The sequence below is a fragment of the Schistocerca cancellata genome, chromosome 3 (genome assembly GCF_023864275.1).
Source record: "Schistocerca cancellata isolate TAMUIC-IGC-003103 chromosome 3, iqSchCanc2.1, whole genome shotgun sequence".
Lineage (NCBI taxonomy): Eukaryota > Metazoa > Arthropoda > Insecta > Orthoptera > Acrididae > Schistocerca > Schistocerca cancellata.
In genome coordinates this window covers 670,732,999-670,877,177 of record NC_064628.1, presented here as the reverse complement: position 1 = coordinate 670,877,177, position 144,179 = coordinate 670,732,999, and the positions used below count along the sequence as shown (strand labels likewise).

Here is a 144,179-nt window from a genome sequence, read left to right as displayed (position 1 = left end):
GCAAATCAAAATTGGCGAGACGTCACAAAATTTGATTCCGAACGTTGTGCTCAGGTTATAGAAATCAGGGCTTCATAACAGTTACGCAAGACGAAATAATTATAATGACAGATCAAACCAACATTGTCGTTATCGTAGAAAGTCAAATTCTTAGCCCAACCCACGCAATAATTCCAGGCAAAACTAACCGACACAACAATGACTAACAGCCAAGCCCGCAAATGAACCATTTACAGTTGCCGACAGTCTGCATATGAACCGTATTAACTTTGAACGTTTTGATGACCTTAGGGATACATTGTTACAAGAAAATGACGACTGTAAAAATACAATTGGGCATCGTATTATAAAAATTTCAGTAGCAAGCGTTTCGCTTTCTGCTGTACTTGATTCTGGCATCCCAGTTAAGGTGATTAGTGAGACAGTGTTTAGTAAATGTGCTCAGTCATCTGTTTGCCCAGTTTTGCCTCTATTAAGAACCAAATTGAACGAGGTGATTCAAGGAAAGAGTGTAGATGTACGTAATCAGACTTCGTTAGTTTTCATGTGCCAGGGACACAAGTTTTCTGCTAATTTTCTGATAGCCCCTCTTTTGTCAACAGAAGAAATTTTTGGTGTAGAGTTACTACGTCAAGATAAAGCGATGTTAAGCTTTTGCGATGCTGAAGTCATGTTACAAATAAATCAGGTACCTGTAAAGCTCAAATTTCAAGGCTGGTTAACAAAGGAAGATGAAGATGTGAATTGTTTGCATTTACTCTTTCCGCTCCAGCCACAACACTCACTGAATTTTTCTGACAATTGCATGAACGACGTAACAACATTTCATTGTGAAGCTGAACGATCTATTACCACAGAACAGTTAATTACAAAGAAAGTACTCAGAGATGAAGTAGATTCTGATGCAGACACATACGAATTATTAGAAATTTTACACTTACATTCTGAAGTTTTTCACACAAGACAGGAACTATACAAAGTTTTCTTCACGTATTGAAGGTTAAGGAACATAGTAAATTTTTTGTACCTTATTACGTTATTCCGTTGATATACAGAGAGAAGGTTAAGCAGGAAATACAATTGATGCTAGCTCAGGGAATTATTGAGCAGGCTCTGAACTCATAGTTGTCCATTACATGTTGTTAACAAGAAATACGATTCTATTAGACTTATTCTCGACTCCAGACAGATCGAAACTATAATACAACCAGAACCTGATCGACCGCAAATACTAGACGAATTATTTTAGAAATTTCATGGTGTAAAGATAATTTCTTCTCTTGATTTACGATCTAGTCCTGAATGTAGGAAATATACAGTTCTGTTTCGGAAACTGCTACAAATTTCAAAAATTACCCTTTTGGTCACAATGTTTCACTTGCTGCATTTATTCGAGTTCTGAATACTATCTCACCCAAGCATTTAAAAGACTGTATCACCTCCTATGACAAAGACATTTTGGTTGCGGAAAATTCGTGGACAGAACACAATCAGGTACTGAGCGAACTATTACAGACTTTTCTTGAGCATGGCATCATAGTCAAATTAGAAAAATCAGAATTTGGTAAAACGCAAATTGTCTCTACGAAAGATATATCACCCGATCCAGAAAAAGTGAAAGCAGTTGAAGAAATGCCTCCACCTACGAACAAACGACAACTTAGAGGATTCTTAGGTCTTGCTAATTTTTATCGAAGTTTCATCAGCTTAGAGAGTTTAACTACGTCTAGACTATGTCAACTCACAGGTAAGAATACAGTTTTTGACTGGAATGATGTCGTCCAGACCGAATATGATGATCTGAAAACCGCATTGCTTAATACATCCGTATTAGCACGTCCTAATTTATCTCATGACTTTTGCCTTTCGATGGACAGTTCAAAATCTGGTCTTGGTTTGAACTTGTTTCAAGAAATTTTAGAAAATGGAATTCTTACACAGAAAAGTAGACCTTTGGCAGTCGAGTCTTAACCAAAGCCGAACGTAACTATTCTATCACTCAGCTTGAATCATTAGGCATAGTTTGGGCATTTAATAGATATCGTTACTTTCTACAAGGTAAACACACTTTTACCTGTCATCGAGCACATCCGTGTCTTATGATAGCTAAACTGAATCATGATCGCTTAAGATGTTGGGCTTTGTTTCTTCAGGAATTCAGTTTCTCTATGATTTACATTCCGGGTTCATAAAACATCACTGCTGATTCACTTTAACATGCACCTATTGGTTTAATCCAAAGTAACGGAGAAGATTGCAAGGAAAATAATTTTAGTTCGTTATACATGCATAAAGTAGCTTTTGAAAACTTTGTTTCATCCTCGTTATGTGATATTGCTCATGAACAGGAGAAAGATCAAATCTGGAAAGGGAGAAAAGAGAAATGGGAAAACAAATCAAATACTGCTAAAAGACACTTTTACCTTGTACACGACAATTTATTCAGCCGTAAATGTCCTAACAGTGCTATTTGGGTATCTTACATCCCAGACGAACTTGTTAACAAACTCATTTGGTACACACATCTTAGTTACGCACACTTTGGTGCTAAGAAATGTTTTCAGAAATTACGGAATACATTTTACTTCAACAATACGGATAATCGAATGCATACTGTCTTAGCAAAACGCAAACTGTGCCAAAAGGTAAAACCATCTACCATTACGCACGGAAACCAGTATTTCCAATCATTGATGTGAAACTAACAGAATAAGCTGCTGTCGGCGTTTTCGGTACTGTTACGAGATCTAAACGTGGTTATTCATTTGTTTTCGTGGCTGGTGAGCTTACCTCTAAATCTGTCATTTACACCTTCAAGCAAAGCTACCGCAAAATCTGTTTCTATAGCATTCGTGAAGAATTTTCTGAAAGAAGTAGGCCACGTTGACAAGTAATTTCTGATAATGACCCACAGTTTCGTTCTAACATACGGCTAAAAACTTTGAGACGTAGAAGGATTAGACCAATATTTATATCATGTTTTATGCCTCCTTGTAACCCCTCAGAACGCATCATGACAGAATCAGGTAAACTTTGCAGATTCTATTGCTATCATCAACACAGAAATTGGGATTTACATTTATAAGATTTTCAAAATATCATTAACGAACTACCGAATGATTTCCCAACTTTACCTCCACTCTTTACACTAAAGAATAAACCTCCACCAGATCGTATAAAACAGATGAAACAGTTCGTAGCCTTCTCGAAGCAACAAAGTTTAAGACACTACGAAATAATTAATTTAGAATTGGAAAACATCAAGAAAGCCACAGAGAAAAGGAAGAAGTTACAGAATCCACGAGTGAACATCAAGAGTTTACAGGCACGTCAGAAAGTGTTGCTCAAATATCCTCGTTTATCTCATAAAGGAAAGTCTTTAAGTAGCATGTTTTTCTTGGTCTGAAGTTCTTTTTCACACACGGCGAATCTCACATGCAAATACTGTGGAACTTGAAACCATAAGCACACACAATAAGAGGTCTTCATCATGTATCGAATATCAAAGTGTAAAAATAATAGTATCCAAGGGGGTTTACTGTACTTTGGTAAAGATATGCTGTGGCGAGCATGAGTGCCCCAGCTGTTAGCGTGCATTTTCTTATTTTAGCTTTCAGTACGGCTTAATACTCTTCAACTAATCTGTGTATCCGTTAATGTATCTCTTACGGTCAATGTACTTAATACAGAATTTTAAAGACTACTGATGATCTATGATTTGTGTTGTGTGAAGAAACGTACTTTGAATTAGCTAAGCATAGTCTGACAAGGTGACAAGTGAGTGGAAACAGATAATTTATTTCGCATCTATATTTGTGCTATGACTATACGGAATGGTAAGCCCTCTATGAACAATTTGAATTCAGCTGGTGTTATTCTGAGTTTACTGATGAAGTGTCTGATTGAAATGTAATACTGTTACATTGTTACTTGAGTTCTGAATTTTTCTTTTGGGATCTTGGTATAGCAGAGTTGATTGGGTTTTGAGGTTTTAAGATACTCATTTTTCTTCTTCAGGAAAATTGTTTGTACATATAATGAAGTTTTTTTGTGTCTTCTGGTAACTCGTGATGTACATCTTGCTTTACCTTTGCCAGGCAGAATATGTGTTATTTTTTAGGAAAGTGCATGAGATCGCCTTTACTGTAGGTATATACTTCCTGAATTATGTCATGGCTTGTAGAGGTATAACTCCTGACTTTATTTTAAATGAGAGGTTGTGTATGAAAGGTTCTGAACTGAGGAAGGTATTTCTGATGGCAGTAGTTTAACTAGGAACATTTGTGACTGATGCTTAATTTGCTACGTGTGAAGCATTTTTGAAGAAGTGGTAATTTCAGAGTTATATGCATACACATGATGTATCTAGGGAATGTGCGATATAGATATTGAATATGATGAGGAATTTTGCTTTAGCATTGCCATGTGAGGCTTATGATGTTAATATGGGTCATTATAGTGCAACTATTGTGTACTTTTGGTGTACTTATGGTTTATTACGTGAAGTGGACTATGAATTGTAGGATGTTTTGCTGAAAGTTAACGAAATACATTGTTCTGAAGAAGACAAACGAGACATTATACATGATTTAGTGAGGAAGCATTTTTGCAGGTATTTATGGAACAAGACAAGGTAAGGAAAGTACACTCTTTAAACGAAGCAACTCACAGCTGTACTAGATACTTGGAGGTTCTGTTGGTGCACACTTTACTCGAAGGTAGAGTCACAGTATTATTTTCATAAGAGATTCAGTTTGCCATGAAAGGATTTCTAAGAGGACAATATTACTGAAGTTTTTTTGCTACTGACGACATGTATTATAACTTTAAGAGTTGTCGATTGTGGAATGAAAACGAATTACAGTTTGAGATGCCAATCATACCTACTGTAAACATTTTAAACTCTAGAAAACATGTAACTTTTACCTGTATAAAAAGCCAACGCTTGCAGTTGATACTTTAATTTTTAACTATTTGGAGATAAAAAGTGCACGTGTCCATGTATCCTCCGAGTAATGAGACTGAATAGTTCTCTACTGCTGAATGACGTGAGGTATGCGTGAAATGAATTTTCTAGCTCTGTGAAGTCGTGGAATGAAATTTTCACCAAAAAAAAATTGTTTTTCTATTTATTATTGTTTACACTCATTATACTTTCTTTTTGTGTATGACATGACCATGACTGAGTTTTTCTTTATTGCAGAAGTAATAAAAAGAACACAGAACCCTATGTATATGTAGGAACTAAACAATTTTTTTCAGATCGGATTATAACGTACGTGGCGAGCGAGTTACATTCTAACAATAAGAATGTTGTAGTGGTCTGTTATGGAGAACTAGACATTCCAGAAATACTCATTCGTGCTAAAAACATTGATCCATGACATGTACATGAATATGTTAGGCATTTTGACAACCTATTCTTTTCAGCGTGCAGAATTTTAATGTCTTGATGCAAACTGATGAGCTACATTTCATGCACGTTGTAAATAATTGCATAAAATAAGTTACATCAATACATTACTGTCTTTCTATTTAAACAATTTTATTTTAGACTTTCTCTTATGATTCTGCTACAGCAGTGATGCATGCCGATTCTATCACGTTAAATTAATAGTAGTAAGATGATGACTCTTTTTTCTCTTGTCATTAAGCAATACCGAAGCCCAAGAGAAATTATTTACTTAATTTTCGGTTAATAAACCATTTCTTTCTGCTACTACTGAACAGTTCTAGGATAAATCTTTTTTGTATTACATCTTAGAGTAAGTTATGTTATTATTAGTTGCTTTATAAGATATGTATTTTGATGTCATATTTATTTTGCTGTTATGACTATATATGGCCATACAATTCTGATTCCACACGCAGACAAGTTGACACTTGACATCTAACGATATTGTGTTGCTACCTGCTATTTTCTGTTCGATGATCGTCATCCAAACATTACTATGACTTTTAGAAATTGAATAATTATGTTTTAATAATAACAAGGAAGTACTTAGGATAATCACAGGCCTATTCCTCAACGATGGAACGTGTAATAAATTATGAAAACTAAACTGAATATACAGTCATAAGAAATTACATTTTGTACTAACTGATGTTGACTGAAACTCGAGTCACTTATACTGTATAGAAAGGAATTACATGTATACTCACATATATTTTTTCTTAAATATCTCCCACAGAAACTGTATTATAGGTACTTCATATTTTGATTGTTTACTTGTAATTTTACTGTGTATGTAGATCTATCTTCGAACAATGTTAGCTTTCTATTGTATGATAAATTTAATGACATGTAGCTACTATGTATATATCAACTCTGGGATCTACTACTAATTGTAATATTTTTTTAGATATATCACCATTAATGTCTTTGGACTTACCTGTATGTCATTCATTGATGTTATGAGTCACATATTTTGTATGTTCTGGATTGAGACATTTACTTTGCGGTACACTGTATACTGTACCATTAGAAAATGAATTTGTATAGAACTAGTTTGCCACTCTGTGATTGGCCTAAACTTCATATTTGAAACTGCACTTCAAGGAACTTGCCACATGTATGTAATTATTTGTAGTCATGCACATTTGAGTCATTTGCGGAGCACTGAGCTTATGTGCTGTTCATATCATGTTGTCTTTTATATTGAAGTGCATGTAACTTATTATTATACATTTATTCAGTGTGATTTGTTTCTGTTAATGTGTCGTATATGATACTTTTGATCTTCTATGTCAACTATGAGCAGCTGCTTTTCAAAGGGATATGATGTCAATGCTTTTTTGATCATCATGAATTCTTTGGTACCCAACAAGGTATACTTGTGCCTTATACTATTATTGCTGATTCTGTATTCATCATTAGCTGAATATGAAAAGGAGTGACACACTAAAACATTTTGGTGTGGTTGTCAGTGGACATAACGTGTGCAATGAGTACCTGAGACTGCTTACAATGGCCGGCCGAAGTGGCCGTGTGGTTAAAGGCGCTGCAGTCTGGAACCGCAAGACCGCTACGGTCGCAGGTTCGAATCCTGCCTCGGGCATGGATGTTTGTGATGTCCTTAGGTTAGTTAGGTTTAACTAGTTCTAAGTTCTAGGGGACTAATGACCTCAGCAGTTGAGTCCCATAGTGCTCAGAGCCATTTGAACCATTTCTTTGACTGCTTACATCTCGTACTTGTGTGTTGTCAAATGAAAATATTTATATTTTGGTGTGGTTGTCAGTGGACATAGTATGTTGTGTCTCAGTCTGCTGTACCTAAAACGCGTATTTCTTTACCTGGTTTGCCGGCCGGGGTGGCCAAGCGGTTAAAGGCGCTACAGTTTGGAACCGCGTGACCGCTACGGTGACAGGTTCGAATCCTGCCTCGGGCATGGATGTTTGTGATGTCCTTAGGTTAGTTAGGTTTAAGTAGTTCTAAGTTCTAGGGGACTGATGACCTTGGAAGTTAAGTCCCGTAGTGCTCAAAGCCATTTGAACCATTTTACCTGGTTTTCTGTTGCCAGACGATTTTTATTCTCTTGAAGAACTGTATATAACATTTTCTTGTCTTTTCAAATGTACTGCTTCCAATGTCAGGTAGAGATTTGAGTGCTCATCAGCACAAATATACATGTATATTTATTTTCTCTCTTTGCACTATTTGCAATTGTACGTAATATTTGTATCCACACAACTGAAATAATTTTTTATAGTCTTGGAGAATTATAAATAACGCTTTGTTGTCCTGTCAAATGAAGTGTTATCAATTTCAGGTGGTTATGAGTGCTCACATGCACAAGATGATACTTTCAAATTATTTTTTCTTGACTATATTGTAGAGCATATCAATTTATTATTATCTACATAACTTATGTAATTTTATGCCTATTTTTATATATTTTACCACTTTTGTAAAACATCTGATGCTATTCTTCTCAGTTTTGTTATGTAAGAATTTTGCATTTGGTCCTTGCCAACGTGTTAGGCAAGAATCACACCACAAAATTCTTAAAAGTGAGGATGGCGTTATGAAAGTTGGACGTCTGTGATTCTGCTGTGTGCGTACACAAACTCTGAGTCTGAGATACTATTATCGCGAGTAGTAGCGAGATGTCGAGGAGAGTCGGAAGAGGTCGGACGCAGGGTGCAGTGGAGAGAAGCCACGCGACACAAGACGTCGTAGCCTGCCGTGATCGTGCTAGTAGCGCTGGAGGAGACTTTGGTATTAATTGAGGATTTTTGGTAATTGGCATTTATCGCTGCTTGCGCACTGGAGGGATTTTGTCAGATTTGTCAGACACTCGGAGTCGAATGCGTATCTTTTTTGTGGCCAGAAACATATTTATTGGAGATGGACATTGTGGAATAAGTAAAAGTGACTGTAGAGTTTGTCAGCATTCAAATAATGAATTCTCTTAATACAGTAAATTAAAAGTTTTTACTGGTGTCTTTCATTTTTCTTTACATCGTTTAAGGTCAGTTGACCAAAGCCCTCCTGATCATTCAATTTCTATGTATAGAACTATGGCATTAATTGTTGCAATTAGTCTATGCATTGTGCTCTGCGTGGATCGCAGTATACGGTGTTGCAATCCGAGGGCGCTGCACTAGGTGACACGGATGATGGAAGCGATGTTGCTTCTAAAATATTTAGCATGTTGCTGATCATGGTCTGTCGCGCACTGGAGCATAGCAGAACAGTTGTTAGATGTTAGAGGATATTTTAAAACTCGCAGTCAATGGTTGAGACTTGATTTCTTTATAATTCTTTGGAGGAGGAATAAACTCTTTCTGTTCCTATGTTAGGTCTCATGTCGTTGTCAATCAGACTTCTGTAAATGCCAGAGACGAAACGTCACTCCACATCTGTTGAAATAGTTTGTCCAGTCGAGCTTCACATGTTCCGTATGTCCTCACAAAATAATTACGAACGAGTTTCAAGCTGTTAAGTATGGCACAGTTATCAGTCTTTTCACCAACTCAAATAAGCTTCTACTTCCCACGCTATCCATAGATTTCAATAACTCAGTAGTTATAATATCGTCTTTGAGTTGAAATCAGTGCTCGATCAGACACTGGCCAGATTACTGTAACAACTAGTTTCTCTACATCAACATTTTCCTCCTAAAAACCTAAGGACAATTTCCCTCCATTCTGCAGGCCTTAGATGTCTCCTGATTGATGTTGTAGATGTCTGCCCTTTCTTCTGCATTTAACAGAGAATTTTCACCTACACATCGTAGGTAAGGCCTTTATATTTTACAACTCCGAATCTTATCGTACGTCGTGACAATTCTTAGGCTAATATCTGTCCTAGTATTTGTACGTATTTCTCTCATTCATTCTCATTTAGCCTGTTTGTACACGCTATTACTTTCATTTGTGTGCCAACTACACTGCTGTGAGGGTTGTTAGAAGCTGCGACGTACCAGCATGGCGAGTGCAGCCTAAACTCGGTGACCTTTATGAATTTGTAAGTAACCGCATCCTGATTCACGGCTGGTGCTTCGACGCTGTCTGTGGCGGAAGAAGCTTCTGCTTTATTAAATGAACTCGGCTGGATGGGATTCTAGGTTGGACAAGCTAAGCAAATAGGTTGGACGACTTAAGCAAATAACCGAGACCGTAATGACTGCAGTACTGAATACAGTGTAAGTCTAGCAGTTTGTTGTCCATATACAGCAAGACGTCCAAGGGACCTGGTTTTCCAACCGATACCACCCCAGCGGATGGGCTCCAACGTCTGCTTCTATTGTGCCGGTCGACGACTGCATTTATCAACCGCGAGCGTGGTCAGCTAACGGAGTGGTCGAAAGAGACGCGGATGCCAACATAGTGCTGAGACGGCAAGCACGAACGGAACGTCATCGTTAACTACACTTTGTGGAAGCAAGTGTAAGATCGCTGCACTGTCGCCTTCGTATCTCATTCTTACGTTCTTACCCCTCAAATTTTCATCCCTATTCACGTATTCGAGCAGTTCCTCTATTTTTTAGCATATTCCCTCTACTTCCTCATAATCATCTTGTACTGTGGGCATGTAAACATGTATTTTGGTGATTAGTGTCGGCGTAATTTCAAACCTTGAAGAATAATTCATTCACTCTGTTAGCCACATCTACATTCGTAACGAAACCAACACCTGCTACGTCATTCACTGACAATATTGTTATTACCGCTCAACCATTGGGCCAGTAATGTCTCTTCTCTTTGTATTTCACTTCACTTTTTTTAATCATGTCTTCGGGGTAGTCACGAATTCCTCTCCTGTGTCAAGCTTTTCATCTCAAAGCAGCATTTGCAACCTATGTCCTCAATTATTTTCTAGATGAGTTTCAATCTCTGTCTTCCTTTACACTTTTTACACTCTGGCTCTCTCGAGAAACATAGAAATTATCCCTTGATATCGTAACACCCGCCCTATCATCCTGTCCCTTCTTCTTGTCGGTTTCTGACAGATGCATCATGCGTCAGTGGGAGACTGAATGGTTGCAGGTGTCGGACAACAAACTGCGGTCGCTCAAACCGACCACAAAAGCTTGCCGGACTTCGTGTCAGCCTCGCCGCTGGGAGGAGGTTTTGCTTACCAGGCTGTTCATCGGGCACAGCCCTTTCACACATAGCTTCCTCCTCCAGGGGGAGGATCCACCTTTCTGTGAAGTTTGTGGCGTGCCGCTTTCAGTTCAGCGTGTTGTGGCTACGTGTGTCCTGTATACTGATAACAGGGCAGCCCTTGGTCTTGCTGGAGATCTGCCCACCGACGTCGCAGATACCGACACGAGTGTTAACAGAGTGGTGAAATTTTGTGAACTATCAGGCATCATCCCTAAACTAGTGGGGAAGGGTGGCAGACTTTAGTACGTTATAAACTGCTCTGCATGTGGGGACAGCCTTCGTTCCCACCCATGAGATTTCAAATTGACTTTTCGTCAGGGCGCTGATGACCTTGGTGTCGACCGACCCCTCAACGCAACTCATCATCATCATCTTGTCGGTGTTTTCCATTTACCCTTTTCCTCGACGATTCTGCATAGAACCTACTCATTCCTTATCTTTTCAATCCACCTAATATTCAAATTCGTCTGTAACCCCACACCTAAAATGCTTTGATTCTTTTCTGTTCCAGTGTCACACAGTCCATGTTTCACTACCATTCTTCCTCAAATTTAAATACTAATAAAATTCTCTAGGTCAAGAATGCCCTTTTTGCTAGTGCTAGTCTTTTTTACGTCCTCCTCGCTCCATCCATCAGAGGTTATATTACTCCTAGGAAGGGGAATTCCTTAACTTCGTCTATCTCGTTGTCCCTAATGCTCATGTTAAGTTTCTTCAAGTTCTCATTTCTGGTACTTCTCATTACTTTCGTCCTTCTTTGATTTAGTCTCAATTCATATTCCTTACTTATTAAATTGTTCTTTCCATTCATCAGATCTTGTAATTCCTCTCCACTTACACTGAGGCCAGCAGTGTCATCAGCGAATTTAATAATTAATATATTTTCACCTTGAATTTTAACCCCACTCTTGAACCTTCTTCGCTGTATAAACTGAACAGTAGGTGCGAAAGAATACTTCCCTATATTAAATCCTTTTTAATCCGAGCACTTCATGCTTGATCCTCCAGTCTTACTGTTCCCTCTTAGTTATTGTACAAGTCGTATATTACCTGAACGAGGGAAGGGAGATTAGCGTATAACGTCTCGTTGTGCATATTACCCGTCTTCCCGTATAGTTTATCCCCATAATCCTTACAATTTCGAACATCTTGCACCATTTAAATTGTCGAACGCTTTTTTCAGGTCAACCAATCCTATGAACGTGTCTTGTTTTCTTTCAGTCTTGCATACGTTATCAGCCGAAAAGTCAGACCTGCCACTCTGTTGCATTTACCTTTCCGAAAGCCAAACTGATCGTCATCTAACAGACTTATTGCCATCAAGTCTGATAGCAGCTTTCTGATCTCTTATTTCACAGTTTTCAGTTTTTTACAACATTGAGACGTCTAACATTCTACGCCCTGATTCGTAGAATTTTCTCCTAAGTCATCTTCCTTCTGATAATACCCTCCCAGCTAGCCTCCAATGGTTTACCTCCGGAATGTTTTGCAAAGACAGTGTTTGCTATAAACAGAGCATTTTAGGGGGATATAGCACCGAAAACAAAACACGAAACATACGGAACGGAACACAGTATATGTGTGAAGCTGTCATGTAACACATCATTATCCTTCTTATGAACAACGAGTACAGTGTGTTCATGAGAACGTTGTATTTACAAGCACGAGTCACATCTAAACTACAAACATTTTCTCTGTCGTGTAGTTATTGTGAATACAATAGGGTCACAAAGATGGTTGGTATACATCCAAGCAAAATTATCCACTGGAAATTTAAGTATTCTGTAAAAACGTCGACCAAGCAACGATGAATAATATTCGAAAACAAGAGCAATAGGCCGCAGAGTCAGTGTGTGTGCTGTACAGACAGTAGTGGTAAGTGTCTGGTCCTGGGCCAGATTAGAGAGAAACGCAACAAATGGCATGAGTTTTCCGTCATTTGTTCGCGTATTACTATTATTACCATCCAAGGACAATCAGCTTACGTTAGCACTTCGCGCAGCTTCTTATGTAATTATTGTGTTCATTTCTCACTTGATAGAGGTCATCGTTAGTTTCCTTCACAACCTGCTCGTTATATACTAGTTGTTAGACTTTAACTTTATTTTCTCTGTTGAAGACTCGGAATTTTTATGGAATCTGCAACTGTTTACATAACTCGCGAGAAATTAACAAAACCTGCTGTGTCACTATCACGGTGCATTTCACGACCGCTGTCTGGTATTGCCAGTAGGAAGGGAAGAGGAGGCACGTGATGACGAAAGCGTACTGATTTATTTGCCGTGAAGGACGTTCACAATGTTACATCCATCTCTTTTCCGTCCTGGAATAGTGAAACAAAAGGTGCAGTTTGAATGTCATTCTGCAGACGATACAGCGCATATGGTTATCGCAGACGATAGCTTCATCATCCATGCATGTCTTCACGCATGTCGTATGTTATTCTAGCGATAATTGGTCGTGTTCTTATCAGCTCAGTCAATGAGTGTCTTGTCCTACCTGTTGACGATCCAGCTGCGTGGAGAGTCGCGTAGGGCACGCCCTACATAATTTTAAAAGCTATCACTTATATTTGGGTTCCGTACAATCTTGCAATGACGTTCTCGTAGGTAGTTTCAAAAGTCCAATACAGCTTTAGGTCCGTCATGAAATAAATATTTCATCGCGTGCCCAAGAACCTACATGACTGAGCTGGTTTTGGTGCGGTGGAAACACTGGTCCAGAAAAAGCTGTAACCGAGGTCCGATATGTTCCAGGATCACCCGTAGAAAGTACGACAAAATTTGTTGCACCAAGCGCCATACGTCTTCTGCCACGCCACATCTGAGAAGGTGCTCGTCCATTGCGCACGTAGAGACGAGTCATCCATATTTACCTTGTGGAGGCGTGAACGGGTGATTTGTTTACCGTTGACGGTGATGTGCCATGTTGATCGGATGTCTGTATCCAATGTAACCGTGTGTATCGTCCGCCAAACCGCCTTCCTACTAACGTGAGTGTTCTTAGCCAACGTATCAGCACCGGAAAATCCGTTTTCTATGAGCGGTGCTTTGGAACATGTTAGGTATGCATACTGTCGGATTCTTATCGCTAGATCCAGTATAATGCTGCTTCAAAAAAAAAAAAAAAATGGTTCAAATGGCTCTGAGCACTATGCGACTAAACTTCTGAGGTCATCAGTCGCCTAGAACTTAGAACTAATTAAACATAACTATCCTAAGGACATCACACACATCCATGCCCGAGGCAGAATTCGAACCTGCGACCGTAGCGGTCGCTCGCCTCCAGACTGTAGCGCCTAGAACCACACGGCCACTCCAGCCGGCAATGCTGCTTCGTAGGGCAAAGTAGCAACTGAGCGATACCACACGTAAGAATCTAATTCTTATTTTTTATAATGGGTGTTCCAAGTCACTTCACTCTCATCGTGGTCATCGCTCACTTCAACACAAAATGGGTCTTCTTCTTCCCCTCGGCTTCTTATCTCACATTTGGTACTGTTGTTAGTAGTGGGTGGCCGGATGCCCTTCGTGAAGTCATAACACAAAACGTGTATTAGTAATATTTTCTAGATACACTCCTGGAAATTGAAATAAGAACACCGTGAATTCATTGTCCCAGGAAGGGGAAACTTTATTGACACATTCCTGGGGTCAGATACATCACATGATCACACTGACAGAACCACAGGCACATAGACACAGGCAACAGAGCATGCACAATGTCGGCACTAGTACAGTGTATATCTACCTTTCGCAGCAATGCAGGCTGCTATTCTCCCATGGAGACGATCGTAGAGATGCTGGATGTAGTCCTGTGGAACGGCTTGCCATGCCATTTCCACCTGGCGCCTCAGTTGGACCAGCGTTCGTGCTGGACGTGCAGACCGCGTCAGACGACGCTTCATCCAGTCCCAAACATGCTCAATGGGGGACAGATCCGGAGATCTTGCTGGCCAGGGTAGTTGACTTACACCTTCTAGAGCACGTTGGGTGGCGCGGGATACATGCGGACGTGCATTGTCCTGTTGGAACAGCAAGTTCCCTTGCCGGTCTAGGAATGGTAGAACGATGGGTTCGATGATGGTTTGGATGTACCGTGCACTATTCAGTGTCCCCTCGACGATCACCAGTGGTGTACGGCCAGTGTAGGAGATCGCTCCCCACACCATGATGCCGGGTGTTGGCCCTGTGTGCCTCGGTCGTATGCAGTCCTGATTGTGGCGCTCACCTGCACGGCGCCAAACACGCATACGACCATCATTGGCACCAAGGCAGAAGCGACTCTCATCGCTGAAGACGACACGTCTCCATTTGTCCCTCCATTCACGCCTGTGGCGACACCACTGGAGGCGGGCTGCACGATGTTGGGGCGTGAGCGGAAGACGGCCTAACGGTGTGCGGGACCGTAGCCCAGCTTCATGGAGACGGTTGCGAATGGTCCTCGCCGATACCCCAGGAGCAACAGTGTCCCTAATTTGCTGGGAAGTGGCGGTGCGGTCCCCTACGGCACTGCGTAGGATCCTACGGTCTTGGCGTGCATCCGTGCGTCGCTGCGGTCCGGTCCCAGGTCGACGGGCACGTGCACCTTCCGCCGACCACTGGCGACAACATCGATGTACTGTGGAGACCTCACGCCCCACGTGTTGAGCAATTCAGCGGTACGTCCACCCGGCCTCCCGCATGCCCACTATACGCCCTCGCTCAAAGTCCGTCAACTGCACATACGGTTCACGTCCACGCTGTCGCGGCATGCTACCAGTGTTAAAGACTGCGACGGAGCTCCATATGCCACGGCAAACTGGCTGACACTGACGGCTGCGGTGCACAAATGCTGCGCAGCTAGCGCCATTCGACGGCCAACACCGCGGTTCCTGGTGTGTCCTCTGTGCCGTGCATGTGATCATTGCTTGTACAGCCCTCTCGCAGTGTCCGGAGCAAGTATGGTGGGTCTGACACACCGGTGTCAATGTGTTCTTTTTTCCATTTCCAGGAGTGTATATGTATCATCTGTTTTTAAAGTCCAAGAAGCCGTTGTTCTCTGGTTGCGATAATTTCTACAAGGCTGCTGGTCCACTAGACTACCACCCATGCCCGCTTTTTGGAGACACCATTTGTAGAAAAGTTATATAGTGTGGTGTAACGTTACAAGATTCTAGCAATAAATTCCTAGTATGAGAATTAGTAGAAATGAGAACAGCGAGAAACTTAACATCAGGATTGATGGTCACGAAGTCAATGAAGTTAAGGAATTCTGCTACCTAGGCAGTAAAATAACCAATGACGGACGGAGCAAGGAGGACATCAAAAGCAGACTCGCTATGGCAAAAAAGGCATTTCTGGCCAAGAGAAGTCTACTAATATCAAATACCGGCCTAAATTTGAGGAAGAAATTTCTGAGAATGTACGTCTGGAGTACAGCATTGTATGGTAGTGAAACATGGACTGTGGGAAAACTGGAACAAAAGAGAATCGAAGCATTTGAGATGTGTTATAGACGAATGTTGAAAATTAGGTGGACTGATAAGGTAAGGAATGAGGAGGTTCTACGCAGAATCGGAGAGGAAAGGAATATGTGGAAAACACTGATAAGCAGAAGGGACAGGATGATAGGACATCTGCTAAGACATGAGGAAATGACTTCCATGGCACTAGAGGGAGCTGTAGAGGGCAAAAACTGTAGAGGAAGACAGAGATTGGAATACGTCAAGCAAATAATTGAGGACGTAGGTTGCAAGTGCTACTCTGAGATGAAGAGGTTACACACGAAAGGAATTCGTGGCGGGCCGCATCAAACCAGTCAGTAGGCTGATGACCAAAAAAAAAAAAAAAAAAAGACCCAGAAAGCTTAAAGAAGTGTCTAAATTGCCTGTCACGAATTTTTCCATCAAACCGTATTAGTGAGGCACGCAGAAGGGGAGAAAGATAAGAAATTAAACTTCACGTGTTGAGACTTTATGTGGTAATATTTCAGTGATTTTGATTACATAAATGCATCAAATTTATGAGAGACTTGGCTGTATGAACTCATTTGTTAGAATGACGGTGCACTCTCTCTCGCTGGGATGCATGGACTGATTCAATTGACAAGGGGTCATAAAGAAGCTTTAGCCTCTCCTGAGGCATTGTCGTGTTGAAAAATTGCACCACGATACTGTCGCATGGGAGGTAATTCAGGATGATGCAAGACGCCCGTTGCATATCGTTGCCCCATCAGAGTTCATTCAATCGCTACGAGCCGTGAGCGGAAGTTATAGCCGATGGGCCCACGTCATGCCACCAGGAGTGACAAGGCTGTGCCTGTCCAAAACACTGAAAAATGGGACTCTACCCAGTAGCCACCATAGTCGCCTACGATGGTCATCCAGGACAGCGCACAACCACGATTCATCGCTGACCACGATGCGATGTCATTCACCATCATTCCCTGTCTACGGGTCGCGGCACCACTCCAAAAGCAGCCGCTTATGTCGTCGTGTTAAGAGCCGATAATTCCGTAATTCCTGTTTCGGCTTCCTCAAGTCTCTCACTAATGGCACGGAATGATACATAATGTTTCGTGGAGTCCGTTACTCATTCTCGGGTGTGTAGGCGCAATGTACTTTGTGCAGAATACGGTGATCCTACCTTTTGGTGGGCAGATGTGATCGACCGCGTCCTAGATACCGAGTGTGCCTGCCCTCACATTGCCATGCAGTTCAACATCGGGCACTGTCACATCCGCATGGATGTTTCAAGATTCGAGAACCTGGCAAAATGGAGATCCACAATCAGTCCCTTTTGAAACTGTCAGGTGCTGCTATTTCTGTCTCACACGACTACGTAGCATATCCGTGTCGTTCACAGTGATCAGTTAATTTCTGAAGTTTTTCATGCCACTTGCACGCACTACCAGGTCTGATAATCGCATTAAACAGGAACAACACCAATGCACTCCGGTTACTGATCTATCTGCCACACAACCCCAATCAGTTACGCACCCGTGATGGTTTAGATATGGCGCCATTGAGTTAGTCGACTGTTCTGTCTGGCGCCACTGGCTCAGGTCTAGCTACCTAGCTAGTATCGACTATCCCTCTTGCTGCCTCATTGCCAATATCTATGAGGAATTAGTATCTGTAGGTTGTGCCCTTAGCAGGTCTTTGCTTGACGATTTATATACGGGGTGCACTGGTCCGAGAGGAGGGCACGGAGTATGCGGATTGGCGTCGCGACTAGAACTGATCCCGAGGTCCGAGAGGCCAAAACCACGAGCTGCGCAAGGAGGGCCTGACAGAGCGAAGATACCCGAGTACTTCACCGGGGTCAGCGTCGACTAAAAGCAGCAGGTCGACATCCCGTTTATTGGTTGGCAACATTCGTGTCGGACGACCGCTCGTGGTCTGGCTGCCCTCTTCTACCTGGCTTTCATCGGCACCGCTCAGTAACCGCTGCGACGCACCGTGGATCCATGGAACTGCTTGCTGATAAAGTGTAGTAACATTCTGTAATCCTCGTGGTGATTTGTATCATTGTCTACCTGCCCTCCTTATTATTTTCTGGTTTGTACCCGACTCTCAAGAGTTTTAATCGGACGGCTCTTTCGTCGTAAATACTGGCTGTAGTATTGTACTAAGACACTAGTTGTTTGAAAATTTGTCCCGCTGTTATATTGCCTTTCCTTTCTGATTTGTACCCTACCGTTAATGTTCTAATGAAGCCGCTACTGGTCGTAAAACAAAAGAGCGACCTTGTCGTTAGATTTAGATCTTAACCGGTTCAATTCTTTGATTGTAATTGCATTTCTCAGTCATTAGTTATAATCTGAACAACCTGTTGTACTAAGCTGTCCATTGCTGTGTTTTAAATACCGGGGCATTATTCGTGTATTTTAGCTGGATCTTGTGGTTCCGCGAGTGGGTTCTCTTGTAATAAGTGTTCACAAGTAATGTTGTCCTCGGCTCGTGGTCTTGCGGTAGCGTTCTCGCTTCCCGAGCACGGGGCCCCGGGTTCGGGACCCCCGGCGGGGTCAGGGATTTTCCTCGAGATGACTGGGTGTTGTGTGTCTTTCATCATCATTCCTCATTCACTCGCAAATCGCCGTAGTGGCATTAAAGAACTTGTGGAGCGGCGGCCGAACCGCCACCAATGCCATACGCTCATTACAAGTGATGTTTTAAGACGTCCCTCCAGCGCGGTCTTAATAACTGACAATCAGTTCAAGTTTGAAAATATTAACTGCGAACTGTCACCAGGGCTTTAGTCAAAATACAATTGTCAGAATGGACGGGCTGGGATCCAGTCGCACCTTGGTTGCCGATTGAAATTAAGAAGTAAGCCTTCTCATCGTCATTGTTTCCTAATGTGTTTAACCTTTAAGCACAGGTGCCCACGTTGACCCCGAACCTTTCGACATACAGCTTTCAAATTAAAAGTTACGTCATCCGTTTTGAGTAATTGAACCACTCTTGTCATCAATGGTGCTTACATAGTTCTCACGTGTTGCAGAAGGGCATTTAATAATATAGGCTGTGTCCAGCGCGGTAGTAAACACCGCTGTTTCACCCGATAATGGGGGGGGGGGGGCTGCAGATCCGGCCGTTTTGTAATCATTGTCATATTGTTTGCTATTTTGCAATACAGCACTTCAGATTTCTTTCGTAAAATCATATTCTACTTAAGGTTTAAGCTCAAAAGAATTCTGCAAATTTGTTCATTTTGTTAAAGAAAATTTTATTGTTATATATTGTTAAATGAACAGATTCTGTGAAAAGAAAGTTATATTAGTGGGTCCTCGCGTCCACGTTTTCCTTAATTCCAATAAGTACCACGTATCGATGGTGTTTAAGTGTACAAACTTACATTGACAGCTGTTCGTGTCTTCTGGTGACTTCAGTTCTTTTGTCAGGCAGTATTTGCCATACATAGGTAAGAGCTCTGAAGAACTAGCGGTCCAGTGCAACAGCGGAACTCCTTCCGTGGTCTGCCAGAATAACAAAAAGCAAATGGCTCTGAGCACTATGAGACTTAACTTCTGAGGTCATCAGTCCCCTAGAACTTAGAACTACTTAAATCTAACTAACCTGAGGACACACACATCCATGCCCGAGGCAGGATTCGAACCTGCGAGCGTAGCGGTCTCGCGGTTCCAGGCTATAGCGCCTAGAACCTCTCGGCCACTCCGGCCGGCTCAGAACAACACCGGCAACATATAGGTATATAGGGAGTTTCAGAGTATTTTTTATCAAACGACTAGGAGTGACAGATCATGTCGTGGGGAACAACTTTTGATAGGGACAAAATGTTCGCTGACGCTTCCTGGCGATGCTAGGCGTCTTTTACAGTTGGTTACACCTGTGAGAGATTGGACTGTCTAGGAACTTAACAGCGTCCGTATGCAATGTGTATTGTCCATAAACATCTACTCCCTGTGAAAGTGGGTAGTCCGAGTATTTAATACATTTTTCTCCACTTAGAGACACTCATCATAAAGATTTTATTGTTGAAAATCTCTCTGTCATTTTACTGGGTTAGATAGTAAACGTATGCAGCCTACCTAGTTCGGTGGAATTTCGTCGTCCCATGGCCACAATGTGTGTGTGTGTGTGTGTGTGTGTGTGTGTGTGAGAGAGAGAGAGAGAGAGAGAGAGAGAGAGAGTTGTTCCAGTTGCAGTAATGTTTTAGCTGCATAAAATCTCTCATTTTGATCATGCCAAATTAATTTACCCTTTACTAAATACAACTATAAAACAAATGTTTTTACATCACTAGTATTGAAATAATAAAGCAATAATATGCATTTTATATTAATGAAAACCTGCAGTATTTTGTTACTGGGTAAGTCATTCTGAGATAAACGGAACACTGACAAAAAATGTTCAAATGGCTCTGAGCACTATGGGACTTAACATATGAGGTCATCAGTCGCCTAGAACTTAGAACTACTTAAACGTAACTAACCTAAGGACCTCACACACATCCATGCCCGAGGCAGGATTCGAACCTGCGACCGTAGCAGTCGGGCGGTTCCGGACTGAAGCACCTAGAACCGCTCGGCCACCGCGGCCGGCGAACATTGACAGCCAAAGAACAACAGGAATGTTTAAGTGTTAGTCGTTACTATGCTATGATTGATCAGTGGGCAGCACGGGTGTAGACTGATGTTAGACCATGCTCTGATGAGTAGCTGTGTCTGCATGGAGAGCGGTTGGCGAATGTAGCAGCAGCAGCCCACTTGGACATAACCGAGTAGCTGCAGAAGAACCTTTTGTACAAACTCTAGCAGAGAAGTGTTTCTCCTGAAGGCTAGCCCCTGGGTACGTATGGATGTCAAATCTAGGAGGTGTTCATAATAACGTGGATCAACAGTGTGCACAGATTTTCATCTCATTGGCGTTTCATATCTAAAATTGCAACTTCTAGATGGAGAGTAACGACATTTTACACATTGTGCATATACTGTTCACTGGGGAGAATACGTGATTAAATTTGTAGATAATTTGGGAGTATACACGAGCGAAATGTAGTTCACGGAAATGACACCTCTGGCAGCAACAACGGCTCTAACCCGGCCAAGCATCGAATCAGGCCTCAACTCAATGCTCTTGTTGAAAATAACGTCACGAAGACATCGAATGTATGACACAGCCTACTATCCGAATTACCGGCTACGTGAACCAGAGGTGATCGTATACCGTACCCAATGGTACTACAAACGCCTCGCCGGAAACTGGACCTGTATGATAAGGACAAATGTCATCTAACATTCACTCTTCTCGGAGCCTCCACACACGGTAAGCACGACCAGGACTCGTCTGGAAAGACGTAGCAGTGCCTATCTTGTGTCCAGTGTTACTTTTCGATACACCGATGTTGGTGTGCCTGTACCTGCTGCTGCATCAAGGGACGCCACAGCAGTGGTCGCCGTGCTGACTGCCACTGCTGCTCCAGACGTTAGCTGACTGTTCTTGTGGTTACATCTCTTTCTGATAATAAGCCCATTTCCTGGCTTGTCTGTACACTCGTATATTTTGAGCAATCAACATATCTGCCCTCGCAGGCATTAGTCGCGTGAGGCAGTTGAGATCCAGCATGGCATACACAATGGTTCATCTGAACATATTGATTCCACATTCTCTTGAAAGTCTCTGAATGATCACACTGTCGAAATCCCACTTGTTCTGGTAGACTTTTTCCTTCTTACATGATGCCTAACATGATTTTATCACAAACAAGGCCTTAAATGTCCGAGCGATCGAGATGTCTCACCCGTCTGGTACTAGTCAAGTGAGGTCGATGAGATCCTACAAGGCGTTGAGAAGATTCTCCCGAAGTCATAGGCAGCAGTATTCTCAGTTGGCAATGGTCCCGCCGCTGTCAAAGTCCCACGTGGGCTGGTAGACGGTCCCCTTTATAGATGGTGCACAGGAAGGCCTTGTTACGTACAAGTGATCAATATGTCTGTCCTCTCTGGTGCTAGTTCAGTGACACCGATGGTATCATGCAAGTGGTTAAGAACAATTCTCCTGAACCTATTGATTCCACGTTCTCCTGAAAGCTATAAGGCAGGTCGCATTTTCTGTTGGCCACGGTCCGGCTGCTGTCAAAACCTCACATGTTTTGGCATACGTTTCATCTTTTTACATGGCACCTAACACGATTTTATCTCAAACAGGATCGTACACTTCCAATGAACCAGTATGTCTATCCTCTCTGGTACTACTCACTAGTCATATGAGGTCAATGAGATCTTGCAAGGCGTTGAGAATGCTTCTCCTTACCTGTTTGATCCATAGAAAGTCATAGGCCGGCTGCATTCTCGGTTGGTCACAGTCTTGCCGCTGTCGAACTCCCACAGTTGTTGGGAGAAATTCCCCTTCCATACAAGGCCCATAACAAGACCTTATCACAACAAGGTCCTATACGTCCAAGCGATCAGTATGTCTGTCCTCTTTGGTGCTAGTCACGTGACGATGATGAGATCCTGCAAGACGTTAAGAATGGTCCTCCTCCTCCTATTGATTCCATATTCAAACGAAAGTCATACACCGGTTGCATTCTCGGTTGGCCACGGTCCTGCCGCTATCGAAACTCCACACATGCTGGTTCGTGTTTCTCCTTCTTACACGACGTATAACACGATCTCACCGCAACGAACATTCAGATGCGATTTCTGAATGAGAAATTCACTCTGTAATTTTTCGTTACGTACAGTCTGCAGAAGGTGTTACTGCTACATACTTTGAGCTGTTGCATTGATACGCTGATCATTTGCATATTCAAGCCTGTAGTACACTCAGTGCCAATCTAACGTTTGTTCCTGAGTCGTGCTGCGGCTCACGTTATTGCTGTTTGTAGGTTTCCGCCCTCTGTTGGAGGCCAGACGGTATCGCTTAGGTGAAATGGTTGTGATTGTTTGTCTTCTTCTCGTGTTGACTGGCGCCACTCGGTTTCGCAAGCGTTGCCTGTCCATTAGTGGCAGCGGCGGCGGTCATCGATATGTAGTAACTATTGCCCTAACTTGGGGCGACGTCGTTGTTTTCCGGGTGTGAGTGTGGAGTTCGGTTGGGGACTCAGGAGGAACCAGGTCCGCACAGTGCGAGAACACGCCGGGATCGCTGACGGCGCGCATGGACTGCTGGAAGGAAGGGCTGTGGTGACGAGGGTGCAGGACCTCGTCGTAAACCGGATCGTGCACGCTTTAAGATGAGTGCATTTCAATCCAAGTAGAGAAACCTCCACCACTGTGACATCTCGCGATTCTCCAGTAACTTGGGTTTGTGTTGCTGCTCGTAGTGTCGCCAAGCCGAGGAGCAGTGAATGGAGTGCTTGGGGAAAGCGGATCTGATTAGCTTTCCTCGACTTCTTATTACTATTTTCTGCGTTCAGGTTGTTAAAATTTGTTAAGTTCAACCAGCAATATACTTCTTGCCTAGTGGCCGCTAAAACCCCAGTTACCTGCCCTGGGGGTTACTGTATGTAATGGCAGTGTACATTTCCTCGCCTTGCCGCTGCTGTCCGGTAAGGCGTGTAGTTTTGACAGCTTTTTGATTGCAGGCCGTTTTTGATTCTTCTACTCTCGTGGTAGCGGTTCCTTTCTCGTTCCGGGCGCCCTAAGCACAGTATTCTGGGTGCATAGTGCAGGCCGCCGGTTCCGGTTTGGCGTATTGTTCCATTCTTGCATTTGGTTTATTGTTTATTGGACGTCAGGTGGCTTCTGCAAGATTATCATTAGTCGTTCGTTGGACTGTCACTAGTCTGAGTTGCCGTCTTGTGAAGTGAATGCAACTCTTGGCTGCCTATCTCGTTGCTCGCTAAAGTGTTTGTTGCCGGACGTTCTCAGAGGTCGATTCCTGGAGCACCGTCTGTGACTGGTCCTTTCGTTTTATATTGTATTATTTATTACCATACCTTGTAATGACTACATTAAAGGTTATGTATATCCAGGTAATAGATCCGGTCGCCTTCTGGAATAAATCTAGCAGTGTAAGGGTTGTGTTACAAGGTTACCACCATCTTATTTCACTCTTTTGATGGTCAGTTACTTGTTTCTTTTAATTAACCTTTGCTTGTATTTGCTGTTTTACAGCAGGTTTCTAAATTTTTTGTATAATTGCCCTTCCTGGCATGTAAGGCCTTCATCCGCGATTGTGATCATTTGCTTTGAAAAAAAAAAATTCAATATTTGTATTTTAGCAGTAAGACTTAAAGCGTTATTTACTGCCTTTCCTGACGTCTGATATCTTCTGCTGTGTTTGTGGCCACTTAGCTTTCAATATTTCAATACCTTTAAGTTGTATTTGCACCGATTTCTTAAACATTCTTAATTTATTGCCATTCTTGGCTTGTAAGGCCTTCAGCCGTGATCATAGTGGCTTGTTTTTTTCTAACATTATCTGTATCTGTATTTTATGATGATCTGCTAAATTGTAACGCACTGAAAACACTATTATTGACACAGTTGTTTATTCCTTCATTAATAAGTGTGGTATTTTTTTATTTATTGTTGAGTCTCTAATTACTGTTTTTTTTTAATAAATGTGTGTAACTGTAAAAGGCAACCAATAGTAGGGACCGATGGCCCTAGCAGTCTGGTCCCTTCAATCGTACAAACCAACCAACCAATAGTAACTGATTACGGCCCCGTCCACAATCGTAACCGAATCCTACCTTCCACTGAATACCAGGTTTCACTTCCGTGCCGTCTTCATGGTGCTGGGATTTTGACTGCCAACAGTAAAGTAGAGAAAACGTTAACACAGCTTGGCCATGTCCTTGGTTGACAGGACGACTGAGTACGCGTGGTGGCTGAGCCAGGCTGGGTGGTCGGGTTGTGGGAACGTCCCGCGCAGCAACTGCACAGCTGTGACGAGAGCTTCCAGCTTCCTGGTTGATCGCTACGCAGCTGCGGGCAGCGGCGCGTAGAGCAGCCGCATATTGCGAGTTCCGTGTGTTGCTCCGCCGGTCAACCGTTCAGCAACGATTACACGCTTAGATATGCTAGTGTTCCATATACATTAGCGCATTGTTCTGCCGAAGTAACTGGCGGAAGCCCATTTTGCGTTTACTTTGCCCCTGAAGGTCAATGCAGAAAGAGAATTCCTTTCGCTCTCGATATTTCCAGCCCTTCATGCTGCGCTAACTCGTTCCGTGTTTCCCGAACCTGCATATTACACCATAATTTCACCTTAGTGTATTATCTGGCATGCCTCAGGAACCTGTAATAAGGTTGCAGTATCAACATACGTAGCCAGTTGCTCACAAAACCTGGTGGCAGCCGAGTTAACCTGCAAGTATGTAGTCATTTCTCCCCCTTCTAATATCGATACCGTGCTCCTTTTGGAAGTGAAAATGTAATTGTTACAAGTAACAGGGTTTAAAACTAGTGATGTTGATTAGTGTTTGAACCTGCTTATTACATTCATTCCTTCGTCTTCTAACAATCTTACCACAACAAAGGTCAAAATTTAATAATGATTTTGGTGTTGCTCACGCTGCTAAATACTGCATTTTCGGGCAACAACAAAGTTATTATGTGGCAGGTGTCATTAGAGCACAGTTAATAAAGTCATTTCATGCAATAATGAATAAACTAGGCACTCATCTTTCCGTGTTTCCCACGCTGGTCTCGTTTTAAAATCATGGCTCAATCGTCGAAAATGTCCGCCGCTCGTGGTCTCGCGGTAGCGTTCTCGCTTCCCGAGCACGGGGTCCCGGGTTCGATTCCCGGCGGGGTCAGGGTTTTTCACATGCCTCGAGATGACTGGGTGTTTGTGTTGTCCTCATCATTTCATCATCATCCAGGACAGCTGCGAAATTGGACTGAGCAAAGATTGGGTAATTGTACGGGCGCTGATAACCACGCAGTTGAGCGCCCCACAAACCAAACATCATCATCATCAATCGTCGAAAATCTAGGTGGTGATGATTCCAAGCTCGGATGCAAAGAGGCCTAGGTTTTATTCTGCTATATTCAAAAGTTTTATAGATGTGTTTCACAAACCATGCTTGAAGATAAACCTTTGAAAGTTAGCACAATGGCGATGTAAAAAAAGTAATCAGCACTCCGAATTTAAGTTACACTTCTTTTTCATTGCTTTTGTTGCAATATCACGTAACACACAAAACATCACTTCACAATACAAAACATACTTGAAAACATCTTCCTCACTGTTAAAGTTCACATTTTATAAGCTGACTATAATATGCGTCTTTCCAACATGACGTCCAAGACTTGACTTTTATCAAGGTCCGACTCTCTAACTAAACTGCTTACGCGCCCAAAAATCAAGAGTTACAAGTACGTCAAAGAGCATAGTGACAAAAGAAAGAATACACATAAGAATAATATCATTGCATTATAAACATATCGACGTATCAAAGTACCTCTACATTAATGAAATCAAATCTGAATGTTGTCTCAGAAATATGTCAACTACTTTACAGATACACGGTAGAATATTGCTGGCATGGAGAGGTTCAGGTGAGGTGCCGTAATGGTTGCGTAATTCAAGTACCATTACAGTCTCCCTCCGTAATGTTTACCTCCCACACTTCACTCCGCAGTCAACCTCACTATTCCAGGAGGCCTCAGAAAGTCTTATTAGCCGAGCGCGTCTTTCGGTCAAGTTGTACAATAAATTTCTTTTCCCCCCAATTCAATTCAGTACCTACTCATTAGATATTCGATCTACCCATCTACTCTTCAACATTCTTCTGTAGCACCGCATTTCAAACTTTCTGTTCTCTTCTGATCTGAACCGTTTGTCATCAATGTCTTCAAGAGAGCCCCCACCCTGGACTATAGTATAAAGAGTTTTTGTGCATTACTGAATACTGATACTTTTGTATCCCGCCTGGAAGGCGGCGCGTGGCTCTGCTCCTGTAAACTGAAGGGTAGGCCGAATGTAGGAAGTGAGTAGGAGCAGGAAAAGGTGAAAATCTCTCGGTACTGCTCTTAGGAATGGGTTTACTATATCACAATAGTAGCTGAATACATAACTTTGCATTGAGGAGCACATAGGTGCAAAACCGTAATCCCGTCGTAAGTAGTACAGAGTTTTAATAGCAAGCCAACACCCTCTGAAGTGATGCTTCTAGGCCGTCTGCTCTTGATGAAATGGCCGGAATCTGGAGCGGTTCTCTTAGAGCTCCACAGCGCCAGCTAGAGGGTGCTGTCGTCGATGTCTGTCGTAGTGCCAACTTAAGAACTTTCACCTACGCCGTGGCATCGTAGCTATCGATACCACAGATACATTTCGAGAAGTGAATGGAAAACGCTCAGTTCTCTGGATACAGTACGTTTTTTGTGTCACCTGTAATAATCCGTTTCGGTGGCAAGGCTGATCTCGAAGCTGACCAACTCATTCATATCAAAGATGGCAATTTTAGAGTCTTATTCACTCTACCTGGATAAATTTTTAGGGCGCCAATGCATATATTCCACATTTCAGTTCTGTGAAAGGTTACACTCAGGACAAATGCCCTCTAAAATACTTCCTAACACTGAAATTTATATTATATATTAATAAACTTCTCTTTTTCAGAAATGCTTTCTTTTCTATTGCCAGTCTACATTTTGTGTCCTTTCCGCTACAATCATCGTGAGCTGTTTGCTGCGCACACAACTTTTAGTGTTATTTCCTAATATAATTCCGTCAGGATCGTCTGACTTAACTCGAGTACGTTGTTGATTCTCTCCTCTTTACAAGGAACAACCTATTTCGTTGAAATGCTCTTACAAGTCCCTTGTCGTCTCTGATAGAATTAAAATGTCGTCGACAAACCTGATAGTTGTTATTTCTTCTCTCTACTTTTTAGTTACCCTTTATAAATTTCTCCTTGGTTTCTTTTACTGCTAGTTCCATGTACAGGTTGAATAAAACCAAAGATAGACCACAACCCTGCCCCACTCCATCTGTCACTGCTTCCCATACACAAATGTTGCAAAACTGTTGAAGCAGCGGATACCAATTGTCCTTAAAATACAGCATAACTATTGAACCTAGCTTACGAAGGGCTATATACTGTGAAGTTTGCAGTCCACATTTGCGTATTTTGAGCGAGTGATTTTAAGACGTGTGTTTTCCGAAACCATGTAGATGTTAGTTATTTTCAAGAATACATGCTGTTGGTGGCACGGGAACACGTGGGGAAGCGCGTTGCTACAAAACCATGTACGTCGACGTTATAGTCACCGGTTAACAGCGTTCACCATAGTGTGCTAGTGCACACCTAAAGCCGTTTGTATTACTCTCGGGCCGTTTGCAAACCGACGTGAAATTTGACTCCGAACACAAAAACTCGCAGCCAATGATCGTAATAGACCCAAACCTTGCGTACTGCTTGACAAAAGTTTTTACGTTAAGTCTGTACTGTCGGCGATATCGTTTAATGACAATGGACTATGCTGAAGCGGCTCCGGGTGGAACTACGACATGAATACAGTAGTGGTATAGACTGTAACTTGATTCTGGCTCGTTAGTAGCTTCTTTATATTGTTCATTAGTTTGTAACGTTAAACCATTCGCGGATATAGTTTCATCAGTGCAAGGACGTCACTACACGCTCAAGAACCACTGACACACCACGGGAAATTCGTTGTACACCAAATAATCTTGTTTTGTTTTACATTACCGAAAGCGTTAGTTTCGAGATAGGCCAAAGTGCGTATGTTTTCCTTCTACATACGTTTTAGTAACAATGTCACTAAAATTAGAGAAATTCAGGCTTTGCTATGACATGCCTTCAACCATTCTTGTCCGGCATCGTCTTTGAGTGGAATAGGAAGAACGGAAAATATTGCTGCTATACTGTGAACCTTTCGTCATATGGATGTTTGCAAAGAATAGATGAATTCTAGATAAATATGAAACTTAAAGTACATCATGTGAAGGGCCAGTATCAAATCATCGAACTTAACGTAGCACATCGAAGATTTGCACCTATTCTGCGAAAGAAGTTGTCGACATCCTCTACTGTAGGTTCTACCCACACAGCCAGTTCATAGTAAGAACACCGATGCAGTGTGATTCTCTCTCTCTCTCTCTCTCTCTCTCTCTCTCTCTCTCTCTCTCTCCCTGCCAAGTCAAAATCCTTGCCGTAAACAGACTGCCGTGACAGCGGGCGCTGTTGGTATGAAATTTCGTTAAGATCCATATTTGAAGTTAATGAAAGCTGATTACGTTTATTAACAATAAACACAGAAGGAATATCCAACGAAGAGCGGCGCGTTTCGCCGTCGGATCGTTTAGTAAGTATGAGAGCGTTACGGAGATGCTTAGCAAATTCCAGTTGCAGATGTTACAAGAGAGGCGTTGTGCATGACGGAGAGGTTTACTGTTGATATTCCTAGACCGTTTTATCCAAGACGAGTCGAACAACGTGATACTTCCTTCCATATTATTGTGAAATGACGACGGTAACACGTCGAGATGTCTAGGTCTTCGAACTTAATTTGACATACACTATGTGATCAAAAGTATCCGGACACCTGGCTGAAAATGACTTACAAGTTCGTGGCGCCCTTCATTGGTAGTGCTCGTATTCAATATGGCGTTGGTCCACCCGTAGCCTTGATGACAGCTTCCACTCTCGCAGGCGTACGTTCAATCAGGTGATGGAGGTTTTCTTTGGGAATGGCAGCCCATTTTTCACGGCGTGCTGAACAGAGGAGAGGTATCGGTATCGGTCGATGAGGCCTGGCATCCCAAAGATGTTCTATAGGATTCAGGTCAGGACTCTGTGCAGGCCAGTCCATTACGGGGATGTTATTGTCATGTAACCACTCCGCCACAGGCCGTGCATTATCAACAGGTGCTTTATTATCGCGACATGTGGTAGAGAGTATCACAGAAATGATACAGGATTTGGGCTGGACATTACTAAAAGAAAGGCGTTTTCCGTTGCGACGGAATCTTCTCACGAAATTCCAATCACCAACTTTCTCCTCCGAATGCGAAAATATTTTGTTGACACCGACCTACATAGGGAGAGATGATCACCATAAAATAAGGGAAATCAGAGCTCGTAGGGAAAGATATAGCTGGTCATTCCTTCCGCGCGCAATACGAGAATGGTATAATAGATAATTGTGAATGTGGTGAACCCTCTGCCAGGCACTTAAATTTGATTTGCAGAGTATCCATGTAGATGCAGATGTAGATGAAAAGGTGCTCCATAGTGTTGAAAGATGCAATCGCCACCCCCAAATTGCTCTTCGACAGTAAGAAGCAAGAAGGTGCTTAAAACATCAGTATGCCGGCCAGAGTGGCCAAGAGGTTCTAGGCGCTACAGTCTGGAACCGCGCGACCGCTACGGTCGCAGGTTCGAATCCTGCCTTGGGCATGGATGTGTCTGATGTCCTTAGGTTAGTTTGGTTTAAGTAGTTCTAAGTCTAGGGGACTGATGACCTCAGAAGTTAAGTCCCATAGTGCTCAGAGCCATTTGAGCCAAAACATCAGTCATCATGTGCGATGATAGTGCCACGCAAATCAAAAAGGGGTGCAAGCCCCGTCCATGATAAACAGGACCACACCATAACACCACCGACTCCGAATTTTTCTATTGACTCTACACACGCTGGCAGATGATGGTCACTAGTCATTCGCAATACCCACAATCTGCCATCGGATCGCCACATTGTGTACCGTGATTCGTCAGTCCACACAACGTTTTTCCACTGTTCAATCGTCCAATGTTAACGCTCCTTACACCAAGCGAGGTGTCGTTTGGCATTTATCGGCTTCATGGGTGGCTTATGAGCAGCCGCTCGACCATGAAATTCAAGTTTTCTCTCCTCCAACCTAACTGTCATAGAACTTGCAGTGGATCCTGATGCAGTTTGGAATTCCTGTGTGATGGTCTAGACAGATGTCTGCCTATTAAACGTTATGACCCTCTTGAACTGTCGGCGGTCTCTGTCAGTCAACAGACGAGGTCGGCCTGTACGCTTTTGTGATGTACGTGTCCCTTCACGTTTCCACTTCACTATCACGTCAGAATCATTGGACGTAGGGATATTTAGGAGTGTGTAAATCTCGCGTACAAACGTATGACACAAGTGACACCCTATCATCTGACCGCTTTCGAAGTCCATGAGTTCCGCGGAGCGCTCCATTCTGCTCTCTCACGATGTCTAATAACTATTAAGGTTGCTGATATGGAGTACCTGGCAGTCGGTGGCAGCACAATGCACCTAATACGAAAAACTTATGTTTTAGCGGGTGCCCGGATACTTTTGATCACATAGTGTACCACCATGTCATTTTCTTCGTGTTTCATTTTGTGTGTGTGTGTGTGTGTGTGTGTGTGTGTGTGTGTGTGTGTGTGGATTAGGTGCATTCAACATTGAAATTATCACCACCATTTTTTTCGGCAATGTATTATGTATCTTATTACATGTTATCATGCATTGAAGCGCCAAAGAAACTGGTATAGACATGCGTATTCAAATACAGAGATAAGTAAACAGACAGAATACGGGGCTGCCGTAGGCAACGCCTATATAAGGCAAGTGTCTGGCGCAGTTGTTAGATCGGTTATTGATGCTACAATGGCAGGTTATCGAGATTTAAATGAGTTTGAACGTGTTGCAATAGTCGATGCAGGAGCGATAGGACACAGAATTTCCGAGGTACCGATGACGTGTGCATCTTCCTGTACCATCATTCAACGAGTGTACCGTGAATATCAGAAATCCGGTAAAACATCAAATCCCGACATCGCTACAGCCGGAAAACGATCCTGTGAGAACGACACTAACGACGACTGAAGAGTATTGTTCAACGTGACAGAAGTGCAATCTTTCCTGAAATTGCTCCCGATTTCAGTGCTGGGCTATCAACAAGTATCAGCGTGCGAACCTTTCAACGAAATATCATTGACATGGGCTTTCTGAGCCGAAGGACCACTCCTGTACCCTTGATGACTGCATGACACAGAGCTTTACGCCTCGCTTGGGGCCGTCAACACCGACATTGGTATGTTGATCAGTGGAAACATGTTGCCTGGTCGGGCGAGTCTCGTTCCATAATGTATCGAGCGTAACCTCATGAATCCATGGACCCTGCATTTCAGCAGGGGACTGTTCAAGCTGGTGGAGGCTCTGTAGTGGTGTCGGGCATGTGCAGTTGGAGTGATATGGGACCCCTGATACGTTTAGATACGACTTTAACAGGTGACACGTACATAAGCATCCTCTCTGATCACCTTCATCCATTCGTGTCCATTGTGCATTCCGACGGACTTGGGCAATTATAGCAGGGCAATGTGGCATCCCACACGTACAGAATTACTACAGAGTGGCTCCAGGAACATTCTTCTGAGTTTAAACACTTCCGCTGGCAACCGAACTCCCCAGACATGAACATTATTGAGCGCACCTGGGATGCTTTTCGGAAAAGATCTCCTCCCCCCCTCTTACTCTTGCGGATTTATGGACAGACCTGCATGTTTAATGGCGTCAGATCTCTCCAACACTACCTCAGACATTACTCGAGTCCACACCACGTCGTGTTGCGGGACTTCTGAGTACTAGCAGGTGTCGTACACGATATTAGGCAGGTGTTATAAAAACATCTTAGTCTAAATAGATACTCCCCAAGCCACCTCACAGCACTGGCGGAAGGGACTTTTGGCACCACTGCCATTTCGCCCCTTCCCTGTTCCAACTGCGAATGGTGCGTTGGAGGAATCGCTGCCGGTAAACCTCCACGTGAGCTCTAATTCGCAGATTTTCAAGCCGTTTTCATTTCACGGGAAATGGAATGAAGTATCTCGTTGTCCGACTCTTTTTGGAACGAATGCTCTTGGAATATCAACAGTAAACCTTTCCGTGGTGCTCAACGCCTCTTTTGCAACGTCTGCCACTGGAGTTTACTGTTTAAGAGTTGCAACTCTCTGTGACATGTGGAACGGCCACCAGGGTGCATTAGTGTTGTTCGTGTTTAGTGTTGTTACCACTTCTAGTAGGAAATATAAGGGGCGTGAACAGCGTCTGATGTTAAGCCATCACTATGAAGGACACAGGTGCCGTGTAGGCGGATGGGATAGCGTCATCAGCAAGTGACAGACTTCGAAAGTTGCCCCATTGTTGGTCTCAATTTGGCCAGCTGGTCGAATGGTACAGTGTCCAGATTTGTGGGATATTCGGATGTGATAGTGGCCGATGGTAAACTACAAGGGAACGTGAAGGCAGGCGTAATCGTCGTCAAGGTTCCAGTCTGACAACCATAAGGGATGATCGCCGTGTTGTGTTCCAAGCACATCGCAACCCCTCCAGTTCTGCGCTTGCCATCGGAGAACAAGTAATGGAATTCCAGTAATATTCCGTGTCGTCTTGCAACATTGCCAGGACACTACCAGCAGCGGGACTATGGAATTACCAACCCATGTGTGGGCTGCCTTTAGGAAACAACACAAATGGCTGCGTTTGGATTGGTACCGTCTGAACTGCTGATGAATGGTGTCTCATTGTGTTCAGCAATAAATATCCATCCTGGAGGACCATCGTCGACAGTTATGGCGGTGACATAGGCAGAGGTGCCATTCTTACAAGATTTGGGAGGCACAAAGGTGTTACTCCTGGAATTGTGGAGGGGGAGGCATCGGATATAACTTCAGGTCATGGCTGGTTGTGAGGGAACTCTGACTTCCCAACGGTGTGTTATGGATATTCGATGTCCTTACGTGTTACCAATCATACGACGGTACCGTGGTGACATTTTTCAAAAGGACAATGCTCATCCATACATGGCATGTTCATCTGTGAACTGTCTGTGTGATGCTGAGGTACTCCCGTGGCCATCAAGATCCCCAGATCTACCCACTATAGAAGATGTCTGGAATCAGCTAGGATGTCAGCTATGTAATCACCGAAATATCCAAGACGTCAAAGACGAGTGAAAACAGTTCTGGGCAAACTCGCATCAGGAGAGGCTACAACGTCTCTGACACCCTTCCAAATCGAATCAATGCATGCATCGAGGAAAGCAGTGGTTGAGTAGGAAGTGAGGCAGCGTTGTAGCCTAACCCCGATCTTATGCAATCTATAGATTTGGCAAAAAGTACAGGAAACGAAAGAAAAATTTGGAGTACGAATTAAAGTTCAGGCAGAAGAAATAAAAACTTCAGGTTTTACGATGGCGTTGTAATTATGTCAGAGAGAGCAAAAGACATGGAAGAGTAGTTGAATGGAATGAACAGAGTCTTGAAAGGAGCATATAAGATGAACATCAACAAAAGAAATTCAAGGATAATGGAACGTAGTCGAATTAAATCAAGTCATGGTGAGGGAAACAGATTAGGTAACGAGACATTTAAAGTAGCAGAAGAAAAGTTAGTACAGACAGTCAGCTATATTTTACACAACCTCTGAAACTTTCTCCGTAGAGGTCGCGTTCACCTTAAATAGATGTGGACAAAATACTGAGTACGGTAAGGTAGAAACAGGATCCAGTTACTAACGTAGTTAGATTCAACTAAACAGACAGAAAACGAAAAATGTACTCGAGGTATGAATTTAAAAAAGGTCTTCACTCACAGTTTTTCGTGTTTTATTCAGTACACGATGGATTTCGGACCCTGTGGGTCCATCATTAGGTGTAATTCGTCTTAGTACATGCTTTATTTTTTCTCCTAAATGAGGTGAAATGCATATTCCAAATAATCAAAGAAAAGGAAAAAAGTCGTACTCTTTTCGGGGACAGGCAGTCTGTAGGTAGGAACTAATTAGTTTAATGCTAAAGAGATAACGAGAATGCGGTCTTTTTACGATAGTGTACACTGATTATTTCACAAATTGGGGAAGCAACCATATTCACTGCTCTTTGAACCACATTACAGTATGAAGCGTTCGCGACTTTCGAATATTTCAAGCTCAGCTGTTTCAAAGGCTGCTTCTAAAAAGTGCCAAACACGTGATGTAGTGGGATCAGCTCTGGAAGCGCTCCGTAGCTTAAACTTTTATCGCACTGCGATAACTTTCTATCAAAATTAACAACATTAGGTGCAATTTGTGAAAAAGAAACAAAAGTGAAAACTTGACTCACATGATTAGTTATGACCAAATGAACGTAAGTAAAAAGTTTGGCATGAAATGAGAGAGGAAATTTCTAGGATCTTTTTTTTAGCTGGCAGTTTAATTTACGTTACATCAGCATCAAATTTTAATTTGTACTAGTTTAATTTAAATAAAAAGAAGATCTTTCAGTCGAGAGCTCTCTGTCGATCTCTACCGCTCAAAGAGTGGTGAATACGAGATATTTATATCACACGTCCACCTTTCCACTTAGTTTGACGAATCTTCGTTTCCTGACACTGACTTTTTTGGTTCGCAAGAGAGTGACAGTTTGACCTGTGTAACGTCGTATCCAGTAGTTTTTAGGTTATCTGTTGCTCCTATGCAGCCTTTTCATTCTCCTAGAATGGAGTTATCCTGCCGTTCTTTCTGAGTATTACAGTTTTTCGTAAACGTTAGAGTTTTTAAATTACATCTTCCTCTCATCGTCCTAAACTAAAGAGCAATTTCCAAAACCTATCTAAGGCACTGAAAAAACCTGCCATGGCCCTGAAATCATTCCTGAGTTCTACTCAAAGTGTCAACTATAACCTTTCATTTTCTATCCGGAATCACTCTTTCCCGGGATAGGGAAACTTCCGACCAGGTATGCGGCGTTGTCATTAATTTAATCACCTTGAAAAAATAAAGTTACGTAATTAATTTTCTGTTTGATTGCTGGTAGATATATGAAGCCCTGACACACTTCGAAATTACAGCATAACAGTACCACAGCACGCCGCTAGAACAACCAAACCAAAAGTTCCTGCCTCGAGGATGAACTAGAATATCGTACGGTAATTCGTTTTCTGTGTTTGAAGTTAACGAAGTAGAAACAATCCATGTTGAGCTAGTAAAAGTGTACGGTAACAATACAGCTTTATACGAGGATGATTTGATAAGCGTGCAAAGAATTCAACTTACTTTTCGTCCTTTTCTACTCTGAGGGATAGACATTTCGTCTAGCGATCGCCAGCTTTTTCATCCCATCGGAAAAATAGGTTCTGTCATACTCTGCAAAACAGTCGCTGACTGCAACTACACCTCCTCATTTGATGAAAATTTCTTTCCAGCGAAACAAAGTTTCAAGTCAGGGAACAGGAAGAAGTCATTCGTGGCTAATCCTGGTGAATAGGGCGGATGAGGAACCAGTTCAAATCCCAATTCAAGCTCTTTCACCATTGTTATCGTTGACTTGTACGATAGTTCATTACCCTGGTGAAGGAGCAGGTTTACGTATCCCAACCTTGGTCTTTTTTCAGCCAGTGCATGTTTCAGACGATCCAGCAAAGAAGCATATTAGGACCCATTTATGGTTCTGGCTTTTTCCAAATAATCAACGAGGATTATTCCTTGAGAATACCAAAAAACAGTAGCCATCACACTACCAGCTGACAAAATTGTCTTTGCCTTCTCCAGTGCACTTTCACCAGCCTTTGTTCATTGTTCTGACTGCCACTTTGACTCCGGTGTGTAATGATGGATGCAGTCAGTCACAAATCACCACAAAATCTATTGCGGACTGCGATTTAACATCGCCACACACACTGCTGAGATGTGCAAGATGCATTGTTGGTAGACTTTGAGCAATCGCGGCACCCACCTCGCACACAGCTTCTTCAGGGTAAATTCTTCGTGCAGCATACTATGCACTCTCTCATTTGAGATGTCTACTGTCTCAACAGTCTCACGAATTTTTATTCTGTGGTCTTTTATTGCCATATCATTGATGTTGTCAGTGGTTTTCTTTGTGTTCACCTCAACTGGACGGCCGGAGCATGCTTCGTCTTCGGTGCTTGTCCGAGCACGTTGAAATTCATTAATCCAAAAGAAAATGGTCTTCCATGAAACTGGAGAGTCCATTCAGTTCTGTTTTGATTTGTGCGGCAGTCCAACCTTTAAAATGAATATGCTTAATATCAGCATGAAACTCGGTTTTCTCTATTTTTAATCGCAGTCGACACACTAATTCAGACGGCTGTAAACAATGAAATGTACGCTGTGCATTGTCGAAATTCTTTATACGATTCTTGGAATAATCAAGCTTACCAACCATGAAGGCGCAACAAAAATGTTCCATTCTTTCACGGAAATTTACTACACTTATCGTACAACAAGGTCGTTAGATAGAGCAGAAGCTTCTACTATTGTCAAACATGCCTGATGACGAATGACGAAATGGCAGACTATCTCTCTGCGAAGAACTGGATATGGAGAAAGAAGTGGAGATTAATTTTCAACATCGTGAACGTCATTCGAAACGTGGCAAGTGTCACCACCCGCTGCTCTCCGCGAAAGCTCACACCCATTCAAAAATCGCAGCAAATCGCGGCAGCAGCAGAAATGTTGCATCTATGTCAGGCCAATCCGAACAACATCTTTAGTCGCCTGATTACCACGGGCGATATCCCGGTGCTTCAGTATGGCCTCGAGAGAAACAAACAAAGAAAGTAGTGGTGACAAATGGATTCATCAGATACCATCGTCGGGCAATGTATTGCGGCGTGTGTTTTCGGATCGCCATGGTTTGGCGCTGACAGATTATTCTCGTAAGGTGTGAGCCGCCACACGAACATATTGCCGAAATCTCCCGGCGTGGTTACGGTACACTGTCAAGACGACGCGTCGCGGAAAGCTGCCCGAGAAGGTAGTGCTGCTCCATGACACCGTTTTACACGGATCAGAGTGACACATGCCTTTTCTTCAAACCCACCAAATCTGCCTCGTACTCTGATGACTTAACACCGAACGACTTCTTTCTCTTTCCTCGGACAAAGAACCAAATGCGTGGCAGGCATTTCCAGAATGAAGACGATATTATCTTGCAAGTGTCACGGTTCCTGAACAGCCAAAATGCAGACTTCTACAACCAAGGTCTCCGCCAAATCATCCTTCATTGAAGGACTAATATGCGGAGAAGGATGAACGCCAAGTTTCACATTGACAGCTTGATTTTTTCGAGGTGATAATTAAAATTTTATGACTGTTTGTACAACTCGTCTCTTGCCCCTTGCGAATATCTACCCACATCGTTTTCTTTACTTTGCCTCCTATGTGTATCCAAATTCGTTGCTTACGAGTGGCTTTCAGTAAGTAGAGCTGCACGTTCTTTTTCTCAGCAGATGTCGGCTGAAAAAAATGCGGAGTTCGTTGTGGCGTCCTGAAATACTTCCGCTTCAGCCCTTATAGTTTCATGAAGTTCCGATAGGTTGTGGCGCAGTACGTAGCATTCAGATTGTTCAGATGGCTCTAAGCACTACGGAACATCTGAGGTCGTCAGTCCCCTAGAACTCAGAACTACTTAAACCTAACTAACCTAAGGACACCACACACATACATCACCAGCTGCGACATAGTCGCGTATACGAACAGCGATCTAATACTGTCAAATGTTTTTTATTCCAGTCTTTGATCACAATATCAATTCTTTTCACGATGACCGGTTTCAGTCCGTAATGACCATCCTCAGATGTGCATGTTGTAGAAAAGATCTGAGGATGGTCATTGCGGCCGGTCATCGTCAAAAGAATTGATATTGTGATCAAAGACTGGAATAAAAAACGTTTGACACACATCCATGCCCGAGGCAGGATTCGAACCGGCGACCGTTGCAGCAGCGCGGTTCCGGACTGAAGCGCCTAGAACCGCTCGGCCACAGCTGCCGGCTCGTAGCCTTCAAAGTGGCGTCTATAACGGATGTGCGTTCCAAGCAGAGAGCTGTCACTGAGTTTCTTTTGACGTAAAACCAGAACATTGCAGATATTTATAGACGCTTGCAGGATGTATACGGACACCTGGCACGGGGAGTCGTTTGGCGAGGAATCTGTCATCATCGCAACAAGGCCACGCAAACCTGTCCGACCTACTGCATGCCGGCCGACCGTTCGCAGCTGTGCTGCCGTCAGGAAACTGAAGAAACGACTTCAGAGCGTTCGTCGGCACAAAAGTCCAAACGAACTTATCCTTCTCCATGACAACGCAAGGTCTCACGGAAGCATGCGCACCCAGTCCGCAACTCGCACCTTCCGACTTCCATTAGTATTTTCGAATGAAGGATACATTCCGTGGAAAGCAGTTCGTACATTAAGGAAAGGTTTTTGATGCACCAAGACGTTGGCTCCGGTGTCGACCAGTAGAGTGGTACAATGCTGGCATACAGGCCCTCCCCTTAACGTGGCGTAAGGCCGTCGCATTGAACGGAGATTATGGTGAAAAAAAGAGTTCTGTTGGAAAAAGAGTGGGGAATAATATTGTGTATTGGATCCCTGAATAAAACCAAGCTGCTTACAGAAAAATTGCAATACTTATTGAATCCCCTCGCAGACAATGTTGCCACGGGCCTGCATTATGATCATTATCTTCACATGAGTCAAGACTACATACACCTCATCAAGCTGCAAACCATCGTTTTTATTACTATCAATATATTTGTTTTTGGTTCAAAAATGGTTGAAATACACTCCTGGAAATGGAAAAAAGAACACATTGACACCGGTGTGTCAGACCCACCATACTCGCTCCGGACACTGCGAGAGAGCTGTACAAGCAATGATCACATGCACGGCACAGCGGACACACCAGGAACCGCGGTGTTGCCCGTCGAATGGCGCTAGCTGCGCAGCATTTGTGCACCGCCGCCGTCAGTGTCAGCCAGTTTGCCGTGGCATACGGAGCTCCATCGCAGTCTTTAACACTGGTAGCATGCCGCGACAGTGTGGACGTGAACCGTATGTGCAGTTGACGGACTTTGAGCGAGGGCGTATAGTGGGCATGCGGGAGGCCGGGTGGACGTACCGCCGAATTGCTCAACACGTGGGGCGTGAGGTCTCCACAGTACATCGATGTTGTCGCCAGTGGTCGGCGGAAGGTGCACGTGCCCGTCGACCTGGGACCGGACCGCAGCGACGCACGGATGCACGCCAAGACCGTAGGATCCTACGCAGTGCCGTAGGGGACTGCACCGCCACTTCCCAGAAAATTAGGGACACTGTTGCTCCTGGGGTATCGGCGAGGACCATTCGCAACCGTCTCCATGAAGCTGGGCTACGGTCCCGCACACCGTTAGGCCGTCTTCCGCTCACGCCCCAACATCGTGCAGCCCGCCTCCAGTGGTGTCGCGACAGGCGTGAATGGAGGGACGAATGGAGACGTGTCGTCTTCAGCGATGAGAGTCGCTTCTGCCTTGGTGCCAATGATGGTCGTATGCGTGTTTGGCGCCGTGCAGGTGAGCGCCACAATCAGGACTGCATACGACCGAGGCACACAGGGCCAACACCCGGTATCATGGTGTGGGGAGCGATCTCCTACACTGGCCTACACCACTGGTGATCGTCGAGGGGACATTGAATAGTGCACGGTACATCCAAACCGTCATCGAACCCATCGTTCTACCATTCCTAGACCGGCAAGGGAACTTGCTGTTCCAACAGGACAACGCACGTCCGCATGTATCCCGTGCCACCCAACGTGCTCTAGAAGGTGTAAGTCAACTACCCTGGCCAGCAAGATCTCCGGATCTGTCCCCCATTGAGCATGTTTGGGACTGGATAAAGCGTCGTCTCACGCGGTCTGCACGTCCAGCACGAACGCTGGTCCAACTGAGGCGCCAGGTGGAAATGGCATGGCAAGCCGTTCCACAGGACTACATCCAGCATCTCTACGATAGTCTCCATGGGAGAATAGCAGCCTGCATTGCTGCGAAAGGTGGATATACACTGTACTAGTGCCGACATTGTGCATGCTCTGTTGCCTGTGTCTATGTGCCTGTGGTTCTGTCAGTGTGATCATGTGATGTATCTGACCCCAGGAATGTGTCAATAAAGTTTCCCCTTCCTGGGACAATGAATTCATGGTGTTCTTATTTCAATTTCCAGGAGTGTACCTCTGAGCACTATGGGACTTAACATCTGAGGTCATCAGTCCCCTAGAACGTAGAACTACTTAAACCTAACTAACCTAAGGACATCACACACATCCATGCCCGAGGCAGGATTCGAACCTGCGACCGTAGCAGTCGCGCGGTTCCGGACTGAAGCGCCTAGAACCGCTCGGCCACCGCGGCCGCCTATTTGTTTTTAATCATTTCATTCAAATCATGATGATGATGAAGTCCCATACTCCTTGTCAGAGCGCAGGGGAACGATGCGAATACCCGCACCGCCATACTAAGCAAGGTCCTACTCGAAGTGGTTTGTCATTGCCTTCGTCCGACCGTAATGGAGATGAATGATGATGATGAAGACGACACAACAACACCCAGTCCTTTCGAAGCAAGTGAAAATTCCTGACCCCGCAGGGAATCGAACCCGGGACCCAGTGCACGGGAAGCGAGAACACATCCGCGAGACCACTAGCTGCGGCCTCAAAGGATGAAGAGCGGTCATATAACTGCAGTCGGCTCTCATTTTCTGGTGGACTGTAAATAACAGATTAAAAAAATCGTGGTTGGTTGTGTGTCCCTGAGAACATATGACTAACCGGCGCTCTTTTGGCACGAACAGGACGCTGTAAACAAGCGGTGTAAACAAGCGTGCTGCCGGCGCTTTGACGTGGTCGCTTGGGCCCCTGCTTTTTGAAACAGCCTCAAACTGCAGTTCCTCTCAGCGAAACTACGCTTGTAACTTAACGGTTCACGCAGTACACTAACGAATAGGCGCAGTCTAGCGTGGGAGGTGCTATAGTCGTAAGATGTTAGAGTCATATTCTAAATAACACTGGTTTAAATCCCCGTTCGGTCAGAAAGATTTAGCTCTTCCATGATTTTCATAAATAGATTCACGTACACTGTCCGACTAAAAGTATCCGGACATCGCTATGTAATGCGGAATTGACCACTAGAAGTCACTAACAGCGGACTTGTCAGTAAGAAATGATGCGGGGAGTCTTGTGTCGGCAGCGAAGAAGGAACAGCAGCAGCATGAGTCCGTCAGCAGAGCTCAGTGACCACTCATTGCAGGTCACCATAGCAACATATACATCGGGGGCATTGCAACCCTTCTGAAGCTGTCCTTGTCCACTGTCAGTGACGTCACTGTGCAGTGGAAACGCAAAGCAACAATCACAGCTAAAGCAAGGCCAGGCAGACCTATGGACTGATAGACATTGACCATTGAGCATTGTGGAGGATTGTTGTAAAAAGTCGCAATAAATCAGCGAAAGGAATCACTCATAAGCTCCAAAGTGTTACCAGGAGTGCAGATAGCACAATGACTTTGTGTATGGAGTTAAAAAAAGTGGATAGTCATCGAGCAGCGTCTCAGAAGCCACACATTTCTGTAGCTAACACTAAGGGACGCTAGAGGTAGCGACCCAGCAGGACAGTGGATGAGTAGAAACGAGTGTTATGCAGTGCTGACTCGCACTATACCGTGAAATAATCCTATGGAAGGGTCTGGGTTTGGCGAATGCTTGGAGAATGTTACTTATTATTAGCTCCAGTGAGGACAGTTATAGAAGGGTACCCTTGTTTGTTGTTGTGGACTTCAGTCCAGAGACTGGTTTGATGCACCTCTCCATGCTACTCTATCCTGTGCAAGCTTGTTCATCTCCCAGTACCTTCTACAACCTACGTGGTTCTGAATCTGCTTAGTGTATTCATCTCTTGGTCTCCCTCTACTGTTTTTACACTCCACGCTGACCTTCAATACTAAATTGGTGATCCCTTGATGCCTCAGAAAATGTCCTATCAACCGATCCCTTCTTCTAGTCAAGTTGTACCACAAATTTCTCTTCTCCCCAATTATATCCAATACCTCCTCATTAGTTAAGTGATCTACCCATCTAATCTTCAGAATTATTCTGTAGCACCATATTTCGAAAGCTTCTATTCTCTTCTTGTCCAAACTATTTACCGTTCATGTTTCACTTCCACGCATGGTCACACTCCATACAAATACTTTCAGAAACGACTTCCTGACACTTACATCTATACTCGATGTTAACAAATTTCTGGCGGCCGGAGTGGCCGAGCGCTTCTAGGCGCTTCAGTCTGGAACCGCGAGACCGCTACGGTCGCAGGTTCGAATCCTGCCTCGGGCATGGATGTGTGTGATGTTCTTAGGTTGGTTAGGTTTAAGTAGTTCTAAGTTCTAGGGGACTGATGACCTCAGCAGTTAAGTCCCATAGTGCTCAGAACCATTTTTTGAACAAATTTCTCTTCTACAGAAACGCTTTCCTTGCCATTGCCAATCTACATTTTATATCCTCTCTACTTCGACCATCTTCAGTTATTATGCTCCCCAAATAGCAAAACTCGTTTACTACGTTGTCTCATTTCCTAATCTGATTCCCTCACCATTACCCGACTTAATTCGACTACATTCTATTATCCTCGTTTTGCTTTTGTTGATGTTTATGTGGTACCCTTATTGTGCTTAATAAAACGCTTAATTCTTACAGCAGGGACAGTTCAGAAACAATGACCGTTTTTATCAACAAGACAATACTGCCTGTCGTAAAGAAGGATCTGTGAGGCAATATTTTGTGAGCAATAACTTTCGTACAAAAAATAAGAAAAAAATTCTTAACAATCTTTCAGTATTCAAGACTGCAAGCAAGTAAATGAAGAGATGCCTAGTTTCAGCTGATTACACAGCCATCTTCATATATGGGATAATAAAAGGAAAATATTGCAAGGTAAGGTGCGAGAAGGGATTAGAACATCCTTTATAATAAAGACAAAAAATCAAACACATGCCGATAGTAAAACCGTATATAGTGCTGAGCAGTGGCGGGTTTAATTTTGGCGGGCGTGGTAGTCCGCTCGCGCCACTAACTACTTGGGCTGCCAATATCGATGTTGATCGTATGTCGGGGAGTAGAGTCTTCGGTCGAGGGATGTGCTGTTGGTTTTTGGCGGGCCCTGGTACTGACAGTTAGCTGGAGGGCACGTGGCTGGCGAGTGTTTGGTTTTGGGGAACTGCTGCTGTCCGGCACGGGTCTCGAAAAGCCGCGAGTGGTTAAATCGGTCGAAGGCAAGCTTTGCCGGTTGGATTAATGATTATAAAACAATAATCTGGTAGCCAAGATCGCAGGAATTCTTTTTATTCCTTGATTACCGGTTTCGGCGAAATTAAGGCTGCCATTATCCGATCTAGGGAGGACAAAAAACACTATAAAGGTGGGCTTGGATTCCATTTATATAACATGTATACATATAAATTTAGTTACTTACCTTAGGACACAGGTTACAACATCAAGGCAAACAATGGTGATAGTTGCCTATAACACGCAGACCTTACAAATTTGTCGTAAGTAGCACATAGGCGTCCAAGAGAGATGACATTATGAATGTTAAGTGTCTCCATCACATACAAGCGCAAGCTAGGTACTACCGCAACTCCGGCTCTGTTCTTACACTACAGGCCACGTCGCGAGATGGCGCTAGCAGAAGACGCACCAATAAATGTCACAGCTCGCGCCAAACAGGCGTGTGTGGTAACATTGCGTCATTAGGGATTGTACATAATTCTAGAGATTACTGTATCACGTAAATATATACAAAACTTATGAAAGCTGTAGACCTACACAATTGCACATCTGCCTGGTCACATATATCGAAAAGAAAATACAAATTTCATGAGAACAACGGAATTAAAAAAACGTACTAAGATACGAACATACATAGATATTTTACGGGATCTGCAGGGTTATACACAGCACATCAGTCTAGTGATATATAAAATCTACTGAGAGTACCTAGCTTGCACTTGGATGTGATGGAGACACTTAACATTTATAATGTCATCTCTCTTGGACGCCTAGGTGCTACTTACGAGAAATTTGTAAGGCCTGTGTGTTAAAGGCAACTATTAATATCACCATTGTTTGCCTTGATGTTGTAACGTGTATGCGTCCTACGGTATGTAACTAAAATTATATGTATACATGTTCTATAAGTGGAATCCAAGCCCTCCTTTATAGTGGTTTCTGTCCTCCATAGATCCGATGATGGAGGCTTTAGTTTCGCCGAAACCGGCAATCATGGAATAAAAAGAATTCCTGCGATCTTGGCTACCAGTGTATTGTTTTACAGGCGTGTAGATCACTCCCACATGAGCACAATGTGCTCCCTACAAAACAGGATTAATGATTGATAGCGGTGAGTTCCGGGAAGAGCAACGGACACCGCGTGCAACGTGGTCACCAAGTTCCGGGCTAAAACTGCAGGCTTAAATTTTACAGCAAAATCACTTACACGAATGGAGGCAATAACGCCTCTGCTTAACAGTCCTGCAAGTCACGACTCCCTCACACCTGAACGAGGTTAAGTGTTGGTTTTTTATTGGTACTTGTTAACATACTGTGTTAATATAGAATTAGACCTGCCATATATTAATGCGCCTCTGAGTGCGTGGTCATCGGCTAGTGTAATTTACAATTTTTTGTTCGAGGCAATATTTCGTGCAAGTGTACGAGCATTTTATGTTGTAAATTGAATGATGAAATAGAAACGTAGTCTGTATCGAAGGAAAGGCACATTTTATACATGAATAAGTCCTAGTAATTTGATTTTCAGGCGATCGTATTTCACCTTGTTAATTTTCAAGTAATTTTAAGGAGTGTTAAGCCTGTAACTTGTATGTGTAGTCACTTCCGGAATAAGTACCTCCTCGCAAAAAGAGACAAAGACACAACATCTGCAACTCAGTGGTCTAATGTAAGAGACGCGCCTCAGTATAACAACTGCATATAACATTGAGATAAAACATTGAATACACAATACCTAAGAAATAAATAGAAGATATCAATACACAATAAAACGCACAACGCTATGAAGCAAGCCACAAATATGAAGAGTACAAACCCACGGTACAAGTCCGCACTGATATACAGTGTTTTGCATATAAAATCGCCACACCAGAAGCTTCTCAGCCAAACCGTTACGTAAAGGAATGCCAGCGGGTCCAGTAGTATGTCACCCCATTCAGAGTTCTAAACGAACTAACCGGATACGTGCACGCTCGCGCCGACCCACAAGAAAAAGAGCAAAATGCCGATAGTTGCCGCTCGTGTACACATCCTTAGGAACAGTAAGAACAAGTTAATAAAGATCATTAAATAAAAAAAGCAAACCAAGAAAACAAGAATTAACAGATATATGTTAAATATCAAAGTGCACCAAAATAGTTAAGACAAATGGTTTAAATGGCTCTGAGGACTATGGGACATAACATCTGAGGTCATCAGTCCCTTATACTTAGAACTACTTACACCTAACTAACCTAAGGACATCATACACACCCATTCCCGAGGCAGGATTCGAACCTGCGACCGTGGCAGTAGCGTGGTTCCGGACTGAAGCGCCTAGAACCGCTCGGCCACAACCGCCGGCTAAGACAAATTTATGTAAAAAGATACATAAATAAGCTGAGCGCGCAACAAATTTTTGACAACTGGTATGTGATACAAAAACATGAAATCAAGTAGGAAAACTTATGGTAACACAACATAATGAAATAAACGAAAACGTGGATAGGCCGCAAAATGATTGCAACGCCAACACTGCACAGGTGACCGTCTACAGCTATACTGAGATGCGTCCCTTACATTAGACTGCTAAAAGAATTTGTTAAGAAAATTTTTTAACTTCCTGTAAAATATTAGATCGCTTGTCTCCATTTTGACTATGTCAGGAATTAACGATAACATTCGTGAAATGGTATGGCCTACCCAGACTCTCGACCATAACCCAGTGGTCCACCTGTGAGATAAGTTACAACGTCAACTTTGCTCCAGACCCTTTCGACCATCACCACCTTCTCTGGTTTCGGCTCTTTGGAAAGAATGGGCGGCCATTCTTCCACAAACATTCACACAGCTGAATGAGATTTTTACTCTACAGCGGAGTGTGCGCTGATACGAAACTTCCTGACAGATTAAAACTGTGTGCCGGACTGAGACTGGAACTCGAGACCTTTGCCTTTTGCGGACAAGTGCTCTACCATCTGAGTTACCCAAGCACGACTGACGCCGGGGTTAAAGACAAAGGACCCGAGATCGAGTCTCGGTCCCTCACACAGTTTTAATCTGCCAGGAAGTTTCATATCAGTGCACACTCCGCTGCAGAGTGAAAATCTCACTCTGGAAGCATCCCCTAGGCTGTGGCTAAGCCATGTCTCCGCAATATCCTTTCTTCCGGGAGTGCTTGTTCTGCAAGGTTTTGCAGGAGAGCTTCTGTGAAGTTTGGAAAGTAGGAGACGAGGTACTGGCGGAAGTAAAGCTGCGTGGAGGGGGCGTGATTCGTGCTTGGGTAGCTCAGATGGTAGAGCACTTGCCTGCGAAAGGCAAAGGTCCCGAGTTCGAGTTTCGGTTCGGCACACAGTTTTAATTTGCCAGGAAGTTTCATTCACGCACCTTATTGACAGGATGCCCAGTAGAATTTACGACGCAATTTATGTTTCTTTAATGCAGTTGTTTCTTTAATGCAGTGGTTTCCATTACCTTCTGCATCCTGATGCCGTTGATCACTGCTGATTCTTCCGCCTTTAGGGACAGTTTCCCACTCCAAGGATAAGAGACTGCCCTGAACTTCTGCCGCTCCTCCGCCCTCTTTGACAAGGCCGTTTTTATGCCCGACGTCTTCGCCCGCCAATTGTTGAGTTAATCAAAATTTAAGAAGTCGTGAGTTTCGAATCGGAACCAACGATGTTTTGATTATCAAACAAAGACGCTACTGATAGACCACAGGTGCACCTCATTCCTGCATATGCTTGTTATAATATGTGGTTTGGATGATTTATGGCAAGCTGATTTTGTAATGCCATATTCATAAATGAATAAAAGCTTGAAATATATTGTAATGGTTATCTACACATATTCCAATTTCACCTGGGCATTACCTATGAAAACAAAAATTGGGTAGGATGTTGCTTAGGTATTTGAACAATTTAAGCAGCTGGGGTTCAGTCATTCCTTGGGAAATCTTCAACAGACCAAGAGAGGGGGGATGGGGGGGGGGGGGGGTGAAGTTCTGTAATAAAGAAAGAATCGTTATAATCAGCATCTCCGAGGAGCAGATCCCAAATCACCAGTTAATCTGAACTTCCAAATCATGTGCTTCAACCCCATTGCAGAAAGGGAACTTCTCCATTTTCCTTTAATGTACCGATACACGAGAAGAGCAGAAGCACTACTGCTGTTGTTTTGATAAAAAAATCTTCAGAAGTAAAGTCCTGCTCACCTTGTCGAGACCTATCCTTACTGTCTGCAACTGTAGCGTACACTCATGTTTGTGTTTCAGCCCTACATCACCAGACCAGTTCTGGTGGTGCCTAACAACAAGTCATGACATAATTCCACTAACAATGCAGATCCTGAAGTGCACGGTCTTAACATCATTCCTATAAATTTTGGTACCCAGATGCTAAAAAGCTTTTGTCTGTGCTGGCTGAAGTAGCGAAAGTTTAATTATATCCACCCAGCACTTCAAGATGACAATGGAGTGGTAGGGAATACACCACTACTCGAAATTCTTGCGATTTAAAGCATATATCATGGAACATGTGAACAGAACGATAAAATATCATTTTAGACTTTAGGGATCATACAAATTTTGTAAATACAAAATATTGAAAAGTATAACTGAATTATACATCATAAAAGAAAAATGAAACCAATTAACTTTCATGATGATAAGGTCCTAAAAACCTTATACAATAGTGTTAAAATGGTGTATGCATGCAAACAGAAATTTAATGTAGGTGATTTAGTACATATCTAAAAGTATAAGACATTATTTGAGAAATCTTACCTGCCGAACTAGTCAATAGAAATTTTTCCAGTTTCCAAAGTGCAGAGGACAAATTCTAGAGCTTACATCTTAGAGGAAAAAATGGTTCAAATGGCTATGAGCACTATGGGACTTAACATCTGAGGTCATCAGCCCCCTATAACTTAGTAAACTTAACCAACCTAAGGACATCACACACATCCATGCCCGATGCAGGATTCCAACCTGCGACCATAGCAGTCGCGCAGTTCGCCTAGAACCACTCGGCCACCGCGGCCGGCACGTCGAGGACAGCAAAAGTGTAGATAATTCTGGAAGTTTTTACACAGAAAAATTGCAAGGAAACTCTGAACCAGACAGATTTCTCATAGAGCATGTCGTGAGACATTGAGGGTATAGAGGTTTAGGTTTCCTTTAACCACACAGTAGCTGGGTGGATGCCTATGATTTGCTATATAACATTGCATGCAACTCGGAAATTGCGCATTGTCATAGCATGAGAGGTAGGAAGCCCGTCAGAGGTGGCAGTAGTACTCTTGATAAACTAATGGTCTAGCTGCACATTACTACACATAACTAATGCGGACCTGGAACAGAGCTTTAAAAACAGCTAGCACATGATGATCTGTTGGAGGAGGTGTGCGAGAAGCACGATATTGAATATGCTAGAAATAAAGTTCTCCCAGGACTTCACACTCCAGATCGAATTTTAGTTGATAAAGCTCGGACAATATGCAAGAAGAGATACTGGTGTAGAACTATGTAGCAGCATTTGCATTTCATAAAACAATGTACATAAAACCTTAGTTTGGTTATGCAGTAAATTCCTTACAAGGTATGAACGCCACTGTCATACAGTAAAGTAGGAGAAGCAGAAGAACCAGAGAACTCAAGAATGTTTAAAAAGATGCATCCAGTCAGCAATGTCAGCAGTTAAAAGTGAAAAGAAGCAGAAAGGAATAAGAAGAAGGAGACGGATTAAAAAGCCAAGGGAGATTATTCCATTTCTAATTCCAGCACTGGCAGGTCTTACAGCGATTGACTCTTTATTCTGAATTGCAGCAGTTATTGCTCAAACAGTGAGAAATGCTAAAATCACCTAGGTACAACTCAAGTAGGATAATAGAATCTGTGGCTGTCGGAAAAGGAGTATATTTAAAATCACACAGAAAAGAACTTGGACTGTTCTTTCAAAAAAAAAAAAAAAAACTCTCTAGCTATATTATAAATATAGATCTGCTTAAACTGGTAAAAGATTCCATGAAGTTTTCATGCAAAACACATTGCCTAAGAATATGTGGAAGTCTAAGTATGCAGGACTGTAAATTTAGATGTTGCGAGAGGACTTGGAACTCACTCAGTGGCATGAATTTAAAACAAAACTGTGGCATAATGTACTATTTTGATTCGTTTGGTAACTCTTGGCCACCAGAAGAACTATCCACCAACAACCGTGTATTCTACAACTTTTAACTCTAGCAAAACTTCGATACGTACTTGTGGAGTCATCTGTGTCTCAGATTCCTCCTGGCATTCACAAGGGAGAATATAAATATAATGACCAACGTTAAATATTAATTCATAAGTTGAAATTTAGATGTGATGTCACATACTCTGACCTTAAATGAATGATAGTCTGTATTAGGCATGAATTACTCTCTACCAGTTCATTTAAGCAGGGATATACTGTTTGGACTGGACATGTACAATACTCGTATCATTCCCACCATCACTGAGACAAACAATAAGCTACATCTAGAAGCTGGAGACATTCTGGAAATACCCCACAGCACATACAATATTGATGATTTAAATGAGTTTTCCAAAGTATCTGGTGAAGAGATTGAGTTATATGCAGAGATCAGTAAGCTTAAATCTGCAATAAGCACAATAGGAAAAACAGTAGTCCTCAGTTGGCAAGGATCTGTAGGACTACTACTTTCTCTCAAAAAATCAATATCTGAATATAAATTACCGTAAATTTTGTGAGTCAGATCAAACAGTAGCTACACTATTTGTCAGCACAGTTTGTGTCAAATGTAGCATCACAATGAGCTCAATGATAGACTGAGTCGCACAATTTCTTGGTTCTTCCCTTCATTTCAGTTGTTGCCACTCAAAAATATTACAACACAGCTCTTTCAATGTCATTTAATATACACATGCTGCAATGGAATTTTTTTTTACAATTCAGATGTTGCAATGTCTTTCAATATATGCTTCCTGAAGTGGAAAAATTGACAGTATCATTTGTTATACCTTTTGTTTGTTAAGAGAGGCAGGATTACCATGCGAGGTAGATTACACCCGAAACTAGAGAGTTTCGTTGAGTAGCACCAGGTAAAAAAATCGTAAAATAATGTAAAATATTGCAACACTGCTACCCAGTTTTAACAAAAAGCAATAATAAATAGGGATAAAACCACCATGAAGCACTGCATTAACAGCCATAGGCTGGTAACCACTACTGTAGGGACATGAGGATCACAATAACATACACGTAAGTGGATTGCAAGACAAGGTCAGGCGCACACAGCGGAAAACTGCACCACACAGCAGACCGTAGCAGGTGGGTCAATGTCAGCGCACCAGGGCAAGCCTCTTCTTGTGAGCAACATGACTAGGGGCAAGGTTTTAGTGAAACAAATGCGACTCAGAACGATGTAAATATGTCTCAGTTTCTTGTAATTCTATCGTCGCCGAAGTTGAGCACCACCACCATAACGCCAGGCAGTGAGATAGCCGTGTATTGCTACCAACAGCCATCGGCTCGACACCAGGCTTCCACCTAACGCTGCTAGCACTAAATTCCTCACGGGACTTGGTGCCCCAGCCCCGTCGACCTGCCGTCTGTACCTGGTGCCACCAAGACTGATTTCCTAGAGGCACTTTGTGCCTCAGCGAAAACCACAGTCCGATTCCTGCCATAGAGCAGAGTGTCAAATCCCATTCACAGTCGTCTTAACGTGCCACTGTGATAAACACTTGCAGAGCTGAGGGAACAACAGGGTTCCACGCCGCTGAGGGCACTAGAACGCCGCTGAGTCGCTGACGTCATGGGCGTGGCCTACAGAGACCACTGGTCGGCCAGTGGCAGACCGGCGCCTATGCAGGATCGAGGCCAGAGGCTACAGCCGATACGTCAGCCCCAACCAGCGACGACGGAGTGAGGCGTGCTTGCTTCACCGAGCCACAACACACCATGTGTTGGAATAAAATAAAAGTATTCTTCACTGTCAGCAGTGTTCCACTGGGCCTATCGACCTGTCACCACCACTCACTCACACCCCTAAGTGCAACTGTACTGTCAGTGACGTGTAAGAGTAGACGTCACCTTTGGACAGTCAGCAGAGTGGTGTCAGTGGTCCTGACGTTGTCACAATCAGCAGTGGCGGGCATGCCATCCCAGCAGCGTAGCGTCCGAGCGACAGCCCGCAGTATCGTAGTTTGGGGTGAGTGAGACCGTTTTCGTCCCTGTTTAGTGACAATCAGGGGTCTAAGTTAAGGGGACGTATTTACACGAAAGTTACCTTTGTAAAACTGGAGGAACCAACGGATTTGTCGCAGTTTAGGGGTAATACAGGGTGATTCTACATCTATCTACATCTACATCATACTCCGTAAGCCACCCAACGGTGTGTGGCGGAGGGCTACACATTTTGTGCTTTAAAAAAATTTATTAACCAATATGTAATGGCTCTGCAACTTATGTTACAAAAGGACATAATTTCAGTACATTTCAATTTGCCCACCTTGCACGTCTAGGCACACCTCCCAGCACTCCACTGTAGACCGAGAAACCTGCCCAACCATATCTGATGTAATCTCAGCAACTGCGGCTCGAATCCGCTGTGTTGAGTGTTCAGTGCTGCGGATCTTCACTTGGTATACCTTACACTTGACAAGGCCCCATGCAAAAATAGCCTAAGGGTGTCAAGTCAGGAGAGCGGGGTGTCCACATCCATGGAGAGGCACGACCAATCCATTTGCTGGGAAATGCTTGATTCAGAAAATCCCGAACAACGAAGGCAAAATGGGGTGGTGCAACATCCTATTGAAAAACAACAGTATCCATAATCCCATCAGATAACAACTGGAGCTCCAAAAACTGTTTCAACATATCTAGGTATGTGGTTCCAGTAACGTTTTGTTCTGCAAAGAAGAAAGGCTCGTACGCCGTTGACGTCGTTATCCCTAACCACACATTCACTTTTGCTGTGTCCAGTTGCCACTCCTGCAGCACACTTGGTTGTTAAGATGCCCAGATCCTGCAGCTGTATCTGCTCACATGTCCACAGGTACGAAATGTAGCTTCATCACTGAATAAGACATTTTGCATCAAATTATCATTTTCCACGGCTTGTAGCAGGTCATGACACTTAGCAGGTCTGGCTGCGTAGTCCTCCGCTTCAAGCTTATGTACGACCTGCATATGGTACGCACATTTGTGCGGCTTGTAACGAAGAACTCTCCATAAAGTGGTTTGAGGAATGCCAAGCTCCCTACTAAGTCTCCTGGTAGATGCGGAAGGGCTACGTGTGATCGCATTCATCACACTTTGCACGGTGTCTGACGTTATGGCCGGCCTCCCTGGACGTTCTTCATCTGCAGCACTACCAGCTCAAAACAGTTCAGAGTTCAACAAGATGATTCACAAATTAACACACGTGATACAAAGAATAGTAATTCGAACTCTGTCTATACTCAATTGATTAATACATGTGGAAAAATTAGAGTCCTACTCCGGAGTGCTTTCAAACCTCTTTCTATATAAAGTACCTTAAGAAGTTAAGGTTTGGTAGAGGCAGTTCACCCCCCAGAATCATACATCTCCTCAGTCAAATACCACTGGTTACCACATACAGGTCTACCTCTTTCCAGAGCTCATGTAAAAGTGTCCAGAATTGCTCCTTTGAACTCTTCACTCGAGAAGTCCCAGTCTCCACTTGACTCCCATAGTGTTCCACTACTGCCCGCCTCTCCATTGGCTGAAGACAGTCCCCACGAAAAATACATCACTCTTAAGCTCTGAAGGTACGATCTGATTCAACATGATCAGTTTTCCATACTAAACTAATATGTTACAACAATATTCAAATAAAGAAATGGTATAAATATTCAGTCATACTCAGAACATTCACAATAAATGTAAATATAGTTTTGTTCGTAATTAGGTAACCCAGTATTCTCGCACAAATGTGCTCACAATAAATGACTGCAGATTGTCGTTGAATATGGTTTAAACAGTTATTTAGGTCTACTTCTTAAAAGGATCTTTCAGTTCTCTTTTCAGTTGTCATGTCTGCTAACACATGTGATTGACCACTTTTAAATTACCACCGTTTTGTAACAGCACTTCCAATCAACATTTCTATAAGGTTACTGACAAAATAGTGAACTGTTCAATAACTAAAAACTTAAGTATGAATAACTTTGATATATTGATGCTGCATTCATTTTCTGTGTAAATGTGGAGTCATTTCAGTCAATTCAGTCGCACATTATGAAAATGCGTATTTTCTGTGAAATATTAACTTCTGTAGTTTTAAATACGTTGAAAAATTGTTGTGTCATTGGGTGTGCCTCATTTTTGGGGATCACCAGTGAATTCTGATTTAGTTTAATACTTGTTTGCGTATTATTATACTCTCTCAGAGAGCTGTAAGAAACTATCTTTCAGTTTGTCTCAAAACCTGCCATTGCTGAGCGCATAGCCGGCCCTCTTCAGTAATCGACGACTCATCCAAATTCCCCACGCCAGAGTTTCCCTCACATCTGGTCCTTTAGTGACGCCCTTGCACTTGGCTTGCCTAGAGATCAGTGACGTCCTCGTCCTGCTGCCTTGCTCCCAGCGCAGCAAGCAAATTCAGCTCTACTAGTACCAGTTCTAGATGGCCGATTAGCTGACCTACATACATGTAACGTTACACACCTCCACTTAATGTGGCCATGTAGCTTGTTAACTGGAAAAATAAAGTAACGCCAAATTTGATGTACATAACATAATAAATACATACATTACATAATGACTGGAATACCATACTTGCATGTCAGAACGAGAGAGTAATTATCTTTGTGCTCGTGTACGAGACAGTTTGTACTTCATAGGGTTTGTCATGTTATCAGCTTAAATTTTCTAAATGTAACACATTGATACCGGCACGTGGTTTCCCTTATTCGTACTACCCTTACCCACCATGTCTTAGATACCATAACAGAGGAAGCGGGATGGAATCATGGTTGGTAGTCACAATTTATAATTAAGACAGTTTATTGACATTATGCGTTTTAAGGAATTTGAAAATTACAAATTGTGGACGAGCAACTAGATAAAGCTTTGCAAATACAGTTAGAAACCCAACGTACTCAGTACTCAAATAAACAGTCCCTTAAGAGAAAGTTATAAAAAACTTAATGTGCCAGCCATTTATAGAAACCTTAAGCATAGCAATTATCAATTAATTCACATGATACTTCATGAAACTCCTTAAAACTAGTTGTTACATTAAAATGGCCACACTTTATACATTCTTCACTGAAATACCCTTATAAACTTACTATTTTAATCCGTTAAAGAAGCATTTGTTAAAAGGTCAATTACAAACTTAACGTTGCCTGGCATAATAACCCTCGCTTTATTCCCCTTTATTAAGTAAAAAGAATTACTGACAAGCTTCAGAAATTCAAACTCCCTTGTAGGTTTTCCCTCAGAATACATATAACAAAACAGTTACCAATAAAGGGTGACTTAATGACACTTCAACACTAGTGCTAATATCCAATTACATAACATGATAGAACCACTAACATAAAAAACTAAAACAAACACTGACCTTTAAACATGAATGTTCACGTGCTTAGACGTGTTAATAAAAGACTATTAGAAAGAGCTGCACAAGGAGCTCAGCAGATGCTATGCAATTTAAAGTTTAGCCAATTGCCAGTGGCTAATATTTAAGGAAACAGGTGCGTATAAGAAAAGGTTACACACAATATATATTTACATATATACCAGCTTAACCCGCCTTGGCGGAAGGAAGATAAATACTAAACTTTGGAAGGCAGTATGTGACCAACTCCCGGTAGTGGCCAGGTTCTTAAACACTGCCAGATCTAGACCTCGGATGACATTTCACTCCCCGCCAAGGCACTGGCACAATCAAAGATTTTTGCGCGAACCACAAAGACATTCCAATAACTCTGAAACATAGAACACTCGGCAGTACCTTTGACTCGATATATGGGTAAGCGTGCAAAGGAACACATTACGCTACTGACAAATTCGCAACTTTGACTTTAAGCATTTTAGACATGGACAACTACAGGGTGTTTCAAAATTGACCGGTATATTTGAAACGGCAATAAAAACTTAACGAGCAGCGATAGAAATACACCGTTTGTTGCAATGTGCTTGGGACAACAGTACATTTTCAGGCAGACAAACTTTCGAAATTACAGTAGTTACAATTTTCAACAACAGATGGCGCTGCGGTCTGGGAAACTCTATAGTACGATATTTTCCACATATCCACCATGCGTAGCAATAATATGGCGTAGTCTCTGAATGAAATTACCCGAAACCTTTGACAACGTGTCTGGCGGAATGGCTTCACATGCAGATGAGATGTACTGCTTCAGCTGTTCATTTGTATCTGGATTCTGGCGGTACACCTGGTCTTTCAAGTGTCCCCACAGAAAGAAGTCACAGGGGTTCATGTCTGGCGAATAGGGAGGCCAATCCACGCCGCCTCCTGTATGTTTCGGTAGCCCAAAGCAATCACACGATCATCGAAATATTCATTCAGGAAATTAAAGACGTCGGCCGTGCGATGTGGCTGGGCACCATCTTGCATAAACCACGAGGTGTTTGCAGTGTCGTCTAAGGCAGTTTGTACCGCCACAAATTCACGAAGAATGTCCAGATAGCGTGATGCAGTAATCGTTTCGGATCTGAAAAATGGGCCAATGATTCCTTTGGAAGAAATGGCGGCCCAAACCAGTACTTTTTGAGGATGCAGGGACGATGGGACTGCAACATGGGGCTTTTCGGTTCCCCATATGCGCCAGTTCTGTTTATTGACGAAGCCGTCCAGGTAAAAATAAGCTTCGTCAGTAAACCAAATGCTGCCCACATGCATATCGCCGTCATCAATCCTGTGCACTATATCGTTAGCGAATGTCTCTCGTGCAGCAATGGTAGCGGCGCTGAGGGGTTGCCGCGTTTGAATTTTGTATGGATAGAGGTGTAAACTCTGGCGCATGAGACGATACGTGGACGTTGGCGTCATTTGGACCGCAGCTGCAACACGGCGAACGGAAACCCGAGGCCGCTGTTGGATCACCTGCTGCACTAGCTGCGCGTTGCCCTCTGTGGTTGCCGTACGCGGTCGCCCTACCTTTCCAGCACGTTCATCCGTCACATTCCCAGTCTGTTGAAATTTTTCAAACAGATCCTTTATTGTATCGCTTTTCGGTCCTTTGGTTACATTAAACCTCCGTTGAAAACTTCGTCTTGTTGCAACAACACTGTGTTCTAGGCGGTGGAATTCCAACACCAGTAAAATCCTCTGTTCTAAGGAATAAACCATGTTGTCTACAGCACACGTGCACGTTGTGAACAGCACACGCTTACAGCAGAAAGGCGACGTACAGAATGGCGCACCCACAGACTGCGTTGTCTTCTATATCGTTCACATCGCTTGCAGCGCCATCTGTTGTTGAAAATTGTAACTACTGTAATTTCGAAAGTTTGTCCGCCTGAAAATTTACTGTTGTCCCAAGCATATTGCAACAAACGGTGTATTTCTATCGCTGCTCGTTTAGTTTTTATTGCCGTTTCAAATATACCGGTCATTTTTGAAACACCCTGTATATTAATAGAGTGCAGGCTTTAAAAACGCCAATGTAAAATCATTTGATTACTAGAAACACAAAGCACTAGTCAAACTTCTGATAAAGCTTTCAGATAGCGGCCACCATTTAACTAGGCCAACTGAACTCTTCCACACCATCTTATAGGTCGATTATGAAAGTCTCACCATAATAATAAAATTTAAATGTTTGAGTGCGTCTGTCAACAAACACAATTACGACCACTTACTCATATCCCATACACAATTCGAAGGAGCGTGTTTCCCAGGTTCACCGTCTCACTTCAAATTTTGTTCCCAGCGAAGTCACAGAACTTTTATCTCCCAGCTGCCCATGTCGTCAAAACGCCCGACCAACTTCACACCACAACATATACCAGTCATCACGCTCGTTCGGCAGCCGTTGACACTCGTCTCCCAGCGAATGTCACGAGATCTCGAGGGTTACCCGTCGAAGGCAAACAACCAACTCGCTTCGCCTGGCAACCCGGAAGATAAGACACGTGAAAAGCAAAGACAGCTTAGCTCAACCACAATCGATCTCAACGATACATGAACAAAATAACACTGGTTCCAGCTCGTCATGGCTCATACATATTGTTAAATCATGGCGTATTAATTAAATGCCAAAATAGACATGCAAATTTAAATAAACTCTCTAGTCAACTTTGGAATAAGTCCACTATTTACGCCACATCATTAGTAAGGATGGTGTGAAAACTTACCCTAGGTTAATACAATCAGTTAAAGATGTTCCGGTACCAGAACAACCAAGGAGTTACATTCTTTTCTGGATCCTACGAATTATTGTAGAAGGTTTTTGAGGAGATTTGCGGTTATACAAAGACTAGTGATACCGTTTTTGTAAAAGAGTATTAAGTTAGTGTGGTTGCTGGAGCCAAGGAGTGTCTGTCTAATTGATGAAGGTGTTACTGCCGAATTCTAGTGTTGGTGTTTCCAAACTTTCTTAAGGGGTTCGTATTATTATACTGTGCATAGAATCATGCTCGAGTGAGTTGTAAGTTGGGAGATAGTCAGGAGCATACTGTTGTTTGTGCACCAAGACAGGTGACCAGGGCGGAAGGAATTACTCTACAATGGAGAGAGAGATACTTAACTTAGTGTACAGGGTGACATACTTTTGGTGTTAACCATATGATACGGTTCTAGGCGCTTCAGTCCAGAACCGCGATGCTGCTATGGTCACAGGTTCGAATCCTGCCTTGGGCTTGGATGTGTGTGATGTCCTTACGTTAGTTAAGTTTAAGTACTTCTAAGTCTAGGGGACTGATGACCTCAGATGTTAAGTCCCATAGTGCTTAGAGCCATTTAAACATATGATAGAAAGCTCAAGGTAGTGACAGTCATGCTGGTTTGAAGTGGTTCCTAGGTTTGAATGGCACATCCTGAAGGCTGACAAAGTGAGCATTAAAACTCAGTGAAACTATGAAGTAATCCACAACCAGAGAAAAACATGGAAATGCGAACTGGTTGAGCAGGGAGATAGCGGTAATAGTACAAGTACTATGTCAGACAGTTGAGGGATGGCAGGTCGCAAACAGTGCCGATGAGGAATGCAAACGACCCAGCTAGCAGCAGTAATTCAGTGTGCATGATCGATTGTGTTGTAGAGAGACTAACACGACTGCAGGTGGTTTTGTCAGCGGAACTGAAGGCGGCAAAAATACATGAATGCTTCATTATGTCTTGTCAGGCAATGGGGGATGCAGGGCGACGAATTGAAGAGTGGTAGAAAAGTACTGATGGAAGGGAAGGAAGAGGCTTGATCAATGCATTAGAATTTTAACAGAGCGCTTGCTACATGCGGATTTGAATCTAATGCATATACTGTTGTAGGGGTTGCCAAAGGTGACAGTACCAATTAGTTTCATTGGGGTGGATATTCTGGAACCTTTCAACTGAGCGCCAGCAGGTAACTGTTTCGTGTTTACTGTAACAGACTCTTTCTCTCTTTAGATGAAGAAGATGCTGATGCCAGACCAACAGACATTCACAGTGTCACAGAGCTTTGGTGAACAGGTGGATACTGAATGGTTCAAATGACTCTGAGCGTTATGGGACTTAACTGCCGTGGTCATCAGTCCCCTAGAACTACTTAAACCTAACTAACCTAAGGACATCACACACATCCAGGCAGGATTCGAACCTGCGACCGTAGCGGTCGCGCGGTTCCAGACTGAAGTGCCTAGAACCGTTCGGCCACTCCGGCAGGCAAGGATACTGAATTTTAGGCCACTGGGGACCATAATTACAGACTAGGAAACAAATTTCATGTCAGACATGATGAATGAATTGTGTCTGTTATTACGAGTGAAGATAGTAATAATGATTCCACTTATTCCTCAGGATAATGGAAGGGAAAATGAGTTCATTTCACAACTGAAAAGGTACTCGGTTATTACGTGAATGAATGCCATACTATGGCATTGGAGAGCCAAGAAGATGCAGTGAAGCGAGTGGGAATGTTAACACAAACCAAAGTTGGACAATGGGAGATGTTACAAAGTCTATATACTCCGAAGTGGAACATGCAGAAGTTTGTATCACAGCACCAGAGCTTGTACCAAGTGATTGAGACAACTTCACCGGTAAATGAAAAGCTACAGTTGCCAACAAGGTCAACAATTGTGCTTGTTGGTCACGTACAGCCATTCAAGAATGCGCCAGAAGTGATTCCTTCGAATGTGGGAATGAAAATGAAGAAAGAGGCAGAGAAGAAGAAATGCGGCTATGAACAGAAGGAGAAGGTGCTGCAGATACCTCCTGCTCGATATGTGTTGAGGCAAAGGAAGTAATCGAAATGTACTGTGTTTTTATTATCTTTTATTATCTTTTCTCTTGTGTGTAATATAAATTGTCTCAGCTGTTTCAGATAAGGTTGTGTGTTGTTGTTGAGGGAGGATATATCTGCAGTGTATTGAGATTTGCCGTCAGAGACAGTAGGCTTCTAAGGGGTAAGGAGATAATAATGCAGAAAGTGCCAGAGGAGAAGAATGTTAATTTTGGCAGTGCTGTACCTCTTCATAGGAAGTAGCCGGGAGTGCTGCGAGACCATCACGTGGACGGAGGAGCATTATTTTCCAGGCAACAAGACGTAATGTTATCAAGTCACAGAGGATCATTAAGTGAAGTGTTTAACGTGTGGGTGTAACAGAAGGACACTTGAAGAGGCCTTTCCAAGCATGCAATTGTTACTGGATAGTAATGGGGTACTTCGAGAGATCGCCAAGGAGTACAGGAAGTCACTTGGGGCATTTGCACGATTAAAAGAGTAGATGTGGGAGATTTATGTAGAGTATATTCTGGACAGTAGGCGCAAGCAACCTGAGGAAACTGAATGAAGGGCAAATAGCTCCAGAATTAAGGTTAGTGTTGGAGCAGGTAACCAGAACTTGTCATTCTACTACCATAGTGCAGCAGTGGATGTGACGACATAACGCATTGTTGCGTGTATCAATGAGGACACTGATAGTGAGTGAGGATGCTTATTCAAATGTTACACGGTGAACACTTATCCAGTAAAGTTAGTGGCACTTGGAAAGTTTGTGCGAGTAAAAGAAGAAGTAGTGTTGCTAGTGGCAGAAAACGGTGATCGACAGATGGTAGTGACAAAGAGTGAGCTTCACCAGTACCAGAGTGGGATAGTCACCGTATGCCTTACATATGACTTTCAAAAGGATGGAAGTACGTGTACCAAGCGACTGTTCAGAGGTACAGCAGAGTGACATCCACGTCAGAAAGATATAATGGAACCAAAACCGTATTCTTGGGGAACAGGTTTACATTGGGTATACTCAGTATATGACGGCACAGTAGTGATAGCTAGTTGCTATGACTAGGAAAAGTCATGGAAGCAAAATATTTAGCTGAAAGCAGGTGGGTCACACTAGGGAAATTGTCTTGTTATGGGTGATGTGACAAGGGGCCAGAATGTAGTGTAATAATAAAGGGGACTAAGTGTGATGTTGAGGGACCTACGTTCATTTAGCAGCCACTACGATGGGAGTGACCCTGTTGAATATAACACAGTCACAGCTGTATTGGCAGACGAACCTCGTAGATGTCTTTGAAACAGAACCTTAGCGACACCTGGGAATCCAGACTGGACTATTCACTGACTCGAACGATAGCACGCAGGAGGGTAAAAGCACAGTGGAACATTTGCTACAGTATGTAAGACAATACCGAGATCGTGGACGTCAAGTAACAGTGACCCAGACTGTCACACTTTCCAGTGTCAAAGTGACTCTGATGTTGCTTGGCTTAACCTTCACGTATCTCAGACAGTGACCCATCAGAGACCTGATCCAGTGACTGGATTCTCTGAACAAGGGATGGAGAATAGATTGTTAAGTTCAAGATTAATATGGTAATTGTGTAGTAAATACAACAAACAACTCTAGTGGTAATTGTGTTTGTTTATGGCTGAAGACTGGAAGTAATCTCAGTAGGAAACCTGGTTGAATTAAGACCTGAGTGGCTGGGTCTTCTCCTTAGAGGAGGGCAGTGCAAAACTGCCACTGGGTTTTAGCAGAAAGTAATAAGAAGAAGTGACAAAGCCATTGTGAAGCACTGCAGTAACAGCCTTGGGCTGGTAATCATACGTGCGGCAATATATGGGTCAGAATAACACACACGCAAGAGGGCTGTGATCTGAGGCTCGCTATGATTAGTGGAAAATTGCACTGCACATCGGTAATGGCTGTAGAAGACAGATCGATGTCACCACACCAGGGAAAGTCTCTTGTAATGGACGATGTAACTAGGGGTTAAGTTTTAGTGAAACAAACGCGCCTCAGAGCAATATTGAGGCAGAGGCATTATTGCAGTTCTTTCGTCAGAGGCGTCCCGCAGCACTGGCACAATACCAGAGTCACACCAGGCAGCAAGACGACTGGGCGTTGCTACCAACAGCCATGGGTTTGAGACGAGGCTGCGTCTGCCGCCACCAGCACTAAGTTCCTGAAGAGAGTCTGGCCACAGCCCCGCTGACCTTCTGTCCGTGCCTACTGCCACCAGTACTGAGTTCCTAATGGGACTTAATACCTCATCACCAGCCACTGTCTGACTCCTGCCAGAGGGCAATGAGTCCAACCCAGCACACTGCTATCTCCATGCACCATCATAAACAGGTACAGAGCCGAGTGGCCGCCAGGTCACCATGCCACCAAGGGAAGCAGGCCGCCACTGATGTCTCAGCCATGGCTTCCAGAGGACACCTACTTGCAGTGGGCCTTCTGTCAGCATCCAGGGCAGAATCCACCACCCATACGTCAGCGTCCGTCAGGGACGATGGAGTGAGACGTGCTTGAAACGCTGAACCATGACATGTCATGTATTGGAATTAAATAAAGGAATTCTTTACTGTTAACGGTGTTTCCCTGAGGCCTACCAGCCTGTCACCACCAATTGCTCACCCCAATGAGTGCATCTGCACTCTTCAAAGACTTACACTGCCTCATACTCATACACATTACACACACACGCATACGTACATAGTACACATTTTCTTACCACACAATTGGTGTGCAATAAACTCAGATATACAGTCAGCGTATGTACTGTATTTTAGTGACTAAAAGACGAGCTTTAATTTTTAAGCAATTTTTTTAAAAATAACTGTTGTGGTTGGCAGGAGAGCCAACACCGTGTTACTAGAGGAGGCCGAAATGCACGCGTTTTAGCTCACGCAGGCTGGCGTGAGGTCTGGAACAGGACAAGGAAATTAGAATTTAGAAAAAACTGACGTAGCTGGTGGAATACTTAACTTTAATTCATTAATGATGAACGTCGCTCTTGACGGTACATGATTCACAATATCAATAGTAACTGAATTGGCGCCTTGCTAGGTCGTAGCAAATGACGTAGCTGAAGGCTATGCTAAACTATCGGCAAATGAGAACGTAAGTAGGCAGTGAACCATCGCTAGCAAAGTCGGCTGTACAACTGGGGCGAGTGCTAGGAAGTCTCTCTAGACCTGCCGTGTGGCGGCGCTCGGTCTGCAATCGCTGGTAGTGGGGACACGCGGGTCCGACGTATACTACCGGACCGCGGCCGATTTAAAGGCTACCACCTAGCAAGTGTGGTGTCTGGCAGTGACACCACAATAACATTTTTATCATTTTTATTATTAGATTGCAAGAGCCAACCAAAAAAATTCTGAGTGTATAAAACCGAAATGATCTTTAAAAACGCTGAAAATCTTCATTTGAATTGCCCTCTTCATATATATAAGATATTCACTGCCATTGAGAGCGTTACTTAAGCTGCACTTACTGAAAAATTTAACAATAATGCCTTCTCTCCCACTAGAGCACGACTTTTTTATCCACTGACACAGATGTTTGATTGTAGGTCGTTTTAAAACTCTATTCGCCGTGAATTGATGTTGGGTTTCATCCAGCGTCCGTTTGTTCCATTTCTCTCTCATATATACTGTAAATGATTTATTTATCAAGATATCAAGAGGTTGCTACTTTGAAGTAGGTCCTCCTGGAACAGCAGCAAGCTCTGTATTTCCCCGTCTCAATTTTTTCCACAGAATATATGGCCATTTTAAAATTGGCAGGATTTTTAAAACAAACACTGGACATTTTTTATATTTATTTCGAGTTTAAGAGGCACTTGAATTTTGGAGGCAATTTTTCGAAGAAAGAAGTGCGTCTTATAGTCACCAATATAAGGTACACACAACTATTCACACTATGACAAATTGATCATGTTGAATGTATATACAAATAAATACATTCACCGTCTCTCTATCACTCAAGTGAATAGTTTGAGTAGATGAGGGTCCCAGTCCCTCACAAACCACCCGCTTATCATCATAAAATGACAGGCCAATATTCAGCTGCAATGCAATATGCACGAAATGGTCCCATGATCAAATACTGATGTCCCGCACAATCTTTGGTGTAGGAGATGGAGTACAGTCAACACCACTGTGCAGGCACTCCAAGTAGTCCTCAGCCTCGAGAGCCATTTGTGTTGCATTTGATGCACACTCTTTTCCTGCCTTTGGGTACACCTCTCAATGTATGGTATGCATACATCTTCGATCTAAGATCTGCAAATTCCTCACTCTGTAACCCTTTCGCCTCGTCATTCATCAGGAGATAACTTAACTGTTGGCAGGTGTTAAGCCATAAGGATTATTGGCTGCGTATCCAGACATGTAGAACGTATTGGAATGGCACGTTATTACTTCATGTGGGTCGCAACCCTTCACGTCCATATTCGTATAAAATGGCTTTGGGTCTCTGAAATGAGTTTTCACAAGCCCATAAAGAAACTAGTAAATGTGGGGTTTGGATAAGTCCCAAATATACATACAGACTCAAACAGGTCTTAAGAACTCTTCTGAAACCTCAGCCACCCACAGAGCGACAAATTCTCCTTTGACGACTGTGACTCATTTAGAATTTGCCCTGGTGATATGATCCCTTGCCCCATAATGCGCCTCCCAGAGGTAAACTACATGAATTTCGCCGTAGTTTCTCAAATTATCCACAGTTGTCCAGAAAATTTCACTGTTTGTTAACCTCAAAAAATCTTTTTCAAAATCAGATTTTGCAGAAACACTCATTTTGATGTTTAAATCAATATATTCCTACAACCAATGATTTCGATAGAAAGAGATAGAGCGGGTGACTCTAACCAGTTATATACCCAACCTGAATGTTGTTGGAGGTTTCTACAACGCATGAAGAAGCTGTGTTTATCCCCCAGCATTGGGGAGGTGACCATCACTAGAACTAGTCACTCTGGACAATGCTGCAAACAGGTGTGCACTTCACCAGTTCTGCCTCCACGAAATATCCTACACCAGACTCTGCAGCTACATATTTTACTTAATCCAATTATTTCATCATTAGGTAGACATTGAAACCCTGCAATCAGCAGAGAGTGCTGCATGGCATGCCCATATCAGTTGTTTACACTCAGGTTGAGGCTGTACCTCGAACCGTCAGATGTGTCGAACTTCTCACTCATCCGTGGGTTATTTACCATAGCATGCCTATAGACATACTGGCAAAGTTGCCTGTGTATCCTTCATTTGAGAAAAAGCAGTATGTCGAAATCAGTCAATAGTTTCAAGTTCACACTTCTTTTTCAACACAGTGTACCGCAAACGCCCCGGCACGGTGTAATTCAAGGCAATGTTTGTGGTAGTGTATACACTCCAGAATTTCTCAAAAATATCCACAAGAGAGCTTACGTCTGTGCCCATGTAAAGTCTTACATACTGCCCTAAATCAAGGATGTTGAATTCCTGCTAAACATTCACCGCATGCCCATGCGCCACGTCTTTTGTGGCATTACCTGTAATGTTACTGGTGAAGGCAGCTATCTGGACAATGTGGTTTCTTTGAGACTCCCCACTGAATCCAGATATTCGTATGGGAAGATCCGCCTTCTTTCTCATGAGCTGAAACCTTTCAGCATTGTGATATGCATGTGATATGTATGTCTTCTTGGCACACTGTTTCAGTAACTTCCTGAAGTGTCGCTTGCATAAATCGAAACACGTTTAGGAAACAAAGGGTAATTCTTCGTGTGATATGTTTGAAGAATGAGCCGTCTTTCTCAATACTAGCAGGCAGGACACTAACCTTGTCATTCCTCAAGCCGAAATCAGCCAAGTGCTCAGCGACAAAGTGAGTATCATAATCGTTTAAACTGTGGAAGGAAAAGGATATATATCATGGTAATTGGTATTTAAAATTGCAGGTGTTGTGTGCTGTGCTGCAGAACTTCCCCTTGTATGATAGTGCTGTCTAAATGGAAGTCTGCAGAACTTCCGCTTATATGACAGTGCTGTCTAAATCGAAGTTCTGATTTTCTTCTAAAGGCAACTCATAAATATGATGTTTAACAGCCTTCTTACACAAATCGTCATTTTCGTGAAATTCGGTCAAGGGATTGTTGGTGTTATAAATATCATCAAATCCCATCACAAGGAGTTCAGACTCAGATAGCAACTATCTCGCATGATTATCCCCAATGTATGAATTACAATAGTTCAGACTAAGGTACTCTAAGGGTACAATTTGATATGCTGCCACATATGGTATGTGTCTCAAGACGTGTCACAGAACCAAGGAAGAACTCAAAGTCGGTGTGCACACGGGCAATTTTCTTGATAGTGGACGTTCTTAAACTTCATGAATTTTTTTTCCTCTGTGGGTATTTCCACATGTGCCGTTTCCTGAGTAGATAAATCTATCAGATACTCTGCTTAATACTTGCTCGAAGTAAATGAGCTGACACCTAGGATAAAAATACTTTGCACCTTTGTGCTCCCTCAGTTGAGAGGAAAGAAGTTTGGACACGTTGTTGATCCACCAGTAGTGCTGATTTCACCCTGGGAGAATAGCAGCAGAGCTGTTTACGATTACCAGCGAAATCAGAAAGATGGGGTCCAACGATTTTGTAACTGACTTCCTTTGTTTCAGTTCATAAACGTGAACCGGTATCCTACCTTTCAAATTTGGGTACACTCTGAAGTTTAGCAGAGAAATCAGTACCATGAAAGTCATAATGAATATTATTACCTACATTCTATTGAATTGCGCACTGCACATGTTTCTCAAAATGTCGCTAAAAACTCTATACTGACTATGCAAAACAAAGCTCGTCGTCAAGATTTTGGGCATTAATACAGCCCTTCCAGTTAGCTATATCCTTAGGAAGCTTGATATAGCTGAATCCTCCTTCCCCATTTATTGGAGCAAAAACGTGTGACTGGAAGCAAAGTGGAGTACTTCGGTGAGTGCCGTACCGGACACTCTTTCCTGTATCTCGGAAAAATTGCCTTGAGTGACATTTAAGGTTAAGGTTTGAAACGATTCAGCAATTGAAGTGTTCCATATTAACAAAGAGTCTTCGCCCCGCTCCCCATCCCCCAATTATAGACGCTTGTCTTCTCTTTAATACCAGCAGATGATTTTCAGTGGGTGCATCAATACAAAGCATAACGCTGCTTTGCACCTAATGGCAGAATACCATGGATCACTGACGTTTTTGGGGATCACCGTTTCCAGAACGGGTAGACAGGAGTTCAGGAAATGAATTGTTACTCTGTCATACTACTGTCAATATATGCATATTGAGATCTTGTCTTCAGATTCACTTACTTCTACTTAGTAGATTAAAATTGGCATGTACCTTACCTGGCACGTGTCTACATTATTAGTAGAACAGATAGACACCTTCTGTTAGGTACAATATTATAACTAGCGGTGGAGGTTGGCGGTTGGGGTCAGCGAGACGGCTGATGTCGTGGTGAGAGAGATGGATCAATGTGCTGGCATGAAGTTCAAATGGTTCAAATGGCTCTGAGCACTATGGGACTCAACATCTGAGGTCATCAGTCCCCTGAAACTTAGAACTACTTCAACCTAACTAACATAAGGACATCACACACATTCATTCCCGTGGCAGGATTCGAACCTGCGACCGTAGCGGTCATGCGGTACCAGACTGAAGCGCCTACAACCGCTCGACCACACCGGCCGGACCTGGCATATGAAGACCCAGGGTACAGAAAGTGTGACGTGCCATGTCTCAAGAGTATGACGGACCATACCAGGATTCAGTGATTGGGACTGTAGAACCCATCTTGGTAATTTAGACGCTTCTGCGGAAAAGAAATATAATATTCCAAAAACGTTGTGGATATAGGTGGAAGCATGAGTAGTAATCGTTTTGGAGAAAATATTTAGGCATCTATTTCCACCGGTATTGCTCAATATGGGTTTAATTTCATCTCCACAAAGACAAAATACTATAATGGCGCATGGAACATAAGCTCAGCCCACGGTTCATAGAAATTTCCTAATGAGAAGCAGCGAACATTTGAATGTAAAACAGCAGTGTTAAATGAATATGTAGATAAAGCTGTGTCTTCAGATAACCCCAATACTATGAACTGTCTTACCAAACTCCCATCCTGTGAAGCCATATTTGAGATCAGTCAGTCAATCAAAAGCCGTCGAGAACGAGGCACAAACAAAAAGTTTGAAGAGCTACGCTACAGCATGCTTGACTTCTCGGGTGAGCGCTTAATGGCTAGCACACCTGTACGTGTATTCTAACTCAGTTGATGCGTCCCGCCACGAATTCCTATCCTGTGCCAACTTTTTCATCTCTGAGTATCACTTGCGCCCTATGTCCTCAATTATTTTCCGGATATATTCCAATCTCTGTCCTCCTCTACAGATTTTGCTCACTACAGCTCCCTCTAGTACCGTGGAATTTATTCCGTGATGTCTTAACAGATGTCCTATCATCCTGCCCCTTCTTCTTGTCAATGATTTCCACGTACTACTTTCCTCTCCGATTCTCCGCAGAACCTCCATATTCCTTACCTTATCAGTCCACCTAATTTTCAACATTCGTCTGTAGCACAAAATCACATATGCTTAGATTCTCTTCTGTTCCGGTTTTCCCACAGTCCATGTTGCACTGCCATACAATACCGTTCTCCAAACGTACATTCTCAGAAATTTCTTCCTCAAATTAAGGCCGATATTTGATATTAGTAGACTTCTCTTGGCCAGGAATGCCCCTTTTGCCATTACTGGTCTGCTTTTGATGTCCTCCTTGCTCCGTCCGTCATTTCGCTACCCAGGTAGCAGAATTCCTTAACTTCATCTACGTCGTGACGATTAATCCTGATGTTAAGTTTCTAGACGTTCAAATTTCTGCTACTTTCCACTACTTTCGGCCGGCCGCGGTGGTCTAGCGGTTCTAGGCGCGCAGTCCGGAACCGCGCGACTGCTACGGTCGCAGGTTCGAATCCTGCCTCGGGCATGGATGTGTGTGATGTCCTTAGGTTAGTTAGGTTTAAGTAGTTCTAAGTTCTAGGGGGCTGATGACCACAGTTGTTAAGTCCCATAGTGCTCAGAGCCATTTGAGCCACTACTTTCGTCTTACTTTGATTTTCTCTCAAATCCATGTTCTGTACACATTAGACTGGGCGTTCCATTTTAGCAGATCCTGTTCTAATGGTTCTGAGCACTATGAGACTTAACATCTGAGGTCATCAGTCCCCTAGAACGTAGAACTACTTAAACCTAACTAACCTAAGGACATCACACACATCCGTGCCCGGGGCAGGATTCGAACCTGCGACCATAGTGGTAGCGCGGTTCCAGACTGAAGCGCCTAGAACCCCTCGGCCACACACTCCGGCAGCAGATCCTGTAATTCTTCTGCATTTTCACTGAAGATGGCAATGTCATCAGCGAATCTTACTATTGATATCCTTTCAACTTGAATTTTAAGCCCACTCTTGAACCGTCTCCCCCCATAGCTGAGTCCTATTATTCCCAGAATTTCGAACATCTTGCACCATTTTAGATTGTCGAACGCTTTTACCAGGTCGACAAATACTACGTACTGGTCCTGATTTTTCTCTAGACTTTCTTCCATTATCAACCGCAACGTCAGAATTGCTTTTCTGGTGCCTTTACCTTTCCTAATGCCTAACAGATAGACATCTAACACATCATCCATTTTCTTTTCCATTCTGATGTATATTATTCTGGTCAGCGAAATGGATGCATGTGCTGTTAAGCTGACTGTGCGACAATTCTCGCACTTTTCAGCTCTTGTTTCTTCGGAATTGTGTGGATGATGCTTTTCCGAAAGTCAGTTGGTGTATCGCAAGACTCCTACATTCTATACACCAACGTGAAAAGCCGTTTTATTGACACTTCCCCCCATGATTTTAGACATTCTGATGTAATGTTATCCATCCCTTCTGCCTTATTTGATCTTAATTATTCCAAAACACTTTTAAATTCTGCTTCTAATACTGGATCCCCTGTAACTTGTATATCGACTCCTGTTTCTTATTCCTTCACGTCCTCAGACAAGTGTTTCCCCTCATAGGGGCCGTTACTGTACACTTCCCAGCTATCCGCTTTCTCCTCTGTATTTAACAGCAGAATTTCCATTTCACTGCATTATCTCCTTCCTTTTAATTTCACCGAAGGTTGTTCCGATTTTTCTGTATACTGAGTCAGTCCTTACGACTATCATTTCATTTTCGATTTCTTCACAATTTTCATGTAGCCAAGGCGCTTTAGCTCCCCTGCACTTCCTATTTATTTCATACCAGACCTACTTGTATTTCTGTATTCATTAATCTCCTTGAACAGTTTTGTACTTCCTTCTTTAGAGTATCAACAGAACTATTTCTTCTCTTACCCATGGTTTCTTTATATCTATGTTTTTCTTTCCAGCTTCTGTGATTACGGTCGCAGGTTCGAATCCTGCCTCGGGCATGGATGTGTGTGATGTCCTTAGGTTATTTAGGTTTAAGTAGTTCTAAGTTCTAGGGGACTGATGACCTCAGAAGTTAAGTCCCATAGTGCTCAGAGCCATTTGAACCATTTTTTCTGTGATTACCCTTTTTAGAGATGTCCATTCCAAATGGTTCAAATGGCTCTGAGCACTATGGGACTCAACATCTTAGGTCATAAGTCCCCTAGAACTTAGAACTACTTAAACCTAACTAACCTAAGGACATCACACACACCCATGCCCGAGGCAGGATTCGAACCTGCGACCGTAGCAGTCCCGCGGTTCCGGACTGCAGCGCCAGAACCGCTAGACCACCGCGGCCGGCTGCCCATTCCCCTTGGACTGAATTGCATACTGAGCCATTTCGTATCACAGAACTTCAAGCGTATCTCTTCATTCCTTAGTACGTCTGTATTCCACTTGTTTGCGCATTAATTCTTCCTGACTAATATGTTGAACTTCAGCCTACTCTTCATCACTACTAATTAGTGATCTCAGTCTCTATCTGCTCCTGGGTATGCCTTACAATCCAGTATTTGATATCGGTATCTCTCTCTGACCATGATGTAATATAACCGAATTCTTCCCGTATCTTCGGACTTTTCCAAGTACACCCCCTCCTCTTGTGATCCTTGAACAGAGTATTCGCTATGACTAGCTGAAATGTATTACGGAATCAATTAGTCTTTCTTTACAGTCGCATTCCAGACCCCCGAGACTATTTATTTTCATCTCTTTTACGTACTAAATTATCCTTTAAGTATCCTCATATAATGTCTTTACCTCTTCATCTTCGGCTTAGGAATTTCACATGTATACCTGAACTATGGGTGTCGGTGTTGGTCTGCTGTCGATTCTGATGAGAATAACCGTGTCACTGAACTGTTCACAATAACTCACTTTCCGACTTACCTTTCTATTCATAATGAATCCTACACCGGTTATATCATTTTCTGCTGCTGTTGATGAACTCAGCTGACCAGAAATTCTTGTCATCCTTCCATCACTGACTCCCACTACATCTATATTTAGCCGTTGTATTTCCCTTTTCAGGTTTTCTAACTTCCCTAACACGTTCGCACTTGTGCCATTCCACGCCCCAACTCGTAGATAGTTACACGTTCCTTGGTTATCCAGTCTTTTTCGCATGATCATCTCCCGAATGGGGGTCTATTCCGGAATTTTTTGGCAAAGGAGAGATCATCATGGGTCTTTTTCAGTTACAGGCCACCTGTGCTGTAGATACACATTATGTGTCTTTAATGCAGTGTCTTCTGGATACTCGCCTTTAGGAACAGTGTCCCACCCCAAGGGCAAAAGAGTGCCCTGATCCTCTGTCAACTCCTCCGTCCTCTTTTACAAGGCCGTTTTCAGAAAAAGAGTGACTTCTTACGCCGGAAGTCTTTGGTCACCAATGCTGATGATTTTTATTTTAAATTTAAGCGGTGGTTAGGTTCGAACCCAGGACCGAGAACATAGCGATTATAATCGATGTAGATGCTGCCTTAACTATCGGAGGAGGTGGAAAATTGCCATTATGGCTCCCCAGTGATACACTCCGAAGTCGTAACACGTTCACAATGACTCTGCAGCAACTATGTTCGAAAAGTTAGATTCTTTACGTTGATTTCTATACTGTAGATGCGGTAATACTGTCCAACAACTACTGTACTACGTTCTTTGCCAAAAACTTGTGTTATGCATAATATTATCGCGATGTGACAAGGTTCTCTAGTATGAGGCTGAAGATTTAGATGTTCAGCAGTCTTCAGCTTAATCTTGTACATAGAAGGAAGAAAGGTCTAAACCTTGTGAAGCGGAGGGTGCTGCTATGTGAATAGTACCGTTAAAAGTAAGCAAATTTGGGTTTAATGATGCAGTGTTTCCGGTAAGTTAAAAAACAGAAAATTTATTCTAGAAGATTAACGTACACCTTACCCATTCTGAAAATTCCAGTATGTCAAGAGCAGGATACACCACTGAACTGTTCAGTTATTGGGCTCTTAAAAAAATAACTAAATCATTGCTTGGCAAGTAATGACAGAAACACAGTCTTCGTCAAGAGACTGGATTCTTAAACTATTAGACCAAGAACGACTACCAATGTCTGGAAAACAATTCATCAGCACAACATCATAGCATAGTGCTTAGACTTTCGTAATGATTTTTATTTACTGAGGAAAATGCCAAACAGCTGTATGTTTTGAGAAGTTCTTTTATTTATACTACCAGTTTTGTCATCTCAGTAATGTCCTCTTCAGACCCCTATGCACTCCATGTATAGACAATTAGATACTGATGACTCCAGTTACACAAGTATCGATATATCTGATAATCTATATGTGGGGCCTGAAGATCGCATTAGGAGATGCAGAAACTGGTTGTCTAAATAAAACAGCTTCTCAAAACATCGGCTATTGGCGATTTTCCTTGGTAAATATTTGTTCGGCCGCTGTCCAATATTGACAACGAATCAACAGAGATTTATAGCGATTTTTCTCATGTAGCAGTCTGATAGGAGTCTTTCCATCACATTCTTATTAAAGCAGTAGCAAACAATATATTATATTCTTGTTGGATGACGAACCGCAACGTAATTTAAATTAGTGGTTTGTTTTGAATTTAATATGATTTGTTGTACCATTAGGTACGTTAAGAGACACTGAAGGTTCAGCAATAGATGGAAGTATTGCAGGAACATTATTTTCTTGACCATATGCTGCTAGGTGCCACAGTCATGGTGTTGCCGAAAATAAGGGAATTCACGCCAAATCAGGAAAAGTCATTTTGTTTTGGGAGACTTACATTACGTGGACTCTAAATATTCATGAAAAATTCATTGCGTCAATCTATGTCTTTGCCAGCAGCACAACCTTAGCACCCACCTGCAAATATTTGTAATCCTGAAAATAATGTGCCTATAATACCTCCATTTGATGGCGTGTCCGCATGGGCTCCAGTATTAGCTGAGGGGTGCCACAAATCTTATTAAACTAAAAAAGCGAATTGCTGTATGTCATATCTACATAAACCACCAATAACAAGTCATGTACTAAGTGGATTTGTGGCACCCAATCCGAATAAGGCTATCATTGTAACCAAGGGAAATAGAATAAGGCTGTCAGAAACTTCCATGATGTTAACGTAACGAGACGTGAATAGAAACAAGACCGTCATCAGGTGGTGTACGGTCTTACAAAGCTTCTCTTGGTAATGTGGATGCTGAATATGATTGTCAGCAGTGGTAGACGGCAGTAGATTAGCAGCGGTGCGGCGTCGTGGACACTTTCGTGATGGAGGAGAGATCTCATGCCGTCACTATAGTGTTTAGTGTCTCTCCAGTGCAGTTAGTCAGCCCCGATAGCTGAGTGGTCAGCGAAACAAATTACCGTCCTACGGGCCCGGGTTCGATTCCCAGCTGGGTCGGGGATTTTCTCCGCTGAGGCACTGGGTGTTGTGTTGTCTTAATCATCGTTACATCCCCATCCGGCGCGCAGGTCACCCAATGTGGCGTCGAATGTAATAAGACCCGCACCAAGGCGGCCTTACCTGCCCCGTAAGAGCCTCCCCGGCAATGACGCAAAATGCTCATTTCCATTTTTCCAGTACAGTATGAGTACAGCTTAGAACAAGACGAGACTGCGGGAATTCCAGTTAAAGTTTACGTTCAAAACACCCTTTCGTAGTTCATATTTATCGACATTATTTCGTACAACTTGACTGTAAAAGAGGCAGATCATTCCTGTTAATAAGAAGTGTGCAAGAATACGGTAGAGTCAGGGTGACGTGCAGTCTATATGCACCTATAAACTAATGTCAATATTCAGCATCTGTAGTAGCTGTGTCGCATCTATCGCTTTCAGCTATGGCGCCTGAGCGGGGAGTGGAAGAGGTGGGTTGCTCATTGTGGGAGAGGCAAATGCAATAAACAGACAATGCAAGCAGTAAGCACACAAGCAAAGAAAATTTCCTCAACGCCCACCTGAAGACAATGATTAGCAAAAACACTACAACAGACTCTATTAAAACACGTAAACAACCATGCAAAGAAAAGACATGGTAGAATTAAGGCGCCAGCAAAACAAAAAAGCTCTCGACAAAAGAAAAGAGTGGCAGCTAGGCGCTGGCTTCTTCTTACAGCTCGTCTCCCATTTTTATGTTTCTATGCTCCTCATTGAATATGAGGAGTCTAGGCATCCTACGTACTCGGTTCGCTAGACAAACAATTCAAACAAATCGTATTAATGAGTTTTATTACAAAATAAAAAGAGAGAATACTTAACGTTATGATTACACAGATGTGTCGCAAGCAAAGGGCGAGATACGAAATAATTAAGTTTCTTCGGTATAGACAATCCTAAGTCTGTTACAAAGAGTGAACAAGCGAAATAACGAGCGTTGACACTTCTGTCCAAGTTGCTAGTCTTGAAACAGCTATTGAACTGGGCCGCGACCCACAAGGGGGTCGCTGCTGTCACGTTGCCGTCTTGGAGAGGCGTCGGTCAGCGTGCTATTGACTGACCTCTTCTCACAGCCATCTCTTCTCTATCGTTTCCGACTGGTGCGCCGGCGCTTGACTTTATGCTGTAACAGGGTGCTTCAAAAGCTGGGTATTGGAAGGCAGGCTGGAATTCTAACGCCACGTATCAGTGGCCCAAATGTCTGTAACAGGAAAACGTGGCGCAGAACACATCAAACCTGGACTATGGAGCAAAGGAAGGAAGTAATTTTGTCGCAAGAGTCTTGTTACTCACTGTTTCCAACTTCTCGATGCGTTTAAGTCCCGAGAGTGAAGTATGACTGGGGTTCGGTTATGACTTAGGTAGGCATATCGTGTATTCAATTTTCATCATGGGTACCCTGATCAGATCAATCCCATTTAACTATCTTTGTTCCCCAATGGTGGTGCTGTGTTCCAAGGCGGCAGGGTTGCTGTTCACACAGTTCACGTCATCCAGGACTGGTTGTGTGAGCACGAAGATGAACTGTTACAACTCCCCTTGCCACCACAGTCACCAGATCCCAATATTATTGAGTCTTTGTAGTCTATTTTGTAGAGAAGTGTGCGCGATCGCTATCCACTTCCATCATCGTTAACTCAACTTGCCGGCCGCTGTGGCCGAGCGGTTCTAGGCGCTTCAGTCCGGAACTGCGCTGCTGCTACGGTCGCAGGTTCGAAGTCTGCCTCGGGCATGGATGTGTGTGACGTTCTTAGGTTGGTTAGGTTTAGGTAGTACTAAGTCTAGGGGACTGGTGACCTCAGATGTTAAGTCCCATAGTGCTTAGAACCATTTGAACTGAACTTGCCGACATTTTGCTGGACGAATTGTATAAGATTCCCTTGGAAACGATACAGGACCTGTATTCATGCATCCCGAGAAAACGACTGAAACCTTCTTTGAGTGACAACTGTTCTCCTAGACCATATTAGGCATAGTAAGGTGCTGAGTTTATGATATTACCACATTTTTATTCACCACCTGTAGCTATATATCCTAGAAGTAGTTGTGGGTATAACTGCCGTCTGAGTTGAAGAAGTGGCACAGGAGAGGAAAACGAACGAAAAGAAAAGGAGAGAGAGAAGGAGGGAGGGAGAGGGTGAGAGAGAAGGTTCATAGAGGTGTGAGGTATTCGTACGAAAAATGTTTCAATTACAGCAAAATACATGTTTAACACAGGTCATTATAGATATTGGTATTGTTTAGAACCATGAAGTTGATGCACTGAATGATGCTAAGGTTCAAATGGCTCTGAGCACTATGGGACTTAACTTCTGAGGTCATCAGTCCCCTAGAACTTAGAACTACTTAAACCAAACTAACCTAAGGACATCACACACATCCATGCCGCCCGAGGCAGGATTCGAACCTTCGACCGTAGCGGGGTCGTGCAGTTTCAGACTGAAGCGCCTAGAACTGCTCGCCCACCCTGGCCGGCTAATGCTATGGGTAACACTAATAATATTAATAATAATAGTAATTAAATAAAATATACAGCATTTTTCTTTTTTCTTTCATATAGTTATATGAACTAGTCGCCACAAAACGATCGATAGATGTAAGAAAGTGCAGGGGAAAAAGAGATTTGAATATGTCCAACAAATATTGGGTGTAAGTGCAAGTCCGAGTGGAAGAGTTTGGCACAGGAGAGAAAATTATGGTTGGTTTCGTCAGACCATTCACAAGACTGATGGTCCAAAAAAGTAGCCTGTGTTCGCGGGATAGAAATTAACGACATCACAATGTTTTGTTGAAAATAAAAGTCACGGTTGCAAAGTAACTTTTATTTAACAATGACGATTTTCACCGTGGTTAAGAATCATCAGACTATGTAAAACTGTCAACTGAAGTTCATTGCGCCGACTACCAAAGCTCTATGTCAACCACATTCACATAAAACCGTCTGGATGAAAATCCGGTCGTCAGAATAATTAAAGGGAACTTCATTTGACTGGCTTTTGTCAGTCCTTTGAACTTCATTTGATAGTTTTACGTAATCTGATGATGCGTAACACAGTAAAAAAACTTTATTTTCAAATAAAAATAACTTTGAAATCGTGACTGTTTTGTTTTCAGTATACCCACGAAAACCGCTTGCTGTACAACACACAGTTCGAAGTCTACAGATTACGATAATGCATACACGTTTATTACACTTTAGGAATAGTAGTTGTGACAAAGGGCTTACTCACGACGGGTCGGTCCTCTGACGTCGCGAAAGGCCTTCCCAAAACCACGTGTTCGGTTTCTGTTTGAAATGGTGACCGCCTGCGAGCAGCGTTGGCTCCGGTACACGGAAGTCGCCGAAGTGGTGTCCAGCTGAAAGGCTTGCAACAAGCCTGTGGGCCATACTACAGTATTATTATTAGTCATTTGAGATCAGCTGCCGTTCCGGCGTATGGAATGATGCGACTTCTTGCGACAATGAAATTTACGAGCCTAGCTGCTGGAACATGTGATTGCAGCTTACTTAAAGAGCTAACTACGGATTGTAGACAAATCTTAACACGTAGGTTTTTATGGGGTTGTAAGTTTTGTAGAAGACACAGTATTTGGGGATTATTAGGTAGTGGAAAAACACTCTGTCAGCAACGTTGATTATGCTACTCGCCTGAAATTGTAGCTGTAGAGGTGTGTACTGTGAGTCCCGTTATTCGTCTTCTGGATGAAATAGGGCGAATGGTGGTGGCGGATGCTCTTCTAGACTGATGACCTGCTATATCATAAGCTGTTACTACTGTTTATGTCGAGAATTTGCTTTTCTAGCTCTTCTTGTTCTGCCTGCTTTTCCATTTGAAGTTCTTCCTGTCCTGCCTTGTACTACATTTGAAGTTGCAGCTGCTCAAAATGGTTCAAATGGCTCTGAGAACTATGCGACTTAACTTCTGAGGTCATTAGTCGCCTAGAACGTAGAACTAATTAAACCTACCTAACCAAAGGACATCACACACATCCATGCCCGAGGCAAGATTCGAACCTGCGACCGTAGTGATCGCCCAGCTCCAGACTGTAGCGCCTAGAACCGCACGGCCACTCCGGCCAGCTTGCTGCTGTTGCTTGCACAATTTCATGACTTCTGGACCCGTGATCAATGAACTTAGTCTGCTGTCCTTACACATGCTAATTTCGAGGCTTCGTCGGCAATATTACACTGCCTATGCACCCATTACAGTGCAGCACAGTCTTTATTATGCAGATAATACGAAACATATTTCGTTATAGTTCTCAGGTCCAGTCAGGACCGGACCGTCGTAACTGTAGATCACACCGAGGGAATAACCCAGATAGTCTTGCATCATATGACTGCCTACCAGCCAGCCGGAGTGGCCTAGCGGTTCTAGGCGCTTGAGTCTGGAGCCGCGCGACCGCTACGGTCGCAGCTTCGAATCCTGCCTCGGGAATGTGTGTGTGTGTGATGTCCTTAGGTTAGTTAGGTGTAAGTACTTCTAAGTTCTATGGGACTAGTGACCTCAGCTGTTAAGTCCCATAGTGCTCAGAGCCATTTGATTTGAACTGATGACCCTCACACTAATGAGCGAGTGGTTTGCAGCCTTTAACTATGATCTTACGCCGTGATAAGATCAGATTGGACATGAACGGCACAGTACGTATGTCTATTACTAGGAAGAGTCTGCAAAGGTGTCCTTGACACAGCTGGGGAAACCCTGTGCATCAGTAAGGCCGGAAGCATCCCGGACGAGGTGTGGGATGCTACCTTGCGGATGAGCTCACGAGCGACACCCCGCCGGTTCCCACGGCGACAGCTCGCGGCACAAGGCTGCGTTACGTCACGCCAGTGCCGCCCCCGCCGCGCCGCTATAAGAGCGGCCCCATCCGTCGGTGCTGCAGACTCGCCAACCAGGTACAGCGCCATGAGGACCTCCGCAGCCGCCACTGGAGCCGCGCTCCTCGTGTTCGTCGCCGTCGTGAGTACCTTGCTGGCTGCAAGTCCTGTCGGCACCCTTACTTAATGTAGTAATTAAATAAGTAAACTCCGTCCGAACAGACCTCGAAAGGCCGAACGGTACCGACCGACCGCCGTGTCATCCTCAGCCGATAGGCGTCACTGTATGCCGATATGGAGTGACATGTGGTCAGCACACCCCTCTCCCAGGCGCTGCCAGTTTTCGTGAACAGAGTCGCTACTCCTCAGTCAAATAGCTCCTCAACTGGCCTCAAGGGCTGAGTGCACCCTACTTGCCTCGGCAGTCGGCGCACTCGGAGGTCATCCATCCAAGTGCCAGCCAAGCCAGACAGTGTTTAACTTCTGTAATCTGACGGGAACCGGTGTTACCACTGCAGCAATGCCGTTAGCACCTCAAGTATACACGCGCTCGTAAGCCTTTACTGGTCTAGTAAAAAGTTAACGCGTTGTCCCTGCCTAGTGCCAGGCAATAATCAGAGACGTTTTACTTAGTCCTTTGATTTCTTTATCTTTAGTATACCCGACATGTTTGGCGCGCCAGAATTCAGCAGCTGTGTTATTTTGCTTTATATAGGTTAGGATCTGCAACCAAATGAAGCTTTCTTCTGAACAGAGAACAAAGAACGAAAATATGTTATGTGGACATGTGTCCGGAAACGCTTACTTTCCATGTTAGAGCTCATTTTATTACTTCTCTTCAAATCACATTAATCATGGAATGGAAACACACAGCAACAGAGCGTACCAGCGTGACTTCAAACACTTTGTCACAGGAAATGTTCAAAGTGTCCTCCGATAGCGAGGATACATGCACCCACCCTCCGTCTCATAGAATCCCTGATGCGCTGATGCAGCCCTGCAGAATTGTGTATTGTATCACAGCCATCCACAATACGAGCACGAAGAGTCTCTACATTTGGTACCGGGATTGCTTATACAAGAGCTTTCAAATGCCCCCATAAATGAAAGTCAAGAGGGTTGAGGTCAGGAGAGCGTGGAGGCCATGGAATTGGTCCGCCTCTACCAATCCATCGGTAACCGAATCTGTTGTTGAGAAGCGTACGAACACTTCGACTGAAATGTGCAGGAGCTCCATCGTGCATGAACCACATGTTGTGTCGTACTTGTAAAGGCACATGTTCTAGCAGCACAGGTAGAGTATCCCGTATGAAATCATGGCGGTGAATCGAGGAAGTACAGTACATACTGACGAAACTAAAATGAGCTCTAACATGGAAATTAAGCGTTTCCGGACACATGTCCATATAACATCTTTTCTTTATTTGTGTGTGAGGAATGTTTCCTGAAAGTTTGGCATTACCTTTTTGTAACACCCTATATATATATATATATATATATATATATATATATAGGGGCAAACTTTTCACACACTTTTCTCTTCTGTAAAACATTTTGGAGAAAATCTTGAACACCTGATTTAGGGTGTTGCCCCATTGTAACTTGTGACAACAACGTTGACACACGACAGCGCACAGCCACTGCCTAACACTGCCTGTTGACAAGTGACTGATCGGATGCTCATCTGTTGTTTGCAGCAGATAGTTCAAGGTGCCACCATAGGTATCGCAGTTGACATCGTTTATCCGCCAGGAATAAAGTCAGTCTCGGATCTTCTTGGACGGTCGTGTACATTTCAACAATAGTAAAAAGCTAGTAAGCTAATATCAGATCCTTCTGAACTTCCAAGTACCCATTGAGTTCCTCCTTACAAATGTGTGTGTTACGAATTTACTCCCAATATTCACTCTTCAGAAATACGGATGCCAAAACTTAAACACTCTTTTAAAAATTACGAGAAGAACTCTTGGTATCTGTTAAAGGCAGTGTTCAATGTTCCGTCAAACGACCTCACTTTATCACCTTGTGAGACATTTATTGTACTTACCCAGTTACACAATAGCACTCAGGCAGTATCGGAAAGGAGAATCAGGATAATAGGAGTACAATGGCATGCTTGCAGAAATTTTAGTGCTTGAATTAGTTAAGGACACCCAATATTTTATCTGTGGCTGTTTCTTTTTTGTTCGATGCAAAGGACCCTCCATAAGTCAAGGATACCTAACAGTTTATAATGGGTGACTGTTTCTACATGAAATCGAGAAAAAAATAGCTTTGGGGTAATATTTTAGTTTTCTGTAAACAGTTTTGAGCTTAATTACTGACTACAGATGCTCCCAAGCGTTCCTTATTACAGTGTTCTAAGACGATGCTAATAGAATTTCACATTCGATACCAAACGAGAAAGGGAGGAGGTGTATAAAATAATCAGTTGGGCATTATTACGCAGTTCTCGTGTGTTATACGGATTTTTCGAAATGTTTGGTTCTCAAAATGTGACTAGCTACCCTGTTATCTCATTTTGTCATAAAGCTTGACGATATGAATCTGAGAGTTGTAAATAATATTTCCTCACATGCACGAAGGTAGATCCTGTTATAGTACTAAAAATTAATGGTTGTATTTATTGTTATCAAAATTATTATTCCCAAAACGTTCCTCATTTCAAAACAGCCGTATAAGTACCTCAGGCCGGCCGCGGTGGTCTAGCGGTTCTGGCGCTGCAGTCCGGAACCGCGGGACTGCTACGGTCGCAGGTTCGAATCCTGCCTCGGGCATGGGTGGTGTGATGTCCTTAGGTTAGTTAGGTTTAAGTAGTTCTAAGTTCTAGGGGACTTATGACCTAAGATGTTGAGTCCCATAGTGCTCAGAGCCATTTGAACCATTTTTGAAGTACCTCATTCGAGGTTGCAAGTCTTAGTCATGTTTCGATAGAAAACTGCTGCAGCTTCATCAAGAGTTATTAACTACTATCTCGCCGAATTGCAGGTTCAGTTTTAAGTTGCAACTTCGAGTTAAACTGTACTTGGGTAGTGTGCTTGAGCAGCATCCAGTTTCGTGATCCCACTCATAAAATTATAGATGTCACCGATCAGCTAGTGCAGATTCGGCGCTAACAGACTAAAAAAGTAGTATCTACTACGTAAAATACTTGAGAACTACTCAAGTTTGCGAATAGAGTAAACATGATAACATGCAGAACACATTATATTATTTTAAATTTCGAGAAATCAAAAGCACAAAAGAAATTTCGCTTTTTCCAAGGGACGTATGACAGGTCCGCGACGGCCTGTGGTTTTTATCACTCACTTAGCGGATATTGTATTACTAGCAGCAATCTCAGACTATGCCGCTATTGGCTATGAGGGCTCGTCTGTGAGGAAGTAAGTAGCAGTATCCAGATATTCACAAAATATCAATTTGTTTTAAAGATTCACTACAAGCTCTGAATATGGAGAAATATAAAATACTGGATATACATAAAGCAGTAGCCGTTAGCAACAAGAGAAATGACCCCCGAAGCGAGTCAGTCATGTACAAGAACGTCTATTCGCAACAATATTCGAAGTAATGTGTCTCTTGCAAAAGGGAAACACGTTCAGCAAAGCCTAAGAATCGATTTTCATATTACAGTCTATAAATATTAGATTAACAACTGTACATGCGGATCATCTCATTCCCCGTTAAGAGAAGGGAAAAAACACTTATATATGATACCAAAAGTGCCTTCTTCCATGCATTTTGTAGTGGGCCACGAAGAACAGGCCTACATCTCTAGGAAAGCGTTAATATACATTTACAAGCATTTTATGCTAGATTTCCAACATATACCTCTGAATCTTTGGCAAAAGCAGATGAGACATCGGATTCTCGAGAAGAAAATAGGCAGCGAAGTGTTTTTAGTAAAGCACCCTGACAGTGAAGAATTTCGAGTCCGAAAAACTCTCTTTAAAGAACCAAATATTGAAGCAGAAATGAAAGCTAAAGGATTAAGTGGAATGGTCATTTAATGATATCACAAAAAAGAGCAGCATTAAGTTTGCATGTCAAAACGATAGAAGAATCATTACAAGATAGAGCCAAATAAGAAACAGATATGGTTCGCCGCGACTAAAATTTTTAGACAATGTGGAAAACGACTGAAAATGTTTGGAAGTTCTAATTTGGAAGAACATCGTAAAAACAGACAAATTTCACAAAATATATTGTTAAGTTAGCAGCAAGGAGCTTATGGAGCTTAAAAATGTTTCGTGTCAACAATAATAATAATAGTTGCGGAGAAGGTAGGCATTGACAGGTGTGGATAATATCGAATCATCGGAAATGAGTCATGTTGGCAAAATACTAAGGCGAAATGCTTACAGAAGAATGGAAAAAAAGGTAGAATGAGAGCTGGAGGAAGATCAGTTCGGGTTTCGCTGACATGTAGGAAAACGAGAGATAGTACTGATTCTTCCAGTTGTCTTAGAAGGTAGACTGAAAGAAAAGACCAAACCTATATTCACAGTACTTGTAGAATAAAGAACAGATTTTTTCATCATTAACTGGAATACCTTTTATAAATATTTAAAGTTATCGAAGATAAAATACAGGCAGCGATAGGTTATCCACAACCTGCAACACAGGGGGGTAAGCCTATTCCCCATATCATTCAGTCTCTACAGCAATGATGCAGAAAGGAAAACAAAAGAGAAATTTGATACACTAATTATTATTCAGAAAGGTGGAATAAAACCTGTAAGATTTGCCGATGACATTGCAATTTTTTCAGAGTCCGGGAAAGGAATGCATGGATAGCAACTCAGTTGCTGAAAGCATTGGAAGTTAATAACAAGCTCAAGGCTGAAGTCGCGATCCGGCACGCAATTTTAATCTGCAAGCGAGTTCCGCAGCAATGGCCCCATGACCGCAGAATGAAATGATCGTTCCGCCACTTTTGCTTCACTGCTTCAGTTCGCCATCATCTCTATTTCACTTCTGATATTTTACAGTCTGCACTGTAGAATTACTCTCATACTCTATATTTTACTACAGACTTGAATGCTTGAGAAGAATTATCTTGAAAACACTGACACTTGGTCAATAATGATTTTTACACATTTACGTCTAACGTGTTTCTCTCATCTTTGTATAGTACGCCACAGAAATATTGTGTGTGACCCTCGACTATTTAATTTTTAGTTACGGCTTCTAAGGAGTCCTTTTCTAGAATATCTGATTTTATTTATGACAATGGCGAAACGAAGACAGATCTATTTTTGTAGCTTATTGGGGGCCACCATTTTCTTATGTGCCCATTACATAAGACTTAAAACGTTTTTATTTAACGTATTCTGACTGAATTCTTCGATCTATTTCCAGGTATCGGCGATGGAGATGACGCCAGAATTCATGGAGATCATTAACAAATGCAAGGCAGAACATGAGCCCACTGAAGGTAAGGCACATGCGGAAGTGCTTATAGTTTACTCTGCACAGAGGAAGTCATGTTAGAGAAGGGATATAAGAGTAAATCAAGTGCTTAGTTCTAGATATTTCGCCCGAGAGGTTTCATTATTGCACTATATTCCCGTTTACTTCTTCGGCTGTGTGTTCAATAATTCCACACTCAGTAATGAACCTAGGAAATTACATGGAACATCATCTTTTCCCCTTCTCCCCTCCCCCTTCAGACAGAGCTAAAGTCACATCGACTCCCAAGTCATCAGACGATCTGTAATTCAAGCTAGTAGCTGACTGCGTCACATTAAACAAAGCATCCCAACGTTAAAATGAAGTTATTTTGGGATTTCATGGGGAAACTAAATGAGGAATCCTGGTCAGAGATTTGAATTATCATCTCTTTCGAACACTAGTTTAGTCCCACAGTCACAAACATTACTACGCTCGGTACTTTCTCGGAAATGTCTTACACAATACGGGTTTCTCGTTCTAGTCTTCCTACCGCCTCGGAATGTGTCAGGTTTTTGTGTATAAGCCGTGGATGCTGTACAGAGAACTTCTGAAGTGTATGTTTGTTATGGATGTTTATGGAAAGAAGGAAAGAGAGAGAGTGGATTCCGGTTCCGAGATCACCTACTCCTATCAAATATCCCCAAATGGGAAGCTGGGCTCCACCCAGAACTGGAAATTCCCAACCAAAGATCCCCGACATCGAGGCCAAATGGTTTTGTGGTCCAGAATGAGATTTTCACTCTGCAGCGAAGTGTGCGCTGATATGAAACTTCCTAGCAGATTAAAACTGTGTGCCGAACCGAGACTCGAACTCGGGACCTTTGCCTTTCGCGGGCAAGTGCTCTACCATTGAAGCTGTGAGGACGGTTCGTGAGTCGTACTTGGGTAGCTCAGATGGTAGAGCACTTGCCCGCGAAAGGCAAAGGTCCCGAGTTCGAGTCTCGGTCAGGCACACAGTTTTAATCTGCTAGGAAGTTTTGGTCTTGTGGTATTAGACTGAAGGCTCTGAGAATTTGAAACACTAATGTGGATGGAATCCGAAGGACAATTTATTTCACCCTAGCCGTCTGTCTTCAGAATTAATAAAGCAAACTGCTGAAGCATATTCACGAAGGCTGCATTCACGATAGTTCTTTCTGAAAAGGAGGACCCGACATTGTTTGAGTAATTGGCACTACATGGCCCATGCATTTTCACTATTGGCGGACTGTGCAATTTATTAGCTACGTTTGCTTCGAAACCAGTTGTTACGGCTACGTTGACGTAAGCATCCGTTGACATGAAATGTTTCGTCGCTGTGAAAAAATTACTTCTTAAGGACGTTTCCTCATCACCTATGTTCCCTAGACATCTTTCTTTTAAATTTCGTGACACAGTTGAGTTTTTCCTTCTCTAATGATAATAAATTACATATAATATAATGCATAACTGATTTAGAAATACCATGCTGCAAACTAGGGGCTGGTGACAAATTTCACATGCTTCGAAAGCACATGTGTCCAATATTATAGCATTCCCTTACTACTTTTCTTAACGCAGTAAACCATGGATTTATCGTGTAGTAAACTGACGATAGTCTGTCTTACCTTTACCCTGAACTGCAGAAAAAAGGGGAAGCGTAGAATACATCTGGCATTTTTTCCTGCGTGGACGGTGTAGTCATACCGCTTTCCCAAGCTTCCAGTGCATGAGGAATTAGCACCACCAGTGTAACTTCCACACTTTTTCTTAGTGATATTAATACATACAGGTTGATAGTCTGTCAACGAAAAAGTTATTACTGCGTCATTATTTTTCGGAAATAAACATGAAAGTAGTATGAAGAATAATAATTTCGTTGAAGCAGCGTGTTCTGCCAATAATGGCACGATTACTTATGTTTGCACACCAAATGAAAGTCGATGGCCTACACTGCCAAAGTAAAACTGGATTAACTAATTCATATAAAAATTATGACGTCCTGATATTCTCGCAAGATAAAGAAGTTTAAGAGATCCTCCACGGAAGGCTGGAGATTTTGCAAACATCTCCTCATGAAAGCTCGAAGTATTTACGAACATCCCCCTACTATGTGATTTCACCTAGTTGTCTTCTTCCATGAGCGAGCGTCTGAGAAAACCAAAGTATTCTCAAGGCTAGCGTCCCTCTTACAAAAATTTTATAGTCAACATCACTATGCTACTGAAAGAATATGTTAGATGGTTATTAACTGAATATCACTTCAATCTACAAAACACGACATGCTGCCGAACACTGCTAAACACGTAAAGTGGCTAGCAGAGTTCAGGTGTAGATTTAGTAGCAGTATATCCACATCTGTTCTTCACTTCATTCCGTTGCCTTAATTCATATCGAGCAATTATATCATGCGGCCACCAATGTTGCGCCGTCCAGAAGTGCGAATGAGAGTTCTAGTATTTCAAATCCTACCCCACACTATCAAAAGTCACTTGATTTCAGATCACGATGATGTCTAATTTTACATTTAAAAAGTGAAAGTCTACCAACAAAGCTCTCAAATAGCAGATCACTTGCCTCTTCACAGCTAATTAATTTTTTTCCAAAATTACGAAGCATAGTGGTTCGGTAGACTCGACGGCAGGGTTTGAGAGTACGAATGTCGTAAACACATTTCTGACATAGCCGAAACTCGAAGAAAGATTTGTCCCGAAAACTACGTGCTGAAGGACATGTTTCGACTTCAGGCCCTGTTTCTGATCAATGATTCCCCATACGGACGGCCGTTTGCACGACTCGCCTGAAAACGTAACATTTCGGTACCTATTGCTCTAATTCACTTGCTGTCTCATCAGACATAACTGATGGTGATGATCAAAGAGAAAACACATGGAATTCGTATTACACGCTGTAATCTCCTTTGTGCAAGCCTCCCTTTATAAAATATAGTGATTGATACTGTTGTCCGGTCTAATGTACACCGTAGTGTCAGAAGTGAAGCATAAGAATGAAAACAGGAAAATAGGAAAAAAAGGAAAGGTGAGCAGTCAACTACCATCATCGTACATATTTACGTACGAACCTCACTTGTGTCCTCGGTATAGGAAGTGAGTACCCTGTGCTGTGAATAGCAGCGTAAGAAAAAAAGGTAAAAAAAACAGTGCATAAGATCACTTATGTCACAATATTGTTTGTCCGTTCATAGTGAGCAGAGCGCAGTCTCTTGATGAAGTTCACAAATAATGTCACAGAGACGCCATTTGGACCCTGTTTTGCAGGGTAGAATACTCGGCCGCCTAAGGGTAGACCAGACACAGAGAGAAGTCTCAGTAAGCTTGGATATGCCACAAAGTGTCATTTCGAGGTTTTGGGGACGGTTTCGAAATACAGGTAAAGGTCGCCTCAGGCCTGAACGAGGCCGACCAAGAGGAGTACACTTGCAACACGGTTGGATGTAGAGTTTTCTGCTGCCTCATAAGTTGCTGTTTCCCGACTAACTGTGTATCGGAGGCTCAGAACATTAGGGCACTGCAGCATAGAGATGGGCCCATGTATCGTGAAGTCTGGAGCATTCAAACTGGACCATGAATGAATGGAGGAACGTGCTGTTCCCAGATGAATCCTGCTTCTCTTGTCGCATATTACTTTGGAGAGAATATGCTAGTAGCTGGTATAAACCCAGGAACATCGTGGAAAGAGATCGGTTTGGTGAGGATTTCGCCACGCTGATGGGAAGCATCATGCTGAATGGCCATACTGAGCTACACATCTTCGTTGGTGGTCGAAGGGATACTGTAAACGCGCAGGGTACAGAGATGAGGTACAGAGATGAGGTGCCGCTACCGCATTCGCCTTTTCAGAGGCGGAGTTGGTCCAGACTTCCTCTTTATGGGCAGTAACGCCCGTCCGCATTAAGCTGATCTGGTGGATGAATTTCTTGAAGATGGAGGTAGCCATCACAAGGACTGGCCAGCGGCGTCCCCGGATCTGATTCCTAGAGCTAATTCCTGCTTAGGAATAGGATCGACCACCAAGACAGCTCTTGAACCATCTCATAGAGGGCATGAAACTTCGCTGAGCAGCAAGTGTGGCTGTTAGGGGTAACCATGTCCCCTACTAACTGCTTCTTTGCTCTGCAGGAGATTTCCCAGTTGTGTTATTTTCTTATAAATGTGAATCTTAGCTGCCAGAAGTTTGCTAGCATTATGTTTCGGGCACTGTTGAATCCCAAATATCTTGTGATTAAGCTGTAGCGTATTCAGTAATCTTTCCGACATTCTGATAAGGTAGTATGTCCTCTTTTCGTTATTGTGCTTATCTTTGGGACTCTTCTGTGTTTTACATTGCCTTCCTGGTACAAGTAGTTTGCTGAACAAATTATTAGAAAAGTCTTGTCGATAATATCTGAAGGAAACTGCAATTTATCAGTCCATCAAAGTGACGACGTCTGTCTTGGTTTACATTTTTTGCGTTAGAACTCCTTAAAACCAAGTACTTAGGAACAAATGATATTTCCGTGAAATACTTTGCTCTTATTGTTAGTGAATCGAAAATCATAAACTTATAAATTACGTATTTCTTTTTCAGATGAGCTGAAAGGAATCATGATGATGAAGGTTCCAGAGAGCGAACACGGCAAGGTAAGATCCTTTCAGATAAACCTCCGATATCTGTTTGCAGCAGCACATTAAAGGAAACGGTCACCCTTTTTCCTACCGATTCACACATCTTTATTTGTCCAAAATAAATTCTGATTGCAAAAACTATGGAGAAATCCGGCATTACTTACAGTGAGGTTTCGATTTACGTCCAGTCAACGATGCGGTCATCAGGGATGGTATACATACTCGGAGTGGGTCACACAGCAGTCTATGTATCTTTCCCAGAGACCCTTTTCTGCATTTATCGTATAACAGATTTAGGAATGTACAGGAAACCAAAGACTGGTACTGGAGCCACCGTCATCCAGAACGCGAGTTAATTGTCTTAATTAACGCTGCACTTCGGTCGGCACAGCAAAATCAGAGCTCTCTAAAGTGACTGGCATTTCGTCCTAAAAATGGGGGGGGGGGGAGAGTGAGATAAAAATTGATCATGAATAACCTCCTTTGTGCGAGACACTGGGATGAAAATAACTGTGATTTGCTGCTTCGACCAAATAACTTGTCATGAGAATCATATTCGGTACAAAATGGAATAAATATGTGACTTTCATCACGGGAACGCAAATATGAGACAGAACGTGTGTGGGAGAACTCTGGGGCTACGCAGTTCCTCAAAAAGAAAGAAAAATGTTACTAGAAACTTTCGTGATCCATTCATCCGTGCCACCTAAATGTAACTGGGAATGGGAAATGTACGTTAGGTATGAGCTCTGTGTCGTAATGCTAAAAAGTTCTACTGGGAAATTCAGTTTGTACAAAGCCATCGTTCTCCTGTGCTACTCTGAAAACCTGAGACCTCACTTCGACTGAATACTGAATATTCCAAGGGGATAATGTTCTCACACTGACAAAGCTATTGCGATCTGTGCACTAACAGAAACATGTAGGTAGATGTTTTCGCGGGTAGCATACGTAAATGAAATGGAAGGTTAGTAAACCGTGATGCTACCAAGAATACGTTGCTATACCAGTTCGTGTTTCCAGCATTACGAGTATAGTTGCAATTATATCTTCAAATATGAAAACTACCGTAGTCACAAACAGCATAGGGAAACATTTCGCGCAAGCCCTGCTTAATGAAAAGAATTTTCGGATGTCAGTCTGGGACGGAGTTGAGAAATGTAGTTCAGAGAATGTGTATTTCGTAACTACTGCGAAATATCCTCATACTTCGTGTTAATATCGCGAGATAAGGAGAACAGAGTGGCTCCAACGTGGACATCAAGTATGTACCCTGGCATGAAATTACTGTTTGAAAACTGCACTAGAATACGAGCTCATGAGTGATTGTGCTTAGATCGTCAACAGTGAGAGGAAGAAAGGCCTAGTGTATTGCAACCAATAAAAGTACACAGCCAGAAGTCTCTCTCGTGTTCTTAGGTTGTTTTATATTACAGTATTAAGCACACGGTCTTGATTAACTGCAACCTAAAGAAGCTTCAGACACAACAAAAAATAATTTGTCTTCTTTTTCTATCTTTACAGTGCTTCATGGGGTGCGTTCTGCAGGAAGTTGGAGTGGTAAGTACTGCCAATCCACTGGTCTGTGATACCACTACATTATTCTTATGAATGTTAAACTATCTTGGGCGAATTTCAATCACGTGCACATTAATTTGCCGAATTCTTTAAGAAAGAAACTTAGAATTGGTGCCTAGAAGGTCAAACAAAAAAAGCGTAACTGATTTGTGTCTTCTTTTGTAGGTTAAGGATGGCAAGTTCGACAAGGAGGAGGCGAAGAAACACGCCACGGCCAAGATGTCCGACAAAGAGGAGCTGGAGAAGCACATGCAGCTCATTGACAAATGCAGCCAAGAAGGTAAGACAGCAGTACGTAACAAACCACTTTTCAGAGTGTAAGGTTACCGTGCTGCTTTTACCATCGGTCATTTTGGCAAGTCAGTGATATTACCTAGGGTGTGTCACAGTCTTTGCATCAAACGTCGAGGATTGATAGATCACATCACGGTGAAAACTTCTGTTGGAGATAAAATGTCTGCTTACGCTCCCGAGCGACTCTAGGTGTCGTTCAGTATGAACCGATCCCGACATGATGAGATTTCACAGAACCTATATGGACTACTAACCAGTTGTGCACCATCTACACACTGTCTACGCCAGTAAGCTGACAGAGTGATTCTGAACAAGAAGACCTTAAGTGTTTTTAAGTAGAGGGAGATATTTTAGACGCGAATCAAGAACACTGACTACGCTTTTCACATAGAGTGGATGACTGGCCTGTAGGCAACACGCATTGCATATACATGCTGCAGAGCGCCTACGCCCTGGTGCTTCTCAGGGGCATAACAAATAACAAAAGGCAGCATCGGCGACAAAGCATCAGCGAACATTTTGTCTCTAACAAAAGTTGTTCTTCGTGGCGTGGTATATCACCGCTAAACGTTTGGTGCAAAGGCTTAGATATACGAGGTGCATTCAAGCTCTAAGGCCTCCGATTTTTTTTTCTAATTAACTACTCACCCGAAATCGATGAAACTGGCGTTACCTCTCGACGTAATCGCCCTGCAGACGTACATGATTCCATGGCAGCGGCGAAGGCTTCTTAGGAGTCTGTTTTAACCACTGGAAAATCGCTGAGGCAATAGCAGCACGGCTGGTGAATGTGTGGCCACGGATAGTGTCTTTCATTGTTGGAAAAAGCCAAAAGTCAATAGGAGCCAGGTCAGGTGAGTAGGGGGCATGAGGAATCACTTCAAAGTTGTTATCACGAAGAAACTGTTGCGTAACGTTAGCTCGATGTGCGGGTGCGTTGTCTTGGTGAAATAGCACATGCGCAGCCCTTCCCGGACGTTTTTGTTGCAGTGCAGGAAGGAATTTGTTCTTCAAAACATTTTAGTAGGATGCACCTGTTACCGTAGTGCCCTTTGGAACGCAATGGGTAAGGTTACGCCCTCGCTGTCCCAGAACATGGACACCATCATTTTTTCAGCACTGGCGGTTACCCGAAATTTTTTTGGTGGCGGTGAATCTGTGGGCTTCCATTGAGCTGACTGGCGCTTTGTTTCTGGATTGAAAAATGGCATCCACGTCTCATCCATTGTCACAACCGATGAAAAGAAAGTCCCATTCATGCTGTCGTTGCGCGTCAACATTGCTTGGCAACATGCCACACGGGCAGCCATGTGGTCGTCCGTCAGCATTCGTGGCACCCACATGGATGACACTTTCCGCATTGCCAACTCTGGAGGCGATCTGTTCAACAGTCATTCGGCAATCCCCCAAAACGATTCTCTCCACTTTCTCGATTATGTCGTCAGACCAGCTTGTGCGAGCCTGAGGTTGTTTCGGTTTGTTGTCACACGATGTTCTGCCTTCATTAAACTGTCACACCCACGAACGCACTTTAGACACATCCATAATTCCATCACCACATGTCTCCTTCAACTGTCGATGAATTTCAATTGGTTTCACACCACGCAAATTCAGAAAACGAATGATTGCAGACTGTTCAAGTAAGGAAAACGTCACCATTTTAAGTATTTAAAACAGTTCTCATTCTCGCCGCTGGCAGTAAAATTCCATCTGCCGTAGGGTGCTGCCATCTCTGGGACGTATCGACAATGAATGCGGCCTCATTTTAAAACAATGCGCATGTTTCTATCTCTTTCCAGTCCGGAGAAAAAAAAATCGGAGGCCTTAGAACTTGAATGCACCTCATACTCTGCCTGTCGTTGGATATGTAGACACGTAGGTACGATGACATGTCATGGTACAGCTGAAATACACATGCTAACATGTTAGCGATACATTCAGTTTGAAGGCAGCAAATGCGTTGCATAAATTGAGCTGCGTTTTATTTTCATACTAACCTCTGTTTAGAAATCTGTTGTCCTTCCTACTTTTCTGAATTACATACTTCAGAAAATAACGCTTTTGGGCGAGACTTGGCACTTGCAAATTGTATAAACAATACACTGCACGCTCCATGTCGTTGTCAGATAATTCACTGACAAATATCGAACTAAATCCTGTAAGAAATCTTTTCTAATATGGTGAGGCATTGTTGACGAAGTTCAGTTACTCTTTTGCGAACGGACTGTGTTGGAGACTGTTCAACTGACTGCGTGACAGGCCGCATACATTTCTTCTCACGCTTTCTTGTGTAAACTGCACGGCTCGTCTTTGATTCTGCCTGAAAGAAAAGCACATTCCTATCAAACAGGGTTGTTATACGATTTGGGACCTGTCCAAGTATCCTCGAAAGGTATTCGTCACGTCTGGAATTGTTTATCCTGCCTGTGGATGTTTGTGCCCCAACACATGTGTCACTAAGCGCTATCTTCTGACTCCTGCTCGTATGCTGCATTAGTTGTTGATATGGCCGCATTTGTTGCACAATACTGAATAAAGTGTGTTTTTTCATAATTTAGAGACAATCCATCCTCCGAGAAAAGTTAATAATTCTTTGGAAACTATCATTTACCCATGCTTTCTCTCGAATGGGTTTTATTAAAACAGTATTATTTTATTATAACAGTAGCATCACGTGCAAAAAGTATCAATTCTGCCTACTGAATGTCTTGCGGTAGGTCATTCACATATCTAAAGAATTGAATCCTGTGGAGTCCCTTTCGATTGCTCCAGTTACAAAAATTTTCTACATTGCCGACGTTATCTGAATTATTCAGTTCAGAGTTTTCCATTCTGTTTGTTAAGTATGACTCAAACCAGCTGTGCATAAATCCATCGGTTCTATTAAATTTGAGTTTTTCTAAGAGAGTAATATGATCTACACCATCATACACTTTGGAAAGGTAATTAAAACATGCCAGATGGCAATACATTATGATTTAAGGCTTACATTATTTGATGAGTGAATGTACAAATAGTATTCCCAGTCGAGCAACCCTCCTGGAATCCAAACTGTGATATGCTAATTAAATTGTTTCCACTCAAGTGTGTGACTACTTTAAGTACATTACTTTGTCGAATATTTTGAAAAACGATTTCAGTAACGAAACTGGATGACAATTATTTCAGGCTGTCTTGTCACCTTTTTCATGAAGAGCAGCTGCATATTTTAATCTGTCTTTGTCTGCTCACCCTGTTAATGCGTTCATTCCGTTTTGTTCTGTTTTCATGGATTTTATTTTTTAATTTGTAGCTGTTCAGTTCATCCCTAATGTTCATAATTTTGTCTAATCTACTATATCCTTATATTTCTCTTATAAATTTCATTTCTGCTGACTCACTTCTATTTCATTGTTGTTAACATGACACATGACTCGGTTCCTTACAGCACGAACACCCACTGATCTATAAAATTTTTATTGTGGCTCTTTCCGTGTTTTGTATTCGGGTTCCACATATATCTGGCAATGTTGCTAGTCTCATCTCTGTACTTTCTGTCATAGTCATATGTAATTTCACATGTTCGTGTAGGGCATTATCGTTAGTGTTACATGGTGACACTACAATTTCTGACGCAACAATTCACTGAGTAGTCTGAATCTTGTTGCAGTCGATGGCGAGACGGACTCCTGCGGAATCGGCCCGAAGCTCATGGAATGCATCAAGCAGTTTGCACCAGAGGTAAGGACCAGTTGGGTAACATCGAACATGTAGCGTATTTACTTTATCGCTTTATTTCGATGCAATTTCTTGCCACCTGTATAAAAGGATGTTCCCTAAGGATATTAACAAGACACATAACGTGTACAAGAATCATGTTGCTGATAGTCACACTCACAAGCTGTGTATTCACGGCCATGTCCGGTTTCCACTCAAAAGTCATTTTCAAATACCATTTAAAAATATAGGATGCCTAAACTACTACCCAAACAAATATTTATGCGTCACTTACAACAGGTAAAAGTGAAAGATAGCACCAAGCGACAAATATCAGATCAAGTAATCGTCTCTATTGACATATTGGGCAGCATAGTATTCTCAAAACTGCACACCAGCTGAATGAGAGGATTTCTTTCATTTAGATGATCCGTCATTCGGCTGATCTTTTCACTTCAAATATTAACGAGGCCGTTTAAGATGTCATAATTCTTTTTTCACTGAAATTAATTGCAATAAAGTAATCACAAACCGACGTACAGTCTCTTGTCGTAGCTATAATCCGTACGAAGATTCGGGTATGAACTTCCCTTATACTGTGGTAAATTCTGATGCGTTAAATCGTAGGCAAGAGACACAACATCCAAGAATGGTTCTCCAATTCACCAGTTAGCAACAATAACAGTTCCACTATTGTTTCCGCAGAACCATGAAAGAAGGGCGAAAGTCAGATATTGAGTGGATTTGTACTGGAAATTGAGATACAGAGATCATCAAATCAGGTAAATACTAAGTGCTAAATAATGTAATTTCTTCGAAAACTGTTATGAACTTCGAAGAATGAAATGCGATTGAAATGAACAACGGCAACACCCGTATCTCCGTAATTTATATACCTGTGACAAAAGACTGTAAGTAACGTAGTTAGGCATATCTTACGGTCCATTTCGATGAGGACAGAGTTAAACAACCTTAAAAGACTCCGGAATTATGAGATGAACAACGCTGCTGATTCAGTTTCTGTCTCTTATTAAACGTTGCCTCAATGTGGCTATGCAACTTTCCAGAAATATGCGTTCTACAGTTCACTATCATATATATGTATGTGCTTGTGTAAATTGTAAGCTGCAATGTCTCACGTTGTTTATGAAGGATAACCGTATATTGTTTTAAACATTTCAAACGTAGCATAAAAATAGGTTTTGTTGTATTATAGTTCAACTAATACTCTGTCAGACTCCCTCGCCATATCGAATATATCTATTTATTTCATAGTGTTCTTCAGCCGTGTACAGTTCGGTAGGTGTATTCTGCAATCGTGTGGTAAATTTTCTTCCTGGATGTTCAAGCTGAATTGAACTTTAGTTGACTCACATCGCAGTATAGTCTTCCTCTGTGCCTCATTGTAAGCGATCTACAATCATTTGTTTAGATAACAAATTGTAATTATTCGGTTTCTCAGAACTGTTACGAGATGACTTTTGAAGCTGCAATGATCATTGCTAAGTGTTGTGTAAGTGTGACTAATAAACACTTTCATGAATTTTCAGTGGCATTCGCTCTTGCTCAACCTTGACTAGCACGAACAAAATATGTGGAACAATGAATTTCATGTCTTCACAATACCACCACTGATTATAATGTAGAGTTCTTTACAGTGCGAGAGATTCGATAATCTTCGTAATATTTGCACTGCAATGGAAAGGCAGAAAAATTTTTCATTTTTTATTTGAAGCAGCGGCAATCCAAGTACTCACAAACAGTTGGAGATTCGTATTTGAATGCTAACATAGGTACATCATAATTTAATTTCTTCAATATCACTTCATAGAATGCCTTCCGTAATCGGCCTAAATTATCGGAGCACAAGCTTTCAGAACGATAACGTTTGAGAATATACGTAGGCCAATTCATAGACATATAATCAACAATTAAAACACTCCAACCGCAAAGCATTCTCATCACATCATAAACATGTTCCAATAAACTGCGTAATTATAATCATCAGGATAATCTTAACAGAAAAAAGGAGGCAATGAAACTTAGCAACATGTGGACAATAGCTCTGCAGAATCGCTAGACAATTTTATCTTTGACAAGACGACAATCGATAGTTAAGTTTTATCTTTGACAAGGATAGTCTCTGCTTATCACGTGTTACTTTGACCACGTCCCCTTTCCTACAGTACATATGTCGCCCACGGAAAGACTCAGTGGAGGAGCGCCTCTGAAGATGTCCAGCGCAGTCCTGGACGAAACGTCAGGCACGGAAGAGTTTCTTGGACCACTAACTCACATGCCGAAAAGTTTACCAGCAGCTATACTTCGCCATTATTGAATACTCGGCTTTTCAAAAGCTTTACGTGAAGTCAGGTTGAGTATTTTTCACTCTGCTGGTATCGTCTTTAACAGAAAAAAGGCGAACAAACGGGGAACCTATAGCAGTTATGATTTGCTGACTTCACTGCATACACGGAACAGGAAGAAATTATGCAAAACACGCGCACGCTGAACAAGACTCAACATCATTTTGTGGACCATAACAACACATTTCCTGGCGATATAAGCTTCCAAACTCAAGGCTGTTTAATAGCTATCAAAATCGGAAACGCTTATTTAATAAGTAATAATTATTTATTAGGGGCAAAACGAATATAGAATATAACTGAATAGTCGGTATACAATCCACAATCATAATACATTCGTTAGTAACATGTCACGAAACGACATAATATGTTGTGTATAACAACTACAATTTTGCAGTATGTAATCTCTGATTACATCCATCAAACTTATCAAGCCCATCTGACGATGGACAAATACTCCCGAAGTTACAGTGCAGAGGTCTAGTATAATAAACTGTATTACATATACTAGATGATTATCTTATGCAAGAAATAGCAAACATATTGTAAGAACGTTATTAGAAAATGAAAAAAAGTGTTTAAAAACTGCTCCAAAATTGTTCACAGCAAACAAAATTTGTTTATAAATTATTCATTAAAAATTAAGGTAAAACCAGACGAAAAAATAATATCCCCTGCGACATGGATACTGGTTGCACGATATATGTTCACATTTACTTGAAATACCTGGAATGTGAACATCTTGTAATAAAATACACATCCGCAAGGAATTACAATAATTCATGCTTTATACCGGTGGTACCATACCATCCGCCTGGGAATTTCGCAATTACGCTGATGTTTGTATTTTAAATGAACCGCCCGGCTAACAGCTGAAGAGGCTACTAGAACAGCAATTGGCACAAGTTTTCTTTACGATGTTTTCATGTTGACTCCAAGTCGAAATCGATGGATATTTATGGAAGTACACACAGTGAAAGCTGTGCCATACAGAAAGATCTGATTTACTTCTTCGTCAACAATTTCCGTTCGTCTCACGAACTATTGTGGCTGATAGCAAAGTTATTCAAAGTTGGATCAATAGCTGAAGAATTGTCAAAAATCATATGGCTTTCATTTCATAGCCAATAGATGTACAACCCAATTATAGCAACTAAAATGTTCACATTATTACTTAACACCCACTCTTTGTCAATAGTGGAAAGAATTTTGTTCGCATGGTTTTATGGACGACAGAGATGAGGTACTTGAGCTATCCCGTTACCTCTTGTACAGACTAACAGCTGAATGCAATTCATTGGAGACATGCGTTGTACGTGACATTTCTCCGTTTTGTTTGCAGTTTGACATTGCCCTCCCGCACGCCCCGTCAGAATAGACGCGGCACGACGCTGACGATGCTGAAGTCGACGACCCGGCAACCATCTGCGTCCACACCAAATGACATCGACGGCACCCAGACAAGAAGAAGTGTTGATATCTGTACTGCTCTGTGCTCACTAAATAAAAAATAACTGTAGATATGGAATGCCATGCAGTTGTCGTTCATTTAATACCTACCTTTCAGATGTACTCTTCTTCAGGCACCATTTCTCTGTCGTAATAGTACTGATCTCAAGGTAACCAACTCAGTTGTATGAAAGCATGTATTTACGAACATAAGCTCACCATAAAAATATCACACTGGTTGCTTTAGAGCGCTGTACACAGTTGTAGAACTGGTCAAGTGACCTGCACCGCTGACGCAAGTCTTGGCAGTGAAGTGTTACGTGTGCGCCAGTCGGTTGTGCCAGTCGGTTGTGTGGTATCAGAGCAGCAAGACGAGTGAACATCGAGGTACTGTAGGATGGCAGAAAACAGGTAATGTGTTTGGACGAGCCTATGACCACCTTGTGAATGAATTTTTCTGATTTGTTGGTGTAGCATGTGCACAAGGAATAGTGCAGTTCTCGTCTCCACTTAATGTGAAGTAAGAAAAACGATTGTAAAAGGATACTGGCCTACAGAGACAAGAGATGAGTCACTGACAATCAGTTTAATACTCGATAGGAGTCACTGCTATCTATGAATGCAGGTTATTGAGATCTCCCCATTACTACGAAAAAAGGTATCACAACGCTCGTATATTGCAGTCATTATGAGAGAGAAGGAAGCTCAAATAGCAGTAAAACATAGTCCACAGAGTTTACATGTGATTATTTCTTTTACTAATATTTTCAGAATAAATTACAGAAATAACAATAATGAGAATAATTTCGAATGTGTTTTATAAATTTTGAATTAAATCAAAAACAGAAAAAACCTGTTATTTGAAAGATAATTAACTTATTCTCATTTACGCTAGATAAGACATTTGAACATAAATCTTTAAATCCGCATAAAATAAAATAATAAATTCCTATTTGTTCATTCAAAAGTTCAAATTTATGTAATATTAGAAAGACGTTTAAGTATCTGGTGGTCTAATTCTCCTAGTGTACCTCAAGTACAAAACTTAACGAGAATAGGAAAAATGATCAGTTCCATTCAAGGTCCATCTCAGACAGTTCCCGAGCCAATCATTTGGAGTCTGGTACCCTACAGCAGCACTGAATTCTGCATTTCATCGATGGAGCAAACGGCGTAGAAACTGTGCATTAAGTAACTGGAGGTGTGTAGCGTTGTCCGACGAGTCGCAATTTTTCCCTTGTCTCAAACGATGCAAGCCGTCTAGCGTACCGACAATCCAATGACGTGTCCAACCGGTAATACATGGAGGACCGGTGTTGGTCCCATGATGTTAATTGACCTTTTCGTAGCATCACTTAGGCGCACTCTTCATGTTACCATCAACATGAACCAAGATGCTTTTTACAACTTTCTCGGTGAGCATTCTTCTACACCTTCTTGATGACTATGCTGTGGATACTCCCTTCTTCCAAGCTGACAACGAACATGTTCAGAGGGCTACATTCGTACGTTTCTGGTTCGACGATATCCGCATAACGAATAGCCCCCTACATCAACAGATATTAATCTAAAAAACTGCGTTTCGGACTATTTGGAAGAGTAGATGAAACGTAGCAAACAACATTCCAGTAACACAGTAGCTCTATTGTATTGCATTATCAATGGGAGAATTCGGCTAAATATGGCTTCACTGAAGAAACTTGTAGACTTTCTTCCTCGTCCAATGCGGCAATTGCTACGGGCAAAGTTGATGTTACACAGTACCATTCCGTTGTCTCCTTTGGGTGACTAATTTTTTGAAAGGTGCCTAAACCAGTTATTAGCACCATAGGAAGGACTGCTCTATTTCTAGTTCAATATGTATGCACGAATTCAACATTTCTTCGAACTAATCACCAAAGGAACTGCTGTACGAAATTGTTAAATATGTAAATTACTAGAGTCCATTATGTTCTACCTGAAAAACGATCGGACCCTTCAGCATAGATGGAAACAACAAGGAAGTTCGTTGAACGGCGTTGGGCAATCACTGTGTTTGGAACAGCTGACGGTAGAGGTATAGCACTATAAAAGCCCTTTATGCGACAAGAAGAACTATCTGGGAGAAAGTTTTGGCCAGGACTATGCCCAGTGCTTAATGCCATAGTGATTGGCAGCTAGTTGCTTACAGGACAACTACCTTAGGAACCAGTCAGAAAATGAGATTGCGTGCGCCTTCGAGTTAGTTGTTACATGAATGATACCGACTGAGTAAATAGCACTGAAGTACGACCGAATACTGCTCTTTCACTGATTCAGTTATGAAGGAATGCCTGATGGACTGCCGGCCGGGGTGGCCGAGCGGTTCAAGGCGCTACGGTCTGGAACCGCGCGACATCTGCGGTCGCAGGTTCGAATCCTGCCTCGGGCATGGATGTGAGTGATGTCCTTAGGTTAGTTAGGTTTAAGTAGTTCTAAGTTCTAGGGGACTGATGACCTCAGAAGTTAAGTCCCATAGTGCTCAGAGCCCTTTTGAACCTGATGGACAGTTAGCTGTCACTTGTCAATGAAAAACATTCAAAATGCTACTACCGAACCTGCTGCTCTTTCCTCTAAATGGATCAATACTAAATAAACAGCCTACCCTAGATCTACGGTGACCATCCGGTCTGCCGAGCGCTGTTGGCAAGCGGGGTGCACTCAGCCCTTGTGAGGCAAAACTGATTGATTGAGAAGTAGCTGCTGTGGTCTCGAAAACTGACATACAGCCGGGAGAGCTGTGTGCAGACCGCTTACCCCTCAATATCCGCATCCAGTGACGCCTGTGATCTGAGGATGACACGGCGGCCGGTCGGTACCGTTGGAGCTTTCAAGACCTGTTCGGACGGAGTTTTTTTTTAGTTTTTACTAGATCTACATGTAGCTAAGTCTCCATTTCGCTCTTGCATATGAAAGGTGACTTAATTTCAGACAGACATACCCACAAACATACTTACACAAAACAAAAATGGCTCTGAGCACTATGGGACTTAACATCTTAGGTCATCAGTCCCCTAGAACTTGGAACTACCTAAACCTAACTAAACCTAACTAACCTAAGGACATCACACACGTCCAAGACCGAGGCAGGATTCGAACCTGCGACCGTAGCGTACATAGAACAGATACAAATATAAAATCATAATAGTATTTATACAACAATTTAATTGACAAGTTGTGTTCTGCACATAAGTTTAAATGGAGTGCATTTTCTTGTGTAAAATTAAGACAGTTTAAACTGGTATGAATTACCGAATCTGTTGCGCAATCTGTACATAGAAGTGAAGGTTGAACAGAAACAGTAGCACGAAGTGTCTGTTATAATGTTACTGCTGCAATGTCCGGAACTGTCGGGACTGATGGGTGCCTCTTAACAGCTGATGGAGCTTGGAATATGAAGGCGACGGCTTGTCGTGCACGTAGAGGCGCTAACGAGACAGAATTAGCGATTTCTGTTTCGTACTGCAACTGAATCACCTCCTCCACAACAGCGGTGACAGCGCCAGAAGCGGCACGCAGGTTTATAACATTTACCTCGGCAGTCTCGAGGACGTCGGGGTGGTCACAGGTGCTAACACAGCAGACGAGGAGCCATGCGCAGTAGCCGGCCCGGCTGTTGGCAGGCGTTACTCGTCCGGCAGTGAACCTTGACAGCTCGACGACGCCGTTTACTAGGGTGAACGTGTAGACGTAGAAGATAGCATCTTGTATTTCCCACCAGAGGATGGCCGTGGACGCTGGTCTCCACTCAGAGATGCAGCAGCTAGCACTCCTCCACAGTTCAGTGATAGATCGACAGCGCCCCAAACACTATCAATTTGGCCTCCATTGAGCACGTGGTAGAAGGCTCCAAGTCATCGGAGAAGAGGACAGCGACTCACAACGGCTAAGTCCAGATGACTGGGCCCGCTGCTGGCCCCAAGACAGAAGTAATGTGGTGAATGGCAGTCAGGCATCACAGGTCCTGCCCCGGAACTGGCTCGGAAGCCCGAGTATTTGCAGTTGTCTGTCAGGGGCAATGTCATCTTTATCCTTTGGCGAGTATTGCCAAATGTGACTTGGTTTTCTGGGCCCGCCAGCATTCTTCATCCCGCCGTGATGTGCTATCTTTTCTTTTCAGGCTTTCAGGTCTTTACTTTCTGCTGTATCAGTGAGCTGAAAGTCGTTTCTGGTACGGTTTACGTGATTTACCTGTTGTTCCTCCACTGTGCATGGTACTCAGATTGACATTACGCTACCTTTCCAGTGAGGTCATACTGCTCATTGACGATTCATACACCTCGCTCGAGCGATGCGTGCCGCGTTATCAGTAGTTCCGGGAGTGCTGCTTGTTTTACGTTCCGATGCAGACGTTGCACATGAGGTGCATTGGCTTAGCTCGGCAGTGGCCAGGGAGAGACTTCACAAATATTTCATTAGCCCAGGACATCTTTCTGTGGCGCAACACTCCCCTCTCGTTTAGAACATTCGCGCCGTTTTATCTCAGGCCGCTTTTAAACAAACTCGTTACACATTTTTGTTTCATTGATAACTATACATTGTAGAGGTTTCATTATTTGCATGCTCATGAGAGCTGGACCACGATGTTCTTGTTTTGTTTCCTAACTTTGTGTCACCATCTTCTACACTGGCTTCATTGAACTCATCCGTTTCATCATAAGCTGTCCCTGTTTACTGCTTATAATTTAATACAAATTCACAGTGTCATTACGTTACATTTTTTGTTCCTTATTTATATTCATAAGCCACTCCATGGGTACCTGATATTTGGACAACTCAGGGTGATCGACAATTTAGGGTTTAAAGCAAAAGTTGAGGAAGCCAGCTGCCAGCAGAACCATCTCAACATTGCTAGTTGTGATACTTAGGATCGAGAAGCTATAATGTTTTCTTATTTCTGTACTGATAGATGCACCTGTTCCGAGGAAATTCATCCTGTGTGTGATGCTACAAGATCACCCAGTGATTTAGTAGGTCGGAGTTGAAGATATTGTTTAGTAAAGTCATGTTTGGCACTGTTAGCACTTTCAACGGTTTTCCCAGTCATTACAACGCATGGTATGATAACTTGACTATGATGGTACGGGTGATGGTAATTGGAAAGCGGAACTGCACTCCTGCTATATCACAGGCTGTACTAGTTATCATTATATCACTGTTCTATAATTCTTCTTTCGTCAGGGCTTTGGGATTTCCGTTTTGGTAATAGCTCATGACTACTATTTCCATTGCGAAGACAGAATAAATCCAGTGCGCTATCACTCTCTGGAAATCAGGTCTCGGGGCCATCGCTTATCTTTGACGCTCTGTTCCTTCCGATTCCCTAAGAATAACTATATTTTACATGCATGTCTGTCAGTGTGTACCAGTCCGGCTGGACAAATTGTAATGCTTTTTCTCAGACATTTTCACAGATCTTCCAGTGATATGAGAATAAGCTTCCGTCTGCTGTGCCACTCCTAAATATTGAGCAATGCGAGCTCATCCTACGTCGCTGCCAAACTTGCCAAAGATGCGGGAGCGTTTATCATCGCTGAATACAATGCGACGCCTTTCATCAGAAGATCATGCTTCCCAGTCATAGCACCACTCCAATCACAGCCGTCCATAATGCGATTTCAACGACGGCCTAAGCTTGGGACAGTAATTCCCTAGTTTCGTGTCTCCGGGCTGCGGTGTCAGATTACTAACAATGTTGAATGGAGTCTGTTATATACACTGATCAACACCCACGTGATAATAAAATTTGCTTTATTAGGTGTAGCCAGGACACCACTTAATTTTACAACAGATAACCTCCTTTGGAAAATAAAAAGGCTTTTCTCCTGTTCAAAAATTTAGTATCAAAACACGAATATACAACCTTAATAAAATTGACTTTTATAACTGAACTGATTTTACGTTCCTTGGTAGTGCTCTCTTGATGCTCTCCAACGGATGCCGAGGAGTTAGACGGGCGCCGCTTCCGGGTCGAAGACTGGCGTATTGAAGACGGGCACCTGGTCGATCCGGCTGCGACGATGTTTCCTCCTGGCGGCGGTCCGCGGCGGGTCGAATGACGCCTGTTTCCTTTCTTGCCGGCTATTTAACCCGGCGGCTCTAGTCTTCCTCCGCGGATTCTGTCGTGGGGATTGGCGGCCGTTGGCGATACCCGATTGGCGGATGGTGATGTCATCGTATTACCATCCGCGTCGGAAAAAGGGGTCGCGCGCGTGTGTATTCCTCTGCCGCTTTCATGTTTGGCGGGAAACGCCTCTAGTGCCGGTTGGCGGAACGCGCCGGAACTATGTTGCAGGTGCGGCTTATTCTGCATCGGTAGCCGCCCGTTGTATTTGCGTGGCTGGGCGCGCCACGGCATTCCTCCCCCTCCACGAGGACGGAGATGCCGAGGTTAAGGCATTCGTCCGGATCAGTGTCCATTGCCTCGATACCTGGAAGAGGAGAGCCTGGGCGAGAATCCACGTCCATCAGTGTTTCCCATTCCTGACGGCTTGGTGCTGCAGGGCGTAGCTCCGTGATGGCTGGGTTGTGGACGTTCTCCCCGGTGTGACCTGAAACAGTGGAGTTAGAGATTGAGGTGAGAGGTCGTTGTCCCTTCGTGACCGGATTTGGTTTTGGTGTCGGATATGAACGACGCCTCCAGTGCAGATTACCGCGTACATTGTCCTCCCTTTGTCATGAGCGATCACGCCTGGTATCCAATGTGGACGCCCCAGTGTATGTACATTGACCCATACTTTCTCATCGGGGTGATCTTTCGTCGGATACAGAGGGGGTTGCTGCTCCTGCCTGTCTTGTGGTTGCAGTAACGATAGTGTGGATCGTGACTGTCTTCCATGTATTTGTTCTGCTGGTGATCCACCCTCCTTCGGTTGACATCTGTAAGAAGACAAGAACAATGACAGAGCAGCAGGCATAGCATAATGGGTAGTTGGCTTTGCCATTTGTGCCTTAAATGTTCGCACGAACCGCTCAGCGAGCCCATTCGAGGCCGGGTGGAATGGCGCCATGTGTACCAGCTGGATACCATTTAATGTACAAAATGTCTTAAATTCCGCAGAGGAAAATTGGGGCCCATTGTCTGATACCATCGAGTTGGGGAGCCCTTAGATTGCGAAAATGCGCGCTAAGGATTGAATTGTTGCTGCTGAGGTTGTGGACATCATCTGTGGTACGTAAGGAAAACCCATCGTGGAGTCGACGACGATTAACCAGTAGTGGGCGAGGAAGGGTTCTGCATAGCCGATGTGAAACCGAGACCATGGTTTTTCTGCCGCGGGCCACGGAAAATGTTTCTTAGGCGATGCTGCTTGGTGTTCCTGGCACGTCGTACAGGAGGCTATGGTGTCCGCAATTGAGCGATCCGTCCCGCGCCAGTAGAGATGTTTGCGGGCCAGCTGTTTAGTCAGTACCACGCCCCAATGTCCTTCATGTAATACACTCCTGGAAATGGAAAAAAGAACACATTGACACCGGTGTGTCAGACCCACCATACTTGCTCCGGACACTGCGAGAGGGCTGTACAAGCAATGATCACACGCACGGCACAGCGGACACACCAGGAACCTCGGTGTTGGCCGTCGAATGGCGCTAGCTGCGCAGCATTTGTGCACCGCCGCCGTCAGTGTCAGCCAGTTTGCCGTGGCATACGGAGCTCCATCGCAGTCTTTAACACTGGTAGCATGCCGCGACAGCGTGGACGTGAACCGTATGTGCAGTTGACGGACTTTGAGCGAGGGCGTATAGTGGGCATGCGGGAGGCCGGGTGGACGTACCGCCGAATTGCTCAACACGTGGGGCGTGAGGTCTCCACAGTACATCGATGTTGTCGCCAGTGGTCGGCGGAAGGTGCACGTGCCCATCGACCTGGGACCGGACCGCAGCGACGCACGGATGCACGCCAAGACCGTAGGATCCTACGCAGTGCCGTAGGGGACCGCATCGCCACTTCCCAGCAAATTAGGGACACTGTTGCTCCTGGGGTATCGGCGAGGACCATTCGCAACCGTCTCCATGAAGCTGGGCTACGGCCCGCACACCGTTAGGCCGTCTTCCGCTCACGCCCCAACATCGTGCAGCCCGCCTCCAGTGGTGTCGCGACAGGCGTGAATGGAGGGACGAATGGAGACATGTCGTCTTCAGCGATGAGAGTCGCTTCTGCCTTGGTGCCAATGATGGTCGTATGCGTGTTTGGCGCCGTGCAGGTGAGCGCCACAATCAGGACTGCATACGACCGAGGCACACAGGGCCAACACCCGGCATCATGGAGTGGGGAGCGATCTCCTACACTGGCCGTACACCACTGGTGATCGTCGAGGGGACACTGAATAGTGCACGGTACATTCAAACCGTCATCGAACCCATCGTTCTACCATTCCTAGACCGGCAAGGGAACTTGCTGTTCCAACAGGACAATGCACGTCCGCATGTATCCCGTGCCACCCAACGTGCTCTAGAAGGTGTAAGTCAACTACCCTGGCCAGCAAGATCCCCGGATCTGTCCCCCATTGAGCATGTTTGGGACTGGATGAAGCGTCGTCTCACGCGATCTGCACGTCCAGCACGAACGCTGGTCCAACTGAGGCGCCAGGTGGAAATGGCATGGCAAGCCGTTCCACAGGACTACATCCAGCATCTCTACGATCGTCTCCATGGGAGAATAGCAGCCTGCATTGCTGCGAAAGGTGGATATACACTGTACTAGTGCCGACATTGTGCATGCTCTGTTGCCTGTGTCTATGTGCCTGTGGTTCTGTCAGTGTGATCATGTGATGTATCTGACCCCAGGAATGTGTCAATAAAGTTTCCCCTTCCTGGGACAATGAATTCACGGTGTTCTTATTTCAATTTCCAGGAGTGTAGATCCAGTGCTTTCTTGTGCAGGGCCGCTGGAATAATTACCCTGGTTACGTGGTTTTCACCTCGCAAGAGTATGACGCCGTGCCATGTCGACAATTCGTGTCGCTGGTCCCAGTACGCCTTAAGGTCTGCGTCCTGTATCTGTTTCCTGTTGCGGGGTCAGGGATTTTCTCTGCCTCGTGATGACTGGGTGTTGTGTGATGTCCTTAGGTTAATTAGGTTTAAGTAGTTCTAAGTTCTAGGGGACTGATGACCATAGATGTTAAGTCCCATAGAGCTCAGAGCCATTTGAATCATTTTTTTTGTTTCCTGTTGTCTTAATGAATCGGAGAAGTTTAGATAGGACTTTGTCTTCAGCCGTACGTTTGACAATGATTTTTGCATATAGCGGAAGCTGTGCCAGTGGGTTCTCTGTGTCCTCTTCTGGTTGACAGCAGATGTCTCGGTCCGAGTCAAATGATGGATCGTCTTTTGCCGGAAGCCGAGACATGAAGTCCGCATTCGCGTGTCGTGCTGATGAACAGTACTGTATGTCGTAGTTTGCCAGGAATAGTGCCCACCGCTGAATTCGGCGTGCCGTCCGGATGGGTACGTCGGCCGATGTTTTGAACAGTGGTACCAGAGGCTTGTGGTCCGTCTGTAACACAAAATGTCGGCCGTACAGATATTCGTGGAACTTTTTCACTCCGAATATTATAGCCAAAGCTTCTCTCTCTATTTGGCTGTAATGGCGTTGAGCTGTTGTTAGAGACTTTGAGAAGAACGCTGTTGGTCATTCGACACTATTGATCACATGAGAAAGGACTGCTCCGACCCCATAATCGGAGGCGTCCGCTGCTAGACCAGTTGGTTTGTCGGGTCGTATGCACAAAGACATGTGGTTTTTAAGAGTGCCTTCTTTAAAGTCTGGAAAGCATTGTCACACTTGGACGACCAGTCCCATTTTACCCCTTTGCGGAGAAGGTGGTGCAGTGGTTCCGCTATTGCAGCAGCGTGAGGGATATCCGGCCTGTAATAATTGATTTTCTCCAATACTGATTTGAGCTGTGTGGTATCCGTGGGTGGCGCCAGTTTTTGAAGATCCTCTATGTATGCCGGATTGGGTTGTATGCATGAAGCACTAAATATGTGGCCTAAGTATTCCACTTATTGCACCCCAAAAACGCACTTCTCCACGTTAGATTTGAGATTTGCCTCTTGAAATACCGCAAACATTTCTGAAAGGGTCCTTATGAGCTCCGTTGTGTTCCGAACTGTGACAATGATGCCGTCCAAATAATTTGCAGTGCCCGGGATGTGGTGGATTAGTTGTTCGATGAACCGCTGAAAAATCGCCGGAGCACTAGAGATTCCGAATGGGAGGCGATTGTATCGAAACAACCCAAAAGGTGTGTTGATTACTAATTTTTCTTGCGTCTCTTTGTCCTCGTGGTCGTGCGGTAGCGTTCTCGCTTCCCACGCCCGGGTTCCCGGGTTCGATTCCCGGCGGGGTCAGGGATTTTCTCTGCCTCGTGATGGCTGGGTGTTGTGTGCTGTCCTTAGGTTAGTTAGGTTTAAGTAGTTCTAAGTTCTAGGGGACTGATGACCGTAGCAGTTAAGTCCCATAGTGCTCAGAGCCATTTGAACCATTTTTTTCTATTTGTCGATCGGCAGCTGTAGGTATGCGTCTTTTAAGTCTGTTTTCGTAAAGAGTTTTACTGCAACGAGTCGAGTGGCAATTTCTTCGATCGTTGGAATAGGGTAGGATTCTGTGACTGTTTGTGCTTTGATGGTGCGTTTGAAGTCGCCGCAGATTCTGATCGCCCCATTCAGTTTCTCTATTATGACGATTGGCGATGCCCATCGACTGCTTGCTATGAGGGATATGGTTCCGTCCTCCTGTAATCTCTGCAGTTCCATTTTTAGTTTATCGCGGAGTGCGTATGGTACTGGGCGGCTTTTGCAGAATTTCGGAACCGCCTGACGTATGAGTTCAATGCTTGCTTGAAAATTTCGTACTCCGTCCGTTGGAAGTTGAAACACAGAAGGAAACTTGTCCTGGAATTGCGCCGTCAGTTCTTGGTGTAGTACTGCGTTAATTTCCGGCTCCGCGTCGTGAATTTGCATTCCGAGGGCGTGAAAGATGTCTAGTTGGAAACTTGTAACGAGCTGCCGCTACACGTATTTGCGCATCGAAGTACTCTGCTAAACAGTTCTTTATCCTCTCGTACCTCAAATTTGATGGATCCTCATCTAGGTGGAGTTGCTTTATCAGTTGATAGATAGCAGGGCCTGCATGAGCCAATAGAAAAGCGCGTTGCTGCGTCTTACCCGATACTCCATATGCTGTGAAGTGTTGCTCCAACCGGGCCATATAGCAGCTCCATGGTTCTACCTGACGGTCGAAAACGGGAAAAGGAGGCAGCATTGGGCCGGCCGATGAGGGAGGTGTCGTTCGCTCGTTGTCGCGTAGCAACCTCTGCATCTCTTGCACCAGCCTGTCATTGGTGGCTTGTAGATTCTGTATCAGGGTCAGCACTGCCTGGGTCATGTCGATTGGCTCCGGATTCGCCATACTGAAAAATGCACCAAGTATCCCATCCTCGTCGCCAACTGCTATACACACTGATCAACACCCACGTGATAATAAAATTTGCTTTATTAGGAGTAGCCAGGACACCACTTAATTTTACAACAGATAACCTCCGGCGGCTCTAGTCTTCCTCCGCGGATTCTGTCGTGGGGATTGGCGGCCGTTGGCGATACCCGATTGGCGGATGGTGATGTCATCGTATTACCATCCGCGTCGGAAAAAGGGGTCGCGCGCGTGTGTATTCCTCGGCTGCTTTCATGTTTGGCGGGAAATGCCTCTAGTGCCGGCTGGCGGAACGCGCCGGAACTACGTTGCAGGTGCGGCTTATTCTGCAGCGTGTAACATTATGTGATTGTCTTATCATTTTAAATCATTCACTAATCGAGCAGTCGCTCGGCAACAGCTACAGTTAGCAAATAATGTTGCGAGAATGTAAAAGGTGAACGACCTGTGACGTAACTTGTTTACTGTCGAAGCGCCGTCAGAGATGCAGTGAGTTATTGACTTTGAAAACCGCGGCGCGAAAAACGGACAGAAGAAGAACACTTTTATTCCATTTTTTTTTTGAGGTACGAGATATTCTCGATGAACAGTTACTCATTCTTCTCTTGTCTCCTGTAACTTGTGTCGGACGCGCATGTCTTGCCGCCGTATTATTATTGTTAAAATTAATATTGTTCTAGTGTAAATGTGTAATACTAAAAGTGCCTAGCAGTAGATTTATTGTGCGATGTGTATGTGAAAACGTCGAAGGAGTTGTTTTCATTAAGAGAAGTGCCAGTCCAAACGTCATCCATGTTAAATCCTTCATTGCAGTGTAAGTTCGTCTACTAATTGCCATAAATTCAGAGTTTCATGGAACTGGTGTATGGACTATTTATTTAATATAGAATCTATGTCTCACTCCTTCATGAAGTTATTTAATTTTCTTTATGTTTCTGCCAAATAGAGTGTTCACAGTCACGAATTCTTTCGTCGAGTTCGGACGGAAGTTGCATGCGGCGAAATATTTTCTCCGCGCCATACTCTACTGATAAATGCATGATAAACTACGGTCCCTTAGGAAATTCATGTTGAGCTATCCAAAATAATTATATTTTGAATAGGCATTTACTCTCCTCTGTAATGCAACTTCCGACTGATCAGACGATCAAAGAAGAATCAGCCGCACACGGTCGGCGTTCGCAAATATGTTTCCACCGCTGATTATAGCTATATGTTACAGCACAAAAGTAAACATATTGTTATAATTAGCGACTACGAACGGGGACGTTTATAACTGTATGTTTATGTATACTCATTACGTAAACATATCGTTATAATTGGCGCCCGAACAGGGACCTGAATAAAAAAATATATATATATATATACTCAAAGGAATAATAATTTATATAAGATACGCATTGTGGGAATATTCATAAATAATTGTAGCTAATCTTGTGCTTTTTATTTGTTACATGACATCAAACGCCATCCAATAAAATTTCCATTGAGCGAAAGAAACGAGATATTCAGAGAAAATTACGGAAGAGAGATTTTTTTTTTGGAACAGAATTTGTGCGAAAATCTAGTTGCAACGCCCAAGGCAGTCATCAGTAACGTAAGTTAAAATTTCGTTAGCCGTAGCCAAGCTTCCTTAATTTCAGCCGACATTAATCAATTTGTGGCGATCTTTAGTAGTTGCGGTAAAATTTGCTTTGAATTCAGTAGATTGCATTTAGTAGATTAGTAATTTCTTCAAGTATTGTTTAAATTCCATTGTTGTGTATTGCATATCATTTGTTTTTAAATGTCCGCTGCCTGTTCACGGAGCTGACCAGCCTTAGTTTTCATTTATTTTGAACAGTGTGCAGCCATACTTTCTTTACGGTCCAGAATAGTGTCTTGTTCTCGTGACGTGCATCTCCCGACATTCCGATCTTGTGATGTAGCAGTGACAACCGACTCGCAACCGATAAATTACATCTCTGTCGACAGCTGACGGCGTAGCTCAAACGAACTTCATTGACTTACTGTTTGTAAATAAGTGAGCTATGGCAGACGATAAAATGTCATCTCTAGATTCAAAGGAACGGAATGAAACGAGTGAAGTGTCGCGTCGCTTACGGTCCCGCACGGTAATTAGTAGGGCTGAGACACCAATTGAAACAATTGTAGAAAGTGAAGTGGGAAATCTTACGGACTTTAGTGCCTCACACCATAATGTTACTGGTACTGAACTAGACAATGCCAGCATAGTTTCTGCCACTAGTAGTCGTAGCCATATACCGGTTGCAAGGGAGGCAGGTGAAAGCAATTCAGGGGTAGTGACAGACGATGTATTCAAACAGCTACTGAGTCAAATAAGTCAAATGATGCAGGACGGAAATCGCCAATTGAAAGAGGAAAATCGCCAAATGGTGAATTCCATTAAAAATGATTTGAAAGACGAAAATAGACAAATGTTAGCCTCAATTGAAGATAAACTTTCTACAGTAAGCGAAGAAATAAAAACTGTTAGAGAAAACGTAGCCAAAGAAGTAGCAAAGCAAGTTAAGGATGCTGTTTCTCAAATGCGAAGTGGAATAATTTTCGAACTGAATGACACTTTAGCTACCATGCAAAGCGAGACAGCTGACATCCGAAACGCAACCAAGAATCTTGACTCCACCGTAACCACGGTTAATCACAGATTAGACAGAGTAACTACGCAGGTAGAAAAACTAACTGAGGGAATGTCAAATTTGACTCTGGAAACGGAAACGAAAGTAAAGGAGAGGCTAGATAGTCATGAGAGAGAATTTAGAGAAAAGTATGAGAACTGGATTGCTGGAAAGGACAAATTTGTCGAAGATAAAATTAACAAAGACCTAGTAGAGACTGTGAAAGCAACCACTCTTGGTATCTTGTCAGCTCCTGGAAGCTCCGGAGATACCGTAATGTCTGAACTCGGTAGCATTAGGCGTACCCTTCAGCAAGAATTACCAAATTGGAAGCAAGAGGTAAGGGAACAGCTAAATAACCTGAAGGCACAAGTGAGTAGTAGTTCCCGAATACAGAGACCGAATTATCCTAACTCTTTAGCCTCAGAGGAAGAAGATGAATTATTTCGGCAATTCCGAATACCTGTTGTATCTAATGAACACACTTCACCACCACATATTCCAGTTAGTCACCGAAATCAAGAATCTGACTCAGTAGTAAAAATGATGAAGGAAGAAAGCATGATAAAGCATCGAGTTTTTCAAACCTTTAACCCAGAAAAACGAAATATCCACCCAATTGTCTTCCTTCGTGGATTCTCCGGCATTTTTCCAAATTCGTGGACTGATAGACAGCGTATCCAATTTGTTACCGGATATATAGGTGGCGAATCGGCAATATGGGGAACAGAAATGGTTGATAAGTGTCGAACATATGAGGAGTTTGAGCACTGTTTCCTCAGCAAATTTTGGAGCGAAGGTGTTTAGAAGCGCCTTCGTAAAGAAGTCTATAATGCAGAACAATTTGACCCCAGGAATAGTAGCCTGAGAAAGTACTTCGAAAAATATCTTGGCAAAATTAGGTATTGAGATAACCCCATCAATAGTAAAGATGTAATTATGATTCTCAAATCTAAATTACCCATTTCGATTCGTGAAAAGCTGATGGCCATACCAGATGATGATCCAGATACCTTTCTGTCGATATTAGATTCCCTAGACCTGATCTATGAGGACATGAGAGCTAACAAACCGCGGAATACTCCGCACAATTCTTGGCCACAACATTACGACAGTAACGGCTATGAAAAGCCAGGGAACGGTTCAAAAAGTAGTAACGATTGGCAAAACGGAAATAAAGGCAGTGGGTATCCGCACAAAAGGAATAGACATAATCAACACAACCGATTCAATCCCGTGTATAACACGACTGGTAAACAGTACGGCAATCAATCGTACAAGCAGAAGTTTGGAAACGGTTTCAGTCAAAAAGGTTGGCAACAGCAGAGCGGATCGCAATGGAATGCACCGTACTCGCGCAGCCAACACTCAGATTACGGGCAGCAACAAACAGCTGATAACGCCCACTCATACCAATACAACTCCGCGCCTAGTAAAAATCAAGCGCAGGGACTATACAGAAACACACAGTTTAACGGCAAACCACAGTGTGAAGGTGGATTTCACAGTAACAATTCCGGAAATCATAATAGTAATAAAAATTATCAGACCCCGCGAAGGCATTACAATCCCCCTGTATTTTTCGCAAACGCGGAAGACAGTAACACGTATTGGACACTAGAACAAACGCAGCAACATTTTGACACGAGGTTTGTGCATAACAGTAATTTTGTTCCTCAGTGTTCTCATAATGTCAGATTGGTCGAACTTTCTAATGATGAAGGCCAATCAAAACCACACAAACAGGAAAACTAAGTCCAGCATCTGAAAGCTCGCTAAGTGATGCTGTGAGACAGAATGGGTGCTACCACTTCGACAGACTAACCTTGACGTACTTGTACTGAAATAAGGTGTTAACTTATAAAGTAGGCGAAAAGGTCTTGCTAAAAACACACTTTAAACCATCGTTGCTCTTACACAAAAATCGAAAATGGCAAAGTCTTTTTGAGGGACCTTACGAGATCCTTCGTATACCGCATATAGGTTGTTATCTGATTTCTGATCCCGCAAATGAAAAAAATAAAAGGATTATACCATCACTCTGATCTTAAAAAATATCATGCTACAGAATAAGTCAAAAGGAAAGCTTTATAATGACAAGAGAAGGTTAGCCGCTAGTGACTAAGTGACAACTGATTTGACTTCGTTAAAAAAAAAATGCTTAAAATATATATTACACGACAGTGAGTCTATCTTGCTATACAGCAGACAATTTAAAATATGTTATCTTGAGCCATAATTTAAGTACAGACAAGCTGATAAAAAAAAATCTTGTTTAACAAAGAAAGTGATCAACTCCAAGAACTCTAGTTTTAAGATTTAGTTTTAAGGAGATAATATTTAAGAGAGAGAAATGAAATATAAAGCGAAGGATGTGCCTAACAAGCCGGCTTCTGCGATATGAAATGCTAAAGAAGTGAAAATAAAACATAGTATGTAAGAATTTTTTTTAAGTTCAAGGAGCAATGATCCAGAAACGAAATTTATTTTCGTCAAGGACAAGGGTCGCTTGACAATTATTGGTTCCTGATCCCACTAAAAAGGAAAACATGTAACTAGTTTCTAAGTCAGCTATGTCTAGATTAAGTTCCAATGTACATAGAAATCTGGAACAGGTTCATCTCTGCATTAAAATAACGTAATGTTTACGAAGCATGTGAGTTACTTGTAAGTACCAACATGACCACGAAAGCGCTATCCTTCAGCTAGATAAACAAAGTAGCATTAATTGTAATTGCAATACGCAGGACAGATACATTCAAAGCCATAAGTGAAATAAATACCAAGTATAAGAGTGTAAGTGGCAAGGACAAAGCAATTATGACTTAAGGTCATATATAGAGGGCAATGCAGTGTAGCGCAAGCAGGCGTCAAGGCGAGAATAAAATGACAATGAAACCGCCGGCAAAACAAAGTAGCTAGTTTGTAATTGGAGCGTGTACGCAGACGTACGGCGCAAAGGAAAATTAATTTCTGAGTCATAAGGAACAAGGAGTTGTTTGCTAGATTTCTTCTTCTATGTACTATTATATCTATGTCTTTCTTCTGAATTTGTGTAAATATCCTAACCCGCCTAAACCCGTCCCGTAGACTTGACGTCACAGATTGAGAAATGCGGTTGACGTGGAAGGCTGGTTTGGCATACGATTTTCAAAAGGAAGCGCGTGAACGAAATCGGGAAAAGCTAGTTTTGAAATGTCTTTATTTTTCCTTTTAAAGTCAATCCGAGACGCAAACCGAGATCGCGATAAGGAATTTGAAATTTTCTTGAATTGTGTTCTGTTCTCATGTGAGAGGGCAACCAAATGTGACTGATTGATCCTCACATCTAGTACAAAGAGAATTTTTGTTGAAATGACAGTGATAACTTTAATGAATCTAATAAATAGAAAGAACGATAGAAATGAATTGAAATAATAATAATTGCTAACAGATCGGAGAAACTAATGTATTGTGACTGTGAACTAAAAGCATACTTAGTCTTAGAGAAAGATGAGGAACAATGTAAAGCGAAATGTTAAGGTAGTTAGCAACAAAGCAACAGAAATTGAAATGGACATGATAATCAAAGCTCTGAATTAACAAGCTTCAAAGTGAGACAAACTATTTGATTATAAACTGTAAAAAAAAAAATTGTGTACGTAGTAGTGTATAAGTGAAGGCTTAAAATGGTGTGGAAGTCTGCCACAGACACGAAGCAATGCATCGTTGTTATAAGTAAGTGATAATTTCATTCACGGTGAAGAGAAAAAAGTGTTAAACGTGCAGATAGGCCGACGGACAATGATAGTCCGGTTGTGTAACCGAAGGCGGTGATGTGATTACGTGCAGTGCATCGGAAACCAAGTGTGTTAGCTGCTTTGCAAAGTGCGAGCGCTAGCCTACCTTAAAATCTTCAAAATCGGCTGGAAAATGTGGAGACAGGGATGGTTTCAAAGGAGCCTCTGTCCCTGATAATTCTCGTCCATCCGCACCAGCTCAGCAAACCACAACACCATCGACGCAACGTGTTCACTGAACCGTGCGCGGAAAAGCTGAAGTACCGCGTGGAGGCTAGTGAGCGCCTCGAGTTGCGATTCAGCTCTAACAATCAGCCTGTGTCAACGTACATCGACGCAACAAACGCGTTAAATTTAAAGTGATGTACTAGCACAGCACTCCCGCTGCAGTTCGACGAAACGGACTTTCCATGAAAGCCGCTCCAAAAATAAAAGATTTTTATATGAGTTCACAACATATCACATACTATGCTAATGTTATATCCCGTGGATGAAATGTGAACAGCCAAACCACACGCGAATAGTGACAAAGTCAAATTCCTATGAATCCCAAGTCCTAAAATAGATTTAAGCTTAGTTTTTAGACTAATGGGTATTTATATTTTTTTTGTTACATGTAACGTGTGTACGTAACGTGCGAGTGAGACTCGCCCGCCAGAGCTGATGAAAAGTTTTCTACTCGGAGACTGCAAAGTAGCGATCCAACTTTTCAAGGCATAAGCTTCACCTGGAGAAGAATCAAATTTTAACTTACCTGTCAATACACAAACAGTGAAAGCGTAAAAATCATGACAACCAGTGAGCAATGGAAAATGGACACGTGTGAGAAATTCCATGTGTGAGAATTATATGTGTATAAAAATGGACACGTGTGAGAAATTCCATGTGTGAGAATTATGTGCGTATAAAAAGATGAATCCTATGTGTTTTCTTTCAGGAGCAAAGAGCCTATGAGCTCTGGACAATAACTTGAGGCCACAAGGATGGTCGGTATGAACTCAGTAAAAAAAAAAAAGACTGTAATGAGTATAATGTATAATGTCCATTGTAAACTTCGTAGATTTACTGTCTTAGTTTTTTAATTTTTTTAATTTTTTTTTGTGTATCTTTTCCTTAAGAACTGTCTTTGTCTATGAATGAGAGATCACCATATTTGTGTAATCCTAATAATCAAATGGCAGGAATACTGTGTTTGATCAAAGTAAATCTGTAAAGTACTCAATCCCATAATGTTAACGGCGACATGTGAATCTTGGTAATCTCCTTGATTTCCAAGATTCCCATGGAAGGCAATGTAACATTATGTGATTGTCTTATCATTTTAAATCATTCACTAATCGAGCAGTCGCTCGGCAACAGCTACAGTTAGCAAATAATGTTGCGAGAATGTAAAAGGTGAACGACCTGTGACGTAACTTGTTTATTGTCGAAGCGCCGTCAGAGATGCAGTGAGTTATTGACTTTGAAAACCGCGGCGCGAAAAACGGACAGAAGAAGAACACTTTTATTCCATTTTTTTTTTTTTTTGAGGTATGAGATATTCTCGATGAACAGTTACTCATTCTTCTCTTGTCTCCTGTAACTTGTGTCGGACGCGCATGTCTTGCCGCCGTATTATTATTGTTAAAATTAATATTGTTCTAGTGTAAATGTGTAATACTAAAAGTGCCTAGCAGTAGATTTATTGTGCGACGTGTATGTGAAAACGTCGAAGGAGTTGTTTTCATTAAGAGAAGTGCCAGTCCAAACGTCATCCATATTAAATCCTTCATTGCAGTGTAAGTTCGTCTATTAATTGCCATAAATTCAGAGTTTCATGGAACTGGTGTATGGACTATTTATTTAATATAGAATCTATGTCTCACTCCTTCATGAAGTTATTTAATTTTCTTTATGTTTCTGCCAAATAGAGTGTTCACAGTCACGAATTCTTTCGTCGAGTTCGGACGGAAGTTGCATGCGGCGAAATATTTTCTCCGCGCCATACTCTACTGATAAATGCATGATAAACTACGGTCCCTTAGGAAATTCATGTTGAGCTATCCAAAATAATTATATTTTGAATAGGCATTTACTCTCCTCTGTAATGCAACTTCCGACTGATCAGACGATCAAAGAAGAATCAGCCGCACACGGTCGGCGTTCGCAAATATGTTTCCACCGCTGATTATAGCTATATGTTACAGCACAAAAGTAAACATATTGTTATAATTAGCGACTACGAACGGGGACGTTTATAACTGTATGTTTATGTATACTCATTACGTAAACATACCGTTATAAGCGGTAGCCGCCCGTTGTATTTGCGTGGCTGGGCGCGCCACGGCAGAGTCCATCACTACTTTCCGGGTGGAAGCCGCATATCTGAGGGGCTACGAAGTGCTTGGTGCACACTACAGTGACCCTCCTTTATAATGGTTAGACTTGGTGACCAGAACCTTTTACTATGAGTAAGTTTGACACCGCATTCACATACAGCCCTGCATCGGACTACTGTCACCCGAATGCCCTACAGACCTGGATATTGAACGATTCGACTAGCCAACAAAATGGGCATCCGTAATGAGTCCTCTTTCAAACTCTGTCAGCTGCTAATAACGATATGCGACTGTACAGTACGTCCGTGTTGAACAAGCCCCGTTTAACTAGTTACTCTTGGCTGAACCCTGGAATTGAGGTCGTATGTAACTATAACTTCAGGAATCATGGGGATAATAAAGTGAAAGAAATAAAGGATTGTGACATTCGGTTCTATTTATCTATATTGACACAATAACATGCACACCCAGTCAAGTGTAACATAAACAGATAATAGACGATACAATAATAGTATAAGTGTCGATATATGAAAAACTGTTAGTTGTTAAAAAAACAGTAGGAGTTTGTTGAAGGAAGAAGCTCCTTCCCGTTAACACTCTCGTGTCTGCGTCCTTACAAAGCAGACATAGGTATGAGTAACTGGCAAACCTTATACTTTATATTATTCTGAACCCTAACTTGGCCTGTTTATCAAAAGCGTCTACCGTTAATGAAGCCACGTATAAACACCTTACGTATATAAGTATGGTGTATTTTCTGTTTTAGAGATGATGTGTCACATTGTTCGGAAGCAATGAGACTGATCGGGGATCGCGTCTTGCTATTTCAGCATTGTATTCCGAGTACAAACTACATCTTTAAATACGAAGTCCGATTCAGTTTTTTTGCCACCATTATTTAAGGTAGAAATTGTAAAACTTGTCACGGTCAGTCTATTTATCGAACAATAGCACGCTCGTCAGCACCCACGGCCTGATACACTCACCGACCAGTAAGCGACGGAGATTTCAATTTTCTAACAGGAATTCACCTCAGTATTCAGTGAGACATTTAATGTATTCGGATGTCTCGATGTAAATCCAATACGTCGTGGAATCGCTTCTGTGATATGTCATTCTCACGGCAAACCTTTAATTTAAGCACTGCGTGCTATTGAGCAGATTCAGTTAACTTCATCATTTTCGTATATGCTCACTGTTGCCCGAAAAAGGATACATTAAAGTGTCCTTTACAGTGATGACTCAACGTCCGAAGCTGTTTACGGCCCTTGTAAACCGTACCAGAATTGGTAACAAGACGGATCACGAATAACACTAATGCACTTTGGTGGCAGCACTACCCGATACAGAAAATCTTAACTTTATAATTATTGATACATCCACCGACGGTGGACAAGAGTGCGAAGTTACGTTGACATCCGACCACGTCTTCTGGGCTCTTTACTTTTATTTTCAGGAAGTGTATTTCCGAGCCACTAAGACAGATGCGCATAACTGAACCTAACATCGATTATTCCTGGAACTCCAATTCATGACTCATACTGTATGTATTATTTACATGCTTAGATAAAATTCTAACTGATTAGAAGCACATTTATTTCTCTTCCTGTAGTAATGCTAAGCGATTGTGTCTCGTGATGTACCAGAACATCTTTCTCCCCGATACACATAGGTTATATGTTCAGTTCTCAATTGTTGTGAATGATGGGGACCACCAGTACTTCCAGAAATAGGTATCGTTTGGTCAAAGACGTGGATAAACAGCTTCAGAGGTGTAACAACATTGGCTTTCCGGCTGGAGTTCAGTAAAATTGTCCTGTGCGGGTGACAGCATCATACGCAATGAAATTACCGAGTTTTCGGCTATGTCGGAGTGCTTCACCGTGAAGAAAGCTGCTTAGAATAGTGTCCGAAACGTTCGCAGTTTTATCACGTATAAGAACTTCTTTTATTGAAATAGCTTCAGAGATTTACTTGAGAAACCCAATCAGCTTTCTGATATGATGACTTTAACAGTTTTTTAACAAATGTTTATATGTAAATGGCTGTTTTAACATGAAATGTAAATAATTCATGAGTACTGCCATTTCCAGTATGTGTGATACATTTTATATGTCCCACATAATGCCTTCGTGGTGTTGCATGTTTCTCCAGCAAAGCAAGAAATAGACTCAGCGTATTGGTACGAAACCACGGAATAAGATTTCATGTAAGTAACTTTAATTTCTGTGTTGTCAGCGAAATTTGTTATGCAACACTAAATGAAAAGACGATTCAAAATAACCTATCCAACAGAAATGCCAGGAGAATTATCCTAATAGTAGACACCTAGTACTTTTTAGACAGACTGAAACAAATAGAAGCCTAAAATTTGTTTTTATTGATATATGGCCTCTGCACTCTATTACGCTTATTTTAACAGTATTATTCGCCCCAGAGGCTAAAATATAGAATACGCTATTATATATCTTCGCATCATTAATTCTGACCCATTCTTCAGATGTATGTACACCTTAAGCCACATTAATGATTATGATTTATTTATCAGACCACAATCGGAACGGCATTTCTTCAATTGTATGTAAACATGAGCATGAACACCAATCAGTCTAAACGTCATTTTCATTACTTTTAGAGCGAAACGCATACGTTTCATATGTATTCAGTACAGCGATGGCGAGGCATGACAGAATCTCTGACCAGAGAGTTATTTATCGTTGCTAGTCTGCGCTTGACCGCGCGAGAGTTCAGTAGTTCGAGAGCAGTAGTTGTTGCGAGTGGACGCTTGTACTGAGCGGACGTCGACATGGGTCGGCGGCGTGCTCTGCATCCATCTCTGGTCACGATTCAGGACGAGGTATTTTGTTATAGAAGGTAATGAAGCAGCATTGCGCTCAGCTAATTACATATGTTAATTGTAATTAATTTGTTCAAGAATTGCCCCAATAATAATTTCGTTTTCAAAGTAATTGTTTTTAAGAAAAGAATCATCCCAATTGAAACAATATTTCCTATGGTTTTCCTCCCAGAATCAATTTATCAGATTAATTATTGCACAGGGCCTAAGGTCAGCGATGCTGCCCTATTATTGTGGGTTTAATGATTAATGTTCATTTCTCATTTTTGTGTCGAGTTTACATTTGGGTCATTATTATTCTTTAATTTTGCAAGGAGGTTACGATTGGTACATTTATTATTTTGCAGTTTTGTGGGAAGATAACATTTCACGTAACATTGACTTTCATATTCCTGCTGGGAGGTTATTGACATTTTAAATATTTTTGCGGGGAGGTTACACTTAGCACGATGTCCAATGCTCAATTAAATATTTTCTTTTATTTTCGCGGGAAGGTTACACTTTGGCTTTATTCTCATCAACAGTGAAATATTTAAAATTATTTCTGCGGGGAGGTTACAAGAGAACATTCAATATCGTACATATCGCTTAGCGGAAGTTTCTTAAAACCCTTAGATACGGTCGAGATCACAACACACAACATTTTTAGTCTTCACACTAGTACATAATTACGGTTAACATGTAACTAGACTCTGAAATACTGTAACACTTTTTTTTTCTTCGTTGCAGAAGGAGTCGTATCATGGTATGTTTGGTGTTCCCTCAATGCCGTGCTCATACATCTACAATTTCATATACAATGATGAGCCAAAACATCCATGTTAGAAACGAATCAGGGATCCGACAGTTTGTTTGTAGGTCTGCGGAGGTATGTCAATTAGATATCTACGCACAGGTCATATACACTACTGGCCATTAAAATTTCTGCACTAAGAAGAAATGCAGATGATAAATGGGTATTCATTGGACAAACATATTATACTATAACTGACATGTGATTACATTTCATGAAATTTGGGTGCATAAATCCTGAGAAATCAGTACCCATAACAAGCACCTCTGGCCGTAATAACGGCCTTCATACGCCTGGGCATTGAGTCAAACAGAGCTTGATGGCGTGTACAGGTACAGCTGCCCATGCAGCTTCAACACGATACCACAGTTCATCAAGAGTAGTGACTGGCGTATTGTGACGAGCCAGTTGCTCGGCCACCATTGACCAGACATTTACAATTGGTGAGAGATCTGGAGAATGTGCTGGTCCGGGCAGCAGTCGGCCATTTTCTGTATCCAGAAAGGCCCGTACAGGACCTGCAACATGCGGTCGCGCATTATCCTGCTAAAATGTAGGGCTTCTCAGGGATCGAATGAGGGGTAGAGCCACGGGTCGTCACCATCTGAAATGTAACGTCCACTGTTCAAAGTACCGTCAATGCGAACAAGAGGTGACCGAGACGAGTAGCCAATGGCACCCCATACCACCACGCCGGGTGATACGCCAGTATGGCGATGACGAATACACGCTTCCGATGTGCGTTCACCACGATGTCGCCAAACACGGATGCGACCATCATGATGCTGTAAACAGAACCTGGAGTCATCCGAAAAAATGACGTTTTGCCATTGGTGCACCCAGGTTCGTCGTTGAATACACCATCGCAGGCGCTCCTGTCTGTGATGCAGCGTCAAGGGTAACCGCAGCCATGGTCTCCGAGCTGATAGTCCATGTTCCAGCAAACGTCATCGAACTGTTCGTGCAGATGGTTATTGTCTAGTAAACGTCCCCATCTGTTGACTCAGGGATCGAGACGTGGCTGCACGATCCGTTACAGCATTGCAGATAAGATGCCTGTCATCTCGACTGCTAGTGATACGAGGCCGTTGGGATTCAGCACTGCGTTCCGTATTACCCTCCGAAACCCACCGATTCCATATTCTGCTAAAAGTCACTGGATCTCGACCAACGCGAGCAGTAATGTCGCGATACGATAAACCGCAATCGCGATGGGCTACAATCCGACCTTTATAAAAGTCGGAAACGTGACGGTACGCATTTCTCCTCCTTACACGAGGCATCACATCCACGTTTCACCAGGCAACACCGGTCTACTGCTGTTTGTGTCTGAGACATCGGTGGGGAACATTCCTTATGTCAGCACGTTGTAGGTGTCGCCACCGGCGCCAACCTTGTGTGAATGCTCTGGAAAGCTAATCATTTGCATATCACAGCATCTTCTTCCTGTGTGTTAAATTTCGCGTCTGTAGCACGTCATCTTAGTCGTGTAGCAATTTTAATGGCCAGTAGTGTAATTCCCATAAATAACGGGCTCCTGATTTGCGTAAGCGGTGATGGTGCCCGATAGCGACCCAGATCAGTTGCATAGGATTGACATAAGGTGAATTCGGCCGCTGAGACATCAACGTGAGTTCACTATAATGCTCCTCAAACTACTGTAGCACGGTTCTGGCTCCGAAATACGGACAATTATACACCACTATCCGGAAAGACATCAATCATGAAGGGACGCTGGTGGCTCGCAGCTGTCAGCGTGTCTTCGATTGCATCCATAACTCCCATGCTAGTCTGGCTCCCATACCATAATACTGCTCACTCCGGCCTGAGTCCGAAGCGCGCTGCACGTTCCGAGCCGCTGTTCACTTCGATTGCTGCGTTTGTCGGGACGACCATCGACATAATGTAGAAAATGACGATTTCGTTGTGTCAACACGTCAACAAGAAAGGGTGGTCTGCTGGGGAGCTCCACGTTCAACAATGTACGATGAACGGTATTCCGAAACACTTGTACGTCCACCAACATCGTGCTCTTTCGGCAGAGTTGACACAGATCACCATCTATCCTACTATACAGAGCAGACAAGCCTATGAACACCACCTACTGTAAAGAGTCGTTTACGTCCATCCGTTTGGGGTCTAGTGGTCGTTTCACTGCTCTTGTATCCCTTTCTGTAGATGCTCACGACAGTAACATGTGGACATTGGACCAGTTTCGCCGTTTTGAGATACTAGTTCACACGTTTTAAGTAATAATAATTTGCCCTTTGCCAGAGTCGCTTATCTGAATGGATTTCCCCATTAGTAGCCCATATTTTCGCTAAGGTGATACCGCTTACATACCCGTACTTTTGTTACCGCGTCACGTGAGCCGGCCGGAGTGGCCGAGCGGTTAAAGGCGCTACAGTCTGGAGCCGCACGACCGCTACGGTCGCAGGTTCGAATCCTGCCTCGGGCATAGATGTGTGTGATGTCCTTAGGTTAGTTAGGTTTAAGTAGTTCTAAGTTCTAGGGGACTTATGACCACAGCAGTTGAGTCCCATAGTGCTCAGAGCCATTTGAACCATTTGAACCGCGTCACGTGCCCGCAACGCTACCAGGTGGCGTCCTACGTCGCAGTGGGCAGCGTTCATAATGTCTTGGCTCAGCGATGCATATACTCTGCAAACCACTGTAAATGCAAGGCAGGGGGTACATCCCACTGCACAGGTTACTGAGGCTTTTTACCGTTACTGTTTAAATGTCTCTTTGCGTGCTGTAACTAATCTAATCTGGTCCTTACGATATGGAAGCGATATGTAGGGGCTTATAATATATTGCTAGAGTCATCATTTAAAGCCGGTTCTTGAACCTTTGTTCATAGACTTCTTCGGCACAGTTTCTGCCTATTTTGAAGATTCTGCCAGTTCAGTTCTTTCAACATCTCAGCGACATTCTCACGTGAGACAAATAAACGTGTGACCATTAGTGCTGCATTTCCCTGTATATACTCAATATCTCCTGCAGTCCTATTTCGTATGGGACCCACACGATTAGCAGTAATCTAGCAGGTATCGCAAGAGTGATTTCTAAGCAATCGCCTTTGTAGACAGGTTGCGTTGCCCTAGTATTCCACCAGTCAGCCGAAGCCTGCTACCTGCCTCACCGACGACTGAGTTTTTGTGGTCGTTCCGCTTCATATCGCAACTAAGAGTTGCATCCAAGTATTCCTATGAGATTACAGATTCCAACTGTTGCTCACTAATATTATATTCATAGAATACTATCTCTTTTTGAACATTTTAAGCAAGTTGGCAATCATTGCACCGCTTTGACACTTTATCAAGGTCTGACTGACTACTTCGCCAGCTTCATTCAGACTGTATTTCGTTGTAGATAAGTGCACCATGTGCGAGAAGTCTGAGGTTACTATCACTACTGCCCGCAGATCGTTAATATACAACATGAACAGCAAGGGACTCAGTACACTTCCCTGGCGACCACCCGAGGTTACGTCTACATCTATCGATAATTCTCCATCCGAAATAACTTGCTACGTCCTCCCCACTAAGAAATCCTCAGGCCAGTCATATATCTGGTCTAGACCCATAGTTTTCAGGATGTCATTTGAAAAAAAAATGAGTTGGGTTTCACATGATTTATTTTTCAGAAGTCCATGGTGGTTGGTTTGGAGAAGATCGTTCTGTTCTAGATGCCTTATTACGTTCTAGGTTCTACAGCAAATGGATGTCAAGGATAGTGGACGGTAGTTTTGAGGATCACTTCTGCTACCCTTAATATAGACGGATATCAACTGTGCTTTTTTCCAACTACTGGGGACGGGTTTTTGTTCGAGGGATATACGATTGATTATGGGCAACAGAGGGGCTAACTCCTCTGCAAATTGGATGTGGAATGTGCTAGCTGTTCCATTGGTCCATGGGCTTTGATTGGTTTTAACGCTTTCAGCTGTTTCTCAACGTCACTGACACTAATATCTATTTCACTCATATTTTCAGTGGTAAGAAATTTAAGTTGTGCGATACTCTGGGATTTCCTTTGTAAAGGAACATTTGAAAATAGAGTTAAGCATTTCTGCTTTAGCTCTCCTGCTTTCAACTCAGTTCCAGTCTCATCCATTAGTGACTGGACACTAACTTTGGTGCCACTAACGGCCTTTACATATGACCAGAATTTCTTTGGGTTTTGTGAAAGATCATTTAACAATATTCTGCTATGGTAGTCATTCAAGGCTTCACGTATTTCTCTCTTGACTGCCAAACGCGTTTAATTTAGGATCTCTCTATCTAAAGCCCTATGCTTTGTTTTGTACGCAATATGCAGTAGTCTTTGTTTCTTTAGAAGTTTTATTACAGTGCCCATATACCATGGAGGACCTGTCTCTTTATGAACTGTCCTACTGGGTACATGTCTATCCAGTGCGTGATCAACTATTCCTTTAAACTTCACCCATAATTCCTCTGCATGCTCCTGTCCTGAGCTAAAAGTGTCAAGTTTCTAAGTAAGGCATGGAACTAGTGGTTTTATGTCTAGTTTGCTGAACATATACATCTATCTGCTTGTCTTAGTTGCTCTTTCTGTTTTGGTAGTCGTTGTTGCTTGTCATTGGCTCATGTTCACTGATACCAGTTTCGATGTCGACTTCAGAAAGAGATAAGTTGTGTTTGTTGCCATTACATATGATACATTTCCATTATGAATGGGGTTCTGAGCTATCTCTCCTAGGTAGTTTTCAGAAAAAGCATTTAATAACGTTTCAGAGGATGTCTTGGTACGCCCACCACCAGCAAAACTATAATTATCCCAGTTCATTGTTGAATGATTAAAGTCTCCTCAAATGATTATAGTTTCATTACGGAATTTACGCACAAGTGTACTGAGGTTTCCTCTGAAGTTTTCGGTTACATCAGGGGTAGAATCTGGTGGTCAATAGAAGGACCCAGTTATACTTCTTTGGCCACCCTTGATATTAAGTCTTGCCCAAAGAACCGCACATGCAGCTTCAACTTTTATCTCAGTGAATTCGAATTTTTTGTCTGCTACAACAAATACAACACCTCCATTTACCGTTTCCTGCAGTCAAATTCAGGTTTTAACCAGCTATCAGGAGGCTATCAATTATCCATAGGTGGCTATTCATTATAATCAATGAAGTAGCTGACTAATCCATAAGCGATTCAAATGGAGGTGTAACGTTGTCACTGTATTACTCCTTTGATACACCCCACAATAGGAAAAGGGTAGTAACGGATTCTTCGGAACTATTTTCGAATAGTGTCATTCCTTACGTTGGTGGAAGGAGCCGGTAGAAGTTAAATTTCGTCCATACTGTGCAGGTTTCAAGCTTGTTCAGTCGACTGTTGCAATACTTCCGGTGGCCGGAAAGCTTGTGAAATGCATACTATTATCCTGACGTGAAATTTTCTCCGTAATGAGGCTTTAAATTTAGATATTCAGCACGATCTCCAGCTTACTGCTATACAGGGAAGGAAAAAACTCTAAACTACCGAAGGCAGTGGATACCGCGGTGTGAATAGTACTCTTACAGATAAGCAAACATGGCTTTAGTGCTAAGGCGTTGCAAGCAACGTATATCCCAGGAAAAGACGATGTAGGAGAAATCAGAGAGATTCGAGCCCACACTGAGGCTTACCGGCAATCGCTCTTCCCGTCAAAGGGGGGAAGTGACAGTGGTACACAAAGTACCCTCAGCAACACACCGTGAGTTGGCTTGCGGAGTACAAGTGTAGTGTGTGAGTAACCTGTCCTATTATGAATGTGCGAATGTGCAAAATACAGCCTTCTTAGTAACTGAGATTCTCTAAAGTTTTCGGTTACATCAGGAGGTGAATATGGTGGTCGATGGAAGAACCCCAATACAATGTTTTGCTCAACTTCAAACTGAGTGCCGGCCGCTATAACCGAGCGGTTCTAGGCGCTTCAGTCTGGAACCGCGCGGCCGCTACGATCGCTGGTTCGAATCCCGCCTCGGGCATGGATGTGCGTCATGTCCTTAGGTTAGTTAGGTTTAAGTAGTTCTAAGTTCTAGGGGACTGATGACCTCAGCTGTTATGTCCCATAGTGCTCAGAGCCATTTGAACCATTTTGAAACTGAGTTTTGCCCAAATAATCTCACATACAGCTTCAATCTCTGTCTGTTTAAAATACGCAGTCTTTTATAACGGTTATTCTAATATAGAAATCTGACAGATGTTCTGTCCAACATATTTGTATTTTTACTAAAGGAGTAAGAAACAACACATTATATACGTTGTGGATGATGAACTGCAACTGCTATTTAAATTGGCAACTTATGTAGGTATGATACGCTACCAATCGTCTTTCTAACTTAATACCATTTATTTTACCCCTACCTACTTTTCAAGTCACTGCAGGCTCTTCACCAGATGGAGGTATCAGAGGAACATTATTCTCTGGACCATGTGAGAAGGCGAACAATGTTCGTCCTACGCCAGTTTTAAGTTATTCAGAATGGCGGCTCTCCTTGGGTGCCCCCAACCTCCTCTCCACAGCAGAGCTATGCATTGCACATTACTAACACCTCTTCCTCTTTATGAGCTCAGCGTCTCACTCATTATAGAGGGATGATGACTCAGTTTTTCAGGATAGCGAATGGGAAGTTGTGGTACCGAAAATGACCCAGAGACCACCAGAGTGTGTGTGTGTGCGTGTTCGTGTGTGTAGTGAGTGAAGTGTTATGAAACAATGTGTGTATAGTGTGTGCAGTGACTGATAGTGAGATGTGAGGGAACAGTGTGGCATTACATTATTTAATAAGTTATTTGTAAAAAAGTATTGTATACCAGGAGTAAATCTAACGATCGTGTCTAAATAGAACTCTGTAGTAGTAGTAGTAGTAGTAGTAGTAGTAGTAGTAGCAGTAGCTTTATTCATCCGTAATTGTCATGTCAAAGGATTTACACATTTACATCAATTTAAAATAAGCTGGTTGATCTAAATTTGTAAATACTTTGATTGTCCTATATCTTTGTAAAAAGAGATCTACGGATGAATAAAGCTACTACTACTGCTACTACTAAGTAGATATAAGAACGTCATATTGTTGACATCACCACCTCCACTCCTACCGCCTTCTCCATTTTACCATCCCTCCACCACTTCCATCCCTCGCCACGCCAACATGTGATTAGGCAGGAAGAAGACAGTCTGTGCCAGGCTGCTGAAGAGGAAGGACACAAGGAACTGTCTTTATTTAATTACATAATCTATTTTTCAGGCTGTTATTCTGCTGCTTGAATTTCCTAAATTTTGGTGGGGAAACCGAACTGACAATTACTCTACAGCCTTTTTTCTTCAAATTCAAATAAACACAACTGCTTAAAATTTGTCGGCAATAAATAAATGCTCTCGTGGAAAAACGGTTCTCATGACATGAAATGGGCAGTAAATTTCAGCAGTATATTCTTTATTTATTTCAACAAAAGTTAACTTAATTAAATTGATGGGAAACGTGTTCAGTTTATTATATGTTGCTGTTGGACACAGAGTTTAATAAGTGCATCAACTGTAACCACACAGCTCAGGATTGTACCCATTGCCTCTTACATGAGGAATGGCAGAAGGTGATAATGGATGAGTGTAGAGGGAATATGGTTCATGTCATAATAGTGATGCAGCAGGATGGACTGAGGATGCGTTTCACAACTCATAGAGACTACTTCTTTCCTTGGAGCTGTTCATGTTTTTTGAAATGGCCGGTCCTCCACAGTGCAGGACAAAACTTCATCCCACTCCACTCTCCCAGACTGAATGAATCAGAGGTGCTCGCTGTGGTGTCACCGCCAGACACCACACTTGCTAGGTGGTAGCCTTTAAATCGGTCGCGGTCCGTTAGTATACGTCGGACCCGCGTGTCGCCACTAGCAGTGATTGCAGACCGAGCGCCGCCACACGGCAGGTCTAGAGAGACTTCCTAGCACTTGCCCAGTTGGACAACCGACTTTGCTAGCGATGGTTCACTGACAAAATACGCTCTTATTTGCCGAGACGATAGTTAGCATAGCCTTCAGCTACGTCATTTGCTACGACCCAGCAAAGCGCCATTACCAGTTACTATTGATACTGAGTCATGTACAGTCAAGAGCGACTCTCATCATTAATGGATTAAAATTAAGTATTCCACCAGCTACGTCTGTTCCAGACCTCACGCCAGCCTGCGTGAGCTAAAACGCGTGCCTTTCGGCTTCCTCTAGTACCCGGTGTTGGCTCTCCTGCCAACCCACAACACTCGCCTTGGCATACAGACTTGACTGATAACCCTTGAGCCGGCTGCTGTGACCGAGCGATTCTAAGCGCTTCAGTCCGGAACCGCGCTGCTGCGACTGTCACAAGTTCGAATCCTGCCTTGGGCATGGATGTGTGTGCTGTCCTTAGGTTAGTTAGGTTTAAGTAGTTCTACGTCTAGGGGACTGATGACCTAAGATGTCAAGACCCATAGGGCTTAGAGCCATTTGAACCATCTGTTAACCCTTGAAATGGGCTTTGCTCCCCATTCTGATCATGTGCGTGTATATGTTTACATTGTTTTTGTGCCCTGCTCCCCCACTCTAAATTCGCGGGAAACTGTCCTACAGCTGCTGCCAGAAGAACTGTAAAATATAAACTTTCACGGCCGGAATTGTCCCAATTAACAAAATACTCCGGGCTATTATGTGATGGTCTAAGGTATTTCACTTAAATCCTGACGTTTCGTCTCCATTTGCGGAGGATATTTTCATTGTGTCAGAAGAACTGCCTCCCACCAACCTACAAGTGCATAGATGCCGATGAACTTGAACACCATACATGGTAAAATGGGATAGGACGGCAAACTATCACTGAAATGTAGGAACAGTACTCTCCTACCGATCTACAAGTATAATAGCTCCTGAAGAAGTTGCATACGCACGTACATATTTTGTAAGAAGGGACAGGACAGCAAAACGTCACTGAAGTGTACGAGAAGTTGCTTTCTGTCGATCTACAAGTGTACAGCTGCTGAGGAAATTGTACACACACAAGCAACGTGTACCACTAATAAACAACGGATGAGAATGGAACACATACAAGAAATTGAGAAATTATAATAACACAACTAATGCAAAAACTAACACCAAAAGATTTCGCCATGACTGAGTGACAGCAGGTGCAAGAGTGTTAATCTCGATGTGTGGTTACAGACAAAGTAGCTTTCAACCTGTCCTAAATCCCCTCCTAGCCCCTTCTCAATCCCTCTCCTCCCCTATAGCTAGAGATACCAGTTACCCATGCCTGTTCTAACCTGTCGCTGATGGTTCGAAAAAAGACACATCTGCTGGCAGATATACTATTTCGGCCTGCAGAAATCAATCACAGATGGGCAAAAGAATCAAGAACAGGATGCTTACTGCAACCTGTCAAAAGTATTTCTCGAAAAAGCTGCAACCTCCACCCCCCCCCCCCCTCCCGCAGAAGAACAGCTATGTTCCTGAAAATTCGTCATGGATGAAGAACTGAACAGTCAACATGCATAATACGCAATGCCAACCCCCGGACCAAAGCGAAATGGTATCCGACAACTCAAAATTAGTGTCTGTGGAAGTCTTGTAAACAAATTGTCATGCATGTGGGTATACATTTCAGATGCACAAATATCCGTACAGAACAGCGGCTTTCGCACTATCTGTTCACATGTCACAAAAAAACACATTCTTTTTACTCCCAACAACAAGACAATTCGCATCTCCTCCCTCCTCGTTATCTCGTAACATCCGTCTGAGTAAACTATGAACTCTATCTACGATACTGTTTTCGATGATGGATGAGCAAACCGCAGAGGTCAGAGCTCTATAAGCATCACTTCTGTACTATTTTCATCAGTTTTACAAACTTTCCATCAATTTTCGTAATTTTATCAGGCTTTCCGTATTTTCAATGCATTTTACCCCATTACTCGAGTTCCGACCCATTGCTCTCGACGACTTACGTCAATAAAACATGTCATCGCCTTGATCTCACGAAGTTATCAGCCAATGACACTGCAGCATGGTTCTCAGTTCCTGTATCATTGCTAGCCCACCCTCTCCATTAATTTGTCCGTGTGGATCTATCACGAACCCCGTTACACTGTCTGCATCACATAACATAGACACTGTTTCGTAGTGTGGAAAACAGCGTTGATGATGATGTTTGCTCTCTGGGGCGCTCAACTGCGCAGTCATCAGCGCCCGTACAAAGTCCCAACTTTTACGCAATCCAATTTGTAGTCAATCCAATCTAGCTACTGTCACGAATGATGATGATGAGGAGGAGGACAACACGATCACCCAGTCTCTGGCCAAATAAAATCCCCAATGCTGCCGGGAATCGAACCTGGAACCCCGTGATCCAGAGGCGTTAACGCTAGCCCCTAGACCACGAAATGCGGACATGGGAAACAGTGGGTAGCAGAGAGGAGGTGCTTTGACCGTCTCTCCCTATGTGGACGGAACTCGCAAAGTATTCTCGCATTCGTAGAAGAAAGTCGGAGATCGAAGGATCTCGCCAACACCTTTGATGATTACCACCCTACGAAACAATCAACCTGCCCTGCACCATTGTCGTCGATTTCATTCGGAACTTGACAGAAGTAGGAGTGCACTATACCTGTTACTTTCGACGTCTCTTGAGGGAACAGAACGAGCTGGGTTTCAAATAACCAATAAACTTCTATAGTTTGCTTTCGGAAAGAGCATAACACTTGTTCCACACTTCGACAGCTGACCACCGCTAGCGATGTAGAACGGTATTTTCAATCCAATAGGGTAACTGCCGTTCTACATAGACTGTCCGATACCAATCTTAACTCACATCGCCCATCTAAGTACACTTGTTCTAGATGCCTACATGCTGAGGCGGTTAGCACTCCTTATTAGTGTATAGTACAAACGAGAATGATAGATCTGAGAGTGTTGTGGTGATATAAAAGACGGTTAAGAAGAAGAAGAAACGTATGGTTTATGCGGTATGGAGCTCCAGGAGTTTGAAACAGTTTACGTAAATCACTTGTGCTATCAATTCTGGAGTATTGCTCTATTGTTTGGAGTCCATGCCAAGAAGTTATCGGAAACGATCATAGAACATAAACACACACTCTTAAGGATACATGGTTGCGCTCTTAAACATGCTACAATGTTGAAGCAGTGTGGTTTCTAGTAGATTAGTGGCGGAACGCAACGCTGCTAATACTCCAATGCAGGGAATATACACACATCAAAAAAAGTTTTGCATCACCCTAGTACCCAGAACGTTGACTGTGGATACTGTATCACAGACACAGTCCCTTTGACTGTTCAGAGATGTCACTAAACCCATGATGTGAACAACCACACATGAGAAGCGCCTGTTACACGTAGAGGGTCCGACAGCCAATCACTTCCAGTCATTCCACCAGGAAGCAGATACACGGTTCGTGTTGTCTGTAGTTCAACCATGCGTTGACAGTCAATACGACGGTTCGATAGCGTCCGCATTAATGTTTGTGCCAGGAAGGGCTCTCAATAAGGGAAGTGTCCAGGCGTCTCGGAATGAACCAAAGCGATGCTGTTTGGACATGGAGGAGATACAGAGAGACAGGAACTGAAATGGCACGCCTCGCTCAGGCCGCCCAAGGGCTATTACTACAGTTGATGATCGCTACCTAAGGATTATGGCTCGGAGAAGACCTGACAGAAACGCCATCATTTTGAATAATACTTTTCGTGCAGCCGCATAACGCCGTGTTACGACTCAAAATGTGCGCAATAGGCTGCATGATGCGCAACTTCACTCCCGACGTCCATGGCGAGGTACATCTTTGCAACCACGATACCATGCAGCGCGGTACAGATGGGCCCAAAAACATGCCAAATGGATCGCTCAGGACTGGCATCACGTTCTCTTCACCGATGAGTGTCGCATATGCCTTCAACCAGACGATCGTCGGAGACGTGTTTGGATGTAACCCGGTCAGGCTGAACGCCTTAGACACACTGTCCAGCGAGTGCAGCAACGTGGAGGTTCCCTGCTGTTTTGAGGTGGCGTAATGTGAGGCCGACGTACGCCGCTGGTAGTTATGGAAGGCGCCGTAACGGCTGTACGATACGTGAATGCCATCCTGCGACCGATAGTGCAACCATATCGGCAGCATATTGGCGAGGCATTCGTCTTCATCGACGGCAATTCGCGCCCCCATTGTGCTCATCTTGTGAATGAATTCCTTCAGGATAACTACATCGGTCGACTAGAGTGGCCAGATTGTTCTCCAGACATGAACCCTATCGAATATGCTTAGGATAGATTGAAAACGGCTGTTTATGGAAGACGTGACCCACCAACCTCTCTGAGGGATCTACGCCGAATCGCCGTTGAGGAGTGGGAAAATCTCGACCAACAGTGCCTTGATGAATTTGTGGATAGTGTGCCACAACGAATGCAGGTACGCACCAAACAAAAAAAATAAAAAAAGATTCAAATGGCTCCGAGCCCTATGGGACTTAACTTCTGAGGTCATCAGTCCCTAGAACTTAGAACTACTTAAACCTAACTAACCTAAGGACATCACACACATCCGTGCCCGAGGCACCAAAGCAAAAGGACGTGCTACTGGGTATTAGTGGTATGGGTGGGTACAGCAATCTGGACTACCACCTCTGAAGGTCTCGCTGTATGGGTTCAGCATGCAATGTGTGGTTTTCATGAGAAAAAAAAAGGCGGAAGTGATGTTTATGTTGGCCTCTATTTCAATTTTCTGTACAGATTCCGCAAGTCTTGAAACAGAGGTGATGCAAAACGTTTTTTTAATTGTGTGTATTTCCAACACCTGACATAAATGCACCATACAGGTTTCCTGTCCCCCTCAGTACGGAGACAAACTTTAAGATGACTATAATACTACCTTCTACAACAATGAAAAATGTACGTAAATTCTCAGTGATATATGTGCTATATACACTACTGGCCATTAAAATTGCTACACCAAGAAGAAATGCAGATGATAAACGGGTATTCATTGGACAAATATATTACACTAGAACTGACATGTGATTACATTTTCACGCAATTTGGGTGCATAGATCCTGAGAAATCAGTACCCAGAACAACCACCTCTAGCCGTAATAACGGCCTTGATACGCCTGGGCATTGAGTCACACAGAGCTTGTATGGCGTGTACAGGTACAGCTGCCCATGCAGCTTCAAAACGGTACCATAGTTCAACAAGCGTTGTGACTGGCGTATTGTGACGAGCCAGTTGCTCGGCCACCATTGACCAGACGTTTTCAATTGCTGAGAGTTCGGAAAATGTGCTGGTCACGGCAGCGGTCGAACATTTTCTGTATCCAGAAAGGCCCGTACAGGACCTGCAACATGTGGTCGTGCATTATCCTGCTGAAATGTAAGGTTTCGCAGGGATCGAATGAAGGGTAGAGCCACGGGTCATAACACATCTGAAATGTAACGTCCACTGTTCAAAGTGCCGTCAATGCGAACAAGAGGTGACGAGACGTGAAACCAATGGCACCCCGTACCATCACGCAGGGCGATACGCCAGTATGGCGAAGACGAATACACGCTTCCAATGTGCGTTCACCGCGATGTCGCCAAACACGAATGCGACCACCATGATGCTGTAAACAGAACCTGGATTCATCCGAATAAATGACGTTTTGCCATTCGTGCACCCAGGTTCGTCGTCGAGTACACCATCGCAGGCGCTCCTGTCTGTGATGCAGCGTCAGGGGTAACCGCAGCCATGGTTCAAATGTTCAAATGTGTGTGAAATCTTATGGGACATAACTGCTAAGGTCATCAGTCCCTAAGCTTACATACTATGTAACCTAAATTATCCTAAGGACAAACACACACACCCATGCCTGAGTGAGGATTCGAAACTCCGGGGGACCAGCCGCACAGTCCATGACTGCAGCGCCTTAGACCGCTCGGCTAATCCCGCGCTGCGCAGCCATGGTCTCCGAGCTGATAGCCCATGCTGCTGCAAACGTCGTCGAACTGTTCGTGCAGATGGTTGTTGTCTTGCAAACGTCCCCGTCTGTTGACTCAGGGATCGAGACGTGGCTGCACGATCCGTTACAGCCATGCGGATAAGATTCCTGTCATCTCGACTGATAGTGATACGAGGCCGTTGGCATCCAGCACGGTGTTCCGTATTACCCTCCTGAACCCACCGATTCCATATTCTGCTAACAGTCATTGGATCTCGCGAGCAGCAATGTGGCAATACGATAAACCGCAAACGCGATAGGCTACAATTCGACCTTTATCAAAGTCAGAAACATGATGGTACGCATTTCTCTTCCTTACACGAGGCATCACAACAACGTTTCACGAGGCAACGTCGGTCAACTGCTGTTTGTGTATGAGAAATCGGTTGTAAACTTTACTCATGTCAGAACGTTGTAGGTGTCGCCACCGGCACCAACCTTGTGCGAATGCTCTGAAAAGCTAATCATTTGTAGATCACAGCATCTTCTTCTGTCGGTTAAATTTCGCGTCTGTAGCACGTCATCTTCGTGGTGTAGCAATTTTAAAGGCCAGTAGTGTAGGTTTCCAGAGGTGTATAATGTCCTATGTTCACATCCGATTACAGTTCAGAAATTATGCTACCCTCACTTCATGCATAAAAAGCTGAACACTCAACAGACAGAATTAAAACGCATTTCTAGAAAATTCCGACCCCTGGAACAAATTATCCTCAACAACGGAAAATGCATAGCGGCGTTGTTTGACATGTGAACTTACACGCCGCGCTGCACTAACTCCATGAATACAGAACGCTTCCACATACAACTGTCAAGCAAATATGTGCACATGAATTGCAGTACCTCACAAACACCTGTCTCTGACTTAGAATCACTGTAGCTCTGAAACTGGAGACTTAATTTGTGTCCAGGATGTGGTAGGGAAATGGTGTACTTCGCATACAATGTCACTCGTTTAGAGGAGGGAGCTGAAATAGGTTTTCCATCGGTCTGATGAAGATGTTTCATCACACATGGTTTATAATTCCTCTGCTAGCTGTGACATGGGGAGGTTTACTGTTAACAATTGCAGATAGGCAGTGCTCTAAGTCACACAAAAGAAAGGCAATTGTATACGAGTCAAATGCAGGCTGTACCACACAACTGATGCAGCCCAAGAGAACAACGGATAAAAAAATTGTTAAATATTCAATAAATGACCTGCCACAATATATTATCTCTACAATGCATTATCAGTCTACCTCGTTACAACCTTTCTCAGTCCATTACTCCATCTACTTTCTGTCATACTTTAACGCAGATTCATACCACTTTAGAGGCAGGTGACTCTTTCTTCTAGGAAAGCGTACAAGACAGCAGTCAATTTGCATGTGTTCCTTTTACCTCAGTAGAAATATTGCAGAATGTTAAAAGCCTTGCAGCAACTATTCTGTAATTTATTTGTTAGCTGAGACCGGTTGATTTTGATTGGTAAAGAGTACATAGAATCATATTGCAAATACTGTTTGCGTTTAAAACTCTTAAACGGTATTGCACAGGTCAAACACGCGACTCCTTCCGTAGTTGTATAATGCAGTCCGAAAGTAGATAACACAATCCTCTTTAGCTAAGTAGGAGTAAAGTTTCTGGACACTTTATAAAAATCTATAAGGTGGTTGCCAATAATTCTGGGGCCAGACCTGAGCTTGTGACCTGACGTACATAAATTTAGTACTCTACATTTGGTGGTCAAACTCGTTAAACCATCTATGCTATCCGTCTTATCGCCATCCATGATAAATTACTGTTTCACTGGTTCTCAGTGCTTGCTTGTCGACATTTTTTCATATCACGCTTCCTGTCATACACTCGCTTCCATTTACAAGGACTATCCTGCACCAAAACAGACACGTAAGTGCTCTCTCATTCGCCCTCAATTTTCATACTTTTTGTCATATTCTCCCTCAATTTATGTTTTCCGTCAATTTCCGTAATTTTACCAATTTTATGACATTTTTTCCACATTTTTTCGATATGTATACGCTGATACTGCTATCATAACCAGGTGTCGCTTTATATGGAAGACATTCTTACCAAGTCCCGTAAGAGTTCGGGAAATATGTGTGCATCCGCACAGAAGAAGAAGGTCATGGCCGGTATTTCCTGAACTATATATATATATATATAGTTGTGGAAATACCGGCCATGACCTTCTTCTTCTGTCCGGATGCACACATATTTCCCGAACTCTTACCGGACTTGGTAAGAATGTCTTCCACGAGTAATGAGTGTGTTGGGGTGGGACACTACGAATGTAGTGTGTGGACATACAAGGTGAGAATGTGAGTCTCGCGGGAGGCGTGCGCGAGATGGTCTCTGCAGTCGTACTATCCTCTGTGTCCTCGGTAGCTCAGATGGACAGAGCGTCTGCCGTGTAAGCAGGAGATCCCAGATTCGAGTCCCGGTCGGGAAACACATTTTCACCTCTTCCCGTTGACATATATCAACGCCGGTGAGCAGCTGATGGTATTGATATAATTCTAATTTGATTGTGGAAGTGGCCGGCAGCAGCGGTGGTGATAGCGATCATCCACAACGTAGGTGACGGTGCCCGCCCCTGTGCCGATTGCAGCCCCGTGGCACTGCTCCTATCCATCGCGAAATGTAACTGAGGGCCATAGCATGCTGTTGTCTGTTGGCCGTTCTTCTCCCAGAGTGCTAATCGTGACGAATACTCAAGCATTTCATAATTGTACCAGGGGTTTACATTTCCTAGAAATACGTTTGATATCTGCCTGTTAACATTCAATTCTTCATCCGCGACGAATAGTCAGGTATTTCGCTGTTGTCTCAAGAGAGCCAGTCATTCCAAGAAACGGCTTGCAGGAAGAGTCCTCTTCTTGAATCTTCTGTCCATCTGTAGCTGATTTCGACAGTCAGAGACAGTACATCACTGCCAGCAAAAGGATCTCTCTCTGTACCTTCGGTGATAGAACAGGCCTACAAAACGGATATGCCTGGATACGGTGAAGGAGAAGGAGTGGAGGCAGGAGGCTAGATAAGACTGGTTCTATGGTTCTAGACTATTTAGCCTGTATCCATACATCGAAGTGAACACACGTGCAGCTGCAGCCACTCTCTCCTGGGAGATCTTTTGGGATCGGCTTTTGCAGTAGTTGTGTTATATAAGGATTTTTCTCAGTTTGCAGTGCTTGTGTGGTATTATGATCCGTTATTTGGAAATTGTGTTTTTTTTTCGCGACAATTTTGATGAGTAATTATAGCAGTGAAGCATTTTGTATCAGTTGTGGTAGCGTGTATTGGCTTTCCTACATGTCAGCGATAGTTTGCTACCCTGCCCCTTCTTACCATGTGTTTGCGTGTGTGTACAATTTCCTTAGCATCTATACACTTGTAGATGGTTAGGAGGCAATCTTCCTACATTTCAGCGATAGTTTTCTGTCCTATCTCTTCTTACGATGTATTTGTGTACAAATTCCTAAGCAACTATTTCAGTTGTTGATCATTAGGAGGGTACACTTCCTACACTTCAGCGATTGTTTGCTGTTCCGTCTCTTCTTACGATGTATGTTCCTCATCAGTTATTTCGCTTGTAGATCGGTAGGAGGTTTCCTTCCTACGCATAAGTGATAGTTTTTTTACCATGTATCTGTGTACAAGTTCCTCTGCAGTTATACACCTGTAGGTTGGTGGGAGGCAACACTGCCGCGCGGGATTAGCCGAGCGGTCTAGGGCATCATGGACTGTGCGGCTGGTCTCGGCATAGGTTCGAGTCCTCCCTCGGGCATGGGTGTGTATGTTTGTCCCTACGATAATTTAGGTTAAGTAGTGTGTAAGCTTAGGAACTGATGACCTTAGCAGTTAAGTCCCATAAGATTTCACAAACATTTGAACATTTGAACATTTGAGCAACTCTTTCGGCAGCGGTTGTAGGACAGTTCCCTGCTAAATCGCGTGGTTTTGTGTAGTAGGGTACAGAACAAGGTGAACATATACACAAACATGATCAGAAAGGAGTAGTGGAATAGGACGAAGCAGTCTGCTGCGCTATGGATTGAGTGGCCATTTCAAAAACCTTGCAGGCAATAGTATGTATGAGCTGAAAATGCATCCTTAGTCCACCCAGATTCATCACCATTATTTGGTGAAATGTATTGCCCCTATGCTCATTTATTATCACCCATTCTGCATGTAGGAATTAAATTAATTAAATTAAATTATGTTTAAATAAATAAACAATATGTTGCTCAAATTTACTACCCCTTTCATGTCATGAGATCCGTTTTCTACAAGAGCAGTTTTCTATCATCCCATCAATTTAAGCAGTTGTGTTTATTTGAATTTCAAGCAGCAAGGCTGGAGGGTAATTGTCAGTTCGTTTTCCCCAACAAACCTTAGGAAAATCTTCCAGCAGGATAACACCCCCAAAATAAATAAAGACAGTACCTTACGTCATTCTCCTCCAGCAGTTCAGCATACACTGTCTTCTTCCCACCAATCCACAAGTGGGGGAGGGTAGGGAAAGGATGCGGAAGTTCAGGAGGAGACGGGGTGGAAGTAGTGGGGGTGGTGAAGCTGAGGAGTGAGGAAGAGTGGGGATGGTGATGTCAACAATGCACAGTGCAACACTCCCACATATAATCCCTGCAGAGAAGAGGTGAGGCAACCACACAGGGAGAACGACCGTCGTGAATAAGTTAAAAGCGGCGTAGAACGAACCTTGCTCCCTACTCAGGTGCATGTAGACACCAGGGGCGTGGCTCTGACAAAAACAACGGAAATTGAGGCACCAATTAACTAAATGTCTACGAAACGAAAAGATCGTTATGTTTTTGGATACTTACATTGCATAGAATTTTGATGTCCACAAGAAATTCATTTCAGCATTGTAATATTTTAGCCAACATCATCACCTTAGCATCAATCTGCACATGATTCAGAAACTAATACGTTTACAAATTTGCTTCCGCCGTTTTTTTCTCGAAGTTCGGGGCTTTATTGTGAAAAACTACAAAAAAAATTATGATTCGTAGTATTGCTCATCGCTGGCCACTACATTCTCCCATCTTTTGTATAGCGTACGAATCCCATGGCGGAGGGACTGGGCGTCTTTTGTGGGGATCCATGAATCGATTCAGTTTTGCACTTGTTCATATGATCGGAAGTGGTGGTCAGCCAGACTGTATGCCACTGATCGAAAAAGGTGGTAGTCAGAGAGAGAAAAGTATGGAGAATACGGCGGGAGGGATAGGACTTCTCGTTTCAATGTTTCCATCTATATTTTGATAGGTTTTGCGGCATGGGGTCGAGCACTGACCTGCTGCAAAATTACCTTTAGTGTCTATCCCTGTATTGTGGCCGTTTGTGTTTCATTTCTGGGCTCTAACGCATCAATTACTTTCGATAATGATGTCCTGTGACTGTCTTCGTCTGTTTCAGTAGCTACGAAAGCATTCTGTCTTCCACCGGCATGCCGGTCTTCGACATCAAAATCACCGTTCTTAAGGCGTTGAAAAGTTTCTCTGCACGTTCTTCCACTAATAGTTCGCTCACCATTGGTCTTACCCAGCATTTTAAGAGCCACAGCCGCAGATTTCTTCATGTTGAAGCAGAAAATTAAAACTTCCCGCAAATGGCGAGAAATGGGTACGTAAGTTTACGTACTTAATCGAGAATAATCTTATGATGCAATCACAAATCGACTTTTTATGACATTATGTTTAAAGACCACCCGAACCCCACTTGCTGCTACTGCCGTATATTGCAAAACTGCGGATGCAAAGTTGTACACCTAATAATGTTCGTGTAATAACCTCGATTTGATGATTACCCTATAGTCATTCCAAAAGTAGATAATGACACCGTAAATCATATTAAATTCAAAACACGAATGGTTGCATGTCATATCTACCTAAATCACCAGTAACAAACAATGTACAGTACTAATTATGGCATCCAACCGTAAGACTAACGTCATAACCAAGAGGAATACAGCAGTTCGAAGTACATAGTAGAAGACGGTCAGAAACATTTATCATGTTAACGTAACGAGAAGTGAATACGACAAGGCCACCTGCAGGTAGTGCACGATCTTATAAAACATTCCCTTGGTGACGCGGGTTCTGACGTACTACAGCCAGCAGTGGTAGACGGCGCTAGAGCCGCTGCGGTGCGGCCGTCGGGGACACCATCGAAATGGCGGAGAAATCTTACATCGCCACGTAGTTTTTACAGTGCCCTCGGTATAGTCAATTAGAGCGTATTACAACGACGCAGACATAAATCCTCATTCAATTTCATGTTCAAAACGTTCTGGAATCAACCTTTCTCACCTTTCTTAACTCGTACTTATTGACATTCTTTCGCACAGCGTAGCTCGGAAAGAGGGCGGATCACTCCTGTTAATAAGAAGGCTACGAGGATACGGCTTTTCCCCTCACCTGTCCAGTTACCCCCCCCCCCCGCTTCCCCCCCTTCCACCCCTTGGCTGTGGTGTGTCATCTTCGTGCCGACATTTTAGTGCAGTGTTTCCAGTGGTTGTTAAGTGTTGTGAGTCTTTTCCGAAGCATTGCGAACGGACATCATACTATATAAGAACGTAGGCTTCCACGGCCGGTGTCATAGTGATTAAAATTCTTCTGGGTATTATGCCGCGTCATTGCTAAAAACTAACAACAATAATAAACTAAAAGCAACGTTTCGGCCGAATTGCAACGGCCTTCCTCAGGGCACAGTCGTGTTTAAAAATTCTGTAGGTTGAAGAGGAGTGTACTAAGCTGCTGTCAGACCGCCCCCTTCGGGGGGGAATCGAAGTTCATTAAAGAAAAAAGAAGGATACGGCAGAGGCAGGGTCACGTGCAATCTGTACGTAACTACAGTGTGAGGTGAATATTACTGTTTTTAATTTTCAAGTTACTGCTTCTCAGAAATCGCTGAGAACAGAGTCGATATAGGAGCAATAAATTTTTACTTCTTCGCTGATATGAAACGTTTATACTGCATCCGTCAGCGCCTCTTACTAACCCTTGCAGATGTCGTTGATAGCGGATATCCGGAGTCAGATGTCACTTCATTCTGTGCCGTGACTCGAAACCGTATCTCTACGTTTCGAGGATATCGTGTCAAAGTTGCGGTATTTTTTTTCCTTTTTATATCTTTTCGAATAAATTGTTGTTTTGACCTTCATTCACTGTATGTAGGCCAATCAAACAGTAATTACTAATGCATTTTGAACTAGCTTGAAACGGTACATTTTTTATAAATCAATGTCTTCCTTCTTCATAAAATAAAATCATGGTATTTCTTTCTGTAAAAAAATATCTTCTTTGTAAAAGTTAAACAATCTTCTTGAAATGAAACTTCCTGGCAGATTAAAAGTCTGTGCGAACAGGCAGAAGTGAAGCTGTGAGGACAGGGCGTGAGTCGTGCTTGGGTAGCTCAGATGGTAGAGCACCTGCCCGTGAAAGGCAAAGGCCCCAAGTTCGAGTCTCGGTCCGGCACACAGTAATAATCTGCCAGGAAGTTTCATATCATCGCACACTCCGCT

The 144,179-nt window shown here is 43.0% G+C and overlaps 1 protein-coding gene across 1 annotated transcript; it reads left to right on the top strand.

Annotated features, from left to right (window-relative positions):
* The first annotated feature begins 79,383 nt into the window (after positions 1-79,383).
* Positions 79,384-98,859, top strand: LOC126175639 (general odorant-binding protein 19d-like). The gene is made up of 7 exons (XM_049922529.1): positions 79,384-79,502; positions 84,722-84,797; positions 89,360-89,412; positions 90,922-90,957; positions 91,141-91,255; positions 94,919-94,989; positions 98,674-98,859. Exons 1-7 carry the CDS (start codon positions 79,449-79,451, stop codon positions 98,707-98,709), a joined length of 441 nt encoding a protein of 146 aa, XP_049778486.1. The 5' UTR covers positions 79,384-79,448; the 3' UTR covers positions 98,710-98,859.
* The last annotated feature ends 45,320 nt before the right edge of the window (positions 98,860-144,179 follow it).

Excerpts from the sequence above, each read along its gene's own strand:
- LOC126175639 (XM_049922529.1), top strand. The coding sequence starts at position 79,449 with ATGAGGACCTCCGCAGCCGCCACTGGAGCCGCGCTCCTCGTGTTCGTC. Across the intron at positions 89,413-90,921 it reads CAGAGAGCGAACACGGCAAG|TGCTTCATGGGGTGCGTTCT; the intron begins GTAAGATCCTTT and ends CTATCTTTACAG. Across the intron at positions 94,990-98,673 it reads TCAAGCAGTTTGCACCAGAG|TTTGACATTGCCCTCCCGCA; the intron begins GTAAGGACCAGT and ends TTTTGTTTGCAG.